The 144,179-nt window shown below is 41.8% G+C and overlaps 2 protein-coding genes and 1 long non-coding RNA gene across 5 annotated transcripts; 2 read left to right on the top strand and 1 right to left on the bottom strand.

Annotated features, from left to right (window-relative positions):
• Positions 1–33,568: 33,568 nt before the first annotated feature.
• Positions 33,569–36,415, top strand: LOC134455642 (uncharacterized). Of its 3 annotated transcripts, none has more exons than XR_010036147.1 (4): positions 33,569–33,630; positions 35,092–35,684; positions 36,134–36,211; positions 36,316–36,415. It is a non-coding gene; the product is annotated as an uncharacterized LOC134455642 (long non-coding RNA). The 3 variants fall into 3 exon arrangements; XR_010036148.1 differs by lacking the exon at positions 33,569–33,630 and having other exon boundaries at positions 34,132–35,181; positions 35,287–35,684; XR_010036141.1 differs by lacking the exon at positions 33,569–33,630 and having other exon boundaries at positions 34,132–35,684.
• A 6,742-nt stretch (positions 36,416–43,157) lies between these two features.
• Positions 43,158–49,850, top strand: LOC134455572 (GTPase IMAP family member 7-like). Its single transcript, XM_063206754.1, has 5 exons — positions 43,158–43,264; positions 43,381–43,426; positions 43,711–43,762; positions 47,958–49,154; positions 49,559–49,850. The coding sequence occupies exons 3-5, from the start codon at positions 43,759–43,761 to the stop codon at positions 49,627–49,629; spliced, it is 1,272 nt and encodes a 423-aa protein (XP_063062824.1). The 5' UTR covers positions 43,158–43,264; positions 43,381–43,426; positions 43,711–43,758; the 3' UTR covers positions 49,630–49,850.
• Positions 49,851–53,405: 3,555 nt separating this feature from the next.
• LOC134456684 (vascular cell adhesion protein 1-like) lies at positions 53,406–133,511 on the bottom strand. The gene is made up of 15 exons (XM_063208144.1): positions 133,363–133,511; positions 125,348–125,421; positions 124,936–124,977; positions 124,457–124,714; positions 119,513–119,836; positions 119,162–119,404; positions 58,519–58,830; positions 58,158–58,406; positions 57,679–57,945; positions 57,109–57,381; positions 56,246–56,518; positions 55,657–55,741; positions 54,555–54,609; positions 53,903–54,010; positions 53,406–53,411 (listed from the first exon to the last, which is right to left on the bottom strand). The coding sequence occupies exons 2-15, from the start codon at positions 125,403–125,405 to the stop codon at positions 53,406–53,408; spliced, it is 2,553 nt and encodes an 850-aa protein (XP_063064214.1). The 5' UTR covers positions 125,406–125,421; positions 133,363–133,511.
• Between the last annotated feature and the right edge of the window lie 10,668 nt (positions 133,512–144,179).

Raw genomic sequence — 144,179 nt, 5'->3', positions numbered from 1 at the left:
CAATAAATATTACTTTCCGGATTTGAAATTTACATTACATTACACTTATCAGCTGCTGACCCACATATTTATTGACAAAGTATTGGATGAACAGAACAATGTGGGGCATTTCTCAATAAGCTTGATCCATGGATAAGGGTGTAGGAGATCACATTCTTCATTTTTACTACAGGTAGGCCTACATTAGGCCAATCAACACGTCCCTGCTTCCAATCCCAAGACCAACTCTTTAACCACTAGGCTACAGTGGACCAATTAGGCCACAGCTGCTCCATAGGAGCTTAAAAAGCTGACAAAGGAAGATTTTATGGTTTATAACTCAAGAAAATAGCATATGAAATTAATAATAATGTATTGTAGATGTGTGCTTGTGTGTTTTGGTGTCTACTGAGTATCCTTTGAATTCATCCCTTGACTTGGATCGCATGAGGAGAGACCAAGTAAGCATTATAAATATGGGAGATCTTGATGGTATTGCTTCTCATCCATATTTCATGGTCAGTACCATGATTATTGCCATAAAATAAAATGCCAGGAATATTAATTATGGTTTTCCCTTGACTGTTGACACTGTATCCACCCTGTGTCCCACGTCTGCTGCATCCTCTGCATCTAGATATTTCGCATTAACATGGTAGCTAATTATTGGATGTGTGGACAGATTTGTAAAAAGTCTTATTTGGTAATATTATTTAATAGGTAATGGAAATTATTTAATTCCAAAGGCCAACACTTTCAAGATGGCTGACTTTCAAGATGTCCGACTTGTTGTTTGCATGGTAGCCTAAACGTATAACAGGTGGACAGATTAAGACCATATCTTGAGTGTTAGAGCAGCATAATAGGAACATGGATACATTTTGGAGGTATCAAATGGTCAACATGGCAATACCTGTACTAGCTAAACTGATATTTTAAGGGTTTCAGGGATATATCTCTGGCAGTAGGGGTCGTAGGCATAGGCCAGTTGTGTTCCTGTGCATGATACTCAATGGCAGATACATGTTTGCCTGACCTTACACCTTCCTGTTCTACTGCCTGGCCCTGGCCCTGCTTCCCCTCATCTCCTGAGAGCTCTTTGTTTGAGTTTTTCGAAAAAAATTCTGAGAAAAAACATTTTTACCTCACTCAGCCCAATGTTTCCCAAAGTGTAGAAATTGGTTAAAAATGAGAAGTCGTATGTCCCGACGTCCACTACAGTGGACATTGAAAAAGAAGGTGTGATTTGGAAGGGTTGTTATTAAAATATAATCCTGAAACTTGACTAGCATTTTGTTTAGGGTGTTACATTTATGAAACAAATTCATTTGGACACATGGAATCAAATTTTTTTTTTCCAAAATATGATCACTTCCTTCACCTGTGGCCATTAAATCTGGCTAGTGTAATGGCGGCCATTTTGGAAGCAGATTACAGGTGTTTTACAGGCCCCACCCCCACAAATGTGGTATCACTGTAAAGCCCTAAATGTCTAGTTTACAGTAATCCCAGATTGAAATAGGTTGCATAAAGTTTGTTTGAGATACATGTAGCAAAGTATTGTCCACTACAGTGGACAAACGCCAATGGCCGGGTCTCAGGAGGATAGGTGGTTGGACCTAATGTGCTAACAGACCTATCACAGATCAGTGTGCTAGTGCTTTTGAAATCACTGGCATTGAGGCTCCAGTAAGTCACTAAGCTTATTCGAGGCTTCTGAACGAGGCTTCGGCAGCTTTCTGACACTTTTTGGCTGGTTTTGTGAAAAAAGACTGTTGCTTGGACAATCCTGCCTTTAGCTCACTTGCTTTTTCCACTCGTAGTGGGTAGTTAGCATGGTAGCTTGCGTGAGAGGTCTTGAAATGTCTCTCAACATTGTGCCGCTTCGGTATCGACACAGTCGCCCGACAAATGAGACACACGCAGGAATCTTTTACAGTGGTGAAAAAGAACTCTTGCTCCCATTCACTGTTAAGATGATACGTTCGCTTTCTTTTTCCTGCCATGTTTTCGATTCAATCAGCTGTTCATCTTCACTTCGCGTCACTGCACTGACTTGATTACTGACTGACTCAGTCTCCACGCAACGGTTGTCGTGGAGACCAGCTAGGTCCGATCTATGTAATCTGAAGCATTTTATTTTATACAAATTGTGTTTTATAAGTAGGGATATCGGTGGGAGACGTGATGCCTTGTTTTTTCGTAACATTGGTTAAAAACCTACACAACTGATATTTTTCCTTTAAAAAACAAATGTCAATGAAAGATGTGATACATTATGTTTCATATTAGTCTTAGATGCGAAGAAACATTTTTGTTAAGATTTATGTAAAGGTTTATATGTCAAATATCCTGCGATGTGACTGTAACATTAATGAAACCTGGAATATACGTAATATATATATAAATTAACCAACAATATTTTGAATAATATATGAAGCATTTGACATGACTGCATAACTATTAACTTTATATTAAGATATGTGAATGTGAAAAAACTCAAGACGATAATATTTACTACAAGTTCAATTTCGTAACACCAATTGCGTCCTGTGGGGTGACATGTATGTCAATGTTTGTGAACGGGCAGCTGCAAGGGTCTTACAGACAGGTTCCTAACCAGTCAGTACCTCAGTTATTGGAGAGTGGTGTGGAAGTTTAAGGTGACTAACTACTCACCTCTTAATATGTCTACATATTGCAATGTTTCTGTCACACAATGCTTAGGTTCATTTGATGGTGTCCTGTGGTGTGACTGCTCTTATAGAAGGAAAAAAAAGTTTTTTTTATAAATGAAAACACATAGTAAGATTAAACACAATATCATTATCAAGTTAGCATGAGCTCAGATGTCAGTCATGTATACAAAAGGATTAAAATGGCAGTGAGTTTCCTGTGGTGCGACTTCATTTTCCTGCGGTGTGACATGCCTATGCAATGTGTCGATGCAGGAGACATTTTCTCAAAAATGACAAAAATTAGGCGAAATTCCACGGACCACTAAGTACTTTATTTTTTTCCATTTTTTTCCATCAATTTTTTTAAGAATTGGAAAAACTTTTTTTTTTTTTTTTTGGCGTTACGATCTTAAACGTCAACCACCCATATTTTTATATGTGTGCATACTGCATATTGTTATCGTCTTACACGCAATGGAAAAGATTTAAAAATAATAGAAAGTTTAACAAAAAAATAAAATAAAGATGTGTGTCAGGTAAGAATTCCTTTTTTTTTTAGAACAGGCCTTCGTGGGCAACAAGTTGTCCTCAGGGGCGCCACGGCGCCCGCGGGCGACGTGTTCGTGACCCCTGCAACACGCTGCAGGGGTGTAGTATAGGTGGAATGAACAGTTGTCTGTCAAAATGCCTCTGCACTCAACGCCACGCAATAGGATGGCGAAATAACCAATGACACCGAATCCCCACAGCAAACTGTGGGGTGTGGCCGGCAATAGTTCCAGCCAGGAGAGTGGGGCAGCCGTTACGTTTCATCCAAAAGCACACACACAGCAGGCAGACATCAGACTCCCAGTCCCTCCAGCCCGGAACTAGCAAAATCACTTTGGGCTTTGACAGGCTTATCATATGATTGTGATTTCCTTGCCCTCTGAAAGAATACCATTTTCCGTGTACAATTTTGTTTGAGACCAAATGTAGCTTTGATTCATTTGACTATCTAATAGCTGGTAGCATGAACAGCCATACGAAGGCACCTAGAATAGAGAATGTTGCACTACGTTACTTAATACTGTGACACACGGGAAAACAGGAAGTTGATGACATGTTGAAGTCATGCCTTACGGCACTCAGTGACACGTTGATAACATGTTTGATTATTGTATTTCACGGCTATAACCCATTAAAGCAACGTGAGCAAATGGAACATCGTTCTTATTTATAATCAAACATACGGACTTTATCAAACGGAGTTCGCCGACATCGGAATGCGAATAACGTGAGCGGGCGGCAAATGCATTCACACCGCTGACTGATGAATGAGTGAGTCGTCGAAAGCAAAGAAAGTGAAACGCAAACCAGTAAGACCGACAATGAGTGTACGTTGCCCTATCGCAAACTGTGAATATGTGGCTAGACATGAAGAGGCAGCAGTGGTGGCAGCAATGCTAAACATACATGCGACCACACACACTGCAGCCCCCAGGGAGCCACACACTAATGCTAAGGTAGAGAAGCTCAAGCGACCCTCCATCGCGTTGGCGGGGACGGCCGAGACATGGTCGTATTTCTTGACCCGCTGGGACGAGTACAAGAGGGGAACAAAATTGGCTGGTTCTGACGTCGTCACGCAGCTACTGGAGTGCTGCGAGGAGGAATTAAGAAAAGATCTCACTCGCGCAGCTGGCAAGAGCCTTGTGGACAGTGACGAAAAGGACGTCCTCTCGGCTATGAAGGCACTCGCTGTCCGTGCAGAGAACACCATGGTAGCCAGAGTGGCCCTCTCCAACATGCGGCAGGGACACGAGGAACCCATCAGATCATTCCACGCTCGTTTGAAGGGGCAGGCTGGCACATGCAAATACGAGATGATTTCACAGAGGAAATACTGCGTGATGTGATTGCCCGGGGCATAGCAGACCCAGAGATACAGCTGGATCTACTGGGTGAGAAAAATCAAAATATGCCGTTAAAAGACATGATAGAGTACATCGAAGCTAAGGAATCAGGGAAGCGCTCGGCCTCACGCCTGCTTGACCCCCAAAGTACAGACTCAATCAGCAGTTCATATCGGCGAGGGAAACAGCAGGACGTCCGCAACAAAGGGGGCCAAAGGGCAGAAAAAACTAAAACGAAACCAGAGGGGCCCTGCTAGCAGAGCAGATAAGGCCGATGATAGTTCACTTTGGTATGCAAGCATGAAAATTGGCACACGTGTTCTTTAGAATGCACTCTTTCAGCAAAGGGCGTTGTCCAAGCAAAAATCCAAGATGGCCGCCATTTTTTCAAGATGGCCACCTTCTCCAATTGAAAATAAGGCCAGAAATAGTTCACTTTGGTATGCAAGCATGGAAATAGGCACACATGTTCATTAGAATGCACTCTTTCAGTAAAGGGTGTTGGCTGTGCAAAAATCCAAGATGGCCACAATTTTTCAAGATGGCCACCCGCTACACTTGTAAATAAGGCCAAGAATGGTTCACTTAATGATGCTAGAATGCGGTTAGGCACAAGTGTTCATTAGAATACACTCTTTCACAAAAAACATTGGCAAACACAAAAAAATCAAGATGGCTGCCATTTTTCAAGATGTCCACCCTCTCCGCGTGTAAATAAGGCTAAGAATACTTATCTTGATGATGCAGGAATGAAATATGGGGCAAATGTTCATAAGAATCCTCTCTTTCAAAACAGTGTGTTGGCCATGGAAAAATATATGGAAAAATCCATAGTGGCTGCCTCTTATTCAAGATGGCCACCCTTTTCATGGATATACTATACAGTATGGCCTAGATCAGTGGTTCCCAACCTATGGGTCGGGACCCACCTTATGGGTCGCCAAAGATCCACAGGGGGTCGCGGAGCCCTCTTGATTTTAAGGGGTTTCATTTTAAATATATATAGCCCATGTTGAATAAAAGACAAAGCATTTAACTAATAAATGCATAGACGCAACAAATTGTAAGTGCTACATTAAACATTTATTCTACATTTGACCAAAGACAAATTGAGGAATAAAATAACTAAAATTAGTTTTCGCAGGAAACAGAGGGCATCTTGTGACTCCGTCTCGTGTGGGCGCTCGCGTGGTTGGGTCACCAAAGCTTACAATAGTAAAAACATGGGTCCCTTAAGAAAAAGGTTGGGAACCACTGACCTAGTTGACTTAATGATGCAAACATGACATTAGGCACAACATGTTTTTTTAGAATCCACTCTTTGAGTAACAGGGTGCTGGCCAAAGGAAAATGGAAGATGGCTTCATTCCATCAATGATTTCTTATAGTTAACTGATTTGTAGTATCTCTATTTACTTCATGAAAAACGAAAAGCATGATCGTATAAATCAAAGTCCATTTTTTTCGTGCAATAGCAAACTTTTTTCATAACATGGCAAAAAACTCTTGAAGTTATGAGAATCTTAACAGAAATATGTACAGGTGTAGAAGGATCAGACAGACTAAACTGAACATATTAAACTTCATAAGGCTGGGTAAATTAGACCAAGCTAGCATTTGCACCTGTCTGAGACATTCTCAACTCTGCAATGGGAGGTCCAGTTGCCCTGAAGACTTACCAGTTTTCAGCAATCTTCTGGATTTTAACTAGTCAACTAGATATAGACATATCCACAGATAACTGCCAACATACCTCAGAATAGCCAACTTTCTCACCCCTAGACAAGTGTATTGTAGTGACTGCTCTTTTAACTCTTTGTTGACCAGTTGAGGGAACCCACAGCTATTTCCTTTTGACCTTGCTACTACACCGCGTTTACAAAGGGAAAGCCATTGGAATCCAGGTATAATGCTATACTGGTAACACCACCCCCTACACCTCTCATTGAGTTGACTGTGGTCAAATGTTTGACCAGGTGAACTGTAATGGTTTTGAGAGTGTCCTGACCAAGTTAGAGCAGGTTTGTTTTTTGATTGTTCAGATGTCTACACCAAACTTGGTTATGTAAAGTTTACAATATAAAATTTACCTGAAGCACTTGGCTCGCCAAAAAAACAATCTTTCTGAATGAGATGCATATTCCCCAAGAGGAAGCCAATTGCCACATATTTGTCCATGCCATTGTGCCAATGGCAATTTTCCCCACTCAGCAAAGCATACATGTGCAGCAGCTGTGGCTGATGTGTGCTCAAAGCCAGAGCCTTTGATTGATTGACATTCACCACCTTTACAGGACCGTTGGCCAAGAGAAGGTGAAAGACATGTTGTTCTTTAATGCTTTCGCAAGTTGTGATGTGGTCTCAGTCTTCAAAACCACTGATGAAATTTTAAAAAGAAAAGGAGACCACATAGCAGACTTGGGGCAGTTTTACAGAGGCCACTCCAGTAACCAGCTCTCCCCGAACATTGAGGAGGACGACATTAGGGTTCTGTAGAAAGTAGTGGTGTTCATGATTGGGAGGTTCAGTACTGCAGATTGTATTGATTTTGCCAGAAAGATAAGACTATATCAAGAAAATCCTCAAACAATAGTTAAACTGATACATCACACTAAAGATGCAACAAATCAAATGGGTGTGGGTTAAGACAAGTCTGCCAGCCAGAAGTTAAAAATACAGCTTACTGAAGATGGGAGAAGGTTGATGAAGAATGGAGAAGGCAACCATTGCAAAGAGTTGTGAAGAGTTTGCTAAGTGTAGAAAGTGTGAATGCTAGAGGCTTGATCTTGAGTGCAAGGCCTAGTGAAATTGCAGATGTGAAGTGTAACTCTAGGACCTGCCTGGTCCTTTCATATTCCACCTGTCAAGGTTTTGTCAAAAACAACCAACCTTTTTTAGATGTATGTATGTTTTTTTCCATGGAAGTAACTGTACTTAAAAGCAGTCAACATTAGGAATTGTTAGTTGAGAGGATAGCCATCATGAAATATCTCAGCCTGTGGTCAATGTCCTTATTTCAAAGAGTGGATTCTAATGAACATGTGTTCCAAATTTCATCCTTGCGTCTTTAACTGAACTATTATTGGCCTTACAACTTACAAGTGGAAAGTGAAGCCATCTTGAACAATGGTGGCCATCTTGGATTTCCCTTTGGCCAACACCTCTTTTTGAAAGAGTGGATTCCAATGAACATTTGTGCCAGATTTCATGCTAAGTATTCTTGGTCTTATTTACGTGGAAAGGGTGGCCATCTTGAAAACGGCGGCCATCTTGGATTTCACTGAAATCAATGCCCGTCTTTCAAAACATTGATCATAGTTGACATTTGTGCCAAATCTCAAGCTCTCATCATTAAGTAAGCTATTCCTCTCCTTATTTGTAAGTGTAGAGGGTGGCCATCTTGAAAAATGGTGGCCATCTTGGATATTTACGCCGCCAATGCCCTGTGCCAATAGAGTGTATTCTAATGAACATGTGTGCCAATTGTCATGCTTGCATACCAAAGGAAACTATTTTTTGCCCTTATTTACAACTGGAGATGGTAGCCATCTTGAAAAATGGTGGCCATCTTGGATTTTTGCACAGCCAACACCCTTTACTGAAAGAGTGCATTCTAAAGAACACGTGTGCCAATTTTCATGCTTGCATACCAAAGTGAACTATTATGGGGTATCTGGGCAGTTAACCGCTCCACTATGCATCTATTGTGGTGAGACAGGCCATGGCAAGACACCGCAGTGGCGCATCCGGCGCGCTGAATGCCCTGCATACGGTAAGATGTGCAGGAAATGTAACCGCCAAAATCACCTCGACAGGGTCTGTCTGGGCGGCCGCTCATCCAGACCCCCACCAGAAGAGGCTGACGGGGCGTGCGAGGAACAACAGACAGCAGCGTTTGGAGAACTGTGCACACTCACCATGGAAAGCACCAACAACAAGGTTTGCACACTGCCGTTGGCCCATCATCTGTATGACGACATGTGCGACAAATGGACGAAGCGCCAGTCCAATCCACAGCCGTACATCCGTCTCACCCTTACTGTCGAGCGTGAAGATTACAAAGCACTGGGACTTGACCTTCGAAAGCGCACCCGCGCTGTGACCCTACCCGCCATGGCTGACACAGGGTGCCAGAGCTGTCTGATCGGCGTCAAGGTCGCCCAGCAACTGGGTCTGAGCACAGATGACCTCATCCCTGTGTCAATGACCATGAGAGCTGCGAACAATGAGGGAATACGCATCCTTGGGGCCGCCATCGTCAGATTCGCTGGCAGCAGCAGCGACGCCCGGAGGCTGGAAACGCGCCAGATTGCATACGTGACTGACACCTCAGACCGCATATTCCTCTCTCGCACAGCATGCGTGGACCTCGGCATGATATCCGACAAGTTCCCAACGCTTGGTGAGGTCAACCTGGCGACCTCAGAGCCATGTGACTGCCCCCGACGCGCAGAGCCCCCAGTCATGCCTACCACGCTCCCCATGCCAGCTACGGAGGCCAACAGGGAGGCTTTGCGGGTGCACCTCCTGAAGCTGTATGCTCAGAGCACATTCAACACATGCCCCCACCAGCCCCTGCCCAGGATGTCCGGTCCACCACTTCGCCTCATGCTCGACGACGAGGCAACGCCAGTGGCCCACCACACCCCCATCCCAGTGGCCATACACTGGCAGAGTGAGGTGAAGGCTGGCCTCGACCAGGACGTTCGTCTCGGCGTGTTGGAGGAGGTACCGGTTGGCACACCGGTAACATGGTGTCATCGCATGGTGATATGCGCGAAAAAGAACGGTAAGCCACGGCGCACAGTTGACTTCCAAGCCCTGAACAAACACGCCGTCCGTGAGACCCACCACACACAGTCCCCCTTCCACCAGGCGAGGCAGGTGCCCAGCGGGATGTACAAGACTGTGTTCGACGCCTGGAATGGCTATCACAGCGTCCCGCTGCACGAGGACGACCGCCACAAAACGACGTTCATCACCCCATGGGGGAGGTACCGATACCTCTCGGCCCCGCAGGGGTACATAGCGTCGGGAGACGGCTACTCACGGCGCTATGACGAAGTGGTCATGGACATTGGCAACAAGACTAAATGTGTGGATGACACGTTACTGTGGGCTGACAACATTGAAAAAGCCTTCTTCCAGGCCGTGCAATGGCTCGACGTCTGTGGCAGAAATGGCATCGTCCTCAACCCTGAAAAATTCGTCTTCGCCTCTCCCACAGTGGACTTTGCAGGCTTCACCATCACCATGACCGACGTACGGCCGTGCAGTCGTTACCTGGACGCAATCAGAGACTTTCCCAGACCACGAAACGTCACCGATGTTAGGTCATGGTTCGGCCTTGTCAACCAAGTGGCCTATGCCTTCAGTATGGCCGAGCGCATGCAGCCGTTCCGGAAGCTCCTGCAGCATGGCGTGCGCTTCGAGTGGTCCCCGGAGCTGGAGGAAGTCTTCTGCGAATCCAAGGCGACAATCGTCCAGGAGATTGAGCGAGGCGTCCGCATATTTGACAAAACCAAGCCCACATGCCTCGCCACGGACTGGTCAAAGGAGGGGGTCGGCTTCTGGTTGTTTCAGAAGCATTGTTCATGCCTGCCAGTCAAACCCTTCTGCTGCACCGATGGCTGGAAGGTGACCCTGGTCGGCAGCCGGTTCACCCACTCTGCTGAGTCCCGATACGCTCCTATAGAGGGCGAGGCACTTGCAGTTGCCGATGCATTGGACAAGTCACGCTACTTCGTGCTGGGCTGCAAAGACCTCATCATAGCTGTGGACCACAAGCCCCTTCTTAAACTCCTTGGCGACAGAGCGCTGGACGACATACCCAACCCCCGCCTCAGGAACCTTAAGGAGAAGACCCTGCGCTACCGCTTTCGCATCATACATGTGCCAGGCATGAAGAACAGAGCCTCCGACGCGATGTCACGCAGACCAGTTGGCGCTCGGAACCCATCGCCCATGGTCCTGCCGGACGACAGTGCTGCCATGGTGAGTCACCTTTCGCCCAGCACACACACTGACATTCTATCTCTCATACGTCAGACGAGGACTGCGGACGATGTCGACGAGGGTGACAACGGTGACGACGAGGGTGGCGACCTGACCTGGTGCGCTGCAGGGCTTGAGTCACTACGGTCCGTGACGTGGGACCGCGTCAGAGAGGCCACCAGCAGCGATGACGACATGCGCGCGCTGGAAGAGATGGCGATGGACGGCTTCCCGGAGTCCAGGACAGGGATGCCTGCGGCGATCCGTGGCTTCTACCAGTACCGCGAGGACATTACGTCGATGGATGGAGTGGTACTGTACGGGGACAGGGTGGTGATACCACCCTCCCTCCGCGACGAGGTGCTCGATGCCCTGCACGCCGCTCACCAGGGTGTTTCCATGATGACTGCCCGTGCGGAATCGTCTGTGTTCTGGCCGGGTATGACGGCCGACATCCTTACCACCCGGGCTAACTGCGAACACTGCGACCGAATGGCACCCTCTCAGCCCGCAGCGCCACCGATTCCCCCCATATTGCCTGTGTACCCCTTCCAGGCTGTATGCGCAGACTTCTTCACAGCAACTGCCGCGCGGAAATCGGCGTTAAGACCATGAAGCGGTTGATCACAGACAACACTGGCCCGAAGGGTGAGCTGGACACTGACTCTGTGCAGAGGGCGATACTGCATTACCGCAACACGCCCGACCCCGACACGAAACTCTCCCCTGCGATGTGTGTCTTTGGCCGACCCATACGGGACTTCATCCCGATCCCACCTGGGAGGTACAGGCCCCATGCGACATGGCGGGAGACACTGTCACTAAGAGAGGAGGCCCTCCGCAAACGCCACATCCGCGCAGCTGACAGTTGGGCGGAGCACACTAAACGCCTGCCACCCCTCAAGGTGGGGGATTGCGTACGTGTACAGAACCAGACAGGGCCTCATCCAAACAAGTGGGACAGGACTGGCCGCGTCGTTGAGGTGCGCCAGCATGACCAGTACGTCGTCAAGATTGATGGGTCGGGCAGGGTCTCCCTTCGCAACCGGAGATTCCTGCGCAAGTTCTTTCCTGTTCACAACGACCTGCCCACCCCCCGGTCCATTCATGACGACCTGGTAACCCATACTGGCATCCCGCCGCCTGTCACACTGCCTCTGCTGCCTGGCCCCCTGAGTGGTTTGGCGGTGCCTGCGGCGGTGCCAGGACCCCCCGTGTCATCACGGCCCTCCCCGCCGCTTGCCCGGCCTCCCATGGACTCCCCCCAACTCACTGAAAGGTCCACCGCGCCTATGACCCCAGACCGCGATACCCCCGTCAGGCCGTCGCCTGCTCCTGCGACCCCGTCGACTGCTCTTCCTCAGCTGCCCGTTGCACCACCGGCCGTGGGCCTGCGCCGGTCCACCAGGACACCCGGCGCGCCCGCCTGGCATAAAGACTATGATATGGGGTAGCATTTAATGGGTTTCTGGGTCTAGTGAACTGTAGTTCCATGTTCCTCTCTGCCTTATTTGTTGTATGTTCTCACTGATGGTAATTGCACTATTCCTGCATTATGTTACTTTTCAGCCTTTGTTTACAGGTGTTAAAGGCTCGGGGGGAGATAGAGAATGTTGCACTACGTTACTTAATACTGTGACACACGGGAAAACAGGAAGTTGATGACATGTTGAAGTCATGCCTTACGGCACTCAGTGACACGTTGATAACATGTTTGATTATTGTAATTCACTGCTATAACCCATTAAAGCAACGTGAACAAATGGAATATTGTTCTTATCTAAGAAGAGAGCTAGTTTGAGACAACACTAAGATTAGCCATTCAAAACCTCTAGATACATAATATGTCCTTACCTCTGTTGTCTCACTCAGCAATCGGAACAGCATTGTTTTCTTTCTGACGCTGTCACTTCTGTCCTGCTATTTTGTTTTGCTGGTAGAAAGACCTATGGAGCAAAAACTGCACACACGTAGCCTTGTATCGAAGAGGGTGTGCTGCCTTCCTTTTCCATCTCAACGCAAAATGCCAGCATCCAGTATATGCGCACATTCAACCCATAGCAAAGTTCTAGCCTAAGAACTACTCAAAAACGAGAGCTTCAACGTTTGCTTCTTGTTGTCATGTTGCCGACTGCCGTGGTAGAGCTGGCTGGCTGTCAGTCAGAATGAGCGTCGCAGAAAGATGACGTAGCACACCTCAGTCCATACAGATTTTTTAATTCATTCACAGAACACGGGAGATTTAAAGATTGAAATGAGACGGCAACGTAATTGTATCATCTTAAACAAAATAAGAAAATACTGTATAGGACGGGGAAGAACCCAGTGGTTGTGAAAACCATATGGTTGAAACCACCGTGAAAAACTGATCAATCTAGACTGCTTGGTTGTCAAAACAAAGGTTTTTAAGCCACTTTTCTCATGGATTTTTTGACAGCGCAGGCGCAGTAGTTCCGTAACGGCACGAGAGCAACGGCTTTTCACAACTGAGCATGCGAATCATTTCGCGTGTGCCGATGCAGCCAGATGATTGGATCACTGGCACCGCGGCTCACCAGGTACATTGGCTCTTGTTACCAGAAAGCCGGGAGATGTGCGGGTAGACGCCATATTTGCGTTACGAATCTTCATCGTTAATTTCCATGTACTATTACATGGCTGTCCTATCTCCCCTTCCTATCAAAATCTCTGGTATAGCTCAGTGTATGATACACCTTAATTAAGGCCCCAAATGCAAAATACCGCCCTACTCCTTTAACGGCAATGTTGTTCTACGAAGTGGTCTAATAATAGTTTGTGGCTGTCTGGTTTTGTAAAATGCTAACTTTAGCTTACCCGGCTATCTTAAAATATTGAGTGATCAAATTGGTAATGCGGGGTGACCTATTTGTGTCAGATAAGTTCATGGTCATGCTCTTTAGATGAAGCAACAATGTTCATGTTGGAAGTTGCACGGACAGCTGCCATATTTTTTGGAAAGTTTTGTAAGTCCCGCCTCAGCAACCCATATGCAGACCATCTAATCTGTATAGAGCTCGAAAGTGACGTCACTTCCCCCGATTTCATGGGACCTCAACGGCGTTTTTAGCCGAAAATCGTAGCATGTAATCCAATGGCGGTATTAAAATGATATTTCGATCCCCTTCGAGTTGTGCCACGAGCTCCATATATGTTGTTTCTGATATTTTTGCTTAATTTTTCGTACAAACGCCCAAACTTTCTAGAAAGTTGTGTTTCTTCACATTTTTCATACCAACGGCCTCGGAACAAAACATTGATACTTCTGCATGAATAATCTTTATCTAGCCTCTTAAACAGCATATTTGTAGCCCAGCGCATATCATGACTGAGATCAGAAGATATTTACTCTCTACCATGTTGTTAGATGGCCAGCTTAGGTCCCGTGAAACGCAGAACTAAGGGCCGGGACTTTCAAGCTCTATGATATTCTGTCGGCACTAGGTAGCCTGGCCTCCGATCCGCTCCTTACAATTTGATTGGCTGGTAAAATGACCAGGGGTGGCTAGACTGCCCCCAGGAGCAAAATCATTTTGCCGACGCTAGGGGCGGGTACATTTCTAGGCTACAGACCTGTTTTGTGTTTAGTGTTTGTAAACACATATCACTTCAGTTCAGTTTACTTTATTTGTACCTAGGAAATAAACTAGTTTTGCAGTTTAAAAGAAAGATGGGTGTCCTTACATACAGGGTAGAAGGCACATGAAACATACAGAGTACATATAGGCTATACACAAAAATAAATAATACAGGGACAGTGCAGACAAAATAAACATAAAACATGACACAAGATGCGTAGATGCAGTGGAATGACAAATATCAAATAGTCCAATGAGTCCTTGGATGCCTATAAGTATTGTACATTTTTTTTGCAGTATTTTTCAACTCATTTTTTCTTTCGCCTTTTCATTTTATTAGGTCGTGGATTTGTAGGATATTCTGGAGCTCGATGGTTTGGACAGGTTCGATTCTGGGGACCATATTGTGACGGTAGCAATCAAGCCACCTCAGGTAACACGGTGCAGATCTCCATCGCAGCATTTATTGCTGTCTGTACAGTGTCTTTACTGTATTTGTGAACTGTGTGTGGGCATGCGTGCGTGCGTGTGTGCATGCGTGCGTGTGTGCGTTTGTTTGTTGTTTGCATGTTTGCAGAGCTGAGAGTGGCAGTGATTCCAAATAACATCACTGAGGGCCAGAATGTCACGTTGACCTGCGACTACATTTGCACCCTGCGCTCCACACCCAACATTGTCTGGTACAAGAACTCCCAGCGTCTGGCTCGAGAGAACGGCAATGTCAACAACACACTGCTCCTCCACCCAATCAGCAGCGAGGATACGGGCATCTATTCCTGTGGTGTAGAGAGCTATGAGTATGATCTCTCCCCAGCTGTTAGCCTCATTGTCAGATGTGAGTGCCTCTGCTGCATACAATGTATGATGCTTTTTATACCAGGGCAGTTTTGAATCTCCCATTGTGATGCGCTAGTGTATCTATGCGCCAAAGCACGTTCATAAATTTTAAAAAAAAGTTGCAAAGCATTACGCGCTGAATTGACACACATGTCGCATCACACGTCTGGACACACCAGCCATGGATCATCAGCAAAATAGTGAATCTGGTCCAAATCATAGTATAAAGACCTAATCAAATTTGAAACATGACTACCGGTATTTCTTCTTGCTGACCAACTCTGAGAGAGAGAGAGAGAGAGAGAGAGTCCCTGCGCAAAATAAGGGAAATTTCTTTTGTTTTAACAATTTGCCCGTTTCACGTAGGCGTTTCTTCCCCACGAGAGGAGAGTGGTGTAGCGTTTATCAGTTGAGAGAGTAGCCTAATTATATGAAAAGTAAGAGATATTTTTGGATCAATAACTAATCAGTGGAAAATATACCAAAGGGAGTTTCCTATGGGAGGAGAGCAGATTGTCTGGCAGAGGTGCCTGTTTTGATGAAGTTAATGGCGAGGTGAGGCATTTAGAATTTCGGCAAAACGCGCAGGGTAATTGACTTCAGGCGTTGTGGCCGCATCACCATCTAGGTGCGCATTATTTTCCCTATTATACACACACCATGTCATCAATTATTCCTTACGTATTCTAATGTATAATTGAGTCAATGTATAATGTACATAAAGAATACATATTGTGTAAATATTGTAAATTCAATGCCTTGCTCACTCATTTGGAAGATATTAAGTATACACTCGCCTCCAAAAGAGTTGTTGCCTATCCATCTGTTTGGAATAACAGCTAATAACCTGACTTTCAATTAATCACTTGGCTTCAGAAGTCACTCATATGAAAGCTACAACCCTCCCGAATGAAAATGTATGTACAAAAATACATTTTATGCACCAAAGACAGATTGACCCTTTATTGAACACAGACAGGGCAGATTTTGACAAGACAAAAGTTTTGTCGCCTATGGAACATAATGTGAAAATGAGCAGATAAGTCTACGAATAGCAAATATGTCACCATCTCTCATTGAACTCCATTGATTTTCATTGTGTTGCTTTCCATGATTACAATGACCCTAAACATACACCTAAGGCCAAAGGTGATTTTCTGGAGAGGTGTGAGTGAATCAGTGATTAAGTATGACACCCGATCTGCGTATTTGAAGTGTTTTGAAGTGACTTATCTGCTCATTTTCACATTATGTTCGATAGGCGACAAAACTTTTGTCTTGTCAAAATCTGCCCTGTCTGTGTTCATTAAAGGGTCAATCTTTCTTTGGTGCATGAAATTTATTTTTGTTTATACATTTTCATTCGAGATGGTTGTAGCTTTCATATGAGTGACTTATGAAGCCAAGTGATTAATTGAAAGTCAGGTTATTAGCTGTTATTCCAAATAGATGGGTAGACGACAACTCTTTTGGAGGCGAGTGTAGGGGCCATTTCTTATTTCCATCGTTTTATATTCCTATAGACATTGACTCACTTTATAAGTTTCCTGTATTTCTCTGGCTGTAAGCCATTAACGTTTTCTTGTGCTTTAAACCCCTTGGCTCATATCATGATGTGTCCAAAGTTTGGGTTATTACATGTAACAAGCACTACGGGAAGGTATCTAATATTGTGTAAATATTCCACGTTACAATGTGGACACTTGCAGCTTATACAGAGCTGCGGCCAATACAGTATATGTTACATTGCATTGCATTTAACCAAAGCGACTTACAATCGAATACATAATCACATAGCCACCATCATTAGCAGATACGAAGTGCAGAGGACACCCTATTTTGGAGAGAATTTCGAACCAGAATGCTTTACAATGTCCAGATTTGCACAGCAGGTGCCATCACGAACGACCCCATTTCTGCCATTTCTGCCTGTGCTTCTAACTCAGGTGATTTAATTATCTCATCAACCTGGTTGAAGGGTGTTGTGTCTGGAGAAGATATGTGGCACAATATTTACTTTCAGAATAAAAGATGTCTACTCACACATATAATTGTCACTAATCATGCCAGTGCTGCTCAAAGTCATTTTGAATATGAGTGTTTGTTATTTTTTTCTGTTACAAGATGCTCCAAAGTCTGTCTTGGCTTCAGTCAGTCCACCTGGTGAAGTAATGGAGGGTAGTTCATTGACTCTGACCTGCAGCAGTGATGGCCACCCAGCAGTGGACAACTACACCTGGTACAAGAAGGCAATGGCTGAACCTCTTCTGATAGGACCAAGCAAGAACCACGAGCTCCCGGATATCAGCTTGGACGACAGTGGCCTTTACTACTGTGTTGCAGCAAATGAACTCGGTGAAGACTATTCCCCCTCTGTGCCCATAGTTGTCACTAGTAAGACAATCATTTTATTCCATTGGCTTGTTTTGTTCTTGCAGTTGTGTGTTTTAAGGCCTCGTTTCATAGGTCACAGTTGGACATCACATGACCCAGCTGTTCCCCACTGCTCTACTCTGCCCTCTTCAGGTCGAGTGTGGAAGGTGCTGGTGGCTGTAGTAGGGTTTCTGGGGGCCCTGGCTGCTGTTGCTGTGACTACCATCCTCATATGCAAAGTCAAAAGGTAGGTTTTGCCAGTGCACACTTAAGGTACCGGTACAAACGACAAACATGAAAAACATGTACAAAAATGTAAGCTTCACACAATGTATATTGTTTTTTTATTAGCCTATTACTATGCACATAATACACAGGTGTTTATAGCCAGAATGGTTTGTGAATAATAGGCCTATCAATTGTCATGGCAATGTTGTACAAGTAACTTGTACTCCACAATTGTGCATTAAGAGGCTGTCTAAAACTTAATTATCTTTTGTTTGTGTTGAAGGGATTTGAACAATGCCGCAGATGGAAAGGTAATATCCCCGATTTTGTCCTTTCAGCACAGGCCTCATGTTTAAATTATGGCCTGCCTAACAATATTCCCAATATTTATATGCGACTATAATATAATTAATAAAACTATAATAATTAATGTTATTAACCACTTAACTGTCACACACATTTTATGAGTGATTCTACGATTCCCCTACGCTTTTGGCAAAAGCAAAATGTCAATTATCAGTATTTTTTTTCAACTAAATGACCTAGATGTTTACATAGTGTATATATTTAAGTTTCCAAACAAACAAATTGCCAAGCTTAATCTTAAATCATTTGATAAATACTGTAATGAAAGTGAACATTTGCTTGATTATTTTGTCAACAGTGTTATGGACAAATACTATGTAATTTCAAACATATATAAAAATACTACAGAGTTGAAACAATATATGTTTGAAAGTGCTTATGTCCCTTAGCAGTAATGTTGTTATTAATCTGTGCAACTGATATAGAAAATGTGATTGTTGAGCTTCATAAGTAGGATTTTATGAGTCACTGTGATACAGACTGACACATTTTTCATCATAAATCCCTGTAACGTCTGATTTGAATATAGTCACCCTCCTTACACAAGACTTCCTTCTCCAGAGATAATCCCTAGTATATGTTCATAGGATTTTTCCAACACATAAGGGATCAATAGCGCAAAAACACAAAACAGTCAACCGTGTTACTCAACTGTGTTGCGGTCAACAGTGCAGGCGAACAAGTCGGCACTTTTTTAGGAGAAAAAACAGAGCAGACAAACCCATCTCCCTAGAACACAAATTATTTTGTTTGTTTGTCTGTCAATATGGATATAAATTGGCAAAAACATACTCCTCCTCAACTGTCATCAGTGTTGCCAGATTGGGCTGGTTCCCGCCCAATTGGGCTGCTTAGGATGGCCGTGTGCGGGTAAAAATGGCATCTATCAGAAAAACCTGCCCACTGCCATACAAATCAATAGAATTGGGCGGGTTTTTAGGGCGGATTTTGAACATTTTTTGGGCTGGAAATCAGCAGCCTCATCTGGCAACCCTGACTGTCATACTTAATTGTAACACCATTGACGGTAACACCGTTGACATTTCAGCCATTTTTATGGTGTTGTGCTAACTGAGGACCTCAGAAGTTCCACCACAACACCTTAATCAATTAATGTATCTGTATGCTTTATCTGTGTTTTTCTACATGTGATTTCTAATTCAGATTCTTATGAATATGTTGATAACACAGTTGACAGGCAATTTTCCCGCTATGAGAACATGAAAAAGAATGGATTAAATTATGGAAGGATGGAGCTCAAAATTTACCAAAAAGTCTTCCCATATCCTGCCAAAGAGGTTATGACATCACGTGATGTTATTCGTATGGCCTAAGACCAAACCATTACTGATTTATGGAGGAGGTTTCAGACCGTGACACGGTTAACACAGTTTTCGTGGACACACACAAAATGGCAAATTTCATGTATAATGGAAAAGACAGTGGTCTTTCTGACAGTTTTGTCATATTGTGATGATTACTGTGAATCAACATTTGCAATCGTCTTGGGCAAAGCAAGTTTCTTTACATGCTAATATGAAGACTGAATCTGACATTTGGAAAACAGGACGGCATGAAAACGCCCAAAACCAGTATTAAATATTCATTCTTGCTGAGGGAAATAATGCTATGTCTACACTTTCTGTATTATATGAAAGATAAATGTTTTCTAATGTCCAAAACATCATTGGATGCAGTTAATAGTTAGTGGAATTGCCAAATAAAATCCACGGACTTAAAAGTGTAATCGAATTAGAGAATCACTCTCATACATTTTTGGCTTCTAAGCTACGCTATGCCAGGGGTTGCAGTTATATCCCAGTTTGTACTAAACTAACATCCGTGCTCTTGTTTGAAAACTACAAGTCTGGAATATGTCACTAAATAGTCAAAAGAGCAAGCTAATGTACTGTCACAAAAATACTTTGAATGAAACACAACATTTCTTTCAGAAAATGGAGAATTAATGTTAATCCAAATAAATGTCACTGCGAAAGCAGTTCTCCCGATGAAACAGAAAAAAAAATCCAGGACAAAGGATCCACTGAAAACACGTAAAAACAGGAAAAATGTGGATCTATAGCACACATTTTCGGGCTGGTGGTCATCAGAGCTGGAGCTATTGTGCTTTTCATCGAGGTGTTGTGGCTGGTCAAGCCCAAACAATGTGCTTTTCGCTGGGGCACCCTGTAGACACATGTGGGAATTATTAGGTATGGAACTTTTTTTTTTTTTAAATCAGAAATGACTACAGCCCGGAGACTACACCCCCCGCCCCCCTCATGGAGGTCAATGTACTCACCTTATTCCCCGTTTGCCTGGCCTTTTATATGCCAGGACTTGTAGCAGTCCCTCGTGGGTACCATGCACAGGGCAACGTTGCATGTGGTGCATAGACGTGGCGTCTTCTGTCTACAATTCACACACTGTCGCCGTCCTTCTGTGCCATCTTCCCCGAAGTGTGCAGGCATATGCAAGGCATCAGGTGGTGGCGCTGGTGGTGGTGGTGCTCGTGGAGGAGAGGGGACAATTTCACCATGTCCAGCACGCCGGACCTCCAGCTTCTCACGGAAGGCCTTCTGACACAAGGGCTTCTCTCCCCTGTTTTCCATAATGTCTTTGTGGAGAATGAACGTGTTCACTATGGCAATGTCAATAAAGTGGTAAAAGAAAGATCTGTACCACCTCCTCGTCTTGTGCAGAATGGAATAGTAACTGATCAGAGAGTCACTCAAATCAACGGCACCCATCCAAGAATTGTAGTCTTGTACTGCAGGAGGGACCGGCAATTGTTCCACATTCCATATGCCATCTGTCTTCACCCTCCGCTGTATCGTGCTGCCTTCGCTGTGGGCTTGATGAATGCTGGAACACATCCGAACCAGACGAGTGTCTTTCCATTGTACGAACAGCAGACTTCCCTCCCGTATCCAACGTATCGTACCCCTTGGGTGGCGACTGTTAATGGCCCCGGATCTGTCTTTTGGGAACCCGATCCTGTGTTTGCGAATGGTACCGCATGCCCATATCTTGTTATCATCCAGCAGTTGCTGGAACAGCATTGGGCTTGTATAAAAATTGTCCACAAAGAGCTTGTACCCAGTACCCAAAACTGGGGAGGACACCAATTCCATGACTACATCAAAGCTCAGCCCTTTTCCAGATCCTGCTCGGTTTTCCTCCTCATAAACAATGAAGTCCCAGGTGTACCCAGATTGTGAGTCTGCTAGTACAAACAATTTGTACCCCCATTTCGATGGCTTATCTTTGCAGGATTGTCAGATTCCTATCCTGGCACGGGAGGCGACAATTCGTTTGTCAATGGCAATGTTCTGGCCTGGCTGGAAGTTGGCCATGCAGTTTTGCGGGATATCCGTGTATAAGGGTTTAATCTTTTGAAGGCGGTTGAACTCAGAGGTGCCTCTCCGAGCCGCATTGAGCTCGTCCTCATCAGGGTCGGACAGATGGATATTGGTGGAGATTTGTCTGACATGGTTGACCCAGCCCAAGGAAAGCCATACAATTCTGACCTTCGCCAGTAGTTTGTAATGGGTGGAGCGTGAACAAGACCCATGTAAATGATCAGAGATAGATAGCTGAACATGTCTGCCATGGTCAGTTCTTCCCAAAGGTGTGCATACCTCCATCTCCCAAATTTGTTTGTGTTACTGAGGACCTTTTGTAAAACTGCATCCGAGATGAATAGGCGAAAGAGATCCAAGATGGTATAATTTCCCCAAGTAATTACTTGCGGACCAGGCGTACGCATTGGTCTAAACACTGGTTGTTGTGGAAGTATATCTTGTACCTCTGTGTCCTGCCATCCACGTCCATCTTCAGCTTGGGGCAAGTCTCTCCCCCGTCCCCCTGGCCTTCCAGGTGGGCGGCCTACTCCTCTTCCTCTGCCTGTGCCTCTGCCCTTGCTTCCTCTACCCCTGCCACGTCCAGGAGGACTACCCCGCGGCCGGCCTACTCCTCTCCCCCCAATCTTCTTCGGTGGGGCTATGTATTCATCTCTGTACTAGAAAACAAAGCACAGAGACTTTCAAAACATGTTACCCCGACCGAACAGCTCTTGGCCCTGGCTGACTCAGTAATACACTCAGTAATACACAGAAGCGCTGTCTATGGTACTTACCCAGAGTCTTCGTCCAGGGATGAATTTAAAAGCGTTGTGTCTGTTGGTGTGTTCCATTATTCACCCTCTGTACTGTGTACCTTGTTTGAGTGCAGTGAAGTACCCTTTCCACCCTCCGTGATTCACAAGGCGAGAACATTCCGAATCCCGTTCTGTCTGATAAATGACGGTTGGTCGCGTGTCATCCGAGTTTACCAACCGCCAATATGCAATTCATCACGGAAGGCACTGTTCGTTTTGCTGACACTTTTTAAAGTTACCCCTGCCTCTAATACACATGGCGATTGTCTTTGGAATCAAAACTATGCTGTTATCACGGAGATTCAACCGTTTGACAGATCTGACACTCAACTACGTCACAAACATGGCGGCCGTTGAGTGCGAAAAGTGTACAGTAACTCCACACTTCGAAAAATGGCCGTTTTGGGGGCGTTATCCGGGTAATTTACAGTACACTTACCCTGCGTACCCAAACACAGTGCGGAAAGGGCGGACAGTACGAGTATTGGAACACACCATCTGTCCTCGGTGTTGTCAGGCTCCCATTCAACATCTGTTTTGTCCCCGTCAGTGGATACTGTCGGTTCAGCGCTCGCCTCAGCCGTGTTGCATATTCTTTTCTGAGGATTTTGTGACATTATGCAGAAATTAGTCGACTTGTTTTAGCTAGGGGGGCGTCTATTTTGAAAATAACAAAAATTTGGACGCCCTACTTTTTTAGTAGGACTCCCTAAAGACGTCCTATTTTTTCCACTTTGTCCGCGTTAACCATGCTGATGTTCAAAATTCGCAGAGTCCGAGCTTTCCCACGATGGACGATTTTTATTTACACCGCCATTTTGGAAGTTTTAGAAGATAAAATATAAAATACACCTAACCGGCTCCATCCTCCAGGTCTGTCCTACGCTGCGCTGCGCAGCGCATTCTGCTCGTCCCCCCCTTCCCCCTCCCCTCGCGCTTCTGCGAGTCTGTCCCTCGAGTCGCTTAACGTCGCAATGATTCTTCATTAAAAGTTTTGAAGCTATGTTGGGCAGAAAAAACATGTGGAAACGTCATAGTAATGTAAGCTACAGAATGTTATGGTGTGGTCATTTTAAGCAACAGCCTCGCGGGGGGTTTGTGCGCAAAAAAACAAACATGTATCCTTATAGTTAACTTGTATTGTAGCAGTTCAGTAAAAAAATAAATAAAGAAAACACTTGTGCCTGCGGGTTGAGGCGCCGCAGTTGTTAATTGGAACCCGCCCGCGGGGTTCATTGATTGTTAATTGGAACCCGCCCGCGGGGTTCATTGAATGTTAATTGAAACCCGCGGGCGGGTGTAATCACTCGCCGTCAGCTGGCATCGGCAGTTGGGTGTTACACATGCAGCTGCAAACCTCAGCTGCATGGGCCTGGTACTGTGGGGGTGTCTATTGATGCTTAGTGCCCATGGAATGTGGTATCTGGGCGGGCTGGGTGGTATCAGCTCAGCCCTGTGCAGTGGTAGTAGAGCCTGGCAGAGTGGAGTGCCTAATGTGCCCTGATTACCCATAGCAAATGTCTCTCGAGCAGTTATGGTGGTGTGGACATGGTGTTGGAGAAAGCTCATTGATTTGTAACTGCCGGACGGGCTTTATCCCGCCACCGGCTGGTGAATGTTAACTGGTTAATATTAAAGCGTTACAGTCCCATTTTTTTTTTAAATAAGCTTAAACTCCCCTTGAGTTTTACCTTTCTCCTGTACTTTCAACCATTCTCTGATTACGGCTGTGCAAATTTTACCTCCAAGCTAGCAGTTAACACTGACTCCTATGAGACCAGTTAGCTGCCAGCTGGTCTCATACTCAATGCTAACTGCTAGCATGGAGGTAAAATTTGCACTGCTGTGCTCAGAGAACGGTTGAAAGTACAGGACAAAAACTCCTGTAAAACTCAATTATTTAACTCAAGGGGAGGAGTAATATGAGTTTTTTTTTTTTTTTTAATGGAACAGTATCACTTTGATGTAATATATTGTAACGACCTATGGGCTAGGTTGAATGTTAAGTGTGTGATTAATTGCCAATATGTTCTCCTGTTATGTGTTGTCCTTTTACCTTGTCCCCTGTCTCCAATGTACATGGTATTGTTCTGTTATTGTGGGATTCTGTATTCTGGGGGGCGGGGGGCTAAGGGTTAGAATGTTGCAAGTTCTGATGTTTGGCGGGTGAAGCGTTACCCCTGTAATGTTTGGCTGCGCTGTTTTATAATCCCGCTGTTTAGGTAGATAAATAAACCTTCCTGAGGAATAACACCCTCTGTCCTCGTCCTTCTGGTTTCCGGAAACGTTACAATATTTATATATGACATATATAATTCTATTCTGACTATAGTCAGTGTTTGCTCTTGTTTCATCAGAACCCCCAACCTGGCAGTGCTGATGATAGCAGCACATACGCAGCACTTGATCCTAGGACTTCAACGCCATCAGAGTATGAAACTCTCCCTGTAAGTCACACCTATGCATTCAGTTAGCACAACATTACATAAAGTGATTCAATACTTCACAATCATAACATAACTTCAATAACAAATATTTTGCCGGCAATAGCATTCTGGGTTTAATATTTTAAATGAATAGGAAGGGATATTAGGGAATAATATTGTAAATATTAATGAACTAGTTTGTGTTTTGACATGGTTCACAGAGTATGAAACTCTCCCTCTAAGTCACATATATCTATGCATTTAACACGATGTTACATGATACGCTGCTCTATCATTTGTCTGTGATAGCAGTCTGACCTACAGGTGTTGGGAGTGACAATATTGTAAATAAAAGTTAATTCATTTGTGTTTTGATGTGTTTCATTTACAGAGAGTGAGTACTGCACAGCTGGGAGAGTGAGGCCTCCAAGAGACACTCCTGCAGATGATTTATGGGTGTCTCTTGACTTGCTGAAATGCCCTTTTTGATTTTACTGTATTTCCCACAACTGTATGTTATCCACCTGATAATCTATGAACCAATGGGCTGACCCCGAACCAATGGGCAGCACAGCAGGGAAGATGACTCTTCTGCAGATGATTTTGATATTGATAACCCAATAGGCAAGATTACAATAGACTTTGGAATTTAAATATAAAAATAGACCAGGACAATAGACTCAATAGAAAAGAATCAAGAATGGAAATGTTGCTAATGATTGATCATGTGTCTGTGTTATGACCTTGCTATTCGCTATCTGTTCTAATTTACTGTCTTTGTATTGCACTTTTGCCTACTATGCCCACAACTTTACAAGAACAGAAACAACAGCAACTTTTAAATCATTTAGGACTGTGAGCCGACTAACTGGATGTAGCAGAATGGAAATTCTGTGGGAGCAAGACAAACGTTGTAATCAGGGGCAGGTAGAATTTCAAGATAATGATACAATTGAGAACGTATGATTTGTGAGGATATGCATGCTTCCAATCATCAGAAAACGTTCATGGCCCCGGACCTGGCTGTGGTTCAAACGACTAGGACACTGACCGTGATACTGACTGTGGCGCCGTGTGCTAAGCCCCCCACATTTGGGCTTGCATGCCCACGGGGACCCCGGTTCGAGTCCGGCTGGGGTCATTTCCCAATCCTAGCCTGTCTCTCTGTCCCACTCGCATCCTGTCTCCATCTCACACTGTCCTGTAAAATAAAGCCATAAAAGCCCCTAAAAAAACATACAATTCTTGGCTGGTTGTGATTAAATCAAATATTAACATTGGTCTTGTAGAGAGAAGAGTTCATCCAGGCACTCCAAAATAAGGTGTCCAAACGGGAAGGTTTGAGGAAATGTGTCAGTGCAATGAGACAGTGACAAAACATTTACCAGATTCACCATATCTTACAACACCTATTAAGAATGAGCTTTAACAAGATATTTATTGTTATTTAAATTGGCGTACATTAGCGGTATACTAATGGTACTATACCGTATAACAGGGAGAGATTTAAAGTTCAAGATTTGAGAGAAAGGTGCCTTGCTGCATTATTGCCTGTTGCTTCCTGTTCACGAGGCTGTCAAGGTGTCACATATCAAACTCTTACCAATATTCATTGATTTCAATTGAATATTAGATATATCAATCCTATTAATTAGAATTTCACAGGAGATACATTTTGGCTGGCAAGAGGGGTTTGATAATGATTAGTGAGTTGATGCTGTCCAGCTGTGTGGGGGGGGGGGGGTACTGTGGTACTGGAAGTACTGTGACAATAATACATCTGGACCATACAACATGGGCAACATCGCCCATCGGGATCCAGGTTTGAATCCGACCCACCCCACAACTCTCCTGTCCCTCTTGCGTGTCCTATTCCACTTAACTGAAAGAACCCCCTAAGCTTAAAATTGTAGACTTGGAAGATTTCAGCTATGCTCTAATACAAAGAAATAATGAAGTTTATATGATGACCCTGTGGGGCCCTTGTGACCCAGTCCCCTCACCCTATTTTGCCACCCCTGCCTATCCACGTGCATTGTGGAACAAGCAAACTGTGCAAGAATGGGGTTACAGTTAATATGTTGAAAATGTCCTCTTTATTGCGTTGATATGGACAAACTAACTGTGAAGGGGTGGGTACCTGATTATCTAATCACGAGAGGTATACACATGGGGAGAGGAATAGTTGAATGAACTGAAACCCACTGGTCACACTGTTGTACAACAGTCACTATCTCCATCTGTAAGAGTGAAAGTGAAAGTAAAGTACACCTTTCATGACTTTTACCCTAATTAGAGCCGAGCTACATTCATCATGTCATGTGCAAAGGTGGGAAAAGGTGATTCGTGTATCCTAAGGCAAACATCTAGTTGTCAATACAGATTTTGCACTAAATGTTGAAGACAGTCAAGGAAATGGGGAAAAACAGCAGTCCAGACAGTAAAGTGAAATTATATTACCAGAGCTGGGTCACAAAGACATAAATGGGACTTATAGTTTTAAAATACTCATATTTTGTTGTCTAAGAATTTCAACTGATTATTGGATCAATAAAAAAGGTGTATGAAGAATACATGCATATGATGTCAAGCCAAGTTAGGCGTACGTTTATATCACATTTCAAACACAGGCAACTCACACAAATCACAATTAAAAAAGAGAATTAGATAATTACAAAACAGTAATTGAACTGAACTGACTAAGGTGAGGTGAATGTCCTCACGTGACCACAGAGAAAGAGCTCAGTGGTCAGACTTGGTGTTCCCAGTTTATTCAAGCAGTGGTGTAGAACGCAGGTATACGTAGTATACCCACTTCAAAATTTCAGGGATTTCAGTATACCCACCTAAAATTGATCGATGCATTATTTAGAATAGCATAAACGTATACAGTATACCCATTTCAAAAAATGCTCAAATATACAGTATACCCACCACAAAAAAGTAGACTACACCACTGTATTGAAGGGATGTCAAACTCAGGCCTGGGGGCCAAATCTGGGGTAATTTTATTTGGCCTGCGAGATCATTTCAAAAGTGTATTACAGTTGGCCCACATACACCATTTATGTGTAAGTAACAAGACATGGAATTTGGTATGTCACAGGATTATGAGAGGGCCCAGGCCAATTCAAAAGCACACACTTGTGCAACACATATGTATCCCATATTGGGAAAGATTGTGAAATTTAACTATGAGCATGCACACACAATGTTAGTCCATTTAAAAAAATAATAATATTAAGTTCGGCCCACAACTTGATTTGAGTTTACTCTAGATGTTGATAGACAGCAGATTTATTGCCAGCTCCTATGAGCTTTATCACACAAACTTAACCTATTCCTCCCTGGTATTGCCAAGACAATTATGGCATCTTTCTCCTATCAGTTCAGTGGCTGCCACAGCTTTCCTGTGAACTATGTGGATGTCCAGAAACCCACTGTCCTGAATATTCTGCTGTCATTCCAACTGGATCTAAAAGATATATTGTTAAAGGGACACTGTGTGAGATTTTTGGCTGTTTATTTCCAGAATTCATGCTGCCCATTCACTGTTACCTTTTTCATGAATATTTACCACCACCCACCATAAAATTGTAAGTATTCATAATGACTGGAAAAATAGCACTTTTAATACATGAAAAGGGGGATCTTCTCCATGGTCCGCCATTTTGAATTTCCAGAAATAGCCATTTTTAGCTGCAAAAATGACTGTACTTGGGCCATACTAGAAAATATTAGTTTAGTAAACTATCATGAAAAGGTCAAATTTGGCAATAGGCGACACAGTTTCAATGAGCAGCATAGTTGCAGTACCTTTTTTGACCATTTCCTGCACAGTGTCCCTTTAAGAAATAAGTGCACAACAAAGAAATGAGCAACCATACTGCAAAGCAGGAGTGAGTGGGATGACAAGGTTTTAGGAGAGGTGTCAGTGCTATGAGAAAGGCACAACACATGTTTTGTTTAGCTTACATATTAGGAATGTTAATTAAATTGTGAATTTAAAAAAAATCACTCTAGTGTTTAGAAATCGTTATGGTGCTCTTAAAATAATTGTTCAAGAAGACGCTTTTGCACACCTCTGTAGGTGGGCAGGTGCATACAGACCCGTCGCCAGAACTGATTCTTAGGGCGGGCTTATGAAATCCAAGGGTGGGCACCAAAATTATTTTGCTTATTTGACCATTTGCGCAGCCCAAATCATCACAAAAATCATTACATTAAACATGGAAGGACAGCGTGCGCTCTCTCACACACGCGCCCGCGCACACACACACACAGACACACAGGTGCGCGCGCCGAAATAGAATACACGCAGCATCTCAAACTAAACAAACAAACAAAAAACCACCACGTTGGCAGCGGCGATTATAGGGCAAGTTGGGAGCGAAAATGCTAAAGAATTTACCGTCTTAGCTGTTATTCACCATAATAGCCTAGGCTTTGGGGCCCTAAGCGGCTACCTCGAGCTGCCTGGTGACAAGATGCACCTCTGACGACAGGTTCAAAGCAAAGCAACCGTCAGAGTAGCTGCCTTTTGCCAAAATGCCAACACAGACAAAGCACACACCACCACCAACAACAACTGCATGTGCACATGATGAGGTATTAGATGACGAGCAACAAGCATATCAAACTGAATACAAAACAAAACACCACGGCGCGGCGGCCGGGTAGGCTATTTCAAAGCAACCAACAGAGGCATATAGCCTACAAGTTGCAATTGCATCACACAGAGACACACACACGCGCGCGCGAGCACACGCACACAATGTGACTTACTATGAGTAGAGTGGCAGCGCTGTCTTTTGTCAATCATGTGTCGGCGTTTTCCAAGCTGAACTTCCACATCTCATCTCCTGTTAGCGTCCAGAACTAGCCAGCAATATCGCCACGTAACGCAGATGAAATGAACCACTAAAAACTCCAGCATATCTAGCCTACGGCTGACATGTTGTAGGCTAACTTATCTCTGCAAGTCAACTGTTCTGCGGTTTTCTGAATAGGCCTATGGCTTCTTGAAAGTGACTGAATGTTCCTTGAAAGCGGCATGCTTTTCCCAGTTTCGATAGCATGATGTTTCTGAATCATTTCAGGGATTGAAAAGGTTGTGTTTGATGAATTCCTCTGCAAGGAATATCCTCTGTGATGGAATATCTTAGAGCTACTCAAGCCAATCCCAATTCCCAAATACAGGAAAATGAACGTCTTTTCGAAATAAAATATATCACGAGGTATTCTTTCAACAAAACCTGATTAGGTTTATCGGCGCCACCAGGGGCGGTTCTACCACTGGGCAAGGTCGGGCAATTGCCCGGGGCCCCGTCGTCCTCCAGATCAATTCCACATGGAATGAGTTTTCAAGATCTCGGGGCCCTAAATTACAGCACGGGGCCCCCAAGTGCAAAGCACCAGACCTTGCGCGACTTGCATGCTTGCACTCAGTACAAGTAGAAGGCTCTCGCGCTTCTTCTATGTAATATACTGATACAATTCTGCATGTTGTATATATAGCCAGTGCCACACTTCAGCACGACGGTGGGACTTAAATTTGAACTCAACATTATGCCACAAGAAAATGAATAGTAGGCTAGGCCTACTTTTGCTGTAGGTCACATGGGTGGTAGAATTATACAAATAAATGTTTCAAATACAAATGTAGACCATAAAAGAACGATATTTATGTGGATTTTCTTTGATTTATTTTTGTACATTGGGGCCTTGCATTGTGGGATACATTATACCGGTCATAGGCTAATACAGTCTGGCTGTTTGGAGAGAGCGCCAGTTGCATCGGCAACGTTCTACCGTTATTTCTAATGTCAGCCTGCCCCAGAGAGCTGATTCGGCCCTGACGCGTGGGAGCTTGTCCTTTCATGATAATAATAAGCCACATTAAGTCATGGTTGTCAGTGAAAACTCAGTCGTTTGCCTATGTTGTAGCATGCCTTCTTGACCTTGTTTATGGATGTAGGCAGAACATGATTTGTGCATCTTGATAAAAAGTCCGTGTTACAAATTGCCCTGCGTTACTTTGTGCTCCGCGCTCCTCTAGGCCTACTTCTGAGACAGAATTGTAAAATGACCAAGTCCCTTCAATCGCCAGTGCTAGCATGAACATAATGGATATTCAGAAGATATACAGAAGCTACAAAGAAGGCACGGTAGGGGTTTTTTCCTTTCAATCATTATGTCCGCCGCAGCACAATTTTGATACCGTATCATGTCATACTTCACGCATTGTTGTCATTCGGTGTAACTATAGTCAAAAGTTGATAGCTCTAATGTCGGTTCGCTGCATTTATTTCTGGTTAGCATGACGGATTGGCGCTATTGTAGTCTAGCTGTTATATCACGTCACGAAGCTGGGTCACTTCAGAGTTGTGAGCGATATAGTTATTACAAGTTAGAACTAGAGAGGGGACTTGTTAACTATTCAACAGATGTGTGCACGCGCAGTTGGCGCAAGGTGCCTGTTGTTTCTCGTTTGTTGCCTAATTTCGGTTTCTGAAACACAATAGTTTCTACTTCAGTCACCGTTTCCTCTGTATTGGGTGTTCACTGGCTCAAGAGTGCAGTGTGCGTTATGGTGCACCGTGGTGTGTCGACTCGTGACTGTGTTTTCATCGGTGTGTTGTGCTGTGAGCTATGTTTTAGTTCAAGGGGCGCATCACCATTTTTTTTTAAAGTTTTCTTTTGTAATCAACCCTCTACCGCGAATTGTCTGATTCTATCTTCTTTTCTCATTTATGGAACGAGTGTGGGTCTATCCTGGCTATTTCTCACGTGTTGCAGGCTGAATGCTCACATCAACAGCATAACTAAATCATTTGTCACCTTAAGAAGAAATTAAGCTCTGCTTTTATTACCTGCAGAGATGGCTATTGTTACAGGCATTCCCCAAAAGTCACTCAGGCAGGTGAAACTTATCCACATGTTGCTGCTAGAATTCTAAATAGCAAAAGAGATCACAACACTCCAGTATTTGGTCATTTCACTGGCTACCAGTGAGGGTTTTTTGTTTTGTTTTGAGAATTGAGTTTAAAGCAGTCCTGATAGTCTTTAAGTCACTAAATGCCTTGTGCCCTAAATATAGGCTATTGTGGATGTGCTAGAGCGATATCATCCTTAGATGCCTTAGGTCTTCTCTGGTAGTGTCTAGTGTCAAATCCAGATAGGGTGAAATGGCATAGTCATTATGCTGCCTGCTGGGGCCAGCTAGATGTCCAAATAAGACCTGCCCCAACAGTATGATTTCAAAAGAAATTAAAAACAGCTTTGTTTTCATCTGACTTTGGTGATCTATCTATAGCAATATATTTTTCTCTCTTCTCTTTCGTTAGCCTACTCTTTAGCACACTGAATGACAGTTGTGTATGATAATGTGCTATATAAATATTGATTGAATGTGGGGCCCACCTAAATAATCTTGCTTATGGGTTCCGTTGTTACGCCACTGCCTGCATACATCATCGATTATTAATTAATCATTTAAAGGGGGCCTCAAAATTGTTTCTTGCCCAGGGCCTCAGATTTTCTAAAACCGCCCCTGGGCGCCACGGTCATTCACAGATCCATCAGTGGGGATAGCCACAGTGACCTGGCTACTACACTGTAAAACCTTATAAGTTGAGTTTACTTACAAAAACCCAGAAAAGTGGTTGCCCTAGAAAAACTAAGTAATTATGAATGATTAAACTTACAATCTTTTGTGACCTCAACTGTTGTATATACTCATTATATGTAAAAGTTTAAGTTAAATGTACTTAAGTCCAAATTGATTAAACCTACCATCTTCCACAGTACACTGCATGAAAAGAGGAATATGTGGATGAGTTTTGCACCTTAAATTGCCTCATACCTCAAGCCACAGCATTTGCGGCTCCCCCATGCCCCCCTCCCATCCCCTTCTTAGGAGAGCCTTTAATATGTAAATGCCAGTGATCAGGTCGGGAGCTGCTACAGTCAATTTCAAGTGGGGTGGGGTGGGGTGAGGTCAGGTGGGTGGGAGGGAGTGGGGGGTCGGCAGGCCTGTTTCTAGGATTTTGGGGTCCCTAGGCAACGGGATTGTTGGGGGCCCTAGGGCATTTTTTGGCCTTTTACTAAAATGTGTGTGTGTGTGTGTGTGTGTCTGTGTGTAGGCCTATGTTTGTTCACGCTGCCCAGTGGTGTTTTTCAGAATCACTAACCATTAAACCAGGGGTAGTGAACCTATGTCTCGAGGGCCCTTGAGGCCGTTTTATCCGGCCCCTGATATCATTATAATGTTTTGCAACTTCACATGAAATAGGCCTATGACATATTTTGCAGGCCTAAAGGAATCTTAGAAATTACATTTCCAATGCAATTAAGTTAGGCCTATATTCAGGGGACCTAGAAAAGGTGGGGACTGTTTTAAATGTGTCTACCTTTAAAGGTGTCTATATGTCTATATAGGCCTAAAGGTGTCTATATATGCCTACATTTCATGGGGAAATCCTGATTTGTGTTCATAGTACGGCCCCCGGAGGATTTTATGACCATGGTAGGAATTTGAAGTGGCCCTTCGAATGAAAAAGGTTCCCCACCCCTGCATTAAACCTTTCTTCTAGCCACAGCTCTGCTGTCAGTACATTTTATTATGATACTATAAGCTCAGAAATGAAGTTGATCAAACAATTCGATCGGTGCTATAAACATTTAAATGAACCGAATAGAAATCAGAATAGAAACATCTGAATGATCTTTCTTGGACATAGCCTACATTTTGAAGTGACCCTTTGAATTAAAAAGGTTCCTCACCCCTGCTTTTGAGGAAAAACATCAATGTGCTTGGCCACTCTGGTTTTTAAATTATTCTGAAAGCAAGGATTGTTCAAGGAAGTTCAAAACAGACTGTCTCTGGTTAAATTAGTTCTACACCAAGCCTTTAGGTGGCAGTACAACTAATTCGCACAATGCGAATTCCACACACAAGCCACAAAGAAGCCATCTACCGCGGTCAACAACACCGACCTATCTGAACAGAATCACGCGCTGTCTGTGTGGTTTCACTGTTTCTTGGCGACATGGGGGAAAGTTCCTCACATACCAACGGAAAATGGGCTTCACATACATGTAAGTAAATTTTACTCAACTGTGGTTTAAAGTTTCAGTACTCAAGAGCGATTGAATAGCTCCTCTGAACACAGATCCGCCATTGCTAAGTTGTAGCACAAGTCCCCTCAATGAATGTGACTACTCTTGTTGCTGCTGTACGCTAGTAAATTCTGATAACTTGCGAGCATCGTAATGACAAAATGCAGTAGTGAAACGGTGAATATGTTAAGTATACTTGTTGATGGTAAGTTGTTTGACATTGCTCGTTCTCAATTGCCTTTCCCCTGCCTAAAGATGATTCCCAGTTTGTCGCTCCCAGCGCGGTTCGATCCCCAGTCGGTTCGCTCCCACTAGCCAGACTATCGAGCCCACAGAGCTAGTTATCTTTTTGATGTTAGTTTTTTGTTACGTACCCTAAACCTAACCCTTACCTTAATCCTAAACCTAACCCTAAATTGCTTGTATGTGGTAGTGTATGATAATACGAGAAATGTAATCGGGTGGGCGGGATAGAACGCCTGGGATTGATAGGATCACCTGGGACTACACGTCCGGGAGTGATCTTACATGGGAGTGACCATCTCCCAGCGCTTAAGATTGACAAAGGCTACCGTTAGCATGCTATTGCGTTAGCTCATCAACTAGTTGCTGGGCACTGCTCATTTTTCACGTCTGCCCGGCATTTCGCTGATGAACTAACGCTTGGACGTCTTGCCAATGTATTTTACAGCGGCAAAAATGCATCTAGGCGACGTTGGCAAGATTGGTGTGCCGTCTGGGTATGTGTTGGTTTTCAGTGCTGGGCAGTAGCGAAGCGACTAGTTTAATTACATTCCCTAGTAGCTTGGTCGTAGCGTCATTACTATGTATCGACTAACGTCCCTGTAGTTAGGAAATAAATAGTTTGGAAATCAATGTGAAATACCCTGGCATTTGCAACAGTAGGCAACCTGTCCTTAAAAAGTATGGGTCCTCAAAACAGCACTTGTTGCACAAATAAGTGTTGCATAGAGCAGTGTTTCCCAACCAGGGGTACGTGTACCACTAGGGGTACGCGAGCACCCTGCAGGGGGTACTTGGAAAAATGAAAACATGTATGGAGCATAGTCACATTGGGATATAAAGCATGAGTCAGGGGGTACTTGTGGTATGAGAAAAGGCTTAGGGGGTACTTAAGACAAAAAAAGGTTGTGAAACACTGGCATAGAGCACGCCACCCCGAAATCAATGTGAAATACCCTGGCATTTGCAACAGTAGGCAGCATGTCCTTAAAACGTATGGGTCCTCAAAACAGCACTTGTTGCACAAATAAGTGTAGCTGGCCTCTTCAAGAAATTGAAATTATGCATGGTCACTTTTTCTTATTGTTTCATGTGGAGGTCTACTGACATTGTCTAAATAATGTAGGCTAGTTTATGTCCATGTATTATATTAGGACCCAAGGTTAATGGGTTATTCTGTTTACCATGTTTTCACAGGCTGCTGTCTCATAATATGGCGAAGACGAGTCACTTGAAGGCCTAACAGCTCTTATGAGGAGCAGTCTTGCCATAGAAGACTGAAAGAATGTAAGATTAACTTCTTTGTGACCAATATGACTTGCTCATTGATACATTAGCTATGTCAATATGAGATGCATGGCGAAGTATTTAATTTATTTGTCTCTCTTCTAGGAGCTGTAGAAACAACAGGGTGCCTGCTGCAGTATGACGAGGACGCCCTGATCATAGAAGGTCCAGTGTCTTGGCAGGGTGAAATGGCACTGATATCGGTATGTGGTGATATCAGTTAAAATTAATGAATTAATTCTCATATCTGAATAATGTGAACACTGGATTTACCACACACTCACACACACCCTAGTCCTAGATGATACAACCAAGGTTACTTTTACCACAGCTCTGGCACTGCATCAAATTTCTTTTCTTTTTTATAGAACTGGACAGGTCATTTATTCGTTCCCCTTGTTTTTTGCAGTGTCCTGCAGGATGCTGTGTCCTGCAATCCTGTGTGCTGTGCTACAGACGCGTGTGGAGGTCAACCCGAAATGGGCACAGTAGAGTGAAAGAGGGTAAGCTTAACCTATAGCCTACGTCAGGGTTGGGGAACCTTTCTCATTCGAATGGCCACTTCAAATTCATCCTAGGGGCCATAAAAGTCCTCCAAGGGCCGTACTATGAACACAAACCAGGATTTTCCCTTTCACTTTAGGCCTATATTGAAGGCAGCCACATTTAAACAAACGCCAACTTCTTCAGGTTCCCTGAATATAACTTCCTTGTATTGCTAATGTATTTTCTAAGATTCCTTTACAAAATATGTCATATTTCATGTGAAGATGGAATTGCATTAAAATTATATCGGGGGCCGGATAAAACAGCCTCAAGGGTCGCAAACGGCCCTAGAGACATAGGTTCCCCACCCCTGTCCTACATTGTCAATATGACTTGTGCTACTTTATAGATAAGTTGTCAATGCTGTGCATTGCTATGTTTTGATTTATTTTCTTACATCCTACAGATCCTGGCAGGGAGACGGTAGTGTCCTGCAGGATGGTGATGGGCAATCTTACAAGAGACCACAGAAAACTGATATAGTGTAAGATTATCCCTGTTGGGCTCAATATGTCTTGCTTATTGATATATTTGCTATGTCAATATGAGGTGCATGACTAAGTATTTATTTATTTGTTGTTTCTACAGCTCCCAGAAGTGAGACTGAGTGCCTGTTGCAGTATGACGAGGAAGCAGTGACCAGAGACCTTCAGTAGACCCTGCTGGCACGATTGGCGGCTGAAGAACATAATCAACAGCAATGTTTATAATATTGTACATACCTGTATAGTCTGCACTAAAATGCTGTACCTGTACTATTTTTCCTCTTACTTTCATATTTACCACGTATTTACTATGAATTGACAACTTTTACTCAAATCCATTTTTGTATGTGCCCTGACTAAAACTATCCTTAAACCTAACCTGTCAGAGGTGTAATAACAACCTGCTCTTAGCAATGTGGCAGCAGTCTACTTGGATGCAGCGGGGAACATAGAACCCTTTTTTTGAAAAAGCATTGTATGTTTCTGAGTTTTATGAATTGTGCCCTTCCCAAACCTAACCTGTCGTAGGGGCCTATGAAATCCGTTTTTTTTTTTTTTTTTTTTTTTAAAAAAAAAATAAAATACAAAAATTCTTAGTTATTTAGTTCAAACTGGTGGGTGGACAGAGCCAACCACTCATGGTTGAATGGTAGGTAGAGAAAAGAAAAGTAAAATTACCTACTAGCTTTTTGTAATATCAGCCCTCAAAAATATTCCAGGTAATAAGGTAGCTGTATTGTACATGCGCATATATTCTATTAAATACACGTGACGCACGCACCCAACTAGAAGGCGAATTCACTTCTGGTGCATTGAAGTTGTTGGACTCTGGCTGCATCAGGTTTTCTCGAATACTTGGCTATATTGCAACGTGCAGCTTAGAGACATTTTGGGTCACGTTATATGTAGGCATTAAATAAATAGCCTCGCAAAGTCCCTACCGTCTACCGTTTCACTCAAACACATGTTTTACAAGACGGCCGTTTTCTTCTGATGGTGACTTGACCCTTTTTCAAAGTTGATGCTAACTTTCAGTCATATGCACGGAGAGCCGCCCGTCTTTTCTGTGTCGCATCGCATTGTCTTGGTAACAGACGGTCAGGACAACGCGTTTATGCCTGACCTCACTTGTTCTACTTGGCAAAATTTGAGTGCTGTTGAGTATTAAGATTTCTTCAATGCTCTGACGGCCAGTGTTAGGACGTGGGAGACAATCGGAAACGCCGCTTGGGAGAGAGATGCGTGTTTGTTTCTGAGTTGTACATTTGTGACCTGAGTAGGCTACTGTATACATCACTGCATATAGCCTAGAGTATATTGTTTGCAGGGTATGTGTGTAGTTTTAAATTATGTATATTTATGAAATGCACGGTTCCTGTCTAAGTGTGTGTACATTGTTTGGTGTGATATTAAAAGCATTTAAAAAATTCATTTTCATTTCATTCATTTTCATTTTAGCAATAAATTCACATCATGCATGCTGAAGCCCCATCACAGTGCAGTCTATAATGATGTGAACATAATGATGTGAATATACAAAGTAAAATCAACCTAGGTATATTAGTAATAATAATTTTTGCATAATTATACGGACCTACCGTATAGGCCTACGGTATGCATAAATTAATCCAACGTGACCAATAGAAGGTCGTAGCTGCCGACCCTGCTAACCAACAGCGCAGCTCTTTTACTTTGAGTCACGTGTCTTTTTCGTCCAATAAGAGCAAGGCTAGTCCGCGTTCCGGGCTGGCTGTCATTGCCTTTCATGTTAATCGTTGGGCCATTAACACCCTGCTGTGAGACCTCTCCACGGCTCTGATTCGCTTCCGGGCGAGTTACGTGTCCCCAAAACTGTTAATTTCGCATTCTCTCAGCGCTCAAAATCAGACGAAAGTTAGGCAAGTCCGTGGGCGATTTGGGACGAGTTCATTGTCACAAATCCCCCTTTTCGTGCTGTGGTAGTAACTGTTATCTATAGTTATTGTATGCAAAATTCCCAGTTTAATGTACTAAATTCCCAGTCGATTAAACTTACCATCATTCGTAAGATTAACTGTAATGAATTATTTTATTTAAAATTTGCAGTTAAATGTATTAAATTTTAAGTTGATCAAACTGAAAGTCTTCTGTAATATCAAATGTTTAGTATAGTTATTTCACATAAAATATGAAGTTACATTCACAAAATTGTAACCAATTAGCTAGATAAGTACACAGTAAAAAATATTCCCGTGATGTCACAGGGAATTACTGGCTACTAATTGCATTCATTTCACAGTAGTTTACTGTGGCCATCCTCACAGTTTACTGTGATCTTCTCACAGTAGTTTACTGTGGCCACACCACAGTTAGTTACTGTCACCCTACCCACACTACCATGATCCCGCCCCTCCATTCATCACCACAAAATAGGTAGCTACCATGTTATTGTGGCACCTCCCATTCCTCACCATGACTGAGACAACTGTGGCATGGAACCAGTCCATCACACTGCTCTCTTGTATTAATAGACCAAACTATCCATAACCACTGAGAAATTCAAGTTTCTGCAGTATGTGCAATATTATTACCATTTAATTATTGTAATCTCCTGGATGATAGTACATTAACCAGTGTGCATAGAATACTCTAGTTGAGCACAATTAGACAATCCTGAAATGTCAAGTAAGCAACACACCAAAAAGGATACCTGCTACCACAATACTCACTACCAACTAAATACCTAGCCAGCCAACAAACCAGTCCACCAGCCAACCAAAAGAGTCAGTTGTCAGCTAGCCAGCCAAAGAGCCGGCTAACCAACTAACACTCAGTTAGTCAGCCAACTAACCAACAAACAAGTCAGTTGTATGGCTAGCCAGCTAACAAACCAGCCATACAGTCAACCAAAAGAGTCAGTTAGCCAGCCGACCAGCTGGCCAACAAACAGTCAGTTGGTCGGTCAGTTAGCTCACTAACCAACAAGCCGGACAGAGAGCCAGCGAACCAGTCATTTAGGCAAGCAACTCAAGCATTGTGACAGTCTGAGTTTTTATAGAGGTGAAAGTTAACCATGTGACCAGAGTAATCAGGCATGTGGCAGCTGCAGTTAGTAATTCAATGAACTTGTAACAGTCCTATGTACTCAAGTGAGGGCAGGTACTAATTGACAGGTTGATTGGGCACTACCATTGTTCCTGGTTGATGGTAGGCAATGTCAATTATGTCATGCAGCATTTGACTTTCAATTGTGCAATGGCACTTCACAAGATAGCCTAATTTTACTAGGTGGCAATATTCTGATTTAAAATTGGATGCTGCAGCGTGGCCATATTGTCAGTTGAAATTTGAAACGATCTGTTAACATGAAACACACTGCAGGAATACATTCAACTGCCCACATCTGGGTAGAGGCCAGTTGGTGCAGCCTGAAGAAAAAGAGGCGGGGTCATAACCAAAACTTATGAATTTAATCCATTCAACTAAAACATTTTCATCTGAACAACTATTTCCTCAAATAAGTTGTCAATACTCAGTATTCTTCAGAAATGCCATCAAACTTCTATTTTTTAGTGCATTTTAATTAGTCTTGGTAAGTACATTTGATGTCTGGGTTTACAGTGTAGGCTACTTTAGGGCACCGCTTCCTCGCTCTCGGTCCGGCTGTCATGGTCAGGAGGATCCACGAAGATAGTCCAGGCTTTTCTAACATGTCATGTCGTGGGTTATCCAAAGTTACCGATGTTGGAGTTTTAAAACATTTGCGCATAGTGTTATCCATTGGAAAGCACAAAGACTTGCACGTCTGCTGCAAGAACTAACTTTATTTCCCTCCACAAATGCGTTTACTGATGGTTGCTGAGCAACACTGACGTAGACCAACTTTCCAACAAACTGACACGGTTTTTAATAATATTTAATGTCTTAATGATTGCATAACACTAGGTTTTAACCCAAAACAAGTACAACAAAATGAAATTATGATTTTATATATCTATTATTATTATTATTATATGTTATATATTATTATTATTATTCATTTACGATCTGAGTGACTGTGATCTGGCTTGGGTGGGTGGGCACTGGGCCAGGGCGGGCCCAAGCGTGTCAGTGGGCGGGCCCGGCCCCCCAAGGCCCGCCCCTGGCGACGGGTGTGGGTGCGTAGGATATTATCCCAGTGGGGTTGTCATTCAAGTGTAAAGAAGTCCTGCACACTGTCCATTCCACCAACAAACTTTAATACAACATGAAGAAGGTCGGATGACCGAAACAATGTTTTAAAGTTTGTTGGTGGAATGGACAGTGTGCGGTATTTCTTTGCTCTTGACAAAAGACAGAGGGGTGTCACGCCAGTAACTCCAGTCCTTGTGGGTGCGTTGGTTCCAAAGCGATAATCCACAGAAGCAAAGAGTAGAACTCGCACACCAGGAGCCGATGCAATAGTTGATTTATTGCTTTACATATGTACAAGTGATCAAGGTGCTACCCAAAAGTGCAAAACGTTTTCGGTCACCAGACCTTCCTCAGTGCAAACAGACAAAATCACAGAGGACTTCCTTATATAGAGTTCACCTAATAGGTGGTAGCCATGTCAATCAACAGTCGGTTAGGTTGACGTATACTGACAGTGTTGGAGGATACCAAAAGGCATAGGCCTATGTCAAAGGAGACAATGCTTAGTTTAAGGAATAGTCCAAAAATAAAAAATATATATAAAGCAAGTGACAAAATAATAATAAAATGAAAATAAAAATGAACTTGGAGAATAAAGTGAAACTTAAGTAAAGATAAATGCAGACAACTGTGTCCTCTGTGATTTTGTCTGTTTGCACTGAGGAAGGTCTGGTGACCGAAAACGTTTTGCACTTTTGGGTAGCACCTTGATCACTTGTACATATGTAAAGCAATAAATCAACTATTGCATCGGCTCCTGGTGTGCGAGTTCTACTCTTTGCTTCTGTGGATTTCTTTGCTCTTGAAATAATAAATTCATAGACAAAACCTTAGCCGGTGAGCTGAAAAAAATTCGGTGCGCGCGCATTTTCTTCCTCTGGGGCTAAGCCCCCCCTGTCTCTCAAACCTATTGACGGGCCTGCTTTCAAGTCTTTTTGTATTTGGAATGGGGCTACAGTTCATAAGTACAATGGCGTCCTGATCAAGCTTACTTTTATAGCACATGTCAAACACCAGAAACTCAATGTGCTTCACACAAATCACAAAAAAAAGAATTGAATCATTCCAAAGCAGTTTGCAAAACCAGTGAACTGACTCAGGTAAGGTGAAAGTCCTCCTACCACAGTGAAAGCTCTAGGTTAGTTGTGCTCAGGCTTTGTGGGCTCAACAGTAGTGTTGATTGATAGCAGCATCATCGCCATCTGCCACCCACCCTAACTTAACCTAATCCTCCCTATATGGTTTAATCTGCTATGTCATCTTACTGTTATCAGTTCAGTCAATGACGTAGAGGTCAATGAGTTCAGCTTTCTTGTAAACCATGTGAATGTCTGAAAACCCACCACACTGATTATTCATTGCGCCTGTATCTAAAAAGTGAACGATTATTGAGAAATAAATGTATAAGAAAACAGCAATTACCAAAAATAGGAAGCAAAGCATTGATGAGAGCATTTTATCAAAACTAATGACTGTAAACAGCAAAAATAGAAACTTGCTGGGTGTAGAGAGGCACTGCATATTACTACACCTGTACCATGTAGTCTACAGCATCGGCAACATCTCCCATCCAGGTTTGAGTCTGGCCCTTCGCCATGACTTCACCCACGACTCTCCTGTCCCTCTTGCTTGTTCTATTCTACTATATGAGTTTTACCCCAATTAGAGACTCTACATTCCTCTACGTAATACGTATGTGCAAAAGGTGACAAAAGGTGATTCATGTAGCCTATGGTGAATCTCTTTTCTCATTACACGCTTCTCTAGATATTAAAGAGAATAAAGGAAATGAGAAAAACAGTAAGACAGTAAAGGAAAATGCTATGACAAGGACTGCATCACAAAGACAGAAATGGGACTTATAGTTTTACTAATATTTTGTTGCCTACTCACTCGATAACAATTTCAAATGATTATTGGATAAATAAGAAAGTTTATGTAAAATATGTTTATGTGAATATTCTACTGTCATTGTGAATGTATCTAAACGATGTACAATCATTTAGAAATACAGTAAATGCACAAGAAATTAGTGAACAGTGATAACATTGTGATATCATAAATAATGTGATATCATAAATAATGAGTAAACAGCAAACATTGAAACTTGCTGGGTGTATTGTGGTGCAGCGTGTTAATACAGTAGGTCTCCTGTCCCTCTTGCCTGTCCTATTCTACTGAAGCTACCCCCTAAAACATACTTAAAAATGTAGACTGGGATATTTCAACTATGCTCTAATATGAAGAAAAGTTTGTAGACAATAGACAATCAGTTCTCTCTCTCTCTCGAAATATGGCACCGAATTTCACAAAGTGAATCATTAGTTAGAATATTTACTTACAAGTTGAATGAGCATAGGGAGAGGCATAATAGACCTGATACCCAGTGCTCACACTGCTGTGAAACAGTTAATATCTCCATCTATAAGAGTGAAAGTGAAAATGAAGCACACACACACACACACACACACACACACACACACACACACACACACACACACACACACACACACACACACACACACACACACACACACACACACACACACACACACACACACACAATGACTAATAGGCCTGTGTAGGCCTGTATCAGTTAGTTATATAAGCCTCTGTCTGTATTCACAAGGTGGATCCATGGAAACCGACGGCAGACTTAAGTTTCATTTTGAATGGATGTATTGCTGTGCACTGTGTTAATAGCTTTGCTCTGTTCTGTATTTTCACTTTCAGTTAGACTAGTGTATAAATAAGCTGTTATTGTCGATCACATTGCAGCCAGTCTCCTTCGTGCCAGGCACTGTGTACCTGCAGCTATATGCACTATTGACCCACTGCCTTGTGTGTTGGTCACTTTTACTGTAAGGTGCTGCTCAAGGAATCAAGAAGGCCAAGCTCAGGTGATACTTGAAATATGACTTTGTACTTTAATACTAAGCATACTTTTTATAGCAAGTGTCCTAACTGGGAAATCTTGAGCTTTGCCAACTGTGATTACACATTATTTGCTTTACAGATTATAATCCTCCTTGGGAACTGTGATCCTTAAACAACAGCCGTGGGTGAGTATAATAGCCTATTATATAAGGTTGTTTAATATTCTAATGGTTATAAATATTTACATTTAAAGCTTTTTATCATTAGGCCTATACCTTGTGTACTAGACCATTTGGCATAACAGTAAGGATCTTATCAAGGGATCAACACCCCCAGGACACTAATGTTTGTGATGCTTGAAATACTATAATACTACCAACTTTTTTAATTATAGGCTAAGTTTCCTGTCTGGGGATAAGTTTTGTCAACTTAGACTAGACATAAAATAATGACACCATTTGCTTTACAGATTTAATCATCTTTGCAAACATCTTCGGTTAAACCTCAGGCACGAGCCATGGGTGCAGGGGCGGTTTTAGAAAATCTGAGGCCCTGGGCAAGAAACAATTTTGAGGCCCCCTTTAAATGATTAATTAATAATCGATGATGTATGCAGGCAGTGGCGTAACAACGGAACCCATAAGCAAGATTATTTAGGTGGGCCCCACATTCAATCAATATTTATATAGCACATTATCATACACAACTGTCATTCAGTGTGCTAAAGAGTAGGCTAACGAAAGAGAAGAGAGAAAAATATATTGCTATAGATAGATCACCAAAGTCAGATGAAAACAAAGCTGTTTTTAATTTCTTTTGAAATCATACTGTTGGGGCAGGTCTTATTTGGACATCTAGCTGGCCCCAGCAGGCAGCATAATGACTATGCCATTTCACCCTATCTGGATTTGACACTAGACACTACCAGAGAAGACCTAAGGCATCTAAGGATGATATCGCTCTAGCACATCCACAATAGCCTATATGTAGAGCACAAGGCATTTAGTGACTTAAAGACTATCAGGACTGCTTTAAACTCAATTCTCAAAACAAAACAAAAAACCCTCACTGGTAGCCAGTGAAATGACCAAATACTGGAGTGTTGTGATCTCTTCTGCTATTTAGAATTCTAGCAGTAACATGTGGATAAGTTTCACCTGCCTGAGTGACTTTTGGGGAATGCCTGTAAGGCCATTACAATAGCCAACTCTGCAGGTAATAAAAGCAGAGCTTAATTTCTTCTTAAGGTGACAAATGATTTAGTTATGCTGTTGATGTGAGCATTCAGCCTGCAACACGTGAGAAATAGCCAGGATAGACCCACACTCGTTCCATAAATGAGAAAAGAAGATAGAATCAGACAATTCGCGGTAGAGGGTTGATTACAAAAGAAAACTTTAAAAAAAAATGGTGATGCGCCCCTTGAACTAAAACATAGCTCACAGCACAACACACCGATGAAAACACAGTCACGAGTCGACACACCACGGTGCACCATAACGCACACTGCACTCTTGAGCCAGTGAACACCCAATACAGAGGAAACGGTGACTGAAGTAGAAACTATTGTGTTTCAGAAACCGAAATTAGGCAACAAACGAGAAACAACAGGCACCTTGCGCCAACTGCGCGTGCACACATCTGTTGAATAGTTAACAAGTCCCCTCTCTAGTTCTAACTTGTAATAACTATATCGCTCACAACTCTGAAGTGACCCAGCTTCGTGACGTGATATAACAGCTAGACTACACAATAGCCAAATCGTCATGCTAACCAGAAATAAATGCAGCGAACCGACATTAGAGCTATCAACTTTTGACTATAGTTACACCGAATGACAACAATGCGTGAAGTATGACATGATACGGTATCAAAATTGTGCTGCGGCGGACATAATGATTGAAAGGAAAAAACCCCTACCGTGCCTTCTTTGTAGCTTCTGTATATCTTCTGAATATCCATTATGTTCATGCTAGCACTGGCGATTGAAGGGACTTGGTCATTTTACAATTCTGTCTCAGAAGTAGGCCTAGAGGAGCGCGGAGCACAAAGTAACGCAGGGCAATTTGTAACACGGACTTTTTATCAAGATGCACAAATCATGTTCTGCCTACATCCATAAACAAGGTCAAGAAGGCATGCTACAACATAGGCAAACGACTGAGTTTTCACTGACAACCATGACTTATTGTGGCTTAATATTATCATGAAAGGACAAGCTCCCACGCGTCAGGGCCGAATCATCTCTCTGGGGCAGGCTGACATTAGAAATAACGGTAGAACGTTGCCGATGCAACTGGCGCTCTCTCCAAACAGCCAGACTGTATTAGCCTATGACCGGTATAATGTATCCCACAATGCAAGGCCCCAATGTACAAAAATAAATCAAAGAAAATCCACATAAATATCGTTCTTTTATGGTCTACATTTGTATTTGAAACATTTATTTGTATAATTCTACCACCCATGTGACCTACAGCAAAAGTAGGCCTAGCCTACTATTCATTTTCTTGTGGCATAATGTTGAGTTCAAATTTAAGTCCCACCGTCGTGCTGAAGTGTGGCACTGGCTATATATACAACATGCAGAATTGTATCAGTATATTACATAGAAGAAGCGCGAGAGCCTTCTACTTGTACTGAGTGCAAGCATGCAAGTCGCGCAGGACCCGCTACTTTGTACTAGGGGGCCCCGTGCTGTAATTTAGGGCCCCGAGATCTTGAAAACTCATTCCATGTGGAATTGATCTGGAGGACGACGGGGCCCCGGGCAATTGCCCGACCTTGCCCAGTGGTAGAACCGCCCCTGCATGGGTGAGTACAATTTTCACGATAAACCAGACATATTTATAATGTCCAGTGTGTAGCAGAAGTGAGTAACCCCACACATTTCTGCAGATTTATATGTAAGCCATATCTTTTCATGGGACAACATTAAGATATTTCACTTAAACATAATGAATAGGGTGCAGAATTTTGAAAATCCTGTTTAGCAGTATTGTTCCTTTGTGCCATCACAACTTCTGTGTAAAATCTTAGGAAATGTGATCAATGTTAAAGGGTGGCACAATAGGCTTGAAAATGTGAAATGGGCATGTTTAGCTAAATCAGTGAAAAGTGTGTTTTTACACTATTTTGATTAAAACTACGAGAATCATTTGGCAGAATGTTCCAGTTCCCTTTCCAGATTTGAAATGTCCTGGGGAAGTGGGAAAGCAACTGGAGCATTCTTCCTATTTTTCATCAAAACAGTCTCAAAATACACTTTTCACAGATGTAGCTAAAAATGCGTCTTCTCTAGCTAATACAATTCTAAATTTCAAGCCAATTGCCACCCTTTAACATCAAACAAATTTGCTCGAAATGTACAAGGGAGTTAGTACAAATGAACAAACTCAGTCGTCTTTAAGTGGACCAAAAAGTGAACGGACACCAAATGAACTTAGTTTTGTTTTTGTTCATATTATTAGTGTAGTTCAAAAAGAACTGGATGCTCTTTCTGATCCCGTTTTTTTGGGGGGGTCAGTCCTGTTTTTGGTCACACCTGGTCTTATAGAGCTCTACTTAAATGGTTACACCTGTAGTCAGCTATAACGTCACCGAGCACTGACAGGATGGTTGAAACAGGCAGCAATTGATAATGGCCACATTTACATGAAGTTATTAATTACATAACAAATTAGTAATTCAGAATTAAATAGTTCCGTCGAGTTTACATTGAACTTTCATTTCATTCCAAATGACTTTGTCAGCGCGAAATGAAGCTTTATTCAGAACTAAATTGAGTTAATTCTGAATTAAATGTCTCATGTTTGAGGCCAATTGCTACGTTTACATCAGACTGTTAATTCAGAATTAACTCACTTTAATGCTGAATAAAGCTTAATTCCACTTTGAAAATGTCATGTAAACTCCTCACAATTCCGAATTAAATGAAAGATCAAAGTAAACTAGATGGAACTATTCAATTCGGAATTATTCATTCGGAATTAAAAACATCATGTAAACGTAGCCAATGCCAATGACCAGTGTCAGTGTGAGCATCAGCTGCAAGCATTCTTATCCCCCCTGTGCAACATTTCCATCTTAAACTTTTTTTCTCTGATACACATAGGGACCATGCTTTGCCATCACTTCATGGTTAACCTAGGGAAATTGAAGCAGTAGTCTAATTTAAAAAATCAACATATCCTCATGTTCCTTTTATACCCAATGTCAAGCAAAAGAGGCAACAATTCATTGAAAAAGTGTAAAAAGCACAGATCGCTTTGTGTTCATAATATGCAGATTGGTGAACCGTACCGCAGACTTTTTAGTGAACTGAACTGAACTGGGACCGCGTAAATAAATGTCTCAGTACAGCTCACTTCTGACTGGGCTGGGCTTTGGAGCATTCACATACAGTCTGTGCAATCACAGGTCTGAGTTTGCTTAAATGGACATGTGTGAAAACACCCATAGGTGGTCCCTGATCAAGTGATTCTGGGAGTTCCACACAGTGATAAATTCAGTCTCAAACACAAGTTCATTTAATTAATTCACATTGTCCTTAATCAAACTGCAATCATTGATTCATTTGTCAATATGTAAACTGCTCTTAGTACATACAACATAATTAAATGATTTTATTACCAATTAATGCTAAATGCTAAATAATCTGTAATGCTCATCAATTGTTCACATGTGCCTGTATTCTTTTCTTTTTTGTGAAATCAGATATGCGTATAGTGCTTCTGGGAAAGACGGGAGTGGGAAAGAGTGCCACGGGGAACACCATCCTTGGCTCTGAAGGCTTTGCAGAGGAGTGCTCCCCTGAATCTGTAACCAGACAGTCTAAAACAAAGAAGAGCATTGTGGCAGGAAGAGCAGTACTGGTGGCTGATACCCCGGGTCTCTTTGACACCTCCCTTACCAACGATCAGCTGAGGGAAGAGATTGCGAAGTGTGTGTATTTGACAGTTCCTGGCCCTCATGTCTTCCTGCTGGTGCTTCGGATTGGTGCACGGTACACAGAAGAAGAACAGAAAGCCATGCACTGGATTGAAGAGAACTTCTCCAAAGTCGCCTTAAATTACGCCATGGTTCTCTTCACTGGTGGGGATAATCTTGATGTATCAGTAGACAATTACGTATCCAAAAGTCAGACACTAAAAAAGTTAGTTCAAGATTGTGGGGGAAGATACCATGTGTTTAATAACAAGCATAGAGACCAGACACAAGTGATCAACTTGCTGGAAAAGATTGATAAGATGGTGAAGGTAAATGGTGGACTGCACTACACAGATAAGATGTATGAAGAGACCCAGAGAAAGATTGAAGAGGAGAAGGAGAGGGTAAGGATGGAGGAAGAGAGGAAACGAAAGGAGAAGGAGAGGGTGAGGTTGGAGGAGGAGAGGAAACGACAAGAGGAGAAGGAGAGGATTGAGAAAACGATGAAACAGCTGGAGAGGGAGAGGGAGAGGATGGAGGAAGAGAGGAAAAGACAGAAGGAGGTGATGAAGAAATTGGTGGAAGACAGGGAACAACAGAGGGAGGCAATGAAGAGGTTGGAGGAAGATATGAAACAACAGGAGAAGGAGAGGGTGGAGGAACAGAGGAAACAGCTGGAGAGGGAGAGGAAGAGGATAGAGGAAGACAGGAAAGAACATAAGAAGGCGATGGAGAGATTGGAAGAGAACTTGAGGAAGCAGCAGCTAGAAAAAAAAGGTAACGATAACGATAATCCTCTGACTTTTGTAGGGAAGGCATTATTGACTGTTCCGGCATTTGTCGGTGGTGCTGCAGTGGGCCTCGTCAAGTCTGTAGTGGATGTTCCTGTTGGTATGTTTAATGGTGGTAAAGAAACTCTAGAGGAGTCTGGGCGTTTTGATGTAGTGGACGTAGTTGGAGGGGAATTAAAGGGTGGAGTTAAAGGTGCCGGTATGCTTGCTGCGAGCTGTAAATTACGCGCGTCACCGCGAGCAACCGACAGCACATGCTTGCTTCAAAAGCAGTTGACCAAGATGCATGCTCCTTTTTCAAAGTGCAACAAGGAAGTATGATCACAAATGTTTGAACTTTCGGACAAACTCAACGAGACGCTCTTAAAAGTTGCTGCCATTGTCGTTTTCATATCAAGCACACGCGTGGAACTGCGCAGTCTATCTTACGATCGCCCCCAGCGAGTTTGAAGATATTGCACCTGACGCACGCATTTGGCTGCCGTGTCCAACGTGCGCTGAATTGACATTAAATAGGCCTACGCATGTTTACGCGTTCATGAACGAATCGTGCAGGCGCTCGCGTGTCTTGCAGCAAGCATACCGGCACCTTTAAAGAGGTTGCAAAGGCTCCAGCTAAAGTCTTAGGTGGTGGGGTGGATTTCGTTGAATCTCTTTGGAGGAATTGATGTGTTGATACACTGGAAACATTACAACCTTACAAAACATCCAGCCAGCAGATACTTTTTTTTTCTTAATCTTTTCAGCGTATTTGTGCACAAAATGCAATATGTTATGTAAATACAGTTGGCCTATGTTCAGCAAAGGGGAATTCAGATTCCCAAGGAACCATGGGCAATTAAAATGATGTGCTGTAATACCCTGCTAAAAAAATAATCAGAAAACCGAAATAAACAAGTCGAACATCCAGTCAGACATCTGATTTTGATTTTGAATACATTCCACCTATTGTGCAAGCAGAAAGATAAAACTATAGTTATTCTGCAGGCATAAGCTTGGTAGAAATATAATTGATCAAAAGACATCCATGGGCTATAGAAATACACCACTAAAAAATACTGTGAATTTGAGTTTGTGTGTAATGTCTGCCGCTGTACAGTGTATTGTTGTCTGTAAACTGAATTAGTGTGAGAAAAATGTGTGGCATTGCATTAACTTTATTTTTAAAAGGTCAAATAATTTAACACTCACGTTGTGTGTAAAGTACACTAAAATAGAAGGTTAAAGGTGCACCATGTAAGATTGTGGCCAGAGTAGTTATTGCAACTACTGTATGCTGCTCATTGAAACTGTGCTGCCTATTGCCAAATTTGATCTTTTCATGAATATTAATTAATAATAAACACATATTTAGTAATATGAGCAAAGGGACTGTAAGTTTTCCAGCTAAAAATACCCATTTCTGGAAATTCAAAATGGCGAACCATGGAGAAGATCCCCCTTTTCATGTATGTAAAATGCAATTTTCCCAGTCATGAATACTTCTAATGTAATGGTGGTGGTAAGTGTTTGTTAAAAAGGTAACATTTGTGAATGGATAACATGAAATCTGGAAATGAACTACTAAAAATATTACACAGGGCACCTTTAAATTACTATATGTATACATCAATATCATAAGTAAAATTGAAATACATATTCATACATCAACACTAAGTAGGCCTATAGGGAGCTCCAAGTAGAGAACACTTAATCCCTTTTCAAAGCTAAAATGAACAAACACAATGAACAATATCAACATCAATAACTATACTGTACAGTATATCAATAATAGCAATAACAATACGAAGTTTTAAAAAAGAAAGAAATACTTGTACATGGTCAAACAACACACGTAAAGTTGTGGTGCGCACATCCAAGACGCAGGTGCAGGATAAAAAAGTCAAAACTATGAAGAAAAAAATTAATGTCCGCACACTGCTTCCGTTGCTTTTTTACAGACATTCATCTTTTTGTTCACACAACACATGGTAACACACTTCGTTAAAAATAGCACAACTAAAAGCAATAAAATATCATATTTAAAAAATCTCCAATAAAAACAGTGGTGGGGCTCAATTTTCCAAATGTTTTTCAGTGGTAATATGCTCTTTCTTACTAAATGTGCATGTTACTTGGGATGGAGAGTGCAATTAAGGTAAGCCGATTTGAGAATTGATAATGAATTAATTTCCTTGAAATGGACATTCTGTATAACGCACTGAAAAAAATATCAACTTCAGTATACAGGGACGGATTATGATTCCATGAGTACAAAACATGTTTTCCGTTTGAAATATGACAGAGGACTGGAGAGGTGTTGAGAAAAATATTCTTAGGTAAGAAATGGGGGTTGCACACTGGATCTTGAACACAAACAGTACTGTATCATTGGTCATGTTTGGTCATCAGACAGTGTGGGAGTCGGGCTGAGTTGGGACTGTTGTCATGGTCTGGGTTTCTTGTTGATCTGACTGTAGATACACTCCCCCTCTTGCCTGTGGACAGAGGAAGAACATCTAGGGAGATCAATGATATAATTGTATTACTGAGAGACTTCAAATAAGACACAGACCTTGTTATAAATCACTAGAATGACAATGACCAAGTATTACTCAATGTGATACTTAAAGGGACACTGTGCAGGAAATGGTCAAAAAAGGTGCTGCAACTATACTGCTCATTGAAACTGGGCTGCCTATTGCCAACTGTGATCTTTACATGAAAGTTTACTAAGTAATAAACAAATATTTTCTAGTATGGTCCAAGTAGAGTCATTTTTGCAGCTATAAATTGCTATTTTTGGAAATTCAAAATGGCGGACCATGGAGAAGATCCCCCTTTTCATGTATGAAAAATGCAATTTTTCTAATCATAATGAATACTTAGAATTTGATGCTTGGTGGTAAGTATTCATGAAAAAGGTAACATTAGTGAATGGGCAGCATGAATTCTGGAAATAAACAACTAAAATCTCACACAGTTTCCCTTTAAGGCCCTGAGCACTGCCATAGTGGTGTCGGTATATGGTATAAAGTTGTTGCTTGTGGCTATTACAGCATTCCACTGGTGGAGTGGTGTGTGTTAACCCTATCCAGACCGGGGGGGGCAAAAAGTGCCCTNACCAACTTTGATGTCGTATAACTCCTGAATGACTAAAGCTATGACTACGAAACTTTGTGACTTTTCCTAGAATGAAGTTGGCTACAATGTGATACCAAAAGATTAGGTTTATCATTTGTGTTGTTGCCATGGCAACGGTTTTCTGACAGGTACGCCTGACCAAAAATCACTAATCTAAGCCTCATCATCATCACTTTTCATATTTTTTTACATTTTCATTAGCATCAGACACCCTTGTGAACATTTGAAGTGGTCTGATGCACATAATAACCAAAATTGATGTGCATTACCCAAGTTAAATGGAAAATACATTAAGGTGACATTTTGGGCAATAAAATCAGGAAATGACGTCATAATGACATCATAATATCCAATAATGACACCAAACTGATGTCATTCATAGATCTTTGGCTGAAGATCATCCCCTCCAAGTTTGGTGGTCATACGTCATTCGGTTCCTAAGTTATGAGGGGGGGGGGGGTCAAAAGAGCCCCCCCCCCGGTCCCAGGAATGCCAAAAAAGCCCGGTCTGGATAGGGTTAATGGACTATCTAAATATTCAACAGTGAAGTTATACACTAGCATTTAGAGGGAAATAGCCTTTTCAGTGAGATTGAAGGCAGGATCATACATTGCTAATGATGAAAACAGGAGTTCAGTGCCATTGTGCCCATTGGGAACCACTTTTGGTGGGATTTGGGGTAGCTTATTAAACCTCAGCCAAGTATCGGTATACGTAATGAGATAGTGAAATGCTTCATACAGTATATCACCAGAGTGCACATCTGTACCAGTAAATACTCACTGGGGGGCAGTAGTGCATCTCTTGTGATCATTAGTGGTTCTTGTTACACTGTCAAACCATTACTAGTATGCCGAAATAAATACCCAATATAAAGACAAATCTGTAATGTCAGTAAGTACTCACTGAGGGGCAGCACTGAGTCTCTTGTGCTTGACTGTGGCGTAGAGCGTCTCTTCTTGTGGCTCTGGGACGGCGTAATCCCCACCAGGAAGCCCCTGCCCACAGAATATATGAAGAATTTATTTCCAAAATAAAAATAATATTTGCAAAACCAATAAAAAGCTATTTAATTGGTAACTGGACTGCATTTATGCAGTGCTTTTCCACCCCTTCCAGCACTCAAAGTGATTTACAATGTAGTATGACATTGTACAGAACTTTGTCTTACTTGCAGCATAATTCCCAACAGCAAACACCTGTCCACAAGATATTTTAGTACTTTATTTCTAAAATAATATTTCCAAAACAGCATAACCCCTGTCCTCATTATGTCCCCCCCCCAAAAAAAAACAATAACAATAGGGCCTACACATCGGCATCAACTCTGCCCACAGAACATTTGAACAAATAATGTATAATTATTTATTATAATGTATAATAATATATAGGGTAATTATTATTATCAATTGCATAAGGACTGCATTTGCTGGTAAAAAGTGATTTTCTTCTCCTTTGATCAAGTTCAGTGTATGCTTCACATTACCCCATTCATGCACACAGGTGACAGAGATTGCCACACAGGGTGCCAGGGTAACCAGCCACCGGGGGTAATTTGGGGTATCTTGCTCAAGAACAATTTGGCTTAATTTAGTAAGACATGGAGGTATTCCAAGAACCTGGTGAAGTAAAGTTAGCCTATAAGAAGTGATAAACCTGCTAGATAGCCCACAAATGTCATTTAGTTCAGAAAATAAGGTCCTCAGGCTCTTCTATTAGATGATTTACGATTGCCTCAAGGTTAACTTAAAAACAAAACTTAAAAAAGTGCTGGGGGAAAACAATAGAATAATAAAAAAGTGACTTGGGAAAGCCTGCCTGTTTGCTATCGGTCCTCTTCTTAAAGTGAACGGTGGCATACTGAACTTCATCGGTATCGTCGTCATCACCTTTGTCATTGTCATTGTCACAGTGTGTTGGGCCACTCTGGTCAGTGAATGGAAGGTGAAACACACACGCACACGCACACGCACACACACACACAAGCACACATGATGCTCATAAAAAGGGCATTTGATAGGGCCCCCCAATTATGAATTATAAGGTGGGTATACACAAATACTGTTAAAAATATTGCTGTGATGCTGTAATGAAAAATGTCATTGCATACAGTACAAGCAAAAAGGTCGATCGAGTTTGAAATGTCCAGGTTTTTTGTCTGACAGAGGTGGCAATCCTAGATCCAAGCAAAATGTTTAGTAAGAAAAGGTTTTCAATTTTGTTCACTTAACCGGTTCAAAGCCTTAAGACATTGGGCATGTCTCAAAACTTAGTGCACACACTTCCAAGTCTATCAGCCTAATTTGTTACGCCCAGTGATTGGATACTCTTTAGTGAACTCTACGGAGTGTCCAATCACTGGGTATGACTAATAAAAGAGTACCCAATCACTGGGCATGACTAATTAGGCTGAATACACTTGGAAGTGTGCGCACTAGGTTTTGAGAAATGCCCAATGTGTGGTACTCACCTGCTGCCGGCTGCCTGTGCTCTGTGGAGTTGTGGGCGCATTGGACTTCTGCCTCCTATTGATCAAAACACATTACATTACAACTCACACGTGGCAATACATTACACAATGTTATACAGAGTTGTCATTGGTGTGCTTAAGAGAGAAAGAGAAATAACAGAAAAAAACACATTATGGATTGTATTATGTAAAGAGACAGTAGATGACCTGTCAAGTTCATCAAATGCGGATGACAATAAAGCTGTTTTTTAATTTCCTTGGTACATGCCACTGTTGGGGCCAGTTATGATTTCAACAGTAGGCTGGTTCCAACATTTGGCAGCATAATGTCTAAATACCATTTCACTTAGCAGGTGCTTTAACCCAAAACGACTTACAGCAGTTAAGTTACACGGCAGCTACAGATCGTGGAGCAATGGGGGATTACCGTATGCTAAGGGGAAGTTCAAGGGTCAAACATGCGACTGGAACAGGCAGGCCTGGACTAGTGATCTGGCATAGAGGACCCTTCCCAGTGGGCCAAAAATCGTCAGGAGTAGTGACTGGTCCACAATTTAGACGGGGCTGGCCATGCAAAAATGCCTCTGGCCTTTTTTATTTTTGTCCCAATCCAGCCCCAGCAAGAGGCCACCCACAAACTGTACATCTGAACAACACAGGATTCAAATCTGAGACCCTCTCTCATAACAAACCCTGAGCCATCAGGCCACAGCAATTAGGACACCCTGACAGAGGGCAATCTAAATTTAAGACACAATGCTTGGGCCCTCGGCTGTGCTGTCATGTTCATTTCCAATCCATTTTTTTAAGCATACAATGCATAGAAGCAGCAATGGCCAAATGTAGTTGGATTTAGAATCAGAAGGTTGCAATCTCGAATCGTGCCAGAGCCACGGCTGAAGTATCCTTGAGGGAGGCACCTACAGTAACATCGACATTGCTCCAGAGACTGCAACCAATGCCTTGTACCTAAGTATCAGTACGTTGCCTTTGGATAACATTTTTTGCTACTGTAGGTGTAGTAATATATTGTGTTTTTCATTCAGTGTTACTGTATTTACTACTGCACTGTAATTCAATGTAATGTTTTTTTGCTACTGACCTCCAGAATATTGTACAGAGCAGCAGGAGACCTACGGCGGAGATGACTCCCACAACAGGAAACAGTATCTTGTAAAAGCCAGAATCTGTAGAGACATGCATTTAATGGAAGTGAAAGTGAAAGTGAAAGTAAAAGTCACTCCCATGGGATTCTGTAATGGCACAGCACAACACAGCACTGATGGAGGATAGGGTGGCTTTAACAGTGTTGCAAATATGACAACACAGCAACCTCTTAAACACAGGGGCACGCAATGGAGTGACCATCGCTAGGGTTGTGGGTGTGTTCTGACTGTTTTGCCAACAAGTATTTGGTGTAGGGGTCAGAGCCACAGTTTGGTGTGAACAGAGATACTTTCATTGATGAAGGACATAGTAAAGCTAAAATGAGAACACGATAAAACATTGTCATATTGTCAATACTAATAGGAAATTAGCTAGGTTTGTTGATTTAATTTAATTTAATTTAATTTAATTGAATTGAATTGAATTGAATTTGTGCTTAATTATATATATATATATATATATATATATATATATATATATATATATTTATATATATATTTAAGAATAAAAAACGGGTATTTGACCTTGTAAGATGACTTTGACCCTGGTTGAGTTGTCCTTTCCGAGTCTGTTTCCTGCCTCACAGTGGTAATGTCCTTCCAGACCTGAGACTAGGATGACCGTGAAGTTGGAGACTCTCCTAGTTCCCAGGACAACAGTATCATCGCCAGCGCTCCTGTACCAGGTGTAGTTGTCCACAGGTGGGTTGGCATCACTGCTGCAGGTCAGAGTCACAGAGTCGCCTTCTCTAATGTCACCAGGGGGGCTGACTGACAATGCGGTTTTTCTGGGAGAGTCTAGATCACATGAAAAATAAGGCTAGATTGTGATAATGCAGTTGTTGTGAAGAATAAATATTATCACATTTTCATTGACACTCGAACTGGATGAGTTGATATACAGTATTCTACTTTTCTCAACAATCTGAATTTCTGGTTGAATCATTTTCTCGATTTTCACATCTATTGTGCATTGCAGTCCAATTGCATGACTGACCTGATGCTTACAGATACACTTTATGGTATCCACATGAAGCCATGTGGAAATTTCACAGCACAGTATATGATAATTACAGGGTCTGTATTTAAACTTTTTAACTGAGATGTAAAATAGATGTCCAACACAACATACCAACATTTATACGTGCTTGTGCACCAGTCCCTCAATACAATTAAATTTAAAAATTGACCAAATATGCCTGATTAAACATCAAATGATCTACATAACATCAAATGATCTACATAATGAATGGTTTAGATGTTTAAACCCATTGTGTAAGGTTGTTTAGACCACGGATATAAAGAGATTCAACAAAGAAACTGCGAATGCAAATTAAAATTCTTTTAAACTTGGTGAATGTAGCATCATGTAATCCAACAGTACTCACAGAGCACATCCAGATGTGTAGTGCTGGAGTTTTGGGCCCCATATTTGTTTTCTGCAGTACAGTAGTAATGGCCGCTGTCCTCAGCTGTGATGTTGGTGATGTTGTAACTCCTTCCTCCTTGTAACCTTGAAGATGAAGGTGTAGACTCAAGCGTCTTTAACGTGTAGTTCACTACAGGTGGATTGGCATCACTGCTGCAGGTCAGAGTCACTGAGTTGCCCTCTCTAATGTCACCAGCGGGACCGACTGACACTGAGGTGTTTTTTGGTGCATCTAAAATCAGCAGTGAAAGAGCTGTAAGTTAGTCTGTATGCTGTAAAGTCAGTATACTGACGTATTATTCCACAAGGTGACTATAGTATAAGAGAAATGAGCATGGCAAGTGAATAATATTATGATTGATGTACCTGTCCCATTTCAGCACAAATTCTAATTGCTATTGTTGTTTGTTGTTATTATTAAAGGCAGATATGAAATTACTACATTCTAGGCTGCAATACATTAACCTTGAAACAAAGACATTATTTGAATTATGTATATATTTAATTATTTTAAATCCTGAAAACTCACATTGTACATTTATTTGTACTTTTGCAGATGTGTTCTGTCCCATTACATTGTGAGCCTCACAGTAGTACTGTCCACTTTGCTCAGGGCGGATGTTTTTAAACCTGTAAATCTTACTTGATAAAACATTTGAAAACCGGCCTAAACTAGTGTAGTGCCAAGTGAACCGTGGTGGCGGGAATGCATCACTGCTGCAGGTTAGATTCACAGAATCCCCTTCCTTTGGATCACCAGAAGGATCAACTGATACCACAGTCTTTCTGGGGCCATCTGTCAAAAATATTTCATTTTTCAGATTAACATTTCTGATTTACATGGACAATCCTAATAATAAGATTGAGTTTCTTCACACTGCTGTCACGGGTGCCATAGGGTATTTTTCATTTCACTTTTAAAGACTTACAGTGCATCTGATTCATCCTCAAACAGAACAGGGCTGGGAGCATTTACTCACAAATACCATTTGAATTTCATAAACTTACATCTGACTTTGACAGTACTCTGCAGACTCTCATGTCCCTCAACTGCACAGGAGTAGTTTCCTTTGTCTCCAGGTGTAGCTGAGTCTATGGTCAGGGTGTTACCAGTAGCTGTGTATTCCTTTCTAATAGGCTGTGAGTTCTTGTACCAGATGAAGGTGGGGTTGGTACTCAGACTGCAGGTGGTGATGCAGGTCAGTGTCACTCTGGATCCCTCATTCACTAATGCAGGATTAATCTGCACCTGCAGACCTGCAAGACATTGTAGTGTTTACATGAGTTTAGTTTGCGAAGTTTAGTGCCTGTAGTCTTCTAAAATCTTATTTAAAGGATATTGTAGAATGAGATTAGTCCTCTTCTTTACCTGTTACAGAGACGGCGACATTGACCCCAGACCACCCTCCTTCTTCTTTGGTTGTAAATCTGAATCTATAGTTTCTGGTGTCATCACTAGTCAGGTTCCTAATGCTTAGAGTGTGGCTACTGCTGTTACCAGTATACGTCACCCGGCCATTTGTGCTTAAATTGTATTCCATTTTGCCATCTATGAACCAATATGTGCTTGTGATTGTATAACGATCGGGGTATGAGTAGTAGCTGTGCAACTCCACTGAGGAGCCCTCCAAGGCACACACACTCTCTGGGTTGTAGGCCACACCATAGCATTTAAAAACACCTGAGAGAGAGAGAGAGAGAGAGAGAGAGAGAGAGAGAGAGAGAGAGAGAGAGAGAGAGAGAGAGAGAGAGAGAAAGAGAGAGAGAGAGAGAGGAGAGAGAGAGAAGAGAGAGAGAGAGAGAGAGAGAGAGAGAGAGAGAGAGAGAGAGAGAGAGAGAGAGATTCTGTGTATGAGCATGAACATACACACAAGCCACAGCAACTAGGCAACCATAATGTGCTATCTGAAGTACATACAGTATTTATGTTCTTATCTAAGATAAAACATGAGGATACAGTCAGTACTCAGAACTTTAACACAAAAAGCAGCAAAAATATAAGGTACTTACACACAGCAGGTGATGGGAGGTCCTCGTGTCCTCTTACAGCACAGGAGTAACGGCCAGAATCCCCATCCTGAATTGAGTTTATGGTCAGGGTGTTGCCAGTAGCTGTATATTTGTTGGTAACAGGCTGTGTGTTCCTGTACCAGATGTAGGTGGGGTTGCTACTCAGACTGCAGGTGGTGCTGCAGGTCAGTTTCACAGTGTCTCCCCAATTCACTGTTGGAGGATTAATCTTCACCTGTAGACCTGGATGAACATATAATGTTCACATGAACGTCTTTCACAACATGTTGTATTTGCAGTCAGGTAAAGTTTTAAAGGCAATTAAATATAATGAGTTTACTCATATTTTACCTGTAACATTGAGACGGACATAGGACCCAGACCATCCCCCTTTCGTTTTGGTTATAAACCTGAATCCATAATCTGTCATATCATCAGACTTCAGCTTTGTGATTCTTAGAGTGTGGTTACTGGAACTACTAGTATAGGTCACACGGTTTTTGTAATGTTCAGTTGTGCTCAGATCAGTATGTGTGGGGGAATGTTGGAACCAGAAGGTCTCCATAACTGTGAGGCCATCAGGGTATGAGTAGTAGCTGTGCAACTCCACTGAGGAGCCCTCCAAGGCACACACACTCTCTGGGTTGTAAGCCACGCCAAAGCATTTAAAAACACCTGTGTGAGAGAGACAGCGAGAGAGAGAGATGCATTATGAAACCGAGGTCTTCCTGTGCAGTCATGTCTTTGGTATTGTAACATCTCGGTTTCATATTCGGTTTCATATTGGAATATTCTATCTAAAAGATGCAAAATGATGAATCCTCAGGGATGTTAATTTATCACAACAGGACGGAGCCGACAATCCGGCCATAATTTATAATGCATAGCACCCAGAACTACTGGGAACGCCACAACATTGTAGCCTTCAAACTCTCCGCCCCCCTGCTACCCCAGCAATCCTGCAGCAAATCAGGCTCATATGTGCAGAAAAGGAGAAGGGTGCATAGGCAAAACACACATGAACTCAAAGACATTAACACAGTAATATTCACCAGTAGTCTACACATTGTTAAAGCTTATATTGAACCCACAACCTCACTGCAATTCTGGCATGGATGCAGACACGCTGTTAAGCTGTGCATCAGATCTCAATTTTGTAAGAATACCACATCCAAATTGTGTAGTATGTGTAATCATGACACAGCTGAGCCAAACATTTCCAAAGTGATAATATGATTGGTACACAGTAAATTTGCCAGTGTTAATTTTGCAGTGTTAAGGCTTATTAACACTATTGGAGTAATTCCAACACCAAATGGAGTGAGATGCTCTCCAGTGTCAGTGACAAATGAAGTTGTTAAATTGTGTGGAGTTAGAAGTACTCCAGAGAGCCCCCGCCTCCTCGAGGTGATGGAGTTTGTCATCGTTCTCATATGGTTCCCATAACCTTGATGGTTACATTATAGGTCTGGTCACGTCTGGTTCTCTATACGTGCTCCTGATGTTCCCTCAACTTTGTTTATACTGTGTTGTTCAGAGCATGAGCAATGATGACTGTCCACCCGATTAAATCATATCGTCAGCTTGCTACCAAAACCGCCTAAGTCCGAATTTGGTCAAAATGAGATTTTCACATAAACTTACTCCCCTACCACAGCTGCATCACCATGCCTTTCCGCCAGGGTCATTTATCAATCACAACAATCACCAGAGTCAAAAATAGTTAGGTATAAAGTCACACACTGCCTATGAGAAAATGAATGACCAGGGACGTAGCTATAGGGAGGACAAGGAGGGCATTTGCCTGTAGGCCTAGGGCCCTCCTGCAGGTGGCAGTGGTAGGGGCCCTATTATGACCTTGGCAGGTGGCATGGGGGCCCTATCTTTTCATCCTGGGGCCCTGTGCACAATTGTTCTGCCAATGTGAATGACTTGGGTAACTTGACTTAGCCACTTTTGATGCAAGAAACAATTTATTTACATCTGTTAAGAGTTTTCCCTCTCTCTCTCTCTTCTCTCTCCTCTCCTTCTCTCTCTCTCTCTCTCCTCTCCATCTCTCTCTCTCTCTCTCTCTCTCTCTCTCTCTCTCTCTCTCTCTCTCTTCAAAGTAAATGGCCATGTTTCAAAACTTCATCCTTAGACATCTGTCTGAGATAATCTTGTAGCCACACAATGGTTGTAGCATTACGTTAATTGATGATTGTAGCCTTAAAACGAAACCAGCAATTATTAATCATGTGCTTTATTTGATGTTATCACAAGTTTATAGAAGACTGCTATAGACTACATCCTCTTATGGCAAGCTGTCATTTCACACATTTATCTAATGTTTTATAAAGTAGATTTTTAACAGTATTGGGTTGATGACATTAGTGCAATACAATATTGCACACACTGAAAAGTGACCCAATTCCAATGTGTAAAGGATCCAATAGTGGTTCTATACCATATTCTGAATGACACGGTCATGGTGTTGAAGTGGGCGGGGCACAGTTCTATGACCAGGTTACCTCGGTCATGGGTAAGGCTGGGAGGGTGGTGCAGTTCTATGAGCATGGAAAATAGCAGAAGTAAACCAAAGATGATAAACAAGGAGGAGACAGTTTGTGAGGAGGTAAAAGGACCAAAAGAATGTCCCCACCCCCCTTACCTCCTCCATGACTGATGGGACCTCAACATAGAGATTGGAGGCCACTGCATGGCTTACTCTGTGTGGCACTGCAATCTAGATCTGTGCCGATATGAGAAAATGAATGTATTACCACTGTGGCAATTGCTCTGGCACACATGACAAAAAATAGTTTTTACTTTGGATGAGAATGTAAATAATAGTTTCTTTGAAAGCTAATGTGACTGAAAGAGCCAGAAAGTAAAAGAAATCTGTGAAAATCTGTTGGTACACATGAAATTTACCAGCATGCTATATTGTTATAAGGTCTACAAAAATATTGCAATTATTCACCATCTCCAGGATTTTTTCTCCCATTATTTTAAGTGATTACTACTTTTTGGGAGTGCACGCACCAAGCAGTACACGGGTGTTAAGTGCAGGCACAGAGGCGACCTTCGTTGGTCTTTTGTCATTCAGGATTAAAGTTTGGAATAAAAATGAAAAAGAATAGAATAACTGTCAAAATAATGTGCAGTGCATTGTTCTTGTTGTGCTGCATCAAATAATTTATTTTAAAGTGTTTTGTTTTCCTTAGAAGCCATTTCATGTTTGACTTGCAGCTTCACTCAAAATAAATAAAGAAAATAAAGTAACATCTTAGACAGGTACTGTTTGTAGTGGACCAATGACACAGACAGGATGACAGGATGATGCAGATGTGGTAGGGGAGTAAAATTCTGCAAAAATCTCCTTTGACCAAAATTATTAGGGGGGACTCACAATTTCTCTTTGCACAGGGTCTCAGATTTCCTAGAACCGCCACTGATGTTTGGCGCCCCCTTTGGCGCCTAGTTTTTCCCTGTTTTCCGAAAACCCCAAAATCGGACTTAGGCGGTTTTGGTAGCAAGCCGACGATATTAGTAACAGTATTTCCTCCAGATTTAATCACGTACACAATCTTTTTTTTATTTTTTTTATTCCATTTCATTCATTTAACTCAACTTGGTTGGGTTGATCTAAGGTTTGGCTGTGCACACAACATTACACAAAAGATGTGTTGAGTGAAAGAAATAACTTGAGAACTTGTTACACCTTTGCCGGTAACAAGCAGGCCCCTCACAACTAATCTGTCCATCAGCGCATGGCCAAACCTAATTACTTAGGGCTGGTATATCATGACTCAATTGCTTGCACCTGACAAACTCCTAATCAATCTGGTCACATGGTACTCTTGAGCCTGTATATAAACCTGGACTGTCACAGTGCTTTAAATATTTGCCTGCCTGCCTGCCTGCCGGCTGGTCAGCATGGCACAGCAAAACGCTTGTTACCTGCTTTGCAAGCAAGCTAAAGGCGCTTTTGGCTTATGGCATTTGTTAGCTACATCTTGTGCCTTGCTTTGTGAGCTAGTCAGTAACAACACATGTTACATTGTTTGCTCCATTGTGCACTTGATGTTTGCAAGCAAGCTAAAGGCGCATTTGGCTTATGGCATTTGTTAGCTACATCTTGTGCCTTGCTTTGTGAGCTGGTCAGTAACAGCACATGTTACACTGCTTGCTCCATTGTGCACTTGATGTAGATGGTATGGTTATATTTTAAACTTCATTAAGGAAAACGTTTGGTATTAATCCCCACTAGATTGTGTTCATACATGCTCAGCTGATATTTCTCTCACATTGTGGTGCAGTGCAGCTTAGACTGATATATAAAATATAGACATTTTACATATTTCCAGCAACTTTAAACATTATCTTAAGAGAGCAGTGTGGCAAGCTGATGCCAGGCGCAGGGTGTTTCAGTCATGGTGGAGGATGGGAGGTGCTTAATTACCATGATCAGGGTACCTCAACTATGGTGAGAGATAGTGGGGCAGGACCAAAACGCATTCACAATAATAAACAAGGTTGGGGGAACATCAGGAGCATGTCTAACCAAATATGCAACCAACAAGGTTAAGGGAACCATATGGGAATGGCAAAGGAACAAACATGACATGAACAGGAATAAAGTGACGGAACTGGAACCAAGGGCTTGTGTTCCAGGAACCTTCTTAGAACTAAAAATTATTAGTAGGGTGCTCCCCGAAACTGCTTTACTCTTTATAGTGTTAGCTTAACACTATAAATCTAACACCAGTGTTTAACACTGATCTAGAGCAGGACCAAATAGACACTAGAACAGTGTTAATTTTAACTCTTTAAGTGTTATTTTAACACTACACAATTTACTGTGTAGTCATTCTTGGGGCACCTGATTTTTGAGTTTGTTAGAAAATCTGCAGCCCAACAAATTACACACCACCAGGGTATAAGACATCTGAGCTGGTGATAGGTGGTCCATATAAATCACCATCATCTTAACAGTAAACTGATGGAAACTGTAAATGAGATCTGTACTCATGGCCTAAGGACAGCCATTGTCTCTTGAAAAGAAAAAAAGATCATTTCAGCACAGTTGTAAATGCCAGTAAAATGTTGGTGTCATACTACAAAGTCAGGAGTATGACCCCCACCCCACCCAATACATTCAATGTAACGTTGAGCCAAATCTGCCCCCCACCCCCCTTAGTTTCAGTGCCTGTACTTACACTCAGCACGTGATGGACGATCCTCTTGTCCTCTCACAGCACAGGAGTAACGGCCAGCATAAACACTGGTAATTGAGTTTATGGTCAGGGTGTTGCCAATGACTGTGTGTTTGTTGGTGACAGGCTGTGTATTGTGGTACCAGATGTAGGTGTGGGGGGTTCTGCCAAGTTTGCAGGTGGTGCTGCAGGTCAGTTTCACTGTGCCCCCCTCCTTTACAGGTGTAGGTTTCACCTCCAATAGAGCTGAATGAAAAGGCATTCTAAGTTCAGTTCACCAAAATCTTAAATAATGCTTAAATAATATTTTCAAAAGCATTTTAAATTACTTTTTACTGTCCCTTAGAGATAATTTACAGTAGTATCCTCTGGATTTGCAATCATTACATGAAATAAAAAGGGTTTATTGATCTTTAATCATTCCATTTACCTTGACAGTTGTCAGAGCGTGCAGATATCGCTGTCAATTCAGCCAGAAAACACACGCACGCATGCACGCACGCACACACACACACAAACACACACATTTGAGCACACAAACAAACACACACGCACGCACGCACGCACGCACGCACGCACGCACGCACGCACGCACGCACGCACACACACACACACACACACACACACACACACACACACACACAGGTTTTGTTAGGAGACATTGGGTTAAATATGTTGGGCTAAATATGTTCTATGGTAAATAAATATGTTATATGGTAAATATGTCAATAAGATGTACAGAAAATGTTCACAGTGAGAAAATCAAACTGAGGTAATCAAGGAAACATGAGGTTATTATTGACCACATTAGTGTCATTACCTGATAAAATGCAGAAGAGTGCTGTTCTGAGAACAGCGGTGCCTTTAGCCATTGACATGACTGTGTCAACCCGCCTGAGGGAAAAAAATCATGCCATCTGGGCATCATGCCACCTCATCTCTCACAAACATACTGTATCACAATCAAACCACACACAACAGTGAACAAAGCTTCATGTAAGCTTACTTTTTATGCGAGTAAGCTCATACATTATATATCCTAATGTTTTAAATGTTCTTTGACTCTAATTTCTTTCTTGTTTATTTTCTTTTTGCATTTCTTTTTTGTGAAGCACATTGAGTTGCACCTGTGTATGAAATGAGCTATACAAATAAACCTTGGCTTGCCTGTATAACGAAACTAACATTACTCACCCATAACCCTGTACTTCTGGTCCCTGCACTAACTTGGTCATGCTTGTATGCTCTGTACAGTAGACCTACTGCTTTTCTAAAATCTGGAATTGTATTGGAACCCACAATTTTCCACAAACATTATGTTGTTGTGACCCATTTTTGTTACGCTGTTGGAAAGTGGTCAATTTATTTTAATGATCAAAAATATAACCATGCATTTGATAGCATATACGTATATGTAGTACGTTTTTCAACAGCATTTGCGTTTCAACTGGTGAAAGCGAGTATTAACAATGTTTCACCCTCTCTTCGACATGACAATAATTTATCTTCACTCAGATATGTGACTGGCAATAAAACATGGAAATAATAATCCCACATTTATACACCATAGCTCTGTGACCCACCTTTGAGTCCCAAGCCACCAGTTGAGAAATACTGCTGTACCCCCCCCCCTCCCCCCAACTTTGTATTTGCTTTGTATAAACCTATTGTAAGTCACTTTGGAAAAAAGTGTCTATTAAAGGTAATATAATTGAATTTGAGTATTGTTTACTATTCAATTTATATTTTTGGGCGTTCTGAGTAAGTGAATGAGTGGGAGAGAAAGATGGGCTGGGGAATTTATCAAGACACTTAACTTCTTACTGCAGAAGGGATTTTTACGGACTTCTGAGGCGTTTTGTTGATACTGCATTCAGCATTAATTATATCACATTTTATAAATAGTTGAGAGGTCTATGATGGCTTAAATGAAAGAAGACAAAATGGCCAAAACAACCATTCACCCCTAGTTGTTCATTTGAGTCATAACATGTCAATTTTATAAGGTCAAATGAATTAAATGAAAGTCAAATTCCTTTCATTTTTTTATTTGTCAGTGGGTCCAAGCCTGAAAATGGCCATTCAAGGTCATTCTACACATTTTTTGATTCTCTATTATCTCAGGAAATAAAATCCAAAAACTAGAAGGGTCATTCCACGCCAAATCTCCGAATCATCCCGCACGACCATCTCAGATTTGGCAGAAAAAAAAACAAGGAGGTTCACACATGTCCCAATAGAAAAGTGCAAAATTATAGCTCTCAACTCCTCATAGTTTTGTCATTAAAAATGTTTATGTCAGGTACCCCCCTGACTCGTTTGGAACAGACTTCTCAGAGAGCCCACTTTCAGATTGCCGTATCCAAAAAACTGCTTTACACTGTAAAAAATGCCCGTTGAAATTACGGCAAAAAACTGTCAAATTGCAACAGTCAGTGACCGTAAAATGTAAAACAGTTTATCTCTGTACTAAATATGGCAAGCCACTATTTAGTCAAAAAGCGCTACATAACTTTATTTTTGACAGGTGTCATATCGTCGGCTTGCTACCAAAACCGCCTAAGTCCGAATTTGGTCGAAATGAGATTTTTGCATAAACTTACTCCCCTACCACAGCTGCATCACCCTGCCTTTCTGCCAGGGTCATTGATCAATCACAACAGTAACCAGAGTCAAAAATCTGTATGTATAAAGTCACACACTGCCTATGAGAAAATTAATGACCAGGGGCGTAGCTATAGGGAGGACAAGGAGGGCATTTGCCTGTAGGCCTAGGGCCCTCCTGCAGGTGGCAGGGGTAGGGGCCCTATTATGATCTTGGCAGGTGGTATGGGGGCCCTATCTATTCATCCTGGGGCCCTGTGCACAATTATTCTGCCAATGTGAATGACTTGGGCAACTTGACTTAGCCATTTTTGATGCAAGAAACAGTTTATTTACATCTGTTAAGAGTCTCTCTCTCTCTCTCTCTCTCTCTCTCTCTCTCTCTCTCTCTCTCTCTCTCTCTCTCTCTCTCTCTCTCTCTCTCTCTCTCTCTTCAAAGACAAAGACAATGGCCATGTTTCAAAACTTCATCCTTAGACATCTGTCTGAGATAATCTGGTTAACACACAATGGTTGTAGCCTTACATTAATTTATGATTGTAGCCTTAATAGAATTAAGCAATTATTAATCATGTGCTTTATTTGATGTTATCACAGGTATACAAAAGACTGCCATAGGCTCCATCCTCCTATGACAATCTGTTATTTCACACATTTATCATATCTTAGAATGTAGATCTTCAACATCATTGGGCTGATATCACTAGTGCAAAACATTATTGCACACACAATAGGACAACTAACTCCAATGTGTAAAGGATCCAGTAGTGGTTCTATACCATATTCTGAATGCCACGGTCATGGTGTTGAAGTGGGCGGGGCACAGTTCTATGACCAGGTTACCTCGGTCATGGGTAAGGTTGGGAGGGTGGGGCAGTTCTATGAGCATGGAAAATAGCAGAAGTGAATCAAAGATGATACACAAGGAGGAGACAGTTCGTGAGGAGGTACAAGGACCAAAAGAAGTGCCCCACCCCTTCATCCTCCTCCAAGACTGATGGGACCTCAACATGGAGATTGGAGGCCACTGCATGGCTTACTCTGTGTGGTACTGCAACCTGGATCTGTCCTGATATGAGAAATGAATGTATTACTCTGGCACAATGACAAAAAGAGTTTTACTTTGGATGAGAATGTAAATAATGATTTCATTGAAAGCTAATATGACTGAAAGTGTTAGAAAGTAAAAGAAATCTGTGAAAATCTGTTGAGATTTACCAGCATGCTAGATTGTTACAAGGTCTACAAAAATATTTCAATTATTCACCATTTCCAGGATTAAAGTTTTTTTCCTTTATTTTGAGTAATTACTACTTTTTGGGAATGCACGCACCAAGAAATACACAGGTGTTAAGTGCAAGTGCAGACGCCGACCTTTGTTGGTCTTTTGTCATTCAGGATTAAAGTTTGGAATAAAAATAAAAAAGAATAGTATAACTATCAAAATAATATGCAGTGCATTGTTCTTGTTGTGCTGCATCAAATAATTTATTTTAAAGTGTTTTGTTTTCCTTAGGAGCCATTTCATGTTTGACTTGCAGCTTCACTCAAAATAAAAGAAAATAAATTAACATCTTAGACAGGTACTGTTTGTAGTGGACCAATGACAGACAGGATGACAGGATGATGCAGATGTGGTAGGGGAGTAAAGTTCTGCAAAAATCTCCTTTGACCAAAATTATTAGGGGGGACTAACAATTGCTCTTTGCCCAGGGTCTCAGATTTCCTAGAACCGCCACTGATGTTTGGCGCCCCCTTTGGCGCCTAGTTTTTCCCTGTTTTCCGAAAACCCCAAAATCGGACTTAGGCGGTTTTGGTAGCAAGCCGACGATATGTAGAAAATACTGGACTGTTCTCTGTAAACAAAGATATTGGAAAATACCGTTAAGTGAGATGAAGTAGTCAAGAAACGGTACATAACTTTATTTTTCACTGGTGTCAATATGTAGAAAATACTGAACTGTTCACTGAAAAGAAAATATTGGAAAATACCGTCAAGTGAAGATGAAGTAGTCAAGAAACGGTACATGACTTTATTTTTCACTGGTGTACACATATGTACACAGCAAATTTGTCAGAGTTAGATTGATCAGAGTTAGACTGGTGTTCAGCCAAAATCTAAACATCAAGAGTTGCAGCAACACTACAGAGTGTTATTTGACTCCTCTGGATCAGAGTTGTTGAGCTAAGAGAGCTAGAGAGTTATGAAAACATGCCTCCCCAATTTTCAAATGTTTTGGCAACATGAGCAGCCATTTTTGTTGAGTCCCCTATAAGTGAAGCAAACTCAATCCTCTGTTAGTGAACCAAATTGTGAACCAACAGACAAAGAACTCTGTTCTGCTTTTCTTCACATTGTGTATACTACAAAAAGTAGGTGCTTTTTCTGGTTGTGTTAGGCTTTTTGTCCTCTTTTAGTCCAATAGATCTCTTGTGATTGCACTTGTTCCAGGTTTAACTTGTCAAACCACTGATAGGCTGGTTGTAACAGGCAGAGTTTGATGTCAACACGCTATTTGATTAGTAGCCATCAATGAGTATTAACTTAAAGTACAACCCTCTGCATGTGTTCTAGTTCATCCTGCGAAAAATTCTCCACCGCAATAATTTTTTCCCTTATTGGACTTTGAGGCTTTGCCATCAGAGTTTTCGATTGAGAGGCAAATTGACACAGTAAACCTCTTCAAAATTCAGAATATCTTTTTTTGCATTCCTCCTACCCAACAGAAAGCAATGGAGGTTATAATGAATTAAATATTAATTACTCCACAGAAAACATATTGCCTGTCTGCTTGGCTCCAGGTGCCTCCACGTTGTAGATTTGACAACAATGAAGCTGGCAACTGAATAAACTGTGCAACAGTTAAGGACTGCAAATGGCAACAGTTTGCACATTTTGCAGTAATTCACTGTAACTTATTATTTCTCCGGTAACAGCCTACAGTTTAGCCTCATTTAATGTGTAAAATATACCTATAGGCTAAAAAAATCTACCTGGGACAGTAACCCCTTGATTCAGTCTCTTAGAAGTAGCCCAGTCTATTTTAAACTGTCATTCTACCCCATCCAAATCAATCTATCAATCAATTCCTGACCTCACCTGAGTGCTAAGGGCTGTCATGCAATGATTAATGTACTACCTGCACCTGCGAAATGCCTCATCACTCGGGTCACATGGTTCACTTGAACATGTATTTAAAGAGTTTATGAAACGAAAACAAAGTAAAGGAATTTGACCATTTCCAGGACAGATTCTGAAAGTTCTAAGCCTTGTGAATAAAATGGGATATTGTCTGGGTGATATTTTGTCCTAAAAGTCATGTTAAAACGTTCCCAAAAAGTGTTTTTTTGGTGACATGCAAATTTTATGCAAATGATATGCGTGACATAGAAGGGGTGAGTTCACCTCATTCCACCTTGTTCAGATCAATGGCGGCTAGTGGCTAGTACCAAAACAAAGCGCCGTGTCAAGCAGTGTTTTGCTGGAGAGCCGAACGGTGCCAGCTGCAAAAATGGCTACTTGACAGAAGGAATATCTTTGCACAAGTTCCCTTCTGTGAAGAATGATGGAACTGTGGCCAACAAGGAGAAGGCTAAATCAAGCTAGGGCTCTGTGGATCCAATGCGTGGTTTTGAAGCAAGCTTGTGGTCACTGTTGTGCTCGGCACATTTCCACCCCTTGTGCTTCACCACAAATGTGGAGGTCGCGGGCATGGTTGGACTGAAGAGAATGCTATTGCCTCAAGCAGTTTCAACAATTGACATCGCCGGCCAGGGCCGGCCCTAACCAATTTGGCGCCCTAGGCAAGAATTCAGATGGCGCCCCTTGTATCGCAAAAAAATACACTGCTAGAGTACATATACTCAAGAAGTCAAATAGCTTTGTTTTGTTATTGTTTTATTTAAGAATTTGTGGAAAATGTTTGTGTGCAAAAAAACGTGATGCTGCTGTGTCACCAGGCTGGGTTGCAGGTGGAGGTACCTGTAAGTGGAGACCCACTTTATACTGATGTGTCACCAGGATGGGTTGCAGGGGTGGAGGTTGCTGGGGAGCTTGATGCTGCTGTGTCACCAGGCTGGGTTGCAGGGGTGGAGGTTGCTGGGGAGCTTGATGCTGCTGCTGCATCACTGGTGCTGGTAGAAGAGGAGGATGCAACAGGAGGATTGTCAAGGGTAGGATGGAGGAATCTAAGCATAGCATCTGAAAAAAAGAGAAGTAAACACTATTCAAGCAAATGATGTGAAACAACAAATAAAAGGATAACACAAAAAGAACATGAAATGACAAATAAAATAAAAAACATTTTTTTAAAACTATTGTCCAGCATATTAACAATAGCTAAAATGCTTGTTATACTAGTAATTGCATATTAGTAGGCCTGGCCTTATGATATCAATGTTATTGTAATTACAGTGGAATGCAAATAATCAAGAAGGCTTGCAAAGAAATAATCATCAATAAACTTAAGTATTATTAAGATAACTTATATCATTATAGGAATGTACACAGAAGGAGAGTTCAACACTATAATATGAACAGCAGGCTTACAACCATAGCCTAATGTAGCAGTGGGGAATAAATAGCATTTTGAGAGTATTAAAGCCTAGGAAATAGTTAAGCTAACCAGATGTCAAAACACATGGTAGACCCTACTACTAAACAGCAACAACACTTGGTGGATAATAAATGGACAGAGGAAGATAAGGGATACTCATGAACGGCATGACGTTTTCCATGTGCGTTACGCCCATTTGTTGGGGAAAGCACCCCATGCAAGTCAATTGGCGATGTTGGGGTTTAATAAACGAAAGATATGGACCTGTAGACTAGCGTTGTTCACACGCAACGTGCCGAAAACGCGTTGTGTTGCCGGCTGTTCAAATAATATTGCCAAATAGCCGTGGCTGAAGCATGGAATGTGCTTATTTAGGCTAGCCGATGTAGCATGTAAGTCAATGAGACATTCGGTTTGTTTTCACCCATAAAGGGGCGTAACGCAAATTTAAGAGCAAAGTACCCGGATGGCCGTTCATGAGTATAGTCCTACACTACTAATGTCCATTAGGCTAACAGCTTGCCTTGCCCTTCTATCAAAGTCAGTCAGGTATTTTTTTTTACTACAAAAGTCTCCCTGCTTTCATAAACAAATGCCGTTAGCATTAGCTAGTAGTTATTGATTAGCGATATGGTGTGCTAATAGTTTGCCGTTCTCAATTAATATTCCTGGTGTAACAGGAAACATAATCATCATGACATCATCCTTACAGTAGGCTACTTACATCTGTCTTAGCTGCGTTTCTTCTCTTCTTCTTTTCTTTTTTTCTTCCCCTGAGCACCGGACAGTTTATGTGACGTTTGGACATTGTCCAATTTGACCTGACGTTTCAGGTTGGCTGGTTGATATGATGCATTTACAACAACAAACCCCCCCCCCCCAAAAAAAACGACCAACTCCCCATTCAGGTGAAGTCTGATTATTAGACAGATGGAGGTTATGGAGAGGCAGGGAGACTTAAATGATATAGAATCACAGTCATTGTTATTAGTATCGGTATTTCTACACGGTAAAATTAATTGTAAATAAAACATGATGCCTCCTTTCAAAATAAAGGATATTTTTCCCTCCTCAATTTCTGGCGCTGTGGCGCCCCCTCATGGCCAGCGCCCTTAGCAAATAATTAAGCTGCCTAAGGGGCGGGCCGGCCCTGTCGCCGGCGTGCAGACTGAAACTGTCCCTGTTTTACCTTGTCCATCTGCTTTGTATGTGGTTTTCAGGAAAGGGTAATGCACATTACATGCCAAACCGTTGCGAATGCTCTCGGAATATGCACTTTTTGTTGATTGCCATTCAACTGGTCAATATATTGGTTTTGGGAGGATATCCGCGCATCAGCGTGGTGCTCTCGGTCGAGGACAGCCAACTCACAGACTGGGCTACTCAGGGCTTTTTCTGAACGGGGAAATAGGGGCGCTCCACCCTCATACCTCCGTGGGTGCACCCTCATACTTTTATTTTTATATATATATATTTGAGCGCCCCTAATTAATTTCTCATTCATGGGGGGGAACACCCCCCTTCACCCCCTGTAACCTGCCATGATGCTCCCTGATGCCAAAAAAATCCTAGAAAAAGTCCTGCTACTGCTTAGCGAATAAACGGAGATGCACATAGCGTAGGCCTACTTTGAAGCGTTGATTGTTTGTTTTTAGTATTGTGGTGCATGTGTGGCTGACGTTTGGACACACCTCGTCCTCAGAGTCAGGCTGAGGGACACGCAACGCCTGTGACTTTGAGCACAAAAAATAATAATAATGATAAACGCTAAAAATATGCTGAGGACTCAGGCTATATAGGGTGTTTTTCCAACAGCCTAATACCTCAGTTTTTTCTCTAGTTGATGATATTTTTGCATGTAGCCTACATGCATTTCAATCACACTATATCGCGCAATTGAATCAAAATGCCCCCCATTTGTCAACAAATACACACGCCATGTCATCTTTGGGTCATGGCAAAGCGCCCTTAGCAACCGTAACCATAAACATAAGAACTGTCAGGCTATGTCAACAATCATCACTTCGCCTGTCAGACATGTCACTTTCTGCAGATGTATCAGTGCCTCTGAAATAGATTTGTGCTGCTGTTTTTTTTTTTTCTCATGAGGTTGGATGTGTGGTTTTTCGACACGCTGATGTTTGTATCAGAATTTTGGTTCCTTTATAAGATGTGGGTCCATCAAATGTGTGTTGTTTTCTCACATCGCCATACTAGCAAACCAGGGACTCTCCTCTTTGATGTCACAGCCCAGCTCATTAGTCACACCAAATTTCACAGAATTCACACTTTGAGTTGCCATTTTCACAAGTTCCTCCAGGATGATTGGGTTCAAAGTCTCATCGATGCTATCAGAAAAAACAAGGCGGGTCATTCCACGCCAAATCTCCGAATCATCCCGCACGACCATCTCAGATTTGGCAGAAAAAAATCAAGGAGGTTCACAAACGTCCCAATAGGAAAAGTGCAAAATTATAGCTCTCAACTCCTCATAGTTTTGTCATTAAAAATGTTTATGTCAGGAACCCCCCTGACTCGTTTGGAACAGACTTCTCAGAGAGCCCACTTTCAGATTGCCGTATCCAAAAAACTGCTTTAAGTAGGTCCTTACAAATTTCAAAGGGTAACATTTGGAACATGTACTTGTGAAATGTGGATTTTCACACATCCTCTTGTCATTTACCACCGTTTTCTGGGGGCTTAAAGTTGCTTGGAAAATTCTCACCTTTGAATTTGTGGGCATCTTTGAAGGACTGTGGTAAGCACAGTTTTAAAGACAGAGGTTTGATATGGACAATGTATGTTCCCAACCATTCTGTGCATGTTGTGTTGAAAGACTGATCTTCTGCGATGAACAGTTTAGAAGATATGAAGTCTTTAAAATGGAAAAACTGAAACTTGGTGCCATCTTTGCCATGTCATTAAAAAAAAATGTCACGACTCACCACCATATTATCAACAGTTTTGGAAAGATTAGATGTCTGTTCTTAACATATCCAAAAACTGTGATGGTATTCTGCCTCATTTGGTCACAATGATTTTTCAAAAACCCACTGTTGGGTGACTTTCATAGCTCCTATGAAAAATTGATATTAGTGGCATCTTCGCCATGTTATACAAAATAAATGACAGAACTCACCACTATGACATTTACAGTTTTAGAAAGAGTCAATGTCTGTTTTTAACATATCCAAAAACTGGGGTGGTGCTCTGTCTCATTTTTTAAGAATGGACTTGTAAAAACGGCTGTGTGACATCTGCAGCTTGCTTCTCTATTGAGGTGGGGCCCCTGCTCTGATCTTTGCAGGCTACATGGGGGCCCTATCTACCAGTATTTGCCATGAGGCTCTATGTGCAATTGTTCCGCCACTGTGAATGACTTGAGCAATTTGAGTCAGACATTTTTGATACAAGATATTTGACTTGAGCATTTTCGACACACTCAATATAATACGGCAAAAAAGTAAAAGTGGCTGTTGACAGAGGTTTTTTTCAGCTTTTTCTGTAACTACATTCCAGTAAATCAAAGGTTATAGACGTGTGTAAACTTCATCTTCAGGCACTGAAAACCAAATACCGGAATAAAGTGATGAAATGTTGAATCACTGAAACATCCCCGTAGATCTTGAAACAAGTACATCCTGACTATCACCACATTTCAATGCTTTTTATTACAATTCATAACCATCTTTAATAACTTGTTTACCAATTTTGATGCAGTTCTGAGGTCTGCTGTGGATTATTTTGAATTGTGTATGAGATATTACCTTTTATCATGTAATTATTCTTTCTACATTTGATTTGTGTTTCACCACATGTATACATGTATGTCCATTTATACAAACTCATCAGGGATAATGATGAATATCATAAACATTACTGTTTGCATTACTCAGCTCTGAGACAGAGTTGACCCTTGATGAACATTCAGTCAGTCTTGCAGTGGTCTAGCACCATGCTCAGGGTAGCTCAGTCATGGTGATTGGAGGGGCAGGACAGCTGTTTAGTCAGGTTACCTCCCTACGAACAGTCTCCTCCTTTTGTATCATCACTGTTTTTTCTCTTCTCCATGATCATAAAAGTGTCCCACCCCCCCAAAAAAACCATGACAAAGGTGACCTGTTCATAGAACTTGGCCCCGCCCCAGTCCTAACCATGACCGAGGAACCTAGCGCTTTGTATTGGTTCATGGCAAAGGTCTGTGTGTGTCAAATGCACCTCTGTAAACAGAACAAAGTTGCAGAAGTGATGGGAAATTTGAAATGTATCAAAATGTAAAATATCAAAATATCTTACCAATTAAAAGAAAGTTGTCAAAAAAAATTGTATACTGATACAGAGTTTGGCAAGCATCCTGTTAAATGATTATGTGTTAACAATGCTGCCTAACCAATCAGAATTATTCAATTAAGTTATCACTATTGCAATTCGAGACTTACTTACGGTACAATAGCGAAATGTTAACTCCTACAGTGTTGAGGTTTAAACACATGGCCATAACCTTTAATTCACAAACATTTAGTTACCAAAAAAATTAGTTACCTTAAAGCCAAAAGAAAAAGAAAAATAATAATGGTATATAAATCACTCAACTGTTTCTTATTGTGTGCTTCAAAAATACTCAATTCACATTTCTTGTATCAAAAATGCCCAAGTCAAACTGCCTGTCATTCACAGTGTCAGCCCAAATAGATTGGCACCCAAAAGTCTGCAAAGGTCATGATTATGGCCCCTACCACAAATTCAGGAGGGCCCTGGACAAATGCCCTGCTTGTCCCCCTGTAGCTCCGCCCCTGGTAATTCATGTGACTTAGGCATTTTCACAGGAGCTGCTGATGTAACAGCAAATGGTTTTTCAAGAGTCATTACAAGACATTGATGCAGAACACCATCCCAGTTTTTGGATATGTTACAAACAGACATCCTATCTTTCCAAAACTGTTCAGTTCATTGTGGTGATTGCTGTCATTGTTTTGGTATAGCATGGCAAAGTTGCCCCCCAATATCAGGTTTTCATAGGAGCAGTGGAAGTCACACAACAGTGAGTTTTTAAAAAATCATTGTGACCAAATGAGGCAGAATACCATCACAGTTTTTGGATATGTTAAGAACAGATATCTAATCTTTCCAAAACTGTTGATAATATTGTGGTGAGTCGTGACATTTTTTTTAAATAACGTGGCAAAGATGGTACCAAGTTTCAGTTTTTCCATTTTAAAGACTTCATATCTTCTAAACTGTTCATCGCAGAAGATCAGTCTTTCAACACAACATGCACAGAATGGTTGGGAACATACATTGTCCATATCAAACCTCTGTCTTTAAAACTGCACTTACCACAGTCATTCAAAGATGCTGTAACGCCGCATTATGTAATAACGGTGCAATATGTAATAATGTAACAAATTATTACATAATGCGGTGACAATTGCCGCATTGTGTAATAATTTACGCATTTCGTAATACATTTCTTGAACGCATTTCGTAATAACGTTTTTCTCATCTTGTAATAAATTATTAAAAAATGCGAAATTTATTACGGAATGCGGCCGCAACTTTTTTTTTGATGGAAATGTAATAACATGGTGCATTATGTAATAAACTATATGGATATGTATTTTCTGCACTTGGATTCACTAGGCACAACACACACATAGTCTCAGTGACATGGTAGTCACTGCCCTCTCTCTCTCATTCTTCTCAGTTCTCAAACTGCTCGAGAGTCGCGAATGATGCGGTTAAAACCGTTAAGAAATCATTTCACAACGTGTTGCGTGCAACAAGGCCAGCGAATGTCTCGCAGTTTCTGACACCAATTTACAGCGACATTATATATGTGGCGAGAGAGAGAGAGAGAGAGAGAGAGAGAGAGAGAGAGAGAGAAAGAGAGTTTGTTTGTTTTTGTGTGTGTGTGTGTGTGTGTGTGTGTGTGTGTGTGTGTGTGTGTGTGTGTGTGTGTGTGTGTGTGTGTGTGTGTGTGTGTGTGTGTGTGTGTGTGTGTGTGTGTGCGCGTGTGTGCGTGCGCACGGAGACAAACCTGGCCCATATTGATCTTAAGCCCCATCTTGGCTCTTTGGAAATATTCTTACCATTACAAAGGCTATTTTAATATTTTCCCCCAAACAACATGAATCAAACCCCAGGAAAAGACCAACCATTATAAGTGACTCGTGGGGAGCTGTCCATGCTGGTGGTGCTTAATTTTTCCCGATATTTGCCCGTGGAGTAGTGAGTCTTTCATGTCTGCCTACATGACCTTGCGCGCCAGGGTCTGACCATGGTGCTTTTTGCTTTTTAGCACCCGAGAAAAATGCCACTCTTGTTAAAAATTACATAGGTATGCTTACGTCCTATTCAATTCAATTTCAGTCCACTGTTCAATAGGCCTATTAGGCTGCAATCAAATTCAATAGCCTATGCTCATCCACATGCACGCGAAAAACAATAACCCAAGCGGCGGGACTAATTCGATTATATTCCTTCCAAACATGTCCGAACGTCACAAAAATCAGTTATTTGCATTGTCCGTAATTATACCAAACAAAAAGGTATCAATAGAAGAAATCAAGTCTTCAGTTTCGATAATCCACGTTACAAATCCTCAACAACAGCAAGCCATTCCTTCTCTGCTATGAGGCAGGCAACGGAACAAGTGCAGACAGTAGGCTATATGACCACGTTGATGCTGCACGGCTTGAAAGGATTCTGTCTAAATTAAATATCTTGGATAGCCTATATAGACCTAGGCCTAACTAGATTTGTTGCAATACAGATTCATTTTCTATAGCCAGAAGTGTTCCGTTGGACTGACGAAACCGAACACGATCAAGTTTGCAACTTCTTTCCCTCATGCGCTGTCCGTCAGCACCATCTGTCATTGGACGTCCGATTAGCTTTCATTACGTGCTGAGGGAAACACTCTCGCCATTAGGCCTATGTGCTGTTGCACTGTTGTGAGGGATATCACCAAATAATTTTGATAAAAGTCAGAACATTATTTTGGCAATGAAAGGCACACAGGTGGCTGGAAGCTCAAGCAGTCTTCAGTCTGTTCATTTAAGTTTGTTGAGTGCTCTTGGATATCGGGTATCAGTTCATGTAGAGAGAAGAGTTCACCCAGGCACTCCAAAATAAGGTGTCCAAACGGGAAGTTACATTAAAAAGTATTAAATGGTACTGGGCTGGGGTTACATTAAAAAGCCGACATGTTTCGACCTCACCAGGTCTTCAGGGCTACGTTCACCATTGAAAAGAAAGGCCTCCCTTAAATAGTGACATCTCCACATGTGACCCATTACGCACTACACACATTTGCGCACACCAGAGAAAACAAAGATTAAAAAATAGCCTGGGGTAATAAGTGATGCCACAGAAAAAAATGACCAGAAGTACAAATAAGCATCACAAAAAAACAAGTAAAATCAATATCCTCATTTAGACCAGGATAGCGCATGGCATCCAGTTGGTGTATCCAAAAAGTCTCCCTCTGATTAAGTCTTTTTAGCCTGTCCCCACCCCTCGGAAGAGGTTTGATATGTTCGACGCCCTGTATGCGCAGCAGAGAATCATTTTTACCATGGTATTCATTGAAATGTTTCGCCATGGGATAGTCAAAATTGCCCACTCTGATAGCATATTTATGTTCTGCTAGCCTATCTCGCATGCGCCTTTTTGTGCGTCCGATATAAAAGAACCCTTCAGTGCAAGGACAAGTTAGGCGGTATATGACAAATGTAGAATTGCAATTAATGAAATCTCTCTGTCCGTATTCTCTCGTGGTTTTAGTATCCACAACAGATTTGGCTTGTGAAACATTTGGGCAGTGAGGGCACTTCATACATCTATAGGTGCCAATGGGTTTACGCAGCCAGGTTTCTCTCTTTTTCACCTGTAGGTGAGAGTGCATTAATTTATCTCCTAGGCTGGGTGCACTCTTTAAAGACACCATGGGTGGTTCTGGGAACACCTCACGTAGTTGCGCATCACTTTCAATAATGGACCAATTGTTCTTAATAATTTGCCTGATCCGCGTCGCTTGTGTAGCCTCGTAACAAAAAAGGACGGGACTGCTGGTGGCGATGATGTTTCTTTTTGGTCAATAACGTGTTGCGTTGTAGGGAGCGCGCTTCACTGTATGCGTTTTGGATGGCTTCAGGGTGATAGGCTCTATCACTGAATCTTTTCTCCATCAGCTCGGCCTGCTCGTGAAAATCATTTTCGAAATCACAGATACGCCTTAATCTCTGGAATTGGCCGTGTGGAATATTTCTAATGAGATGCGGGGGATGGAATGAATCCGCTCTCAGAATGGTGTTCCGAGAGGTCGCCTTTCTGAATAAGGTGGTGTGCAGCTGTCCCTCCGCGTCTTTATATATCGTCAAATCCAGAAAGTTAATATTAGTTAATGAATATTCCAAGGAAGCCATCCAAAACGCATACACTGAAGCTCGCTCCCTACAACGCAACAGGTTATTGACCAAAAAGAAACATCATCGCCACCAGCAGTCCCGTCCTTTATTTGTTACGACAGTTCATAGATGTATGAACTGCACCCACTGCCCAAATGTTACACAAGCCAAATCTTTTGTGGATACTAAAACCACGAGAGAATATGGACAGAGAGATTTCATTATTTGCAATTCTACATTTGTCATATACCGCCTAACTTGTCCTTGCGCTGAAGGGTTCTTTTATATCGGACGCACAAAAAGGCGCATGCGAGATAGGCTAGCAGAACATAAATATGCTATCAGAGTGGGCAATTTTGACTATCCCATGGCGAAACATTTCAATGAATACCATGGTAAAAATGATTCTCTGCTGCGCATACAGGGCGTCGAACATATCAAACCTCTTCCGAGGGGTGGGGACAGGCTAAAAAGACTTAATCAGAGGGAGACTTTTTGGATACACCAACTGGATGCCATGCGCTATCCTGGTCTAAATGAGGATATTGATTTTACTTGTTTTTTGTGATGCTTATTTGTACTTCTGGTCATTTTTTTCTGTGGCATCACTTATTACCCCAGGCTATTTTTTAATCTTTGTTTTCTCTGGTGTGCGCAAATGTGTGTAGTGCGTAATGGGTCACATGTGGTGATGTCACTATTTAAGGGGGGCCTTTCTTTGCAATGGTGAATGTAGCCCTGATGAAGACCTGGTGAGGTCGAAACATGTCGGCTTTTTAATGTAACCCCAGCCCAGTACCATTTAAGGCTTTTTAATGTAACTTCCCGTTTGGACACCTTATTTTGGAGTGCCTGGATGAACTCTTCTCTCTACATGAACTGATACCCGATATCCAAGAGCACCCAACAAACTTAAATGAACAGACTGAAGACTGCTTGAGCTTCCAGCCACCTGTGTGCCTTTCATTGCCAAAATAATGTTCTGACTTTTATCTAAATTATTTGGTGATATCCCTCACAACAGTGCAACAGCACATAGGCCTAATGGCGAGAGTTTTTCCCTCAGCACGTAATGAAAGCTAATCGGACGTCCAATGACAGGTGGTGCTGACGGACAGCGCATGAGGGAAAGAAGTTGCAAACTTGATCGTGTTCGGTTTCGTCAGTCCAACGGAACACTTCTGGCTATAGAAAATGAATCTGTATTGCAACAAATCTAGTTAGGCCTAGGTCTATATAGGCTATCCAAGATATTTAATTTAGACAGAATCCTTTCAAGCCGTGCAGCATCAACGTGGTCATATAGCCTACTGTCTGCACTTGTTCCGTTGCCTGCCTCATAGCAGAGAAGGAATGGCTTGCTGTTGTTGAGGATTTGTAACGTGGATTATCGAAACTGAAGACTTGATTTCTTCTATTGATACCTTTTTGTTTGGTATAATTACGGACAATGCAAATAACTGATTTTTGTGACGTTCGGACATTTTTGGAAGGAATATAATCAAATTAGTCCCGCCGCTTGGGTTATTGTTTTTCGCGTGCATGTGGATGAGCATAGGCTATTGAATTTGATTGCAGCCTAATAGGCCTACTGAACAGTGGACTGAAATTGAATTGAATAGGACGTAAGCATACCTATGTAATTTTTAACAAGAGTGGCATTTTTCTCGGGTGCTAAAAAGCAAAAAGCACCATGGTCAGACCCTGGCCCGCAAGGTCATGTAGGCAGACATGAAAGACTCACTACTCCACGGGCAAATATCGGGAAAAATTAAGCACCACCAGCATGGACAGCTCCCCACGAGTCACTTACTGTATAATGGTTGGTCTTTTCCTGGGGTTTGATTCATGTTGTTTGGGGGAAAATATTAAAATAGCCTTTGTAATGGTAAGAATATTTCCAAAGAGCCAAGATGGGGCTTAAGATCAATATGGGCCAGGTTTGTCTCCGTGCGCGCGCGCACACACACACACACACACACACACACACACACACACACACACACACACACACACTCTCTCTCTCTCTCTCTCTCTCTCTCTCTCTCTCGCCACATATTTAATGTCGCTGTAAATTGGTGTAATGTAGCAGAAAGTGCGAGACATTCGCTGGCCTCGTTGCACGCAACACGTTGTGAAATGATTTCTTAACGGTTTTAACCGCATCATTCGCGACTCTCGAGCACTTTGAGAACTGAGAAGAATGAGAGAGAGAGAGGGCAGTGACTACCATGTCACTGAGACTATGTGTGTGTTGTGCCTAGTGAATCCAAGTGCAGAAAATACATATCCATATAGTTTATTACATAATGCACCATGTTATTACATTTCCATCAAAAAAAAAAGTTGCGGCCGCATTCCGTAATAAATTTCGCATTTTGTAATAATTTATTACAAGATGAGAAAAAAGTTATTACGAAATGCGTTCAAGAAATGTATTACGAAATGCGTAAATTATTACACAATGCGGCAATTGTCACCGCATTATGTAATAATTTGTTACATTATTACATATTGCACCGTTATTACATAATGCGGCGTTACAGATGCCCACAAATTCAAAGGTGAGAATTTTTCAAGCAACTTTAAGCCCCCAGAAAACGGTGGTAAATGACAAGAGGATGTGTGAAAATCCACATTTCACAAGTACATGTTCCAAATGTTACCCCTTGAAATTTGTAAGGACCTACTTAAAGCAGTTTTTTGGATACGGCAATCTGAAAGTGGGCTCTCTGAGAAGTCTGTTCCAAACGAGTCAGGGGGGTACCTGACATAAACATTTTTAATGACAAAACTATGAGGAGTTGAGAGCTATAATTTTGCACTTTTCCTATTGGGACGTTTGTGAACCTCCTTGATTTTTTTCTGCCAAATCTGAGATGGTCGTGCGGGATGATTCGGAGATTTGGCGTGGAATGACCCAGCTTATAAAATGTAGCGTTCTTGGTGATAGGTGATGTATTGTACAAAATGAAAACCCAAATGGTGACACACTCCTGAAATGTTTAAAGTTCTTTAAGGAAAATGCCTTGACATCTTGTTCTGATATTTTGAAAGGCATGGAATCTGTGAGGGGATGTGCTGGGTCCTCTATGCTGTCGTCTCTTCATACACCTCCTGGCGTCAGACACAGGGAAAGGAAGTATAAGAAGCATATTAGACAAACATTTCAGAAGGTTATGTGTGACAATTGTGGCTACATACAAGGTTTTGAACAAAAATAACACGGGAATTGATTGCAACACCTTTTAAAATATTTCTAGGTGACTTAAAGTTCATTAACAACAGGGTAGGCTACTTACTCTGTGTACAGAGTATTTTCCACCCACATGTTGCATTACTGCCCTTGTACATCACTTTGATCAAAAACATCTGTCAACTGTAATGTTATGACGAGGAGTACAGTCTCTTAATGTAGAAATTAATGTAGGTTTAGGTGGATAGGGGTGCAGGACAGCACATATACTTTTCAGTTACTCTTACTAAGAATTCAAACATGTAAGTGTAACATTGGACACCTTCCAAGGCCACAGGTACAGGTGAGGTCAACAAGGGTCCTATTTACCTTGATAATAAGGTTCTCAGTCATTTCACATTCCCACCCTGATGGAAAAAACTAATTGTTTACACAAATGGGTTTTACACCCCTTAACAATACGGCTTTGCTTGCTTCAGTAATGTACTCTTTGCCTCTGCCCTACCAATGGATGTAATAAATCAGACATACCTTGTATAATAGTGGGTCTTGGGTCACCTAATAATGGAGAGAGAGAGAGAGAGAAAAAATCACCATTGATCAATTCACAATGGCACAGTGTGTGTGTGTGTGTGTGTGTGTGTCCCAGCTTATGACGGTGAGCACGATTAACTTCGTCGTCCGATCAACTAGGGATGGTCACCTACAACTTCTCGAAGTGCTTAGCACACTCAAGAATCGACTATTTGAATTGACCACAGCTGAAGTGTTTGAGAATACAATCGCGCACAATAACAACGGAAAAAGTGCGACGGCATGCTCGTCTCGTCGAACCGTAATGCAGTTTCCAAAGTGTATAATAGAAACGCCATATCCTGTCTTGTCTGACGTGAACAGCTCTTCATCATGCCATCCAAGTTAATCGGACCCGGAGTTAATCGTGCACACCGGGAGTAGTTAATGCTGGCTGGCAATTTTTGTCGGAATAACATTTGATCGGTAATCATTTTCAGCGAAATACACATACTTGATTAAGTTTTATTCATCAACACATGTCACATTGGTTGTGCAGGCAAGCAGACGTCCATTTTGTCTGCAATATTTATCACCCCGTCAGAAACTGACAAACCCATGCCCATGATGTGTTCACTAAAATAAAATATAGCCATTTCAAGACATCTAACTTACCATATCTTTGTTGTGATTTATCTGATGCAAACGATGGCACCAAATGAGTACACAGCAAATCGGCCAGTGTTAAATCAACTCCCATAGAGTTAAATTTAACACTTTTCCTGAGTTTATATAATGCTCACCGGTTCCGAGTTAAATCAACACTATGGATAGTGTAAATAGTTTAACTCTATTTCAGTGTTACTTCTTTAACACCCACAGTGTTACATTTTAACTCTATTCTAGTGTATTTTTCACACCAATTTTTCACTTTATGTGTTAACATCTTAACACCCACAGTGTTCTATTTTTAACACATTTGAGTGTTGAATTCCTCACCCATTAGTGATAAAGCTTTTCACTTTAAGTGAAACATCTGAACACCCACAGTGTTCTATTTTTAACACATTTGAGTGTTGAATTAGCTTAGCTCAACTCACTATAGGGGTTACCATGTAACACTAATTGGTGTTATGTTATACAATAAATACTGCTTTTTCTAAAATGTTCAGATTCTGTACTGCGTTGAGTGCACATTTACATACAGTACATGAAATATACAATCTAAATTAAATTAATTTTTCTACAAGTGATTTGTCTATTTCAAACATTCTCGAAAATACAACCAACCTCACATTAATATATTAAGATTCTTACCTTTTTAAGCCATTATCTATTTCACAGGTGGAAGAGATATCCAGCAGCAAGATGTCCGTCGTCCAAACGGAAGAATCACACAGTAAAAAATATTCCTGTGATGTCACAGGGAATTACTGGCTACTAATTGCATTCATTTCACAGTAGTTTACTGTGGCCATCCTCACAGTTTACTGTGATCTTCTCACAGTAGTTTACTGTGGCCACACCACAGTAAGTTACTGTCACCCTACCCACACTACCATGATCCCGCCCCTCCATTCATCACCACAAAAGAGGTAGCTACCATGTTCTTGTGGCCCCTCCCATTCCCCACCATGACTGAGACAACTGTGGCATGGAACCAGCCCATCACACTGCTCTATTGAATTGGTAGATCGAACTATCCATAACCACAAAGAAACTCAAATATCTACAATATGTGCAATATTATTACCATTTGATAGTTGTAGTCTCCTGGATGATAGTACATTAACCAGTGTGCATAGAATACTCTGGTTGAGCATAATTAGACAAACCTGAAATTTCTTGATCAAGTAAGCAACCCTCCAAAAAGCTCACTACCAACTAAATAGCTAGCCAGCCAGCAAACCAGTCCACCGGCCAACCAAAAGAGTCAGTTGTCAGCTAGCCAGCCAAAGAGCCGGCTAACCAACTAACACTCATTTAGTCAGCCAACTAACCAACAAACAAGTCAGCTGTATGGCTAGCCAGCTAACAAACCAGCCATCCAGTCAACCAAAAGAGTCAGTTAGCCAGCCAACCAGCTGGCCAACAAACAGTCAGTTGGTCGGTCAGTTAGCTCACTAACCAACAAGCCGGACAGAGAGCCAGCGAACCAGTCATTTAGGCAAGCAACTCAAGCATTGTGACAGTCTGAGTTTATATAGAGGTGAAAGTTAACCATGTGACCAGAGTAATCAGGCATGTGGCAGCTGCAGGTAGTAATTCAATGAACTTGTAACAGTCCTATGTACTCAAGTGAGGTCAGGTACTAATTGACAGATTGATTGGGCACTACCATTGTTCCTGGTTGATGGTAGGCAATGTCAATCATGTCATGCAGCATTTGACTTTCAATTGTGCAATGGTACTTCACAAGATAGCCTAATTTTGTTTACTAGGTGGCAATATTCTGATTTAAAATTGGATGCTGGAGTTTTGGCGTGCACATCCAAGCCAAAGGCATTAGCAGGTGCCAACTTAAGAAAGTGTTTGTGTAGCACATTGGTTGCAACTTGATTTATTGGAAGCAGAACCAGCAACATTTCCAATCATAGACCTTCTTCTAATTAGGCCTGGCAATTAGTAATTACAATCAATCATGGCCAGGAGCAACCCAAAGTGACATACAGATATGCAACATTGGTTACTGTCCCTAGTAAGTTAGGGTAATGCCGGGTTAGAAGGGATTTGAACTTGCAACCCCCTGATCTTAAGTCCACCTCCCTAACCATTAGGTAATGGCTGCCCAACAGTACAACTTGAGCCTTTCGACAATTCATGGACATTTACAGCAAAGTATTTAGTCATCAACTTCTTGTTTGCTACATGTCTTCCCATGCTTGGTCATCTCCTTTTTTCTCACTTCCTCATGTCAATATGTACAACCTGAGGGGGAGGGGCTTAGGACATATGGGCTTCAGATCGTGTCCCATCATGCAATGCACTTATGGAGAGCCATTTATCTGGATGGAATATCTTAAGTGTGCTTCAAAATATTACTCCTTGTTATATTCTGTGTTTATTGTAGGGATTGTACTATTTAAAGTGGTACACAAGAAAAATGACCATATTCCCACCGTCATGAAGATGGTCATGTATATCTCCCAATATATAAAAGCTCATTCTCCTGTCATATGACAGAGTGAGGAACACGTAGTCAACTGATGGGTGTATACATGTATATCACAAGACATTAAGAATGAAATAATTTGCTGAAAATGTCAATGAAAGGTGTGATTGTAATGAAGAGCCCAACCTGTCTATGACTGAAGTTGTGCCCCAATGCACTAATAATTCAATAGATTCTCCGCCCACACAGTAGTTTACTGTGATGTTTCCTACTTTATCACTTTGGCATGCTGGTTATCCTTGAAGAGCACAGTACAATACTCTGATGTGCAAGTTAGGTGAGAAATGGCAAGTGATACAATGATTTCAAACTAATTTGCTGTGTGCCGTGTGACCATCACAGTAGCATAGTGTACCAGAACATCAGAGTAATTAACTGTGAGATTTCACAGTAAATTACTCTGACATCCTTGTAAGTTTTTACTGTGCAGATGAAAGAACCGGATGTGGAATGTCACTCTCAATCAGTGTTAGGCAGTTAACTCTTTGAAACAACACAGTGCGCAGAGCTTTTTAAGCACTCCCAGTGTTAAAGTAACACCACAATCAACACCCAGTGACTCCCATTCACACCAGAATAATTAACACCAGTAAAGTCAACTCAAAATAACACTTCCAGTTTTGCTGTGTAGGCTGCAGAGGTAGTCGGTCCTCCTCCATTGGTGCTAGGGGCTGGTAGCATGCCGCTGTTTGGACAGTGCAGACAGAGTATTCGTGCACTATGTCGGATTGCCAACCAAAATCCACCGATGCCTTGTGTATTTTGTAACCGTCAGTGGTCAGATGTCGGACACAGGTGGCATACCACAGGCGGCTTGCCGTTCAAACGCCACCAATGATCCACTATACACATGCTAGCTGGACTGGAACTACTGTCAACATGCTAACTGCTCTGTTGTGGCTTCTATCGCGCGTCGCAGACAACTACGTCACGGCTCGTTTTGATGTGATTGGTTGAAGTAGTACGTCACTGTTACCTAATTTCTCCAATCACGTTCGAGCTTTTTTTGAATACACCCACGGGCTAGAACAGAAGGTTACCCCCATAATTCCAGATGGATGACAATCCATCTGCGCGAGAGTCAGGTTACATGATTATGGCCCCTACCACAAATTCAGGAGGGCCCTGGAAAAATGCCCTGCTTGTCCCCCTGTAGCTCCGCCCCTGGTAATTCATGTGACTTAGGCATTTTCACAGGAGCTACTGATGTAACAGCAAAGGGTTTTTCAAGAGTCATTACAAGACATTGATGCAGAACACCATCCCAGTTTTTGGATATGTTACAAACAGACATCCTATCTTTCCAAAACTGTTCAGTTCATTGTGGTGATCGCTGTCATTGTTTTGGTATAGCATGGCAAAGTTGCCCCCCAATATCAGGTTTTCATAGGAGCAGTGGAAGTCACACAACAGTGGGTTTTTAAAAAATCATTGTGACCAAATGAGGCAGAATACCATCACAGTTTTTGGATATGTTAAAAACAGATATCTAATCTTTCCAAAACTGTTGATAATATTGTGGTGAGTCGTGACATTTTTTTTAAATAACGTGGCAAAGATGGCACCAAGTTTCAGTTTTTCCATTTTAAAGGGTTTATGAAACGAAAACAAAAGGTCATTCCCATTAAAGCCTTGATTTTTCTGATAGCATCGATGAGACTTTGAACCCAATCATCCTGGAGGAACTTGTGAAAATGTCAACTCAAAGTGTGAATTCTGTGAAATGTGGTGTGACTAATGAGCTGGGCTGTGACATCAAAGAGGAGAGTCCCTGGTTTGCTAGTATGGCTATCTGAGAAAACAACACACATTTGATGGACCCACATCTTATAAACCAAACCAAAAACCAAAATTCTGATACAAACATCAGCGTGTCGAAAAACCACACATCCAACCTCATGAGAAAAAAAAACAGCAGCACAAATCTATTTCAGAGGCACTGATACATCTGCAGAAAGTGACATGTCTGACAGGCGAAGTGACGATTGTTGACATAGCCTGACAGTTCGTTTTGTTTATGGTTACGGTTGCTAAGGGCGCTTTGCCATGACCCAAAGATGACATGGCGTGTGTATTTGTTGAAAAATAGTGGGCATTTTGATTCAATTGCGCGATATAGTGTGATTGAAATGCATGTAGGCTACATGCAAAAATATCATCAACTAGAGAAAAAACGGAGGTATTAGGCTGTTGGAAAAACACCCTAGATAGCCTGAGTCCTCAACATATTTTTAGCGTTTATCATTATTATTTTTTGTGCTCAAAGTCACAGGCGTCGCGTGTCCCTCAGCCTGACTCTGAGGACGAGGTGTGTTCAAACGTCAGCCACACGTGCACCACAATACTAAAAACAAACAATCAACGCTTCAAAGTAGGCCTACGCTATGTGCATCTCCGTTTATTCGCTAAGCAGTAGCCCAGTCTGTGAGTTGGCTGTCCTCGACCGAGAGCACCACGCTGATGCGCGGATATCCTCCCAAAACCAATTTATTGACCAGTTGAATGGCAATCAACAAAAAGTGCATATCCCGAGAGCATTCGCATCGGTTTGGCATGTAATGTGCATTACCCTTTCCTGAAAACAACATACAAAGCAGATGGACAAGGTAAAACGAGTAGCCTAAAGCAAAGCAGTGCACTCACCTGTCTTCGTGCCCGAGCAGTTACAAGGGCAGTTTCAGTCTGCACGCCAGCGGTGTCAATTGTTGGAACTGCTTGAGGCAATAGCATTCTCTTCAGTCCAACCATGCCCGCGATCTCCACATTTGTGGTGAAGCACAAGGGGTGGAAATGTGCCGAGCACAACAGTGACCACGAGCTTGCTTCAAAACCACGCATTGGATCCACAGAGCCCTAGCTTGTTTTAGCCTTGTCGGCCACAGTTCCATCATTCTTCACAGAAGGGAACTTGTGCAAAGATATTCCTTCTGTCAAGTAGCCATTTTTGCAGCTGGCACCGTTCGACCCTCCAGCAACACACTGCTTGACACTGCGCTTTGTTTTGGTACTAGCCGCCATTGATCTGAACAAGGTGGAATGAGGTGAACTCTCCCCTTCTATGTCACGCATAAAATTTGCATGTCACGAAAAAAAGTAAACATAACACTTTTTGGGAACGTTTTAACATGACTTTTAGGACAAAATATCACCCAGACAATATCCCATTTTATTCACAAGGCTTAGAACTTTCAGAATCTGTCCTGGAAATGGTCAAATTCCTTTACTTTGTTTTCGTTTCATAAACCCTTTAAAGTAGTTTTTTAGATACAACACTCTGAAAGTGGGTTCTCTGAGAAGTCTGTTCCAAACGAGTCAGGGGGGTACCTGACAAAAACATCTTTAATGACAAAACTATGAGGAGTTTAGAGCTATAATTTTGCACTTTTCCTATTGGGACGTTTGTAAACCTCCTTGATTTTTTTCTGCCAAATCTGAGATGGTCGTGCCGGATGATTCGGAGATTTGGCGTGGAATGACCCAGAAGCATACGTAAAATTATTAATCATGTGCTTTACAGCCATTAGTAAGGGGTGCTATATGCGTTTTTCAATGCCAAAACCTTTCCAAACCAGAAATTATATATATTTAAAAAATTAAACAATTTGACAAACTTTTTTTGTTTTGACATGGTGTAAATACATCTTGTGCATTTTATTCACAAGAATTTCAGTACTTCTGTGCAACTTAGGGTCTCCGGGTGACTCATTAGACACACATGTGCCCATTCTGCCCAAGGACCACATGACACTTCGTCTGAGCCGGCTTTGGCATGCAGTACCGGTCCGGTAAGCATCACAAAGTGGCAGTGTAGCACCACTTATCTGACCATCAGCTCACCCCTCAGATCAATCACATAGTTCCGGTTTAGTAATCTGTGATGCTTTCACGTAGTGTACCAAATGGAGCTAACGCGCAAACTTGGATGTAGTATGTACAATGCGCCTGGAAACTCACCAACGAGCAGATCAGGGCGATATACTCTAAATTGTAAGCAAACAGTGCATTGTTGCTTTGGAAATGTCAGCTGTGCCCAGAGCTCATTGTTTTATAGTTAGCCAACAGGACTCAATGTAGCAATGTAGGACAATCTAGCTGTCGATACAGCTGAGCTAATAGCCGTATGGCTTGCATTGCAGTGGGTGGAGGAGAATAGACCCGAGAGGGCAGTCATTGCCTCAGACTGTAGTTCAGCACTGCTCAGTATCAAAACCTGGCAATCTAACTCGAGACAAGATGTGGTGTCAAGCACAACTCTCCAATGTACTGTTGAACGCAGGTGTAATACTTTCATTTGTTTGGGTGCCTGCCCACATAGGGGTGGCAGGAAATGAGCTAGTGGACAGCTGTGCCAAGAAGGCTGCGAGCAACACCAATGTAGAGCTGGAAGTGGACTACAGTAAGTCAGAGATAAAAAGCATAGTGAAGCAAAAAATGAGAGGACGATGGCAATCCCTGTGGGACAGTGCAGAAACAGGAAAACACTTACATGCAATCCAAAGCAAGATAGATAAGTGAAGAGCATCCAACAGGAGTAAGGGAGAAGAAGATATAATGTCACGGATGAGATTTGGGCACACTAGGCTAAACAACACCTTGGCAATAATGAAGAAACATGCAGATGGAAGATGTGAGTTTTGTGACAGCCCAGAATCAGTAGAACGTGTTATCTGCCACTGTCCCAGATACCAGGAAGAAAGGGAAACCCTGACAAAGCAGTTGAAAAGGGTATAGTTAGGACTGAATCTTAAGGAAATCTTAAGGAAAGGCTCTGGCCACATTTGCTTGAATTATGTCCTGAAGTTCCTGAAGGACACAGGCCTTTTTCATAGGGTCTAATCGTACTAATCTAATCGTTTCATAGGGTCTAAAAATACTACTAGATTGGTGACTGGTTGTTTTGACTGAATTTTCAAAATATTTGCCATACACAAGCCACAAACGTCAACAGTGAGAAGGTGGCGCGCCAGTAGAACGGCAAAAAGTGGCATAATGCCTCTTTTCCACTGCCGTTTTTTTGGTAGGCCTACAGCTTGACACAGCGCGACTTGACCGCCACTTTTTGTTCTATGATTGAGCTGTGTCGTGCCCAATCAAAAAAACAAAAAGTGACGGCTGAGTCGCGCTGCGTTGAGCTGTAGGCCTAGTAGAAAACCGGCAGCGGAAAAGAGGCATTAGGTACCTCCCATGAACACAACCATTACTATTTTGAAACATGAATGTAATACATTTTACTTCCTCTAAAACTGCTATCTCCAGAGTTCATATGTAGCCAAGAAGAACATTTTAAAAAGGGAAGTCGACATTAAGAACGAATTAAAATGCAGCCCTGAGATGTCCACATGGGTCACTGGACGAAAGCAGGCAAAAACAATTTCCTCTTTTCAAACCGCAAGGGATATTTGGTGCCAAAAATACACATACTGTATACCAAATACACATATTTCATACACCACAATACACCAACCAGGGCTGAAGTGGGACCAAAAAAACAGCTCTGACATTTGGCGCAGACCAGCCTCTCACACTTTCCTGGTGAACCAGAAGCTATGTGTTGACGCCCAGGGCGGGGGCTCACACAGCCTCCTGTTTATTTATATTGTGATTGAATCCATTTTTAAGATGAGACAACACTATTTTTTTCACTGTGTACAGATAGATGTCACAGTCTCTCATAGAGCTTAGTGACATCACAGCCCTCACAGTGTGTACTGAGGATGGCCAAAATGTGTTTGCTGACATGATGGAATATGAAGTAAACTGACTTTGTCAAAGAGAGTTCAAACGACTGAAAGTCGTCCCATCATCCCAACACGTCACTTTTTCGAGTCTTGACCAGACTTATTGACATAGGACTCAAACCCGTCCCCTTATGATCACATAAATACGTAATGAAGACAGGTATTCCCTCAGCGTCAAAAATTGTTGGCTGGTCAAATGGAAATTGATGTCAGGGATGTGAGGATTGAGAATGTGCTGAAAAGTGACATTTGGTGTATAAGAGTGGAGTTGATTATTTTTATTAATCCCGAAGGCAATTAAGGTGTCTAGCATCTTATATAAACACAAAAACCCATAATCATTTTTGCACATAGCCTAAGCCTACTGTATATCACACCTATGAGTGAGACAACCCTCTCTTTCATACCACAAGCTATTTTTCAATAAAAATAGGCCTACACATGTATGTCATGAAGTAGACCACAACACGCCAGCCCTGAGCAGGATGAGACCAGCAGAACAGAGCAGCACACCACCAAACTTCCTCTGTTAAACAGCAAGAGACAGTTCAAACACGCTGGAAAAAATGTAAAATGCATGTTGTGTCCAAAAACTGTTTTGGGAAGTTGAAAAAAAATCTTTGTAAAATGAACATAATGTACAAATAGTACAAATTTGTTCATCTGCTGCCGCCCTACAGGTTGGCATGTAGTGTAGTCATAAATGGAGGTTCCGTGACCAACCTCTGGCAACAATGTTTTGATGATTGATTTGACCTCTATGGACCCTTTAGAAAAGATTTAGCCCCCATGTCCCTCGCAAAAATCCCGGGCTTTTTTGCTAGAGAGCCAAATTCAAAATGGCGTCCGACGGCATCTCTAAAAAATAACTTTTGATCTGAATGACCTAGAATCATGTATGAAGGCACTTGGATTCCAAATCTGACATCATTTTGGTAATACAACTTCGTTTTGACAGCGAAATTCAAGATGGCCGCCATCTAGAACCGTTATTTTCGACCTTTTTAGGCTGTCACCGCCCAAAATTGTCATATTTGGACTGGGAACCTCTCAATTTGTGTGACTCCATTTCTCATGTAAAGATATTGAGAGAATAGCTGATCTACAAGCCCAGAATTTCTCACATTGGGAGGCGTAGTGGGCTTGTAGATGGGCTATTTTAACAATGTGTCTTTTTTAATAGGCTATTATTTGACAATTTGGCCGATATTTTAGCATTGTTTGATGATTACTTTGGATGCAGTGATGGTCTTTCACTTTGAGAGTCCTTACATCATGACCCCACCCCCCCCCAAAAACAGTGGGTCTTGACCCACAGGTTGAGAACCACTTATCAAGTAGAAAAACCCTTCACGTTTCACATTTTCCAAGCATTCTTGCACAGAGAGGCCCGTTGAGGAACTCGAGGCAAGAGCTGCTGAAATGGAAGAAGTGCGCTCACAGCAGTGATCAACTTGGTTGAAGACAGTCAGTCTCCCAGCTGCAAGAACACTGTGTTGTTGAGGAATGTGTGGTCTTATTCAACCCCAATAGCACATACAGGAAGACGCAGAAGAGCAAGCTCATCTCGAAGATCTCCCTCCACCCTGTTTTGATTTAAGAATCCTATCTTGCTCTAATTGGCATAGGCATGATCTGGAGCAGGGTTTCCCAAACTGGGGTGTGTGCACCCCTAGGGGTGCGCGGCCTGCCTTAAGGGGGTGCGCGAGCTGAATAGAGCAATGGAGGATATGGTAGTTTTTTATCCAGTATTAATGAACATTAATAAAGAACATTTTTAATTGTATGGTGCATTGTATGCTGGAAGGGTCCATCTGAAGTGTAGTTTAATTCCAAGGCTATTGGAAAAGAGAATTCCCCAAAAACGACTCTGCTTAATATGCAGTGAATGAGCAGTGAATCCATACTTGTGTGGCCATCAGCACACCAAAATATTCGCTGAGGATGTGTAGATGTGTGTTCATTTCCTATTCTATTCAAATCAATGACAATGAATAATATAATGTTGGTGAGGGGGGCTTGTTTAAACATATTGGCTTATTGGCCATATACTGTAGGAAATCTTTTTTTGGGGGATGGGGGGGGGGGGGGTGGCAGATGTCACACGCCCCCCCAGGAAGGCTTGCGCCCCACTTTGAGAAACTCTGCTCTAATTGACATAGGCATGATCTGGAGGATGGGAACTCCATCAGCAGAAGATTGGCAGGCACAGGACGGCACCTTATAAAAGTAGGTTGGGCTATGCCCAAAAGCTGTTATCCATCATCCTTGCCTTCTCATGCTCCCAGTATCATCGGTGCCAGTGATCCCTAGTACGATACACCATACTTAACAAAAGAAGACGAACGGGACCTAGGTAGTGGCCCTGTTGTTATTGATGCAGCTGATACCGATGTCTACGGCAGCTTCCTGGCATGCTAAGCATTAAGAGAAACGAAGAGACTGTCCTCTTCCATGACCTGCTGACAAGAGATGGCAGACTGCATTGTGCAGCTACACTATTTTACAGGCTGTGATGCCAACTTACCTGTAGGGTTCTATGAAAAAGGAAAATCATCAGTACATGATAAGGTGATAAAGAGCTTTGTGGCAAGGCAGCAACTCTCGGTTACTCTCTGTTCACAACAGCTGCTTGTGTTCACGATACAGATGATCTATGCAGACAAGAAAAGTAGCACCATGGCTGAAGCCTGTGCTTACAAGTCGAAGACCATGAAGAGAAAGTCTTTTATCTGTCTCCCTCCATATGCAGACAGCTTATGCCAACTCTGTCCCAACTACTTGCCGTATCTAGTGTGTCACCCCACACTAAAGAACCACCCATCGCCACTCAAACATGGTTGAGAGTATAGCGTATAGCTTCCCCGGGTCCTGTATTCCCCGGTCTTTGTATGGGACTGAGGAACTACCGACCCTTTTTCTCAAAAGGGTCCCATGTTCCCCGCATTGTATGGCCCAGGATGCTTCACATGCATATCTCTTGCACGAACGGTTGCCATGCGTATTTCATGTCAAGTTTGCGAACAGTGGCAGCCTAACCCTAGCCGTAACCCTAACAACAACCCTCGCTAGTCATGCGGCAGCAGTCTACTTGGAAGCAGCAGGAATAGAACCCCTTTTTGAAAAAAGGGTTCTAAGTTCCCCGGTGGCGGGGGGACATAGGACTCGGGGAACATAGCTCCCGGGCAACATAGGGGTGACCCTGGGAGCTCATACACTGATGATTTTCCTTTTTCATAGAACCTTGAGTTGGCATCATGGCATTGTGCAGCTACACTGTTTTACAGGCTGTCTGCCATCTCTTCTGTCAAAAGGTCACAGAAGAGGACCGTCTCTTTGTCTCTCTTAATGCTTAGCATGCCAGGAAGCTGCCGTAGACATCGGTATATCAGCTGCATCAATAACAACAGGGCCACTACAACCTGACTGTCATTGACCATCATTAACAGTGAAGAGCTTCAGACCGCTCAATGGTGCAGTCTTTTTCTTGTTTTTGACACTACACAATAACCTTTTGAAAGACTTGGCAGATGGGAACTTGTCAATTTCATGTGTATGTATGTGCATTACCATGTATGCGCAGGTCTCGTTCGTCTTCTTTTGTTAAGTATAGTGTATCATAGGGATCATTGGCACCGATGATACTGGGAGCATGAGAAGGCAAGGATGATGCATGACAGCTTTTGGGCATAGCCCAACCTACTTGTATAGGGTGCCGTCCTGTGTCTGCCAATCTTCTGCTGATGGAGTTCCCATCCTCCAGATCAGGGGTTCCCAAACTTTTTTCCCTGCGCACCCCCTTGTACATTTCAATGTGGTTCGCGCACCCCCTCAGCGAATATTTTGGTGTGCTGATGGCCACACAAGTATGGATTCACTGCTCATTCACTGCATATTAAGCAGAGTCGTTTTTGGGGAATTCTCTTTTCCAATAGCCTTGGAATTAAACTACACTTCAGATGGACCCTTCCAGCATACAATGCACCATACAATTAAAAATGTTCTTTATTAATGTTCATTAATACTGGATAAAAAACTACCATATCCTCCATTGCTCTATTCAGCTCGCGCACCCCCTTAAGGCAGGCCGCGCACCCCTAGGGGTGCACACACCCCAGTTTGGGAAACCCTGCTCCAGATCATGCCTATGCCAATTAGAGCAAGATAGGATTCTTACATCAAAACAGGGTGGAGGGAGATCTTCGAGATGAGCTTGCTCTTCTGCGTCTTCCTGTATGTGCTATTGGGGTTGAATAAGACCACACATTCCTCAACAACACAGTGTTCTTGCAGCTGGGGGAGCTTCACAAACTGACTGTCTTCAACCAAGTTGATCACTGCTGTGAGCGCACTTCTTCCATTTCAGCAGCTCTTGCCTCGAGTTCCTCAACGGGCCTCTCTGTGCAAGAATGCTTGGAAAATGTGAAACGTGAAGGGTTTTTCTACTTGATAAGTGGTTCTCAACCTGTGGGTCAAGACCCACTGTTTTGGGGGGGGGTGGGGTCATGATGTAAGGACTCTCAAAGTGAAAGACCATCACTGCATCCAAAGTAATCATCAAACAATGCTAAAATATCGGCCAAATTGTCAAAGACAAATTGTAAAAAAGACACATTGTTAAAATAGCCCATCTACAAGCCCACTACGCCTCCCAATGTGAGAAATTCTGGGCTTGTAGATCAGCTATTCTCTCAATATCTTTACATGAGAAATGGAGTCACACAAATTGGGAGGTTCCCAGTCCAAATATGATAATTTTGGGCGGTGACGGCCTAAAAAGGTCGAAAATAACGGTTCTAGATGGCGGCCATCTTGAATTTCGCTGTCAAAACGAAGTTGTATTACCAAAATGATGTCAGATTTGGAATCCTCATGGTTGACTCATATGAAAAAGTGCCTTCATACATGATTCTAGGTCATTCAGATCAAAAGTTATTTTTTAGAGATGCCGTCGGACGCCATTTTGAATTTGGCTCTCTAGCAAAAAAGCCCGGGATTTTTGCGAGGGACATGGGGGCTAAATCTTTTCTAAAGGGTCCATAGAGGTCAAATCAATCATCAAAACATTGTTGCCAGAGGTTGGTCACGGAACCTCCATTTATGACTACACTAATGCTACATGCTACCACAGCCGGTTCACATACAGCCTCCCCTTTCACTAGTCGACCCATGCCTGCAGTTCACCTAGGGGGCGCTGTCGAGAGAGCGCAGCCCATTCATTCTGAATGGAGCCTGCACTCCTCCGTTGACGCCCCTAGAGTACAGTACCACCTGGAAAAGTGGCGAACGGAGCACTCTCTGATGCTACATGCTAAGTGAGGTCACAGCCCATTGAGGTCCCTGCAGGAAAGCAGGCCCTCTCACACACACGCCAAAAACAATTTCATCTTTTCAAGCAGCAAGGGACATTTGATGCTAAAGTACACATGTGTTAAATACACATATGTCATACACCACAATACACCAACCAGAGTTGAAGAGGGACCAAATATAGCTCAGGCATTCTTGCCACAGACCAGTCCCTCACATAGCCCCCCTATTTGTTAGAAATATTAAGATTGACTTGTCCATAATGTGCATACAGCGTATTAAAAATGGATTAATGGGCAGGTTTCTAAGGGGGGTAAAAAAACAGCAACACTGCGCCCTGCCGTGGCCATCCGGTAGAGCACTTGCCTGCCATGCGGCTGACCCGGGTTCGATTCCCAGTCCAACCCATCTCTTCGATTCCCGACTCCTACCCATCTCTCTCCCACTCATTTCCTATCCTGCTCTTCACTATCATGTCCTAATTAAGTTGACCCCCGCCCCCCCAAAAAAACAAAAACAGCAACACCGGCAGCAATTAACAACAGCATCGTCCACTGAGGACTGTCGGCCTGGGAAAATGCGCTGTATGCCAGATTACCAGTCCAGCCCCCGCACCAACATGAGCAGGATTAAACATGCAGAGCTCTCCAAAACAATGTCCTCTTTTCAAACAGCAATGGACATTTGACACAGTCTAAATAAATGTGCAGGATTTCAAAAAGCTATTTTTGAATAAAAACCACAACGCACCAGCCCTGCGCAGGATGAGACCAGCAGAAGAGAGCAGCACACCACCAAACTTCCTCTATTAAACAGCAAGAGATACTTTAAACACTCTGGAAAAAAGGTTTGTAAAATGCACATTATGTACAAATACTCTTTTGTGAAGTTAAAACTGTGAAAAAAGTAAAATGCACATTATATACAAATAGTAATTTGGATTTTGTTCATCTATTGCCCTACAGGTGGGGAGTGGAATTGAATTGAATGGTCTCTCATTGGGAACGACAAAGCAGGCTTACATTTTGCAGTGTTAATTCAACACTTAAGGTACACAGGGCAACTGTTTGAGCAATGTTCCTGATCAACAACATGACTGGCTCTTGATTTTCTGAAGAAGTTGAGTTAAAGTTGTCTGCTACTAATAAAAGTGTAACAGGCTATTTATAAACTGCCCACATCTTATGAAATTGTTGCCGAGAAACATTTGTCTGAAAGTTGAGAGTGTAAAAAAAGAGAGTGTACTTGTCCCTTGTGCATTAGGTTTAGGGAGGGGTCTAAGGGTATTTTCATGCAGTCCCCTTTAAGTGAACCGGACTCAGTCCTCTGTAAGTGGACTAAAAAGTGAACCAACAGTGAGTATATTACAAAACCAGGACCAGGTACTCTTTCTGCACAAATTAAGCTGTTATGGCACTCCTCTTTTTGATCACATCACACCCAGTCCTCTTGAGCTTTCCTGAAGTGATTACACCTACATTATGTTAGTCACAGGTGTAACTTGTTAGAGTTCTTTAGCAAACCCTACTGAGACCATGTGAAAAAGTTCACTTTTGACGGGGTACGCTTTGGAGGGTTAAGTTTATGGAGGGGTCTGGATCTCGATGATTTGCAAAGTGTCAGGTAAAGTCTCAACGTCAAAAAATGTCGGCTGGTCAAATTGGGTTAAAAGTAGATGCCAGGGCTATGGGCAGGGCCACTGACAGCGCCAAGAGTTCTCTGTGTTTGAGATGACATTAGCTTTAAGGCACTTCAGCCAAAACAAATAAATAAGACAGCAAAAACACATTGGATGTTTGCCCTCACCTCAACATACTCACACTAAAATATGATGTAAATCCTCAATGGTATGTCCTGCATTATCAGACACATTATACAGCAGTGGTTCTCAACCTTTTTTGAGCAAACGCCCCCTTGACCTCATCACAAGCCTCCCAACGCCCCCTTGACCTCATCATAAGCCTGACAACGCCCGCCTTAGTATTAAAAAAATAAATGGACTAATGCCCCCAATGGCAACTAAGTACCGCCCGCTCTGTTATATCCTTCTCAATGCCCCCCTAGAGCTCTACAACGCTCCCTGGGGGGCTGTACAGCCCCCGTTGAGAAACACTATTATAGCGCAACCAAGAGATGGACAGAGCCAGCTGAGTGACTAAAAAATATGATTTACTCACCGGCTCAAATTTTGAGAAAGCAAGCTCTTCCAACACGCAGCCTCAACTTCTTGTTTTGTCAACCTGCAACATTTCGGTTTTTTTTGTTTGTGGTTTTTGTTAATATTTAGCTATAGCCTAGTAACTGATAGTTATTAACTCAAAGTTAGAGTGGCTCGACTCAGGCAGCCCTGCAGAGAATGACCGTCTGTGTGTAGCATTCTGGGAAATGTTCTGGCTGATGAGGCTGCTGAGAAAAGTGTTAATGTCAGAGTTAAATAGAAGAAGTAGAAGAGCGGGAAAGTGGTAGTATGGAGGAGGTGTTAACTTTAACATAGATGCTACGTGCACTTCTCTCTTTTTGCTGCAAACCCATTTTAACCTGATGCAGTGAATACGTTGTTTGACCTTTGGCGCCTGGAGCGGCATATACAGTACGCTGTGTTCAGAATCAGGCTCTTGAGATTTGAGTGTTTTTTTTTATTAAAAATGTGGGTATGTTAGAGCTGTATGGACACATTCCAATGCAAAATGAAGGGCCTAGCTTTAAAATGAAAATTATTTCATGTTTTTCAGTGCTTCGGAGGCTGAGATATTTAGGTTTTAATAAAACCCAAAAAGGGCTTAGGCATTCAGCAGGTGTTTTTGCAGGTGCCTTAAGGCTAAAATGTGTTTAGTGTGATATAGCAGATCACCGATCGCTGGATGGACAATAATTACTGATAGGCTGCACTAGGTTAGCAAAGCTTGTCTTCAGTGTCATCAGTACCACGCCTTGAGGGCAGCAAGGGCCTAATGGTTAAGTAGTTGGTTGAAGGATGTGCGGTTGCAGGTTCAAATACCACCCTTATCAGCACACAATGAGCAACAATGAGCTAGTCGGACTTTTATGTAGCAGTCTGAGTCCCAGTTTCGTTTTCCATAACACCCGGATTTGACTCCAAACAGAGCAATTCTTCTCACCTCCCCATGCTGCTGCCACACACTGTCCCAAAAATGTGTACTTTGTGCACGTTGTATGATTTCCTAGCTATGGATGTCACATTTCTCGGCCCTGGCAGTTTTGAGGAAGAAACGGGGGAATATGACACCCTTGCACATTTACTGACTTTTAACCCTTAGTGCAGATAATGACCAGATAATGACCAAGGCTTAATCGGTTAGTTAAGACTCTGCATTGCCGTTGCGATATTGCTGATGTAGTTGAGTGTTTTTGGCAAAGAGTGAATACAGTAGGCCTGTCGACGGGCCCATCTGGGTTGTTACTCTGTACCCTTCTCTCTTCCATTGCCATAGCGACTGTGGTTTATAGATATGCTCACTAGGCCACAGAGAGTGACTAGGATATTTTTAAACATGTTTCTGCCTGTTTTGTGACACCTTCCTGTAACGTACGATCATCAGATGTGTTTGTGGGTAGGCTATGCCCAACCAGTCTATATCGTTTTAGACTTCCTCATTTGAGGAATGGGTAATAGAATGGATAATATTAACTTTCTTTCACATTATTTTCTTCCCGTCTACCTCCACTTATACTTTAAAGGGACACTGTGTGAGATTTTTAGTTGTTTATGTCCAGAATTCATGCTGCCCATTCACTAATGTTACCATTTTCATGAATATTTACTGTACCACCACCATCAAATATTCATTATGACCAGAAAAACTGCACTTTTCATACATGAAAAGGGGGATCTTATTCATGGTCCGCCATTTTGAATTTCCAAAAATAGCCATTTTTAGCTGCAAAAATGACTCTACTTGGACCATACTAGAAAACATTTGTTTATTACTTAGTAAACTTTCATGTAACTATCAAATTTGGCGATAGCCAACCCAGTTTCAATGAGCAGCATAGTTGCAGTACCTTTTTTGACCATTTCTTGCACAGTGTCCCTTTAAAAAGTGATTTCATTTGCGTTCTTGCTTTTATTGCAGATAGGACCGTGAAGATCATGACAGGCAGAGAGTGTGTGTGAGAGAGACGTTGCAAGGTTGGTAAATGACCCAGTCTGGATTTGAACCTGGGTCCCCATGGGTCATGCAAGCCCAGCCCATTCACACACACAAACACACACACAAACACAATCACACACACACACACACACACACACACACACACACACACACACACACACACACACACACACACACACACACACACACACACACACACAATGTAGTGACCGTTGTTGCCACAGTAGTTGAGGCTGATAGCCATCTCCATGCTGACCTTCTCTCTAAACGTCACATACGGTGTGGTGGTTGGCCAGACGTGTGTGTGTCCCACTGTACCCTGATAAGTGTTGCAATATTTATGGTGGCCTCTAGTGGGCTCCACAGTGGCCTATAACAGAGAATCAGTAAGCTATGGCAATGAGCACTAGCTGGTGGCCAGGGGTGGTACTGCTGCTGGTTGGCTATCGCGGACAAGTGAAAGATGAATGGGTGTCAATGGAGTTTCCAACAACCATAATTTGTATCTATTTTTAACTGTTTTGCCCAGAAATATTAATCTTCAATTTGAAGCTAGAATTAATAAGAACACATTTGAGTATCGTTTAGATTTTTTTGCGCCACTAGATCATTATATACTGGGTCAACAAGCTGAATTTATGAGGCCAAATCCATAAACATTAGCAGAATGCTAGCGAGTACAGGTCGAAATCTTCTGCCCTGCTGGAAAAAGTAGATACCTGAAAGAAATGCCAATACAGCCTCTTATATAACAGGAGCCATAGTTCTCACCAGGAATGATTTATTTATGAGATTTGTGACTGGAAATGGCAGTAGCAATTTTTTTTTGCATTTAGCCCTATGGACTTCCACTTGACCGTGTTCGCCATCTAGTGGAAGCTAGGTGGAACTGTGGCTATAATGGGAACCAATGGGACATTTCTTTCTCATAGCTTCCAGTTTCTCTGCCTATAACCAAAAAATCGTCTATTAGAATAAGATATGTTAAAACCCGCCCATCCAATGCAAAGGAGTGTGCTCAAAAAAATCGGTCTTCTAAGGGGGCATTGTCCCTCCTTCTTCTTGTCTTTTCATGGTGTTTGCACAAGACGTGCGCTACCGTCATCTACAGCACTAAGGGGACTCCATTTATTCTTAACCTCAAGACTCCGAAGGTCTCCTAATCGAAGGTCTCCTAAAGGGGCGTTCACCCGACGTAAAGTGGATACCGGAAAAGAACCCGCCTGATTTATCTCTCTCTCATATACTATTCTCTGCTATAACCCTCTCCATGCTGACCTCACTTCCTCTCTACACATCACTATCTCTGAACAAGACGCTGTGATAGCCATTCCTTTGTTTTGTGTTATTTTTTGATAATATTTTTGTTTTTTGGTATTTGTTTATTAAATATAAAGTAATAGAATGAAGTTTAGTAAATAATGGACATTTTTTATGGAAACAGTCTTTGAGGCCGAGCTGCTACCCATCTCATCACGTGACGCGCAAATTTGGAGACATTACCTGTGACGCAGGGCGCAGGTGAATGGTGGAAACAGGTGGAAAATGGTGGATGGTTAGGAGCTTGGCAACAAACACTGTTTTGACCATATTCTTCAGTACAATCGTTTATTTTTTAAGTTTATAAACAGTTTTTATTTTGCAAACAACCTCAGTTAAAGTTTTGTGTAAATACGTTCTACAATAAACCACCTCAACTGGAGAAATGCGTTAATCCTGTCCAAGCCTCTATCTACTCCATTTTGGATTACTTTGGGAAACTTTTGAAAAATCTGGATCTACAGACGCAATGTTAAGTTACATTCCATTATCTTAACTCCCAGTGTACATTCCATTATACTAACTTGTGCTTGTGGACTAGTAAGAAGTCAAGTCATCAACGATATAAGTTAAATATAATATCTCACACAAGTGCAATTCAAAGGTCATTTTTCTCATTTTGAATCTGGGATATTGAATAGAGAAATATCCCCCAGAAGTTATTGTGCCAAGGCTGACGGTGGGGGAAACATCTTTGTTTTCTCCACAGAGGCAGGGCGTCGGTGAAGTGCAAGTCCAAAAGAGTAAGTTGGGAACGTGAGTTTAGATAATGGATGTACCCATGGTGTGGTGACTTAACTGACTGTGACTGAAGGGTGTTTGCGACTGAATGGTTCTCTGTGGGGCCCCAATTGCCGGCCAGAGAAATCTAGCAGTGTTTTTTATTGGTACTCATTTTTTTTGTTACTGGTAAAAGTAAAAGTGTCAAAATATTTCCTCACTGACAGGTTAAGGTTAGGGTTTGTTCTGTTCGTTGTTTAGCTATTGTGACTTAATATGATTGGAAGTCAAAGGGAGGGGCGGCCCCACAAAGATATAAGCGTGCAGCTAAACCTACACAGGTACCCATAAAGTCATATTGACAGCTAACTGCACAGAGTCAGCCCAACTCTCACTGTGACTTTTATAACCAAATTTTTGCTAAACAAACTGGTCACACCCTGTATGCACCCTGCGAGACAAGCAAGTGGCAATCTCCCTCCCTCATCTGCTGTGGGGTCCCCACCACATGCAGTACGGGGGAAGGATGTGGTTTGGGTTTTTAAAGGCCTCACCCGTATTTATCATACTGCTATGAGAGTTACTTTTCTACTGTTCACCTCCAAACAAACTCATGACCTCCCCACATCCCTCCCTTATCAGGCCTGGGCCCTGCCACACATAGAATGCACAGTAAGGGTTTTTTATTTATTCAAAGCTGAGTGATGGCTTCACCCATATTTATCAACTTATGGTGTTAGGCCGAATGACGTGGACTCAAACTTGCCATACGATGCTGCTTTATGCCTTTTGCATATGTCTATTATTATTGCATAGGCGCAGCCCTCTGTTGGGGGGTGGGGGGTGCTTGTAGCCTAGATATAATATTGGACAAGCTGCAAGTGACCAACAAGGAGGTTTCCTATGTTGCCGTAGTGGTGCTGGGGCAGACATGTGCTTGCTAGGGCACTGGGTGTGACATTCGTAAGTGTAAGCAGATACAATTTCTGCCTGTTTAGTGACACCACACAAAGTGACACCAACGCCCTGCCAGGCAAGCAGCACAAAGTGTCCCCTCTTCCTCTCTCGTGACTCCTACTGCAAAACATTACATTACATTAGGCCTGCTTTTGGCAGACATCTTTACACAATACAATACGTGCACATTATGGGTGTTGTTGATAAGAACATTAATACCCACAAGTGCAATAGAAGAAGTAAAGTAGGGGTAGGAGGTGTTAACTTTAATGGAGACACTATTGCCTCTTTTCCACTGCCGGTTTTCTGGTGGGCCTACGGCTCGACAAAGAGTGACTCGGCCGCCACTTTTTGCTTTTCAAATAGGCACGAGACAGCTCAACTAGCAGAAAGTGGCGACTGAAGCTCGCTGTTTCGAGCTGTAGGCCTACCAGAAAACCGGCAGTGGAAAAGAGGCATTAACCTACTTTCATTACTTGCCCTTCTCTTGCCTGGTTAGGACCAGACCTAATCACAAGTGAGATGAAGTCTAGAGACATGCCTATTGTAAGGTCCGTAGGGGTGTGTGGTTTACGATTGACGATGATTGTTTATTGGGCGTTACGGATTTCTAGCATTTCTAGCACATAGCCCAGAGCCAAAAGTTGTATCAGATCGGAAAGATTGTGTAAAGCAGCCTGGGCTTTTCCAGGCTCGCCCTACTCATGACTGCTGACAGCTTTGGTCAGACCCAGGACAAAGTCATCTTTGATTTTTTTTTTAACAGGGCAGGGATGTTGCAAATTCTAATTTGCGTGTGCAGTGGCAGTACATTTTGAAGTAGTACTCAACATGCTCAAAATTCCTTTATTTTTTTAACTGGTATATACTGTACATGTTTAGGCCTAGGTGAAAAAAAAACATTGTAAAATTGACATAAAAAGCTCATTTCACACTTTCCCCTGAGTTAACCCTCTGAGGTCTAAGGCCTTTCAGAGGCTTTTAGGCTGCTTGCACCACCCCGACATTTTCAAGTATTTTCAACTAACATTAAGCATCTATGCAAAAGTGGAATATATGGTTGTATTCTGAAAAGCCTGACAAGAAATAATCTGAAAGAAAATTGGATGTCATACAACAAACAAGTTTTATTTAAATTGAGTATAAACACAACTGTACAAAAATAGGTTTCAGAGGTCTTCAAAAAGTGCAAGAAAACACACAATAAATATATCTAGCCAAGATGTTTTGTTGTTTTCATACAAAATGCAAAAAAGAAAGACTATGCCACTGCCACTGCCTGTCTCATTTGAATACTAATGAGATAGGTGTGAAAAACCTCTAATGGCCCACACCCCCCTGTCAATCTCCATGTGCTCTGATAGCACACCCAACTGTCACTCTCTTTGTCCTGTGGCAGGACACTGTGTTTTGCCTAGCTGAAAGGGGCGTGTTGTCACCTCTGAATAGCCACTCAAGCACCGGTACTTTACATGTGAATACCTATAGGTGTGGCTGCTACAGGCAGAGAGTACAGAATATACGAAGATTTATTTTCACTTTCTTTAAATTGGGCCAGCTATATAATGTATTTAATATATATATATATATATGTGCAATCTGGAAGGTCTGAGGTTTCTAATGGTGTGACTTATATGTTTCAATGACAAAAACTCACAGAGTTACAGATTTGTTTTTGGAGACATGTCAAATTGCCCTCTGAAGGGCATTCAGTCCTCTGTGTGTTAAATAACTGAAATGTTATCTTCCTCTTGTACTTTCAGCTGTTCTGATTTTGGCAGCAGAAATGTTTACCTCCGCTCCGAGCCAACATACAGAATGCCATCATAAGGTGCCATAGGATTCAAATGCTGACTTGGAGAAGTAACATGCATAGAAACTGATATAAAATTAGCTGTTTTTCAGAGATGGTGTGGAGAAAAGCCTCACTATTAGAGACATGTACAGTAGGATAACTAATGAAATACATTTGCACAGACACACTTGACACACTTTGAGAACTAACAATGTACACTAATGTAGCTCAGCTTCAAACTAATAGTGGATAGCGGAATTCCCCTCCCCCACAACACATGCGCACGCACGCACACGAGCACACACCCACGCAGTAAAGTTTTTAAAAAGTGTTAATTCAACACTTAGACGGTACTCTGGGACCAAATACACTCTAGAAGGTGTTACATTGACTCTATAAGTGTTGAATGAGCACTGCAAAATGTACTGCACACACACACACACACACACACACACACACACACACACACACACACACACACACACACACACACACACACACACACACACACACACACATGCGCAATGACATCGTAGCCAACAGATATGCGAACATGATACAAAACAAAACATTGTTAAAAAACTAATGTACTACAACTAATGCAATGTACAGCAACTAATAATTCACTAAAAACTCAAAAACCATAAAGCGATACTGTACCCTTTCTACAAGTAGAAATGAGCTCATTTTAAATCTCCTCTTGAATTAAACATCCAGAGACTCAGAACAGCTGGAAGAACAGAAGAAAGCTAAAACGCAATTCATTAGTTCGCCCTTTAAGGTTTGGTGCACAGAAAAGCATGATTGGTCTCAATCTTGGAAGTTGAGATCATATGGCATGCAACCTGCTTGCACCCCCTATAGAGGGATCCACTAGTGAAATGGGGCAGTAAGGGGACGTGGTGGGACAGTTTGACAAGCCTTCGCACATGACAGCTGAAAAGCACAAGATGAATTAAATCTCTGGGACGGTGGGAGTAGATAAGAGAGCTGTTAAATCACTCCTTGAACTTCCACCTGAACTATGTGAATGAAACAATCTTAATTCAACTCAAAGGAAAAAAAGCCAGTATTAGGCAAAGTAGGCAATTGCCTGGGGCCCAAGCAAAACTGCCCACAGTAAGACCCCCTAGCAGTCAGCCCGGCCATGGTTGCAGCAAAAATACCTCGAGACCCCTAACATGTTTATAGGTATATTTCTCTAGAAGCACCACTGCAAGGGACGGTGTGAAATGAGCTTATTTCCTGAAATACTACAGTATCGCTTTAAAGCTGGGAATACTTCACACACAACTAATATATCTGATACATCCAAGCCTACATTCGGAAAAAAACACAACATAATCAAATTTCACTCTGTATGAAAAATAAAGAAAAACTATAACTAAGATTTTTTTTGTTTGACACAGCAACAAAAACATTACTTGTTTGTGACCTTTATAGGAAGTATAAAATGCAGCAGGGATGACCAACTCATGATAAGGAAGGCAAAACACAGTGGTGCTGGAATAATTCTACGGCAAGGGCAAGGCACTTATTAGGGTCCCACCATAATGCCTGACGAGGTCACCCCCACCACCAATACAGACGGGGCCCTGGTCCCTGGGGCAATTTTTCATGACTAGAAAAAAAATCTGATCATTTTTATTATGTTTTACGTAGAAATGTATATTATATTTATCTAGGGGCCGAGGAAGTGGGCTGTATGTAGCCCCCTGGCCTCCAGTTGCCCATCCCTGCAATACAGCATGCAACATTACAGGACACTTTAAAGGTGCAATGTGTAATACTTTTTAGTAGTTCATTTCCAGAATTCATGCTGCCCATTCGCTAATGTTACCTTTTTCATAAATACCGGTACTTACCACGACCATCAAATTCTAAGTATTCTAATGACTAGGAAATTTGCACTTTTCATACATGAAAAGGGGGATCTTCTACATGGTCTGCCAGCTTGAATTTCCAGAAATAGGCATTTTTAGCTGAAATATTTGCTGTACTTTGGTCATACTAGTAAATATTAATGCATTAACGACTAAATATTCACGAAAAGATCAAATTTGGCAGTAGGCAGCACAATTTCACTAAAAAGTGTACTTGCAATACATTATCTGGCCACCATCTTACACAGTGCACCTTTATACACTTAAAACTAGTATACCAAACATTCAAAACCACATTTGGATTAAGATTAAAAAAATCTAAATAACAAGCAAAACAGAGTAAGAACATAATTCAATAATAGCACATATGATAACAATATCGTCTTCTTTGCTTGAATTCCTTAACAATAAATGCTCATAATTTTCACACACACACACAAACACACACACGAGAGAGAGAGAGAGAGAGAGAGAGAGAGAGAGAGAGAGAGAGAGAGAGAGAGAGAGAGAGAGAGAGAGAGAGAGAGAGAGAGAGAGAGAGAATATTCTCATCAACTTGCAGTGGGGCAGTGGGTTAGGACATCCAGTGCTTCTGAGCATGTAGGCCTACACTGTTTTTCTTCTATTGTTTTACTGTTGTTTGTTTTTCTGTGTTGGTGTCATGTGTCCTATGTGTTCAATGTGTTCCTTATGATGCTGCAACCTCCCTGTCTCCAAAGCAAATTTCTCCTTCGTGGAGACTAATAAAGAAACCTAACCTAACCTAACCTTACTCTCAAAAATCATTGATCATCAAACAGAGTGGGAGGCTTATAGCCTGGCATGGTAAACTCTTTCCGAGAATTTGGTCAGACTAAGACAAAAACATATTGGGCGTTTTTTCCTGTAAATGTATGGCCATAGAAATCGCAATGGCATTTAGTAATCGATATAATTTAGTTGAACTTGGATCGGATTTACTGCCTCCAGGTCGGTTATTGGACTCGAAATCATCAATCACATTTGGCAACCATGGCCATGCTCTGGGTGTCATTTGGTAACCCTGGTCATGGCTTGGGATTCTTCTTGATCTTGCTTTACAGTAGATGCCACATTCAAACTCTAGCCTGTAGAAAGAGGACATGTACATAATTAATGCATTAGTAACAATTGCAATAATTGACAATTGTGATTAAATCAATTGGTATTAATAATAATAATAATAAATAATAATGCCTTTTATTTAAAAGCGCCTTTCAAAACTCTCAAGGACACTGTACAGAGAGAAACAAAAATAAAAACAAGACACATAAACAGAATTTTAAACAAAAATAAATAAAGGAATATGATTTTTTTTTTGAAAAATGAAATAAAATAAAATACAATAAAACAGAGTTTAAGAGTCATAAAGAAAAGGCTATCTGAAACAGATGGGATTTTAGCCTGGATTTGAAGAGGGGCAAAGAGTCAATATTGAGTCTATTAATTTCCCCAAATAACTGTTAGTTTGACATTAGCTTGGAACCCCTAAAAGTTCTCAGAGCAACCTACGGTACAGGTATATGTGACAAGTTGGTTCATGCAAGAGCCATATTTTTTTAATGGCTCATCAGAGAACATTAGAACCCAAATGTTGTTTGAGCAACCTTTGGATTGCCAAAGCCCTTGATGTTCTCTAAGGAACTTTCAGGTTCCCCCATGAACCATAACCTGATTGTTCAGAAAAGTGAGGAACATTCAAATTCACATTCAAATCTGAAAGTTTGATAAAAATGTCCTACTATAGATCACTGTAGACCTACAGTATTGACACCACTCTTCTTTGATGTGTAGTTTTCACTGATGCAATGGTACACTTGTCATCTTTGTGGTCATTAAATGTCTTATATCATCATTATCTAAAGAGTTCACAATGTTTTATGAACTCTTTAGATAATGGTGATATAAGACAATATAAAATAAGACCATTTAAAAGAATTTAATATAATATAATATAATATAATATAATATAATATAATATAATATAATATAATATAATACCTCCTGTATTCCTGTGTTGGACTGAGAAGGCCCTGGGTCAGAGAGATCAGGGTTGGACACCTGTGAATATCAATAGGCCTATCAATATCAATGGATAACAATATTGCAGTATTTTCATGATGGTCAGAAAAGACCATTACTAATTACATGATTTCTGCACATTACTGTACAGCAGTATATACTGCTGTACATCAATGTACAAAAATGTAGGTGTTTTTTCTTTAACCTATTCTGAAAGTGCTCCTTTTTACCCGAGTAGGCTATACCACCACCAACTTTAGGAGGAAGATTGTGCACGTCCAGGAAAAATGTGCAGCAAAAATGCTGATTATAATGCTAGAGAAGTCTGTACACTTGAAATCTTTTTTTATGCGTTTTATTCCATGGCAGAAGTACATTTCAAAAATTGAGATCTAAAGAATCTGAAAAAAAGACTTCAATGGTCAAAACCGAAAGGATTTCAAGGAAGGAATTCAAAGGATTTTCAAATACTGTCTTGTGTAGGGTAGTACTGCATGCGCACATTTGCATTTAAGAAGTTGGATAAAATGAATAGGCTATCCAGTTGCAGGTGCTCCACTCACATGCTCTAAATACTAAACTGGAGTTCAAAGCTTGCGATTGTCTACTTATGATTCGGCATGAACCCCATAATAATCCGTTTAAGGTGATTGCATGTCTTCAAAAAGAGGTTCATAAGCCAAAATCCTGACTGTGAAAAATCAGGTTTCTAACAGTTACTTGGCCAATTGCAGTAACAAACAGATTATGAATTCCATTTACATGAACACTTGAATAAAGCGATTGCTGTAAATAAACCATTTATGCATATCATGCATGTAAACACACTCACTTTTATCAAGACCTATATTAGTCATAGTAAACATAAAGCAAGGGGAACTATGGAAAATATCCTGCAGCCTTGTCTAAATAGATTGTGCTTACCTGCACATTGCAATCCGCCTTCTTTGCAGTTGTGGTTAGCCTGAACTTCTGACTCCTACAGTACAGTCAACACATTTTAACAATGTTTACAGTAATGTCATCAAGTTGTGGTCGTACAGATACAGGACAGCTGTAAAAATACAGTAGATGTTGTGGCAAAAAGTATTTGTAGTAAACCATAGTAGAGATCAGGCCCGGAGAGGACCCTTTTCTCAGTCCGGGAATTTAATTCAAATTCAGGCCACTCAGATACGGAGGACAAAATGCACGCCTCCCTCTTAGCATCTGACTTCCCAATTGGCTAGGCCTATTATTAAATGTAACAATTAAATTAAATGTAGGCCTAAATATTTGAATTAAAGGATTTATCCGGAGTTGGAACAAATTTGCCTGTTTTTTGCATGTTTGGGATGAAATACAGTCACCCTAGAGCAAAATCAAGGCAAAAGGATGCGTTTTGAGAAAGTTTGATAATATCACGTTAGCCTCGTTAGCCATATCAGCTATGCAATATGAAAGGTGTGGGCATCGTTTTTCGGCGGTTACACACATTTCAAAAACACAACATTTTAAAGTCTTGCACAGCTCAAAACAACGTCACACTTACCTCGTAATATGTTGAGGGTATCCACACATAAACCGAAGTGTCCAAAGTCCTTCATGTATTCTTGAAAGGTCTGCAGAATGTGTTTTGTGAAGCTACTACCTTGAGAATATCTAAATTACGCTCAAGACAACTATTTGACACTAAAGCCCACCAAGTAGATTGCCGAGTGCGTCGCACCATCAGCTATGATTATTTCCATAGCGAGTAACCACAGCTGATGGTGCGACGCACTCGGCAATCTACTTGGTGGGCTTTAGTGTCAAATAGTTGTCTTGAGCGTAATTTAGATATTCTCAAGGTAGTAGCTTCACAAAACACATTCTGCAGACCTTTCAAGAATACATGAAGGACTTTGGACACTTCGGTTTATGTGTGGATACCCTCAACATATTACGAGGTAAGTGTGACGTTGTTTTGAGCTGTGCAAGACTTTAAAATGTTGTGTTTTTGAAATGTGTGTAACCGCCGAAAAACGATGCCCACACCTTTCATATTGCATAGCTGATATGGCTAACGAGGCTAACGTGATATTATCAAACTTTCTCAAAACGCATCCTTTTGCCTTGATTTTGCTCTAGAGTGACTGTATTTCATCCCAAACATGCAAAAAACAGGCAAATTTGTTCCAACTCCGGATAAATCCTTTAACTATTAAAAAGTAATGTAGGCTTCATAGGCAATCATTGATTAAACAGTGGTTGCCTGTTTCATTTGGTCTTATTTTGATGCATTTTCAGCAATTAGGCCTAGTTCATCTTAAATCCTGCTACCCGTTTCCACTGTTGTCCTGGGCTCCATGCCTACTGCATTCTGCATACAGCCTGTCCTTTCATTCACTTAGGCCTATTTGTTTACTTATTTAATTATGGCTTTGTTAAATCATCTACACGTTTTACCCTACACATATCATGGTTTTCTTCTGTAGACTATGCCATATTTTATAGGCCTATCGTCATAAACATCTATTTTGACTAACTCTCTTCCTCTACCTGACCCTACTCCTGCCCTCATCTGGATCATCTGCTGCGCTGATGCTAGAAAGCATTCCATAGGCGAAAGAAGACATTTCATATTGAGTTGATGTTTGCGCACCTGTGGAAATGCTGCACGCTATAACAGCGAGACGAAATAGGCTACAGTTGCAGAGCATGACGGCGACTTTGAAACTGTCTATCAAAAACGGCAAATGTAAGGATTCCGTTCGTTGAGGATACACACTGCAAGCACGGGATGTAGGAGAACGTGTCTGCATGCATGTATTCGTGGCATTGCAACTTGAAAATGGAATAGATTCCCGCGGTCGTGAAGGGTCTCGGCTCACATTACAATGAATGGTCATTCGCTGAGGGATTTCACGATGCTGATTCCGCGGATAGAACGTGCAAACTCTCCAGTAATTAATTTTTAGAAAGACAACTAAACTGTCCCTGTGCGCGCGAACCAAGAGCAATATTGATATAGGCTACAGCACTTATAAATGATTTAAACAGCGTGTTTGACGTGCATTTAATAACAAATAGGCTATTTAACAACAAATGTAATACCCCCTGTGTAATATAGCCATTGCGCTAATAACTGATAGTGCGCGCCGGTGGTAATGCAAGGCAATGCGTGATGAAGAGTTTGGCAACTCTCTTCATGAAATGGAATGTAGCCTAATGTAAAGCAACACGTTTTCGGTTCTTCTATGAAAATAGGAATACACTTCAACCATAGCATAGGCCATAAAGCCTACATTGTGACGTTTTAAAAGCTGACAGTAAGTTGACAGTTGATTTGACATTGCAAACATCGCCACGTTATAGCCTATTTGCATAGGCTATCTAATATGTCTATTGCGTCAACCTGTGCGCGCTGGTGGTATGCTACAAATAAAGCATGATGAAGCGTTTGGGAATCTGTTAATCAAAATGGTTAACTGGCATGTAAAGCAACAAGTTTTCGGTTCTTCTACGGAAATAGGAATGCACTTTAAAGCATAGATAGGCCTAATCCTATAGCCTACATTGTGACATTTTTAAAAGTTGACAGTAAGTTGACAGTTGTGACAGTTGCAAACGCTCGCCACGTTATAAGATAATATTCATAACCAGGCCAATTATCTATACCTCTTTCAGTAACCTACCAGTTTGTCTTGAGAAAATGTCAGTTAATTTGACACATTTGGCTGCTGCCACCGCCGTATCTTTTTTTTTTTTTTTTTTAATTTTAGCCCTCTTTCTGCTTTCCATCACTGATGCTCTGTTTCGCGCCAGTGTGATTTAAAAAAGACGAGTTTTGGGCCACACCATCTGAACACATGGGAGGGGTTGGGGGGAATTATGCTGCTTACATGGTAGAACCACAGATTTTCTAGGAAGGGGCTCTGGACCTATTTAATCCACTACGATGCAGCTGGCGGTTGCAACGTAATTGATATTAATGCAAGAACAAGACACAATAAAAAATAAAAAAAAAGTTAAAATGAGTTGTCGCCGTGGGCCACGTCGATGGTTTGGGCCGGGAAAACTCCCGATCACTTTAATGTCCACCCCGGCATTGGTAGAGATGCACAGGATCCAAGATCCGGTTCCGGATCCGGCAGGATAATAGGGCTTTTCACAGGATCCGGATCCGGTTCCAGGATCCAGGATCCGGTAGCCGAGGCTTTTCAGTCAAAATAGTTTGAGACAACGTGATAAAAAGGGCCCACGTGCGTGAGTAGGCTATGTGTTTCAACCCTTTCCTAGGATCCGGTATCCGGTTCCGGATCCGGCAGGATCTTAAGCAGTGGATCCGGTATCCGGCAGGATCCTAAAAATCAGGATCTGGTGCATCTCTAAACCATAGTAATGCAATATGAGTTTACTGGTGACCTCTGGTCTGTTGCTTACCTTCAACAATGACAAGCAGCAGGAGACCAACGTTGTAATGTATTAAAGCGTTATGTTGTAGTGGTGTAGTACTGTGATAGTGCTTAGTGAAGTAATGTAGTAGTATAGTACGTGTAGTACATCTGGTTCGTCCGTTACCTCATGAAAAAGTATTTGTTGTATAGTTATGTGAGTTTGCTGGTGACCCTTGGTCTGTTGTTTACCTCCAAGAAGTAATGACGAGCAGCAGGAGAGCAAAGTTGTTATGCATTAAAGCTTTAATGTCGTAATAGTATAGTGCATATTGAAGTACGGTAGTAGTGAAGTACATGTGTAGTACGTCTGGTTCGTCTGTGACCTCATGAAATGTCATAGTAGTGCAGTACTATAGTACATACAGTATGTAGTAGTATGTGTGTAGTACGTCTGGTTCGTCTGTGACCTTACCTCCAGCGAATGATGACCAGCACCAGGAGACCCAGAGCCAAGCTGACCTTCAAAACAGGAAACAAAATCATCCTGTACAGTGCGGAGTCTGTAAAGAAAGACATTAACTCATGACCACAAGTTAGCAGAGAATAGGCCATACAGTATTTCTATCATTACAAGTTCACAAATATTTAAACTTTTTTCACTACAATAAGACAGATCAGTAAATTATGTAAGAATCAGCATCTGTCTTTGCAACACCAAAAATGTTGTAATGTTAGCAGTTGACAGGTGGTCCCTTAAAAAAACAATTTGGAACAAATTGGTCCTCGGTCTGAGAACCAAATGGTTTAGTCTAAGATTCCTGACCTGGCATGGAGATCAGGACTTGAGTTGAGTTGCCCTTGCCCAGCTCATTTCCTGCCTCACAGTGGTACTCTCCGTCCAGACCCGACTCAAGGGTGAAGATGAGGATCATCCCAGTTCCCACGAACACAGTGTCATCGCCAGCGCTCCTGTACCAGGTGTAGTTCTCCACAGGTGGGTTGCCGTCACTGCTGCAGGTCAGAGTCACCATGTCGTCCTCTTTCATGTCACCAGGGGCACTGATTGATACTGCGGTCTGCCTCGGTCCATCTAGAAAAAATAATCCACAGAATCCACAGTTGGAGCCTGGAGCCTGAGGGAGCCTGTTGGGGCAATCCTGCAAGGACCAAGGCTAGACCAACTCACCAGGCAAAAATACTTTTAGGCTACTGATAATTTGGTGTGCTTGGGGGAGTCACAGGTTGTGACATTGTTGCGAAATATAGTATATCACTTGATCAATGTGATATTGTGCACAACTATTTCATTGCTTGCATGACTGACTTGAATGTCTAAAGTACATAACAAGTGATGGTATTTTTCAATAGTAAAAGGTTTCACACATTTTAACACTTCAGTGTACTTTACCTTACGATCAACTCTAATGTACCAACAAAAGCATATTCAATATCTGACATAATTGTGTTTGCTAAATTAATTTGTATCTGGGAAATGAGACGCTATCACAAGGGACCATAACGTGACTCATACATTTACTTTCATGATTTAATTGTTTGTCACATTTTATCATTATTATTAATTAATATTTATATGCAGAATAAGTTTCATTTCTTGTATACTGTACGTGTTATTGTATTCAAATAAAATTATATTTCTCGATAGTGCTTTCACGGGTGCCATAGGCTTTTCATTTAATTTTTCAAGTCGCTTGGACCTCGTGCAAGGCTTACAGTGCATCAGATTCATCCTTGAACAGAACAGGACAGGAGTATGAATATGTACTCACAAAGACCATTTCAGTTTCATAAACTTACATCTGACATTGAGAGTACGTTCAGGTGAAAGAACCACGCATATACAGAGATTCAACAAAGAAACTGCGAATGCAAATTAAAATTCTTTTAAACTGATGATATTAAATCGGCTTAGATGACGCATGTAAACTTGGTGAATGTGGCATCATGTAATCCAACAGTACTCACAGAGCACATCCAGATGTGTAGTGCTGGAGGTTTGGGTCCCATATTTGTTTTCTGCAATACAGTAGTAATGGCCGCTGTCCTCAGCTGTGATGTTGGTGATGTTGTAACTCCTTCCTCCTTGTAACCTTGAAGATGAAGGTGTAGACTCAAGCGTCTTTAACCAGGTGTAGTTGTGCACAGGTGGGTTGGCATCACTACTGCAGGTCAGAGTCACTGAGTTGCCCTCTCTAATGTCACCAGCGGGACCGACTGACACTGAGGTGTTTTTTGGTGCATCTAAAATCAGCAGTGAAAGAGCTGTAAGTTAAAGTCTGTATGCTGTAAAGTCAGTATACTGACGTATTATACCAGAAGGTGACTACTATAGTACAAGAGAAATGAGCATGGCAAGTGAATAATATTATGATTGATGTACCTGTCCCATTTCAGCACAAATTCTAATTGCTATCGTTATTTTATTATTAAAGGCAGATATGAAATTACTACATTCTATGCAGTAGGCTGCAATGCATTAACCTTGAAACAAAGACATTAGGTTTGAATTATGTATGTTTAATTATTTTAAATCCTGAAAACTCACATTGTACATTTATTTGTACTTTTGCAGATGTGTTCTGTCCCATTACATTGCGAGCCTCACAGTAGTACTGTCCACTTTGCTCAGGGCGGATGTTTTTAAACCTGTAAATCTTTCTTGATGAAACATTTGAAAACCGGCCTAAACTACTGTAGTACCAGGTGAACCGTGGTGACGGGAATGCATCACTGCTGCAGGTTACATTCACAGAATCCCCTTCCTTTGGATCACCAGAAGGATCAACTGATACCACAGTCTTTCTGGGGCCATCTGTCAAAAATATTTATTTTTTCACATTATTATTTCTGATTTACATGGACAATAGCATTACCAATGCAAAACAGATACAATACAATTGCATTTGTCCACAGTGCTTTCACGTGTGCCATAGGGTATTTTTAATTTAATTCTTTGAGTTGTTTGGACCTCGTGCAAGACTTACTATGAATGATTCATCCTCAAACAGAAGAGGATTATGAACATGGAATCACAAAGAACATTTGAATTTTATAAACTTACATCTGACACTGAGAATACTTTCAAGACTCTTGTGTCCTTCAACAGCACAGGAGTAGTTTCCTGCTTCTCCAGGTGTAGCTGACTTTATGGTCAGGGTGTTACCAGTAGCTGTGTATTCCTTTCTAACAGGCTGTGAGTTCTTGTACCAGATGTAGGTGGGGTTGCTACTCAGACTGCAGGTGGTGATGCAGGTCAGTGTCACTCTGGATTCCTCATCCACTGATGCAGGATTAATCTGCACCTGCAGACCTGCAAGACAACGTAGTGTTTACATGAGTTTAGTTTGCAAAGTTTAGTGCCTGTAATCTTCTAAAATCTTATTTAAAGGGTATTGTAGAATAAGATTAGTCATCTTCTTTACCTGTTACAGAGATGGCGACATTGACCCCAGCCCACCCTCCTTCTTCTTTGGTTGTAAATCTGAATCTATAGTTTCTGGTGTCATCACTAGTCAGGTTCCTAATGCTTAGAGTGTGGCTACTGCTGTTACCAGTATACGTCACCCGGCCATTTGTGCTTAAATTGTATTCCATTTTGTCATCTATGAACCAGAATGTCTTAGTAACTGTGAGGCTATCAGGGTATGAGTAGTAGCTGTGCAACTCCACTGAGGAGCCCTCCAAGGCACACACACTCTCTGGGTTGTACGCCACACCAAAGCATTTAAAAACACCTGAGAGAGAGAGAGAGAGAGAGAGAGAGAGAGAGAGAGAGAGAGAGAGAGAGAGAGAGAGAGAGAGAGAGGAGAAGGAGAGAGAGAGAGAGAGAGAGAGAGAGAGAGAGAGAGAGAGAGAGAGAGAGAGGAGGAGAGAGAGAGAGAGAGAGAGAGAGAGAGAGAGAGAGAGAGAGAGAGAGAGAGAGTCTGTGTATGAGCATGAACATACACACAAGCCACAGCAACTAGGCAACCATAATGTGCTATCTGAAGTACATATTTATGTTCTTATCTAAGATAAAACATGAGGATACAGTCAGTACTCAGGACTTTAACACAAAAAGCAGCAAAAATATAAGGTACTTACACACAGCAGGTGATGGGTGATCCTCATGTCCTCTTACAGCACAGGAGTAACGGCCAGCATCCTCATTCTGAATTGAGTTTATGGTCAGGGTGTTGCCAGTAGCTGTGTATTTGTTGGTGACAGGCTGTGTGTTCTTGTACCAGATGTAGGTGGGGTTGCTACTCAGACTGCAGGTGGTGCTGCAGGTCAGTGTCACTCTGGATCCCTCATTCACTGATGCAGGATTAATCTGCACCTGTAGACCTGGATGAACATATAATGTTCACATGAACGTCTTTCACAACATGTTGTATTTGCAGTCAGGTAAAGTTTTAAAGGCAATTAAATATAATGAGTTTACTCATATTTTACCTGTAACATTGAGACGGACATAGGACCCAGACCACCCCCCTTTCGTTTTGGTTATAATCCTGAATCCATAATCTGTCATATCATCAGACTTCAGCTTTGTGATTCTTAGAGTGTGGTTACTGGAACTACTACTATAGGTCACACGGTTTTTGTAATGTTCAGTTGTGCTCAGATCAGTAGGTGTGGGGGAATGTTGGAACCAGAATGTCTCTGTAACTGTGAGGCCATCAGGGTATGAGTAGTAGCTGTGCAACTCCACTGAGGAGCCCTCCAAGGCACACACACTCTCTGGGTTGTAAGCCACGCCAAAGCATCTAAAAATACCTGTGTGAGAGAGACAGCGAGAGAGAGAGATGCATTATGAAACCGAGGTCTTCCTGTGCAGCAGTGCTGTAGTCTACTTTTCTGAAGTGGGTATACTGTATATTTGTGCTTTTTTTGAGGTGGGTATACTGTATATATTTGCCCTATTCTAAATAATGGATCATTCAATTTTAAGTGGGTATACTGAAATCCCTGAAATTTAGAAGTGGGTATACTCCGTATACCCGCGTTCTACGTAGACTACACCACTGCTGTGCAGTCAAGTCTTTGGTAACATCTCTGTTTCATATTCGGTTTCATATTGGAATATTCAATCTAAAAGAGGCAAAATGATGAATCCTCAGGGATGTTTATCACAACAGGACGGAGCCGAGAACAATCCGGCCATAATTTATAATGCATAGCACCCAGAACTACTGGGAACGCCACAACATTGTAGCCTTCAAACTCTCCGCCCCCCTGCTACCCCAGCAATCCTGCAGTAAGTCAGGCTCATACATGCAGAAAAGGAGAAGGGTGCATAGGCAAAACACACATGAACTCAAAGACATTAAAGGGGCATTCCACCGGTGGAGACATGAATATATATCGTCGGCTTGCTACCAAAACCGCCCAAGTCCGATTTTGGGGTTTTCGGAAAACAGGGAAAAACTAAATTTCCTAGGGGGCGCCAAACACCAGTGGCGGTTCTAGGAAATCTGAGACCCAGGGCAAAGAGCAATTGTGAGTCACCCCTAATAATTTTGGTCAAAAGATTTTTTGCAGAACTTTACTCATCTACCACTTCTGCATCCTCCTGTCATCCTGTCTGTGTCATTGGCCCATTACAAACAGTACCTGTCCAAGATGTTAATGTATTAATTGAAGCAAGTCAAACATGAAAAGCCTTCTAAGGAAAACAAAACACTTTAAAATAAATTATTTGATGCAGCACAACAAGAACAATGCACTGCACATTATTTTGATAGTCATACTATTCTTTTTATTTTTTACTCCAAACTTTAATCCTGGAAATGGTGAATGACCGATTTTTTTTTTGTAGGCCTTGTAATAGTCTAGCATGCTGGTAAATCTCATATCTGCCAACAGATTTTCACAGTATTCTTTTACTTTCTACATTTTTAGTCATGTTAATTTTCAAAGTAAACTTTCTTTGCTTTATCATCCAAATTCAAGCTCTCTGAGATACTGTCATTGTGCCAAAGCAACTGCCACAACAGTAATACTATCATTGATCACGCTAGGACAGATCCAGTTTAAAGTGTTGTGCAGAGAAAGCATAGCAGTGGCGTCCAATCTCCATGTTGAGGGTCCATCAGTCATGGTGGAGGATAAAGGGGTGGGGCACTTCTTTGGTCCTTGTACCTCCTCACGAACGGTCTCCTCCTTGTTTGTCATCTTTGGTTAACTTCTGCTCTTCTCCATGCTCATAGAACTGCCCCACCCCCCCAACCTTGCCCATGACAGAGGCAACCTGGTCATAAAACTGTGCCCCGCCCACTTCAACACCATGACCGTGGCATTCAGAACATGGTGTGGAAGCACTACTGGATTCCTCTGTAGCAGTGTGGGATACCACTGTCTTTAGACATATTATTGGGAATACAGCAATATGATGCACAAGTGACATCAATCCAAAAGTATTGATGTCTATATTATGTGACAACATGTAAATGTATGAAATTATAGGCTGTAGCAGCCTTCTACGAATCTCTTAACTACATCAAATAAAGCACCTGATTAATGAATGCTATATTTATTTTGTATAGCTTAATTTTTAAGGCTACAACCATTGTGTGATAACAGGAATATCTCAGACACTGATGTCTAAGGATGAAGTTTTGACACATGGCCATTGTCTTTGAAGAGAGAGAGAGAAAAACTCTTAACAGATGTAATTATACTGCTTCTTCTTGCCCATGTCAAGTTGCCTGCATCAAAAATGGCTAAGTCAAGTTACCCAAGTCATTCACATTGGCAGAACAATTGTGCACAGGGCCCTAGGATGAATAGATAGGGCCCCCATACCACCTGCCAAGGTCATAATAGGGCCCCTACCCCTGCCACCTGCCGGAGGGCCCTAGGTCTACAGGCAAATGCCCTCCTTGTCCTCCCTATAGCTACGTCCCTGGTCATTAATTTTCTCATAGGCAGTGTGTGACTTTATACATACAGATTTTTGACTCTGGTGACTGCTGTGAGTGACCAATGACCCTGACGGAAAGACAGGGTGATGCAGCTGTGGTAGGGGATTAAGTTTATGTAAAAATCTCATTTTGACAAAATTCGGACTTAGGCAGTTTTGGTAGCAAGCCGACGATATTGAAAGTCGGTCATATATATAGTAGAATAGTAGCATAGATTTCTAATTTGGTGCCTTCTTGGCCGAGAAAAGCAGAAAATGACTTTTTAGTGCTTGTGGATTTGTGACAACAATCCCCATAATGCACTGCAATGCTCAAGTTCCACAGGCCACACCCAATTATTTGGGACTCTACGCATCATCCCTTACTCAGCTTGCAGGCAATGTTGCCAGATTGGGCTGTTTCCCGCCCTATTGGGCTGCTTAGGATGGCCGTGTGCGGGTAAAAATGGCATTTAGCAGAAAAAAACGCCCAATTTCAGCTATAGAAATCAACAGAATTGGGCAGGATTTTGGGCTGGAAATCATCAGCCTCATCTGGCAACCCTGCTTGCAGGTGCATCACAGTGGGACAGACATCACTGGAAAGGAGAAGCTGGAGCACACTGCAGATTAGTTTTCAAGACTTTATTTTGTGCACACACGCGACCAACGTTTCGGCGTTGCTACACCTTCAGAGTCAAATGATAGCAAGAGAGAGACACGCATTTCAAGACTTGACATTCACAGGTGATGCCACTTGGTTTGGCTAAATTGGTCTCATCTCATTGCAGGTAATTGACCCCACCCCCCAGCACCAGGACAAGATTGTAGACAATTAGACAGCTTATCAACTTCCCAAAAATAAACAAAAAAGTGAAAAAACAATACACAAAGAACATTGTCAATGAAACCACAGCTACAATTATTAAAAGACCACAGCCGCGATGCTGGAGCAATTTGTTACAGAAAGTAAGACATATTGTGTTACTCATTTATGCCCTGAGGCTCAACTGAATTTAGAGTATGAATCCAAAATGCCTTTCTACGAAGCCTCTCTGTCTAATTGTCTGCAATCTTGTCCTGGTGTTGGGGGGTGGGGTCAATTACCTGCAATGAGATGAGACCAATTTAGCCAAACCAAGTGGGATCACCTGTGAATGTCAAGTCTTGAAATGTGTGTCTCTCTCTTGCTATCATTTGACTCTGAAGAAGGTGTAGCGAAACGTTGGTCGGGTGTGTGCACAAAATAAAGTCACAAAATATGCAGTGTGCTCCTAGCCTAGAAATCTAGACGCCCCTAGTGGCCGCAAAATGAATTGCTATTGGGGTTTTTGGCGCAGCCAGGCTAGTGTGCTCCAGCTTCTCCTTTCCAGCTATGCCAGTGACTTACTGGCAGTGTTGCCAGATGAGGCTGATGATTGCCAGCCCAAAAAAATGCTCAAAACCCGCCTGGAAGCACTAAATCCCGCCCAATTCTATTGATGCCTATGGGAAAGATTGGGCGAGTTTTCCTGCAAAATGCCATGTTTACCCGCAGACGGCCATCCCAAGCAGCCTAACTGGACGGGGAAACAGCCCAATCTGGCAACACTGCTTACTGGAGCCTCATTGCCAGTGATTTCAAAAGCACTGGGACACTGATCTGTGATAGGTCATTTAGAGCATTAGGTCCAACCCCCTATGGACGGAGTTGAAAGGGTGGTGAAAAAGGCTTGTAGTCTCCACAGAAATCCACCTCTCTTTCACTTCCTCCTACAATGATGCAAAATGACGATTTTTACATCATTGTAGGAGGAAGTGTTAAGAGGTGAATACGGATTTCTCCTGTCTCAGGGGGAATTGAGAGAATGTTGCATGACCATTCAAAAGTATGACTGGGTGTCTAGCAATGGAAAGCCTAATGCAAAATGGGTGGAGTGTCCCTTTAACACAGTGATATTCTCCAGTAGCCTACACATTGTTAAAGCTTATATTGAACCCACAACCTCACTGCAATTCTGGCTTGGATGCAGACACGCTGTTAAGCTGTGCATCAGATCTCAATTTTGTAAGAATACCACATCCAAATTGTGTAGTATGTGTAATCATGACACAGCTGAGCCAAATGTTTCCAAAGTGATAATATGATTGGTAGTCATTCTTGGGGCACCTGATTTTTGAGTTTGTTAGAAAATCTGCAGCCCAACAAATTACACACCACCAGGTTATAAGACATCTGAGCTGGTGATAGGTGGTCCATATAAATCACTATCATCTTAACAGTAAACTGATGGAAACTGTAAATGAGATCTGTACTCAGGGCTCAGGACTCAGGACTAAGGATAGCCATTGTCTCTTGAAAAAAAAGATCATTTCAGCACAGTTGTAAATACCAGTAAAATGTTGGTGTCATACTACAAAGTCAGGAGTATGACCCCCACCCCACCCAATACATTCAATGTAACGTTGAGCCAAATCTGCCCCCCACCCCCCTTAGTTTCAGTGCCTGTACTTACACACAGCACGTGATGGACGATCCTCTTGTCCTCTCACAGCACAGGAGTAACGGCCAGCATAACCATTGTTAATAGAGTTGATGGTCAGAGTGTTGCCATTGACTGTGTGTTTGTTGGTGACAGGCTGTGTATTGTGGTACCAGATGTAGAGGGGGTTTGTGCCAAGTTTGCAGGTGGTGCTGCAGGTCAGTGTCACTGTGTCTCCCTTATTCACTGTAGCAGGATTAATCGATGGTGTAGGTTTCACCATCAATAGAGCTGAATGAAAAGGCATTCAAAGTTCAGTTCACCAAAATCTTAAATAACGCTTAAATAATCTTTTCAAAAGCATTTTAAATTACTTTTTTACTGTCCCTTAGAGATAATTTACATGTGGAGATACAGTAGTATTATCCTCTGGATTTGCAATCATTACATGAAATAAAAAGGGTTTATTGATCTCTGCTATCCACCATAGCATCTTTAATCATTCCATTTACCTTGACAGTTGTCAGATATCGCTGTCAATTCAGCCAGAAAACCTTAAAAACACACACACGCATGCACGCACACACACACACACACACACACACACACACACACACACACACACACACACACACACACACACACACACACACACACACACACACACACACACACACACACACACAATTAAGGACACAAACAAACGCATGCGCGCACGCGCACACACACACACACACACACACACACACACACACACACACACACACACACACACACACACACACACACACACACACACACACACACACACACACACACACACACACACACACACACACACACAGAATATGTTCATAGTGAGAAAATCAAACTGAGGTAATCAAGGAAACATGAGGTTATTATTGACCACATTAGTGTCATTACCTGATAAAATGCAGAAGAGTGCTGTTCTGAGAACAGCGGTGCCTTTTGCCATTGACATGACTGTGTCAACCCGCCTGAGGGAAAAACAAAAAATCATGCCACTTCATCTCTCGCAAACATATCACAATCAAACCACACACAACAGTGAACATGTAAGCTTCATGTAAGCTTACTTTTTATGCGAGTAAGCTTATACATTATATATCCTAATGTTTTAAATGTTCTTTCACTCTAATTTCTTGCCATATTTCTTTCTTGTTTACTTTCTTTTTGCATTTCTTTTTTGTGAAGCACATTGAGTTGCACCTGTGTATGAAATGAGCTATACAAATAAACCTTGGCTTGCCTGTATAACGAAACTAATATTACTCACCCATAACCCTGTATACTTCTGGTCCCTGCACTAACTTGGTCATGCTTGTATGCTCTGTACAGTAGACCTACTGCTTTTCTAAAATCTAAAATTGTATTGGAACTCTCAATTTTCCACAAACATTATGTTGTTGTGACCCATTTTTGTTACGCTGTTGGAAAGTGGTATTTTAATGATCAAAAATATAACCATGCATTTGATAGCATATACGTATATACAGTAGTACGTTTTTCAACAGCATTTGCGTTTCAACTGGTGAGAGCGAGTATTAACAATGTTTCACCCTCTCTTCGACATGACAATAATTTATGCATTACTGTATCTTCACTCAGATATGTGACTGGCAATAAAACATGGAAATAATAATCCCACATTTATACACCATAGCTCTGTGACCCACCTTTGAGTCCCAACCCACCAGTTGAGAAATACTGCTGTAACCCCCGCTACCCCCCCTCCCCCCAACTCTGTATTTGCTCTTGGTGTAAATGCATCTTGTGCATTTTATTCACAAGAATTGCAGTACTTCTGTGCAACTTAGGGTCTCCGGGTGACTCATTAGACACACGTGTCCATTCTGCCCAAGGACCACATGCCACTTCGTCTGAGCCGGCTTTGGCATGCAGTACCGGTAAGCATCACAAAGTGGCAGTGTAGCACCACTTATGTGACCATCAGCTCACCCCTCAGATCAATCACGAAGGGTCATTCTCAAAGCCTAGGCCAGTGTCCTTCCAAGTATATCAGCCTAATTAGTCACGCCAAGTGATTGGATACCCTTTATTAGTCACACCCAGTGATTGGATATTCTGTAGAGTTCACCAAAAAGTATCCAATCACTGGGCGTGACTAATCAGGCTGATACACTTGGAAGGACACTGGTTCCGGTTTCGTAATCTGTGTTCTTTCACGTAGTGTACCAAATGGAGCTAACGCGCTAACTTGGATGTAGTAGCATATGTACAACGCGCCTGGAAACTCATCAACGAGCAGACCAGGGCGATATACTCTAAATTGTAAGCAAGAAGTGCATTGTTGCTTTGGAAATGTCAGATGTGCTCCATTTGGACAAGGATTTGCCCAGAGCTCATTGTTTTATAGTTAGCCAACAGGACTCAATGGTGGCCAACGTCAGGGCGCAGGGGCATACGCGTGTGTTTCACAAACTATCCAATTGGCACCTGAAAGCATGTTGCCACTGTGAATGCTCATTAAGGAGTCTATTATTGATTGAGGAAGGCATTGTTGACTATATTTATCCTAAGTACGATATGGAAAGGAAATAGTGCAGCGCCGCATTTTTGGTCTCCAAACTAAGGGTCCAGACTCAGTGGATTACCGTGCTGCCGCGTTAAGGTTATGTTGTGGGGCCATGAAAACAACCCCAGTGACTGCCATACAAGTTGAGATGGAGGACATACCCTTTCACCTCAGAAGGGATCAGCTAGCTGCTGTCTACTGGGTGAATCTGAAAGGCCATAGTATCGAACACATGAGTCAGTGTGTCTTAAAACCTTGTCAAGAGAGGCTGAATGTGAATATTAAGAGCTATGGGTGGACTATCAGTGACAGAGTGAGAGACTTGAGTGTTCATGATTTGAAATAAGCCCCACAGTTTTAATACCAACGAAGCCTCCATGGGTTTTGGAGGGGGTGCCGACTGATTTGCTGCTGCTGGAGGGAAAGAAAGATCATGAGCTGGATAAGTACCAGGTTCAGGGGTACATAAACGAAAGTTATGGAGAAGAAGTTAAAATATTCACAGATGCGTCCAAGCTGGATGACCGTAAAGTTGGTGTAGCATTTGTCATCCCTGAACTTAGTGTTGAAATGAGCAGGAGAATAACTGACAATCTATCTGTCTACACAGCTGAGCTATTAGCCGTATGGCTTGCATTGCAGTGGGTGGAGGAGAATAGACCCGAGAGGGAAGTCATTACCTCAGACTGTAGTTCAGCACTGCTCAGTATCAAAACCTGGCAATCTAACTCGAGACAAGATGTGGTGTCAAGTATAGCACAACTCTCCTATGTACTGTTGAAAGCAGGTGTAATACTTTCATTTGTTTGGGTGCCAGCCCACATAGGGGTGGCAGGAAATGAGCTAGTGGACAGCTGTGCCAAGAAGGCTGCGAGCAACACCAATGTAGAGCTGGAAGTGGACTACAGTAAGTCAGAGATAAAAAGCATAGTGAAGCAAAAAATGAGAGGACGATGCCAATCCTTGTGGGACAGTGCAGAAATAGGAAAACACTTGCATGCAATCACTTACATGCAATCCGAAGCAAGGTAGATAAGTGAAGAGCATCCAACAGGAGTAAGGGAGAAGAGGATATAATGTCACGGATGAGATTTGGGCACACTAGGCTAAACAACACCTTGGCAATAATGAAGAAACATTCAGATGGAAGATGTGAGGGTCTAATCGTACTCCCCCACCCCCCCCAGTTTAGGCATTAGAATAGGTCTCTTGCGTCCATATCCCAGTCCAGCAAGTGGCGGTAATGCTGCTTTTACGCTAAGCTGCCAACCGCCATAAAAGTCAAAAAGAAGAAGAAGAAGAAGAAGAAGAAGAAGAAGTACCGTGCTGCCTCCTACTTCTAAGAAGCTGAATGCAAACAAAGACATTTTTTACTTGATAGGAGACATTTCAACGAGTTTGCCAATGTATGACATTACATGTAAATAAGGTTAGAGTGGCCAAGAAAAGTCATGAAGATCACAGTGGATTTATTTTGAAGAAAAAATTACTAGATTGGTGACTGGTTGTTTTGACTGAATTTTCAAAATATTTGGCATACACAAGCCACAAACGTCAACAGTGAGAAGGTGGCGCGCCAGTAGAACGGCAAAAAGTGGCATGGGGTTAATGCCTCTTTTCCATTGCCGTTTTTTTTGGTAGGCCTACAGCTTGACACAGCGCGATTCGACCGCCACTTTTTGTTCTATGATTGAGCTGTGTCATGCCCAATCAAAAAAACAAAAAGTGACGGCTGAGTCGCGCTGCGTTGAGCTGTAGGCCTACTAGAAAACCGGCAGCGGAAAAGAGGCATTAGGTACCTCCCATGAACACAACCATTACTATTTTGAAACACGCATGTAATACATTTTACTTCCTCTAAAACTGTGCATGTAGCCAAACTGTTCATATGTAGCCAAGAAGAACATTTTAAAAGGGAAGTCGACATTAAGAACTAATTAGAATGCAGCCCTGAGATGTCCACATGGGTCACTGGACGAAAGCAGGCAAAAACAATTTCCTCTTTTCAAACCGCAAGGGATATTTGGTGCCAAAAATACACATATACCAAATACACATATTTCATACACCACAGTACACCAACCAGGGCTGAAGTGGGACCAAAAAAACAGCTCTGACATTTGGCACAGACCAGCCTCTCACACAGCCTCCTGTTTATTCATATTGTGATTGAATCCATATTAAAGATGAGACAACACTATTTTTTTTACTGTGTACAGAGAGATGGCACAGTCTCACATAGAGCTTAGTGACATCACAGCCCCGACAGTTCGCACTGAGGATGGCCGAAATGTGTATGCTGACATGATGGAATATGAAGTAAACTGACTTCTGCAAAGAGAGTTCAAACGACTGAAAGTGTTAGGACAGAAGGCCTATCATCCCAACACGTCACTTTTTCGAGTCTTGACCAGACTTATTGACATAGGACTCAAACCCGTCCCCTTATGATCACATAAATACGTAATGTGGGCAGGTATTCCCTCAGCGTCAAAAATTGTCGGCTGGTCAAATGGGGTTGGAAATTGATGTGAGGGATGTGAGGACTGAGAATGTGCTGAAAAGTGACATTTGGTGTATAAGAGTGGAGTTGATTATTTTTATTATTCCTGAAGGCAATTAAGGTGTCTAGCATCTTATATAAACACAAAAACCCATAACCATTTTTGCACATAGCCTAAGACTACTGTATATCACATCTATGAGTGAGACAACACTCTCTTTCATACCACAAGCTTTTAAATAAAAATAGGCCTACACATGTGTGCCATGTTAGCCCAATAGACCACAACACACCAGCCCTGAGCAGGATGAGACCAGCAGAACAGAGCAGCACACCACCAAACTTCCTCTGTTAAACAGCAAGAGATATTGCAAACACTCTGGGGGAAAAAAAATGTAAAATGCACGTTGTGTCCAAAAACTGTTTTGGGAAGTTGAAAAAAAATCTTTGTAAAATGAACATAATGTACAAATAGTACAAATTTGTTCATCTGCTGCCGCCCTACAGGTTGGCATGCTACATGCTACCACAGCCGGTTCACATACAGCCTCCCCTTTCACTAGTCGACCCATGCCTGCAGTTCACCTAGGGGGCGCTGTCGAGAGAGCGCAGCCCATTCATTCTGAATGGAGCCTGCACTCCTCCGTTGACGCCCCTAGAGTACAGTACCACCTGGAAAAGTGGCGAACGGAGCACTCTCTGATGCTACATGCTAAGTGAGGTCACAGCCCATTGAGGTCCCTGCAGGAAAGCAGGCCCTCTCACACACACGCCAAAAACAATTTCATCTTTTCAAGCAGCAAGGGACATTTCATGCTAAAGTACACATGTGTTAAATACACATACTGTACGTCATACACCACAATACACCAACCAGAGTTGAAGTGGGACCAAATGTAGCTCAGGCATTCTTGCCACAGACCAGTCCCTCACACAGCCCCCCTATTTGTTTGAAATATTAAGATTGACTTGGTCCATAATGTGCATACAGCGTATTAAAAATGGATAAATGGGCAGGCCTCTAAGGGGGTAAAAAAACAGCAACACCGGGCCCTGCCGTGGCCATCCGGTAGAGCACTTGCCTGCCATGCGGCTGACCCGGGTTCGATTCCCGGCCCGGGTCCTTTGCCGACTCCTACCCATCTCTCTCCCACTCATTTCCTGTCCTAATTAAGTTGACCCCCCCCCGCCTCCCCCTAAAAAAAAACAGCAACACCGGCAGCAATTAACAACAGTGTCGTCCACTGAGGACTGCAGGCCTGGGAAAATGCGCTGTATGCCAGATTAGCAGTCCAGCCCTGACACCAACATGAGCAGGATTAAACACACAGACTCCGCCTAAAACAATTTCCTCTTTTCAAACAATAATGGACATTTGACACAGTCTAAATAAACGTGCGGGATTTCAAAAAGCTATTTTTGAATAAAAACCACAACACGCCAGCCCTGCGCAGGATGAGATCGGCAGAACAGAGCAGCACACCACCAAACTTCCTCTATTAAACAGCAAGAGATACTTTAAACTCTCTGGAAAAAAAGGTTTGTAAAATGCACATTATGTACAAATACTCTTTTGTGAAGTTAAAACTGTGAAAAAAGTAAAATGCACATTATATACAAATAGTCATTTGGATTTTATTCATCTGTTGCCTTACAGGTGGGGAGTGGAATTGAATTGAATGGTCTCTCATTGGGAACGACACAGCAGGTTTACATTTTCCAGTGTTAATTCAACACTTAAGTAATGATACACAGGGCAACTGTTTGAGTTGCTGGTCAACAACATGACTGGCTCTTGATTTTCTGAAGAAGTTGAGTTAAAGTTGTCTGCTACTAATAAAAGTGTAACAGGCTAATGATAAACTGCCCACATTTTGTGAAATCGTTGCCGAGAAACATTTGTCTGAACGTTGAGGGTGAAAAAAAGGGAGTGTTTTCAACAGGTTCTCAGCTTCATGATGGTACATCTCTGTTGTGGCAAACTGGCAATGGATGTTCTTGAGAGAGATGCACCATCATGAAGCTGAGAACCTGTTGAAGAGGTTTGAATCTGCAAGAACTATTCCAGGTACTCAAAAACTACACAGCTTCTGCCCATTGTCAATGGACATTAGGCCATTTTCCGCATTCAGAGAAGGAGTTGAAAGAGTGAGCTCAGTAAAGGAATGTGTTACATTTTCAAGCATCAAAGGGTATGTTGTAGCTGTATATGATGGCAACTGGTGGCTAGCATGTGTTGAGGAATGTATGCTGAGCACTGGAGAGGTGAAACTGAACTTCCTGCATCCTCATGGACCATCTCCATCCTTCACTTTTCCCTTCAGACCAGATAGACTTGTCATGGATCATCAGGATGTGCTTCTGGTAGTGGAACGTAACTGCAACAGAACGTACTTATACATTATCTACAAAAGACACAGCTGCTGCTTCAAATGCACTGGTAGAGTACAAAATGAGAGTGTAGCCATTGATTATCTCTTTAAAGTACGGTAAAGGGAAGATGACACAGGTACACAGAGAAGGAATGTTCAAACATTCACATATCATCATTTGGTGTGTATAAATGGACATCTGCCTTAGTTTCTGAAACCTGGGACCATGGAAGCTGACCATTTTTGTTTTGTTTTTGTTTTGTCATGTGATGCTACTATGGTATTACCATATTATTAGTAAGTGGTCTGTATGATGCCATATTTGTGAGTCAAATTCTCTCTGAAATGAATAAAGAACCGAACACCAGCATTTGAGGTGTTGCTAATGACGTTTGGACAAGGAACTGGCCATTTTAAAATATAGTTTTTTTAGATATTCAATTTTTAATTTATCATAATTCATATTCTGAGAGTTGTTGTATTCCAAGCTGATTGTGTAATATGTAGAGCCAGAAAAGAGCTTTCAAACAACACCACAGGCATCTTTTTGTGACTAACACTGACTGATATATTCAAGGCTGAATGTATAGTGTCCTACCCTCACATGTGAACCTTTCCTAGTCTGTTTCTCCCTTAATATTAGTGTCAGATTCAAACCAATGCAGTTCTGGGGTGCTACCTTGCTACTAAAAAGGCACACCAAGTATGATTGAAATCCGGGTCGGTCGGGTCCCAAAGTGTCTGATTTCACGTGAAATGACCCTTGCGCATTAGGTTTAGGGAGGGGGGTCTAAGGGTATTTTCATACAGTCCCCTTTAAGTGAACCGGACTCAGTCCTCGGTAATTGGACCAAAAAGTGAACCAACAGTGAGTATATTACAAAACCAAGACCAGGTACTCTTTCAGCTGTTATGGCACTCCTCTTTTTGATCACATCACACCCAGTCCTCTTGAGCTTTCCTGAAGTGATTACACCTACATTATGTCAGTCACAGGTGTAACTTGTTAGAGTTCTTCAGCGAACCCTACTGAGACCACGTCAACAATTTCACTTTTGATGGGGTACGCTTTGGAGAGTTAGGTTTAGGGAGGGGTCTTTGTCTAGACTATATTCAAAGGGGCAGGTATAGTCTCAAGGTCAAAAAATGTTGGCTGGTCAAATTGATGTGATGTAAATCCTCAATGGCACATACAGCATTATCAGCCAAACACATTATAGACCAGTGGTTCTCAATCTTTTTTGAACAAATCCCCCCTTGGCCTCATCACAAGCCTCCTAACGCCCCCCTTACCTCATCATGAGCCTGACCACGCACGCCTTAGGAATTGAAAAATTAAATGGACTAATGCCCCCAATGGAAACTAAGCCCCTCTCCTTCTCAACGCCCCTCAAGAGCTCTCCAACGCCACCTGGGGGGCTGTACCACCCCCGTTGAAAAACACTACTGTAGAGCAACCAAGAGATGGAAAGACCCAGCTGAGTGATGAAAAATATGATTTACTCACCGGCTCAAATTTTGAGAAAGCAAGCTCTTCCAACACGCAGCCTCAACTTCTTGTTTTGTCAACCTGCAACATTTCGGTTTTTTTGTTTGTGGTTTTTGTTAATATTTAGCTATAGCCTAGTAACTGATAGTTATTAACTCAAAGTTAGAGTGGCTGGTCTCACGCAGCCCTGCAGAGAATGACCGTCTGTCACACTGTGTGTAGCATTCTGGGAAATGTTCTGGCTGATGAGGCTGCTGAGAAAAGTGTTAATGTCAGAGTTAAATAGAAGAAGTAGAAGAGCGGGAAAGTGGTAGTATGGAGGAGGTGTTAACTTTAACATAGATGCTACGTGCACTTCTCTCTTTTTGCTGCAAACTAATTTTAACCTGATGCAGTGAATATGTTGTTTGACCTTTGGCGTCTGGAGCGACGTATACAGTACGCTGTATTCAGAATCAGGCTCTTGAGATTTGAGGGGAAATGTGGGTATGTTAGAGCTGTATGAACACATTCCAATGCACAATGAGGGTCCTAGCTTTTAAAAGCATTTATTTCATGTTTGTATGTGCTTCAGAGGCTGAGACATTTAGTCATTTATTAGTATTTAGTAGTAGTTTTAATAAACAGAGAGCACTTTTTCCTAAAAAGGGCTTAGGTATTCAGCAGGTGTTTTTGCAGGTGCCTTAAATGGGTTAAGTGTGATATAGCAGATCACTGATCGCTGAAGTAAGGGTTAACGTTCGGCGAGAAGGTCGCTACCGTGGAATAGCAGCACGACAGAGAGAATCTTTAGACCCCGACGCGGAGCGGATCAAGTTTCAGTTTCAGTTTCAGTTTTTCCATTTTAAAGACTTCATATCATCTAAACTGTTCTTCGCAGAATATCAGTCTTTCAGCACAACATGCACAGAATGGTTGGGAACATACATTGTCCATATCAAACCTCTGTCTTTAAAACTGCGTTTACCACAGTCCTTCAAAGATGCCCACAAATTCAAAGGTGAGAATTTTTCAAGCAACTTTAAGCCCCCAGAAAACGGTGGTAAATGACAAGAGGATGTGTGAAAATCCACATTTCACAAGTGCATGTTCCAAATGTTACCCCTTGAAATTTGTAAGCACCTACTTAAAGCAGTTTTTTGGATACGGCAATCTGAAAGTGGGCTCTCTGAGAAGTCTGTTCCAAAAGAGTCAGGGGGGTACCTGACAAAAACATTTTTAATGACAAAACTATGAGGGGTTGAGAGCTATAATTTTGCACTTTTCCTATAGGGACGTTTGTGAACCTCCTTGATTTCTTTCTGCCAAATCTGAGATGGTCGTGCGGGATGATTCGGAGATTTGGCGTGGAATGACCCGTATGCCTGTCGACGGGCCCATCTGGGTTGTTACTCTGTACCCTTCTCTCTTCCATTGCCATAGCGACTTTGGTTTATAGATATGCTCACTAGGCCACAGAGTGTGCAGCAGCAGAAAGTGTCCTAAATGAATCATTAACCATCAACTCTGGGGGTTTGCTTATAAAGAAGCATTAGTTGGTCAGTGGAAATTTCTGGGAGACTTCCAGCAACTTACGATCATCAGATGTGAGGCCCTTTTGTTCATCCAATCAGTGTATATCGTTTAAGTTTAGTTTAGTTTAGTTTATTTAGTTTAGTTCAACAGGGACCATGCACAATACACATTGATTACAGAAGTAAAAAGATGGCTTGTGCCAGATTATAGCTATATAGCTAATTTCCATCTGCAGTCCCTGGACAGGTAAAACAAATATTAAAATACAATAACATCAAGATATAAACAAGTAAGCACATCCATAGGTCATAGGTCAAACACACACACACACACACACACACACACACACACACACACACACACACACACACACACACACACACACACACACACACACACACACACACACACTAAAATGGCATACAGTGTGAGTCATATTTTTAAAAAACATATGATTAATGTTGACAAGACTGGTTGGTTAATATCCATTTTTTCACACCCCTTGAGAAGGCCTGATAATCAGTAATACTTTTTAGGTTACTGGGTAGACTATTCCATGTTTTGGTTGCCCTGAAGGAGAAGGCTGACTGAGCAAAAGCAGTTTGTCGGATTGGGAGACTACAATCACCCCTAATGGTGGATCTTGGGGTTCTGCTCATCAATTCAGAGCAGGGTTGAACAAATGTTCTTAGGGGTGGGGGTGCTGCATTGTGAATAATTTTATGGATTAGCCGCAGATCAGAAAATTGTATGATGTTTTCAAGGCTGAGCATATTATACTTGCTCAGTATAGGACAATGGTGGTACTGAAAAGATCTTCTATCTAGGACCTTCAGGGCCTGCTTGTATAGTGAATCAATGGATTTTAAGACAGTCTTGTTGGCCTGGGACCAGCTTGATAAACAATAATGCAGGTGGGACATGATCATAGCATTGACATAAGTCACAGCAGCATCAATACTCAGAGAGTTACGGATATGTCTAAAATTTGATATGCTATACTTTACAGTATTACCCAGCTTTTTAATGTGTTTCTTAAAACTAAGAGTAGAATCTAAGGTCACACCTAAATATTTAAACTCATCAACATTATTTAGCTTTGTTCCATCAACATATATGTCTGGAACAACATTTAGTTTAAATCTATTGTGAAAATACATTGTGACAGTTTTGTTGGTATTTAGTGTGAGACAGGAGGTTTTTAACCACATTGAGACCTTAGTTAGTGTTTGAGTCAATTTGCTGGCCACCTGTACCGGATCTTTGCCGTGTGTAAATAATACAGTGTCGTCAGCATACATCAGTATCTCCACACCCTCACATACAGATGGAAGATCATTTATATAAGTGCTGAACAACAAAGGTCCCAATATGGAACCTTGTGGCACCCCCATAGAGCATGCTTTTAAGGAAGATATTTTATCATTTATCTTAACACATTGGGCCCTATTTAATAGATAGGACTCTATCCAGTTTAGTACACCTGGAGCCAGCTGAAAGCACGCCAACTTTGAGAGGAGTACTGGATGATTGACTGTGTCAAAAGCCTTGCGAAGGTCTAAGAACACAGCACCCACCACTCCTCCATTATCAAGATTTGCCTTGATGTGTTCTATAAAATAGCAGCATGCAGTGTCGGTTGAGTGGTTGGCTCTAAAACCAAACTGCATGGGGTGCATGAGTTTTTTTGTGTTTAAATTCTCCACAAGCTGTTCAGCAACTGTTTTTTCTATTATTTTCGAAATGGCCGGCAATATACTAATGGGTCTATAATTAGTGACATCCTGTTTGTCCCCAGCTTTAAAGATAGGAGTCACTATAGCTGTTTTTAGTACATTAGGAAAATAATTTTCCTCCAAGGACTTGTTTACTATATGAGCTATGGGAGTAGTTAAGACATCTTTAAATTTCTTTAGGAGAAAGGTGTCCATGCCCCAGATGTCTTTAGCTTTGGAGGTGGATATAGTTGATAAAATTTTATTTATTTTTACTTCATCTATAATATTAAAATCCAAGACAGAGATTGCACAATTTTGAACACAGAATTGAGATCTGTCTAGATTGATTGACGGACAAGGAGCTGATGTGCTGCCACCCAATTCTAAAACAGAGTTAATAAAATAATCATTAAAACTATTTGCAATTATTAGACTATCATTTTGCAATGTGTCATTTATTTTAAGATTAAGGGGTACAGTCTCTTTGCGTTCTTTTCCTGAGAGTTGATCAATAGTTCTCCATAATAACTTTGAGTTACCTTTTGCTTGTTTTATAATATCAAGAAAGTAGTTTGCTCTGGCCTTCCTAAATTCTGATGTGGCCTTGTTCCTAAGGCCTGTGTATAACAGGCGATCCGTAACTAGACCAGACTTAAGTGATTTTTTCAGGGCTGCATCCCTTTGCTTAATAAGTTTTAATAATAAGGTGTTAAACCAGGGCAATGTTCGCTTTCTCTGTCTGCGAGGAATGTTTTTGGTGTATTTGGATAATAGACCTTTGATGGTATCCAGTAGGTCATTGCATGCTTGTTCACAATTCTTATCCTTTACAACATTACCCCAATGTGTTTCCTTAAAGTCCTTAAGAAGTCCTCTTTTGGAGAATGGGTAATAGAATAATAATATTATGACTTTCTTTCACATTATTTCTTATATACTTTTCTTCTACCACCACTGAAATTTTTAAAAATATTTTCATTTGCGTTCTTGCTTTTATTGCAGATAGGACCGTGAAGATCATGACAGGCAGAGAGTGTGTGTGAGAGAGACGTTGCAAGGTTGGTAATTGACCCAGTCTGGATTTGAACCTGGGTCCCCATGGGTCATGCAAGCCCAGCCCATTCATGGTGCATTAGGATGATGCACCACTTCATCCCCCACTCACACTTATTACTGTAACCTTACATTACATTTGACAGACGCTTTTACTCAATGCATGATTGGTTAGTAATGTATGGTGATCTATGATATGATTGTTTCTATTGGGCTGTTGCACAGTCTATGTTTAGTTAGCTTAATTTAGTTTATNTGATAGGGACAGATACATAACATGTAGGTTGCAAAACAACCAAACAGCAAACCTATCCAATACAGCATAACATCTGTATTTATTTAAAAAAAAATAAAAAAATTCAAACCCAGCATAGACCATACGGTGGGTTACACACAGATGTACACGTACTTGGATGGATTCCGTGTGAGAATATGACAGTTGTTACATCTTCAGGCCCTGGCCATATAATGGGAATATCATGGAAAAGTTGATTTATTTCCATAATTCCATCAATAATGTTTAACATTCATGGATTGTAGATGCATTGTCCACATTTTGAACTATTCCAATCATTCGTTTGTTTATTTTTTATATTTTTTGGCCTTCCAGCGCAAAAAAAACCACATTCACATTGTTAGAATACCGGTATTGTGATAAAATCACAATTTTCTTTAGAAAAAAAGAAAGAAATTCAGGTCACATCAAATCAGTTGAAATCAGTAGTCTACTTTCTACATAACATGTCAATGTTCAATACTTGCTTAGGGCTGTCTTTGTCTTAATCACTTAATCATGACATCAAGTCAATGGCAGAGGAATTGCATGGAAGTCATGGAAGCCCAGATATCCTTGATGCTTTGCTGTCCGCTGTTTTTGTTTGTTTGGTCTGGTGGCCCACACTTCACTCTTCAATATACCCTGTAGATTTCCATGCCATGTTTTGGTGCTAACTCACCAGTTTAATTCTAACTAACCAGAAATGAAACCCCATCGAAAACTAAATATATATGAAAAAGATGCTCGCACAGGCACTGGATTTGACAGTGACATTTGTAATATAATCACATTTCTGCCTGTTTAGTGACACCTCTCATGTAAAGTAAAAAAGCCGCACTCCCGGATCAATTTCTTGCAGTTTTAATACTGGGTTAGCATGGCAGACAGACAGACGTTTCGGCCTAAGCTGAAGAAGGCTTAGGCCGAAACGTCTGTCTGTCTGCCATGCTAACCCAGTATTAAAACTGCAAGAAATTGATCCGGGAGTGCGGCTTTTTTACTATACATGAACTTTGCTGTTTGTTCGCACCCAAAGACCCTGTAAGAAACTTTTCGGAGTTGAGCGCACTTTCTCTACTAAAAGTAGTGACACCTCTCAGTCAGCAAAGCAGCATTGTGGTGTCATCTACAGCAGGTGACCCATGTTGCCGTAGTGACTGTGGTCTATATAGAGACGTGCTCGTTAGACCACTGGGCGTGACAGTGACAGTTGTAAGTGTAAACACGTTTCTGCTTGTTTTGTAACACCTCTCAATCATGACACCAAACCATGTCAGTTCATAAGGGTTGGAGCAGGCGTCACCCAACAGTTTTTCTCTTCCTTTTAAGGGTGCTGACCAAAATATTGTAAAACTGAAAAATGAAAAAAGGTCGCACCATGCATAGGCTTCTTTATTACACAGACGCGTTCCGGCGTTCTGCCTTCCTCAGTGCGCCGAAACGCGTCTGTGTAATAAAGAAACCTATGCATGGTGCGACCTTTTTTCATTTTTCAACCAAACCATGTCAGACAAACAGCACAAAATGTCCGAAATCAATCTTTGTTGTTGGGCTTGTTTGCATATGAAGTGAAAGGAATTAGTTGGTCTGTGGAGATGGGACACTTCCTGTAACTTTGATGATCCAATGTGTTGGGCCTGTGAGGAGTCCAATCCAATGTCCAATTTGTTGATGTTGTTTAAGAAGACTTATTTTGGGGATCGGGTGAAATAATGTTTAATACAATACATGTTACACAAATTTTGGGAGGGCCTGCATTCCTTGAAGGTTTCTTTGCGAGCAGGTGCACGTTTTCAGAGGACCATAGTGCCTGGGGCTACAGCTGCTGCTGTTTCGCTGCTTGAGGTATTGCTCTGCTGCCGCTTGCTTGCTATCGCATGGGCTACTCTTGCTTGGGCTCTCTTCTCTGCTGCGGACTTGTGCTGCGTGCCTTCGGGGACGCGACTACCACAGACTGAGTTTAATATTTTATTTATTTTTTTATGGACTAGGACTTGAACTTGGACACAAGTAAAGAAAAGTTTTCAAAAATGCAATAATAAAACTCATGGACTTGAATTCCCTGTTTCCGTCGTCATTTCGTTGCCTGCCACATTTCATTTTTTTTGGGTTGCCTGGTCCACGGGCAAGAAGGTTGGTAACAAACAAAAGTAGCTAATTTACCCCTGTGACAATAGTCTGGAGTTTGCAGACAAAGAGCGTAACACTAGCCTACTTCTTTATGGTTTCACTGCTTAGTTTTTAGCTTGCTGATGTTTCAGCACTAAGCCTTCATCAGGAAATAGCAGCAAGCCAAATACCAAGTGGTTAAACCACAATGAAGTAGTGTTGTAGCCTGATAAACCAGACTAAATGTGGATGTCTAATTTAGTCTGGCCTCGATGCATAATACATCCGAAGATTGTTGATGAGAACAACCTTCCCTCAAAACCCTGCCCGCTTTGATTCAAAACACATCTTTGCGTTGTAATTGGTTTGCCAGATTCTTGGCATTCTGGCTTCATTGAATCATTATGCGAGGCCAGACCCACCCGTAGACAAAACATTTTGCCGTCCAGCGGGTGGCGCTGGTTCACCAGGCTAGTAGTGTTGCGCTCTTCCTCTGCAAACTTAATGCATGTAATCTTCTTTCACATTATTTTCTTCCCTTCTACCTCCAATACATTAAAAAATATTTTATATACTTTTTGCCTTTATTGCGAGTAGGACAGTGAAGATCATGACAGGAAGAGAGTAGAGTGAGATGGGGTAAGGCTGGGAAATGAGAACAGTCTGGACTCAGACCTCGAACCTTGTCCACATGGGCATGTAAGCCTATGATAATGCATTGCATTGGGTCAATTAGGCGACTTCTCCCCTGACTTACACTTTTAAGAGGGACAGGAAGTTTCTGTAAAGAGAACGTAATGGGAGGTCTGTCACACCAATGCTGTTGCCAGGGTTGCCAGATGAGGCCTTTTCCCGCCCAAGTACATTGTATTATGACAACCATCTAGGACAGCACATGGCCATAGATCTGGACAGAATATACGTAATAATTTAGTTTAAATTGTGAGGGATTTAGTGCCTCCAGGGGCCACTTGAGGATTTACGGGGCTGGAAATCACATCTGGCAACCATGTCTATGACCTTTCTGTCTCTGGAATATTACCCTGGCCTTAAATTCAAATTATGTAGGAGCGGGAAAGGATCTGCACACTGCTTGCAAAAGAAGCAACGTTTCGATCATAGATCTTCTTCAGGCATCAACGTTGCTCCAAATAAATTAAGTCTTTTGCAAGCAGTGTGCAGATCCTTTTCTCCTACACGTGACAGTTTTTGATTTGGCACCTGCTGATGCTTTTCTACTGGATGTGCGCGCTTTCCACGACACTCTGTCTCCACTTAAATTCAAATTAGCCTCTGATAAAAACAAAGAAAGACAAACACGTGCACATGCACATGCACTCTCACACACACACACGCACACACACACACACACACAAACACACACACAAACACACACGCACACACGCACGCACGCACGCACGCACGCACGCACGCACGCACGCACACGCACACGCACACACGCACACACACCCCATACACACAGCCATAAAACTACTTTTAGGATTCTAGCTAACTTCTAGGTAAGCGTGTTGTGCTTTGTCACTGCAACAGTAAGCTTGAACCCTGTGTGTCCACAGAAACTGTTTCTCACCTGCTAAGACAGACAGATAAGAGCAATTATTACCTTCATCAAGGAGGACATGTTTTTGGTCGTATTGGTTTGTTTGTTTGTTTTTCTGTCAACAGGATAACTCAAAAAGTTGGAAATGAAAAAAGGAACAAGTGATTCAATATTTAGTGATGCGGATCACGATCCGGATCCAGGCATTAAAAAGAAAGATTTTCACCCTGGCGGGATTGGGCAAATTTTGACAACTCTAACTAGACTTTCTTAACTAGACTTGAAAAAATAGGGTGTGACATAGTCAAATATTATATTATAGGCATAGGATTTCACAGCGTGTAGAAGTTATGGTGTCAGTGACCCCATGGCCTTGGCGGAGGTTTGCACTCTGAGGGCTTCTGGTTATTTTTTTATTTTTACTAAGAGTAATGTATTTTATCATTTATTACTTAACTATTGATACGTCATTTATTCGAGTTTTTATTTGGAAATGTGTTGTTTGTTTTGGAAAGGTTCCTTTCTAATGAAACGATGGAAGGGAATAGGCAGAGAGAGGGGGAGGGGTGGTGGTGTCAAAATACATTGTAAGCAAATAATGCTATCTTCTGCTAAATTTGTGAGGATAAAGTGATTGTGTACTTAGGGCCTATGTAAAAACTGTAAATGTAAGTGATAAACAATGTTTTGATGTTGAAGACATCAGAAAGACAAAAGCCCGTTGGACTTCACAATATTGTCTGTTTGTCTGTCTCTGTGGCTGTCTGTCTGCCTATCTGTCTTCCTGCCTACCTGCATTGACTCCCCTTCTGGGTTTGATATCTCCATTTCCAGCACATTTAATAATTCAATACATGTATCTAAATTGATATCATTCACGTTCTTGAAAATAGCCTCCCTTCGTATTTATGATTGGGCTGAAATCGGGTTACAAGTATTATGTTCTCAACTGACATTCTTTTGGTCCGTACAAAAATTATGCCTTAATCCCAGCATCCCACCTAATTGAGGATCCAACGGTTGTGTGTATTTGCATGAATGTGAGCAGTTTCCATTTCTTGGTAAATAATTCACAGCTTCCTGTTACAGACATGCTCAATATACTGCCACCCCCTCCCCCCCCCCCCCCCCTCTCTCTCTCTCTCTCTCTCTCTCTCTCTCTCTCTCTCTCTCTCTCTCTCTCTCTCTCTCTCATAAAACTACTTTTAAGATTCTAACTTCTAGGCCCACCTACAGTATAGGACCTGATAAACAATAAAACTCAAATAAATAAACAGCAACACACACAAAAAATGTCATTTTGATTTTTAGTAAAATTATTACATGGTCCACTTGGAATACCTTCAGGGCCCACCAGTGGGCCCCGGCCCACAGTTTGAGAATCACTGTTCTAGGTAGCCGTGTCGTGTTGTGTCACTGGAACACCAGACTTGAACCCTGTGTGTCCACAGAAACTGTTTCTCACCTGCTAAGACAGGTAAGAGCAATTTTTATTATCATATTAAGAGTAATGTTTTATCATTTATATATTGATGTGTCATTTAATTGCATTTTTATTCGGAAATGTATTGTGTTGTGTAGCTTGTTTTGGAAAGGTTCCTTTCTGGGGGAAAAAGAGAAATGATGGAGGGGATAGAGAGAGAGAGAAAGAGAGAAAGAGAGAGAGACAGAGAGAGAGACAGAGAGAGAGAGAGAGAGAGAGAGAGAGAGAGAGAGAGAGAGAGAGAGATCAAAACTACACACTGTAAGCACATAATCCTCTGCTCAATTTGTAAGGATTGTACTGTAAAAGTAAATGTAAGTGATAAACAATGTTTTGATGTTGAAGACATCAGAAAGACATGAGCCTTTTGGTTTTACAATGGGGTTGTCTGGCTGGCTTCCTGCCTGCCTGCCTGCCTTGGCTCTCCTTCTGGGTTTGATATCTCCACTTCCTACACATAATCGGTTTAACATAACAAAATTGATATCATTTACATTCAAAACCTTCCTTCACTTTTTCTTTTTTTCGGTTGCATTATCGCATGTATTAACTCGGGTTACCGGTATACGTTCTTAACTGGTATTGTTTTGGTCTCTTACTTGCAAGTGGTACAAACATGATGCCTTCATCACAGCATTTTACCTTGAGGTTCCAACTGTTGTGTGCATTTGCATAGTGAATGTGAGCAGAGTTTCAATTTATTGGTAAATCATTCACAGCTTCCTGTTACAGACATGCTCAATGTAAGTGCCAGTTGGAAATTTGTCAGTGCCAGTTGGAAATTTGTAAATAATAATAATAATAAAAAGCTTCTCTCTCTCTCTCTCTCTCTCTCTCTCTCTCTCTCTCTCTCTCTCTCTCTCTCTCTCTCTCTCTCTCTCTCTCTCTCTCTCTCTCTCTCTCTCTCTCTCTCTCTCTCTCAGATTGTGGGTCTCAAAAAGACTGGTGACCCTTTGAAAACACACAGGTGTGATGTTTTTTGTTGGCCTATTCCAAAGAAGACTTTGACACCATATAGTCACAACAAATAATGTAAAAACATTATGCTGGTAAGCCTATATGTACACAGTAAAAAATATTCCCGTGATGTCACAGTAAACTACTGTGAAATGAATGCAA

The sequence above is a fragment of the Engraulis encrasicolus genome, chromosome 1, assembly GCF_034702125.1.
Source record: "Engraulis encrasicolus isolate BLACKSEA-1 chromosome 1, IST_EnEncr_1.0, whole genome shotgun sequence".
Lineage (NCBI taxonomy): Eukaryota > Metazoa > Chordata > Actinopteri > Clupeiformes > Engraulidae > Engraulis > Engraulis encrasicolus.
Note: the sequence above shows the minus strand (reverse complement) of the source record. Positions and strands in the feature narration are given on the sequence as shown.

What these genes read in the sequence shown, in the direction of transcription:
- LOC134455572 (XM_063206754.1), top strand. An exon ending in ATTAAAGGGTGGAGTTAAAG is followed by an intron (nt 49,155 to 49,558) that starts GTGCCGGTATGC and finishes GCACCTTTAAAG; the next exon opens with AGGTTGCAAAGGCTCCAGCT.
- LOC134456684 (XM_063208144.1), bottom strand. Translation starts at nt 125,405, where the DNA reads ATGTCAATGGCAAAAGGCACCGCTGTTCTCAGAACAGCACTCTTCTGC. An exon ending in TCACCCATCACCTGCTGTGT is followed by an intron (nt 58,831 to 119,161) that starts GTAAGTACCTTA and finishes TCTCTCTCTCAG; the next exon opens with GTGTTTTTAAATGCTATGGT. An exon ending in GCACAGGCAGCCGGCAGCAG is followed by an intron (nt 54,011 to 54,554) that starts GTGAGTACCACA and finishes TTCACTGACCAG; the next exon opens with AGTGGCCCAACACACTGTGA.